The sequence below is a fragment of the Chelon labrosus genome (genome assembly GCF_963514085.1).
Source record: "Chelon labrosus genome assembly, chromosome: 18".
Taxonomy (NCBI): domain Eukaryota; kingdom Metazoa; phylum Chordata; class Actinopteri; order Mugiliformes; family Mugilidae; genus Chelon; species Chelon labrosus.
Genome location: NC_140351.1, coordinates 24,575,633 through 24,719,811, shown reverse-complemented (window position 1 = coordinate 24,719,811; position 144,179 = coordinate 24,575,633). Strand labels below are relative to the sequence as shown.

The window sequence follows — 144,179 nt, the reverse complement described above, 5'->3', positions numbered from 1 at the left end:
ATATCATCGTATTGCATGATGTCATAGTATGGCTTAGTGTAGGATGTCATCGTATTGCATGATGTCATCGTATTGCATGATGTCATAGTATGGCTTAGTGTAGAATGTCATCGTATTGCATGATGTCATAGTATGGCATGATGTCATAGTATGGCTTAGTGTTGGATGTCATCGTATTGCATGATGTCATAGTAGTGTACGATGTCATCGTATTGCATGATGTCATCGTATTGCATGATGTCATAGTATGGCTTAGTGTAGAATGTCATCGTACTGCATGATGTCATCGTATTGCATGATGTCATAGTATGGCTTAGTGTAGGATGTCATCGTATTGCATGATGTCATCGTATTGCATGATGTCATAGTATGGCTTAGTGTAGAATGTCATCGTATTGCATGATGTCATAGTATGGCATGATGTCATAGTATGGCTTAGTGTTGGATGTCATCGTATTGCATGATGTCATAGTAGTGTACGATGTCATCGTATTACATGATGTCATAGTATAGCTTAGTGTAGGATGTCATCGTATTGCATGCTGTCATAGTATGGCTTAGAGTAGGATGTCATCGTATTGCATGATGTCATAGTATGGCTTAGTGTAGGATGTCATCGTATTGCATGATGTCATAGTATGGCTTAGTGTAGGATGTCATTGTATTGCATGATGTCATCATATTGCATGATGTCATAGTATGGCTTAGTGTAGGATGTCATCGTATTGCATGATGTCATAGTAGTGTATGATTTCATCGTATTGCATGATGTCATAGTATGGCTTAGTGTAGGATGTCATCGTATTGCATGCTGTCATAGTATGGCTTAGTGTAGGATGTAATCGTATTGCATGATGTCATAGTATGGCTTAGTGTAGGATGTCATCGTATTGCATGATGTCATCGTATGGCTTAGTGTAGGATGTCATTGTATTGCATGATGTCATCGTATTGCATGATGTCATAGTATGGCTTAGTGTAGAATGTCATCGTATTGCATGATGTCATAGTATGGCATGATGTCATAGTATGGCTTAGTGTTGGATGTCATCGTATTGCATGATGTCATAGTAGTGTACGATGTCATCGTATTGCATGATGTCATAGTATGGCTTAGTGTAGAATGTCATCGTATTGCATGATGTCATAGTATGGCATGATGTCATAGTATGGCTTAGTGTTGGATGTCATCGTATTGCATGATGTCATAGTAGTGTACGATGTCATCGCATTGCATGATGTCATCGTATTGCATGATGTCATAGTATGGCTTAGTGTAGAATGTCATCGTACTGCATGATGTCATCGTATTGCATGATGTCATAGTATGGCTTAGTGTAGGATGTCATCGTATTGCATGATGTCATCGTATTGCATGATGTCATAGTATGGCTTAGTGTAGAATGTCATCGTATTGCATGATGTCATAGTATGGCATGATGTCATAGTATGGCTTAGTGTTGGATGTCATCGTATTGCATGATGTCATAGTAGTGTACGATGTCATCGTATTGCATGATGTCATAGTATAGCTTAGTGTAGGATGTCATCGTATTGCATGCTGTCATAGTAGTGTACGATGTCATCGTATTGCATGATGTCATCGTATTGCATGATGTCATAGTATGGCTTAGTGTAGAATGTCATCGTACTGCATGATGTCATCGTATTGCATGATGTCATAGTATGGCTTAGTGTAGGATGTCATCGTATTGCATGATGTCATCGTATTGCATGATGTCATAGTATGGCTTAGTGTAGAATGTCATCGTATTGCATGATGTCATAGTATGGCATGATGTCATAGTATGGCTTAGTGTTGGATGTCATCGTATTGCATGATGTCATAGTAGTGTACGATGTCATCGTATTGCATGATGTCATAGTATGGCTTAGTGTAGAATGTCATCGTATTGCATGATGTCATAGTATGGCATGATGTCATAGTATGGCTTAGTGTTGGATGTCATCGTATTGCATGATGTCATAGTAGCGTACGATGTCATCGCATTGCATGATGTCATCGTATTGCATGATGTCATAGTATGGCTTAGTGTTGGATGTCATCGTATTGCATGATGTCATAGTAGTGTACGATGTCATCGTATGGCATGATGTCATAGTATGGCTTAGTGTTGGATGTCATCGTATTGCATGATGTCATAGTAGTGTACGATGTCATCGTATTGCATGATGTCATAGTATGGCTTAGTGTAGAATGTCATCGTACTGCATGATGTCATCGTATTGCATGATGTCATAGTATGGCTTAGTGTAGGATGTCATCGTATTGCATGATGTCATCGTATTGCATGATGTCATAGTATAGCTTAGTGTAGGATGTCATCGTATTGCATGCTGTCATAGTATGGCTTAGAGTAGGATGTCATCGTATTGCATGATGTCATAGTATGGCTTAGTGTAGGATGTCATCGTATTGCATGATGTCATAGTATGGCTTAGTGTAGGATGTCATTGTATTGCATGATGTCAACATATTGCATGATGTCATAGTATGGCTTAGTGTAGGATGTCATCGTATTGCATGATGTCATAGTAGTGTATGATTTCATCGTATTGCATGATGTCATAGTATGGCTTAGTGTAGGATGTCATCGTATTGCATGCTGTCATAGTATGGCTTAGTGTAGGATGTCATCGTATTGCATGATGTCATAGTATGGCTTAGTGTAGGATGTCATTGTACTGCATGATGTCATCGTATTGCATGATGTCATAGTATGGCTTAGTGTAGGATGTCATCGTGCTGCATGATGTCATCGTATTGCATGATGTCATAGTATGGCTTAGTGTAGGATGTCATCGTATTGCATGATGTCATAGTATGGCTTAGTGTAGGATGTCATCGTATTGCATGATGTCATCGTATGACTTAGTCTAACGTCATCGTATTGCATGATGTCATCGTATTGCATGATGTCATAGTATGGGTTAGTGTAGAATGGCATCGTATTGCATGATGTCATAGTATGGCTTAGTGTAGGATGTCATTGTACTGCATGATGTCATCGTATTGCATGATGTCATAGTATGGCTTCGTGTAAGATGTCATCGTATTGCATGATGTCATAGTATGGCTTAGTGTAGGATGTCATCGTATTGCATGATGTCATATAATGGCTTAGTGTAGGATGTCATCGTATTGCATGATGTCATAGTATGGCTTAGTGTAGGATGTCATCGTATTGCATGATGTCATCGTATGGCTTAGTGTAACATAACATCGTACTGCATGATGTCATCGTATTGCATGATGTCATAGTATGGCTTAGTGTAGGATGTCATCGTATTGCATGATGTCATTGTATTGCATGATGTCATAGTATGGCTTAGTGTAGGATGTCATCGTACTGCATGATGTCATCGTATTGCATGATGTCATAGTATGGCTTAGTGTAGGATGTCATCGTATTGCATGATGTCATATAATGGCTTAGTGTAGGATGTCATCGTATTGCATGATGTCATAGTATGGCTTAGTGTAGGATGTCATCGTATTGCATGATGTCATCGTATGGCTTAGTGTAACATGACATCGTACTGCATGATGTCATCGTATTGCATGATGTCATAGTATGGCTTAGTGTAGGATGTCATCGTATTGCATGATGTCATCGTATTGCATGATGTCATAGTATGGCTTAGTGTAGAATGTCATCGTATTGCATGATGTCATAGTATGGCATGATGTCATAGTATGGCTTAGTGTTGGATGTCATCGTATTGCATGATGTCATCGTATTGCATGATGTCATAGTATGGCTTAGTGTAGAATGTCATCGTATTGCATGATGTCATAGTATGGCTTAGTGTAGGATGTCATCGTATTGCATGATGTCATCGTATTGCATGATGTCATAGTATGGCTTAGTGTAGGATGTCATCGTATTGCATGATGTCATCGTATTGGATGATGTCATAGTATGGCTTAGTGTAGGATGTCATCGTATTGCATGCTGTCATAGTATGGCTTAGTGTAGGATGTCATCGTATTGCATGATGTCATAGTATGGCTTAGTGTACGATGTCATCGTATTGCATGATGTCATCGTATTGCATGATGTCATAGTATGGCTTAGTGTAGGATGTCATCGTATTGCATGATGTCATAGTATGGCTTAGTGTAGGATGTCATTGCATTGCATGATGTCATCGTATTGCATGATGTCATAGTATGGGTTAGTGTAGAATGGCATCGTATTGTATGATGTCATAGTATGGCTTAGTGTAGGATGTCATTGTACTGCATGATGTCATCGTATTGCATGATGTCATAGTATGGCTTCGTGTAAGATGTCATCGTATTGCATGATGTCATAGTATGGCTTAGTGTAGGATGTCATCGTATTGCATGATGTCATATAATGGCTTAGTGTAGGATGTCATCGTATTGCATGATGTCATAGTATGGCTTAGTGTAGGATGTCATCGTATTGCATGATGTCATCGTATGGCTTAGTGTAACATGACATCGTACTGCATGATGTCATCGTATTGCATGATGTCATAGTATGGCTTAGTGTAGGATGTCATCGTATTGCATGATGTCATCGTATTGCATGATGTCATAGTATGGCTTAGTGTAGAATGTCATCGTATTGCATGATGTCATAGTATGGCATGATGTCATAGTATGGCTTAGTGTTGGATGTCATCGTATTGCATGATGTCATCGTATTGCATGATGTCATAGTATGGCTTAGTGTAGAATGTCATCGTATTGCATGATGTCATAGTATGGCTTAGTGTAGGATGTCATCGTATTGCATGATGTCATCGTATTGCATGATGTCATAGTATGGCTTAGTGTAGGATGTCATCGTATTGCATGATGTCATCGTATTGGATGATGTCATAGTATGGCTTAGTGTAGGATGTCATCGTATTGCATGCTGTCATAGTATGGCTTAGTGTAGGATGTCATCGTATTGCATGATGTCATAGTATGGCTTAGTGTACGATGTCATCGTATTGCATGATGTCATCGTATTGCATGATGTCATAGTATGGCTTAGTGTAGGATGTCATCGTATTGCATGATGTCATAGTATGGCTTAGTGTAGGATGTCATTGCATTGCATGATGTCATCGTATTGCATGATGTCATAGTATGGGTTAGTGTAGAATGGCATCGTATTGTATGATGTCATAGTATGGCTTAGTGTAGGATGTCATTGTACTGCATGATGTCATCGTATTGCATGATGTCATAGTATGGCTTCGTGTAAGATGTCATCGTATTGCATGATGTCATAGTATGGCTTAGTGTAGGATGTCATCGTATTGCATGATGTCATATAATGGCTTAGTGTAGGATGTCATCGTATTGCATGATGTCATAGTATGGCTTAGTGTAGGATGTCATCGTATTGCATGATGTCATCGTATGGCTTAGTGTAACATGACATCGTACTGCATGATGTCATCGTATTGCATGATGTCATAGTATGGCTTAGTGTAGGATGTCATCGTATTGCATGATGTCATAGTATGGCTTAGTGTAGAATGTCATCGTATTGCATGATGTCATAGTATGGCTTAGTGTAGGATGTCATCGTATTGCATGATGTCATCGTATTGCATGATGTCATAGTATGGCTTAGTGTTGGATGTCATCGTATTGCATGATGTCATAGCATGGCTTAGTGTAGGATGTCATCGTATTGCATGATGTCATCGTATTGCATGATGTCATAGTATGGCTTCGTGTAGGATGTCATCGTATTGCATGATGTCATCGTATTGCATGATGTCATCGTATTGCATGATGTCATAGTATGGCTTAATGTAGGATATCATCGTATTGCATGATGTCATAGTATGGCTTAGTGTAGGATGTCATCGTATTGCATGATGTCATAGTATGGCTTAGTGTAGGATGTCATCGTATTGCATGATGTCATAGTATGGCTTAGTGTAGGATGTCATTGTATTGCATGATGTCATCATATTGCATGATGTCATAGTATGGCTTAGTGTAGGATGTCATCGTATTGCATGATGTCATAGTAGTGTATGATTTCATCGTATTGCATGATGTCATAGTATGGCTTAGTGTAGGATGTCATCGTATTGCATGCTGTCATAGTATGGCTTAGTGTAGGATGTCATCGTATTGCATGATGTCATAGTATGGCTTAGTGTAGGATGTCATTGTACTGCATGATGTCATCGTATTGCATGATGTCATAGTATGGCTTAGTGTAGGATGTCATCGTGCTGCATGATGTCATCGTATTGCATGATGTCATAGTATGGCTTAGTGTAGGATGTCATCGTACTGCATGATGTCATCGTATTGCATGATGTCATATAATGGCTTAGTGTAGGATGTCATCATATTGCATGATGTCATAGTATGGCTTAGTGTAGGATGTCATCGTATTGCATGATGTCATCGTATGGCTTAGTGTAACATGACATCGTACTGCATGATGTCATCGTATTGCATGATGTCATAGTATGGCTTAGTGTAGGATGTCATCGTATTGCATGATGTCATCGTATTGCATGATGTCATAGTATGGCTTAGTGTAGAATGTCATCGTATTGCATGATGTCATAGTATGGCTTAGTGTAGGATGTCATCGTATTGCATGATGTCATCGTATTGCATGATGTCATAGTATGGCTTAGTGTTGGATGTCATCGTATTGCATGATGTCATAGTAGTGTATGATGTCATCGTATTGCATGATGTCATAGTATAGCTTAGTGTAGGATGTCATCGTATTGCATGCTGTCATAGTATGGCTTAGAGTAGGATGTCATCGTATTGCATGATGTCATAGTATGGCTTAGTGTAGGATGTCATCGTATTGCATGATGTCATAGTATGGCTTAGTGTAGGATGTCATTGTATTGCATGATGTCATCATATTGCATGATGTCATAGTATGGCTTAGTGTAGGATGTCATCGTATTGCATGATGTCATAGTAGTGTATGATTTCATCGTATTGCATGATGTCATAGTATTGCTTAGTGTAGGATGTCATCGTATTGCATGCTGTCATAGTATGGCTTAGTGTAGGATGTCATCGTATTGCATGATGTCATAGTATGGCTTAGTGTAGGATGTCATTGTACTGCATGATGTCATAGTATGGCTTAGTGTAGGATGTCATCGTGCTGCATGATGTCATCGTATTGCATGATGTCATAGTATGGCTTAGTGTAGGATGTCATCGTATTGCATGATGTCATAGTATGGCTTAGTGTAGGATGTCATCGTATTGCATGATGTCATCGTATGACTTAGTCTAACATGTCATCGTATTGCATGATGTCATCGTATTGCATGATGTCATAGTATGGGTTAGTGTAGAATGGCATCGTATTGCATGATGTCATAGTATGGCTTAGTGTAGGATGTCATTGTACTGCATGATGTCATCGTATTGCATGATGTCATAGTATGGCTTCGTGTAAGATGTCATCGTATTCCATGATGTCATAGTATGGCTTAGTGTAGGATGTCATCGTATTGCATGATGTCATATAATGGCTTAGTGTAGGATGTCATCGTATTGCATGATGTCATAGTATGGCTTAGTGTAGGATGTCATCGTATTGCATGATGTCATCGTATGGCTTAGTGTAACATGACATCGTATTGCATGATGTCATTGTATTGCATGATGTCATAGTATGGCTTAGTGTAGAATGTCATCGTATTGCATGATGTCATAGTATGGCTTAGTGTAGGATGTCATCGTATTGCATGATGTCATCGTATTGCATGATGTCATAGTATGGCTTAGTGTTGGATGTCATCGTATTGCATGATGTCATAGCATGGCTTAGTGTAGGATGTCATCGTATTGCATGATGTCATCGTATTGCATGATGTCATAGTATGGCTTCGTGTAGGATGTCATCGTATTGCATGATGTCATCGTATTGCATGATGTCATCGTATTGCATGATGTCATAGTATGGCTTAATGTAGGATATCATCGTATTGCATGATGTCATAGTATGGCTTAGTGTAGGATGTCATCGTATTGCATGATGTCATAGTATGGCTTAGTGTAGGATGTCATCGTATTGCATGATGTCATAGTATGGCTTAGTGTAGGATGACATTGTATTGCATGATGTCATCATATTGCATGATGTCATAGTATGGCTTAGTGTAGGATGTCATCGTATTGCATGATGTCATAGTAGTGTATGATTTCATCGTATTGCATGATGTCATAGTATGGCTTAGTGTAGGATGTCATCGTATTGCATGCTGTCATAGTATGGCTTAGTGTAGGATGTCATCGTATTGCATGATGTCATATAATGGCTTAGTGTAGGATGTCATCGTATTGCATGATGTCATAGTATGGCTTAGTGTAGGATGTCATCGTATTGCATGATGTCATCGTATGGTTTAGTGTAACATGACATCGTACTGCATGATGTCATCGTATTGCATGATGTCATAGTATGGCTTAGTGTAGGATGTCATCGTATTGCATGATGTCATTGTATTGCATGATGTCATAGTATGGCTTAGTGTAGAATGTCATCGTATTGCATGATGTCATAGTATGGCTTAGTGTAGGATGTCATCGTATTGCATGATGTCATCGTATTGCATGATGTCATAGTGTGGCTTAGTGTTGGATGTCATCGTATTGCATGATGTCATAGCATGGCTTAGTGTAGGATGTCATCGTTTTGCATGATGTCATCGTATTGCATGATGTCATAGTATGGCTTCGTGTAGGATGTCATCGTATTGCATGATGTCATCATATTGCATGATGTCATAGTATGGCTTAGTGTAGGATGTAATCGTATTGCATGATGTCATAGTATGGCTTAGTGTAGGATGTCATTGTACTGCATGATGTCATCGTATTGCATGATGTCATAGTATGGCTTAGTGTAGGATGTCATCGTGCTGCATGATGTCATCGTATTGCATGATGTCATAGTATGGCTTATTGCATGATGTCATCATATTGCATGATGTCATAGTATGGCTTAGTGTAGGATGTCATCGTATTGCATGATGTCATCGTATGACTTAGTCTAACATGTCATCGTATTGCATGATGTCATCGTATTGCATGATGTCATAGTATGGGTTAGTGTAGAATGGCATCGTATTGCATGATGTCATAGTATGGCTTAGTGTAGGATGTCATTGTACTGCATGATGTCATCGTATTGCATGATGTCATAGTATGGCTTCGTGTAAGATGTCATCGTATTGCATGATGTCATAGTATGGCTTAGTGTAGGATGTCATCGTATTGCATGATGTCATATAATGGCTTAGTGTAGGATGTCATCGTATTGCATGATGTCATAGTATGGCTTCGTGTAAGATGTCATCGTATTGCATGATGTCATAGTATGGCTTAGTGTAGGATGTCATCGTATTGCATGATGTCATATAATGGCTTAGTGTAGGATGTCATCGTTTTGCATGATGTCATCGTATTGCATGATGTCATAGTATGGCTTCGTGTAGGATGTCATCGTATTGCATGATGTCATCATATTGCATGATGTCATAGTATGGCTTAGTGTAGGATGTAATCGTATTGCATGATGTCATAGTATGGCTTAGTGTAGGATGTCATTGTACTGCATGATGTCATCGTATTGCATGATGTCATAGTATGGCTTAGTGTAGGATGTCATCGTGCTGCATGATGTCATCGTATTGCATGATGTCATAGTATGGCTTATTGCATGATGTCATCATATTGCATGATGTCATAGTATGGCTTAGTGTAGGATGTCATCGTATTGCATGATGTCATCGTATGACTTAGTCTAACATGTCATCGTATTGCATGATGTCATCGTATTGCATGATGTCATAGTATGGGTTAGTGTAGAATGGCATCGTATTGCATGATGTCATAGTATGGCTTAGTGTAGGATGTCATTGTACTGCATGATGTCATCGTATTGCATGATGTCATAGTATGGCTTCGTGTAAGATGTCATCGTATTGCATGATGTCATAGTATGGCTTAGTGTAGGATGTCATCGTATTGCATGATGTCATATAATGGCTTAGTGTAGGATGTCATCGTATTGCATGATGTCATAGTATGGCTTAGTGTAGGATGTCATCGTATTGCATGATGTCATCGTATGGCTTAGTGTAACATGACATCGTACTGCATGATGTCATAGTATGGCTTAGTGTAGGATGTCATCGTATTGCATGATGTCATTGTATTGCATGATGTCATAGTATGGCTTAGTGTAGGATGTCATCGTACTGCATGATGTCATCGTATTGCATGATGTCATAGTATGGCTTAGTGTAGGATGTCATCGTATTGCATGATGTCATATAATGGCTTAGTGTAGGATGTCATCGTATTGCATGATGTCATAGTATGGCTTAGTGTAGGATGTCATCGTATTGCATGATGTCATCGTATGGCTTAGTGTAACATGACATCGTACTGCATGATGTCATCGTATTGCATGATGTCATAGTATGGCTTAGTGTAGGATGTCATCGTATTGCATGATGTCATCGTATTGCATGATGTCATAGTATGGCTTAGTGTAGAATGTCATCGTATTGCATGATGTCATAGTATGGCATGATGTCATAGTATGGCTTAGTGTTGGATGTCATCGTATTGCATGATGTCATAGTAGTGTACGATGTCATCGTATTGCATGATGTCATAGTATAGCTTAGTGTAGGATGTCATCGTATTGCATGCTGTCATAGTATGGCTTAGAGTAGGATGTCATCGTATTGCATGATGTCATAGTATGGCTTAGTGTAGGATGTGATCGTATTGCATGATGTCATAGTATGGCTTAGTGTAGGATGTCATTGTATTGCATGATGTCATCATATTGCATGATGTCATAGTATGGCTTAGTGTAGGATGTCATCGTATTGCATGATGTCATAGTAGTGTATGATTTCATCGTATTGCTTGATGTCATAGTATGGCTTAGTGTAGGATGTCATCGTATTGCATGCTGTCATAGTATGGCTTAGTGTAGGATGTCATCGTATTGCATGATGTCATAGTATGGCTTAGTGTAGGATGTCATCGTATTGCATGCTGTCATAGTATGGCTTAGTGTAGGATGTAATCGTATTGCATGATGTCATAGTATGGCTTAGTGTAGGATGTCATTGTACTGCATGATGTCATCGTATTGCATGATGTCATAGTATGGCTTAGTGTAGGATGTCATCGTGCTGCATGATGTCATCGTATTGCATGATGTCATAGTATGGCTTAGTGTAGGATGTCATCGTATTGCATGATGTCATAGTATGGCTTAGTGTAGGATGTCATCGTATTGCATGATGTCATTGTATGACTTAGTCTAACATGTCATCGTATTGCATGATGTCATCGTATTGCATGATGTCATAGTATGGGTTAGTGTAGAATGGCATCGTATTGCATGATGTCATAGTATGGCTTAGTGTAGGATGTCATTGTACTGCATGATGTCATCGTATTGCATGATGTCATAGTATGGCTTCGTGTAAGATGTCATCGTATTGCATGATGTCATAGTATGGCTTAGTGTAGGATGTCATCGTATTGCATGATGTCATATAATGGCTTAGTGTAGGATGTCATCGTATTGCACGATGTCATAGTATGGCTTAGTGTAGGATGTCATCGTATTGCATGATGTCATCGTATGGCTTAGTGTAACATGACATCGTATTGCATGATGTCATCGTATTGCATGATGTCATAGTATGGCTTAGTGTAGGATGTCATCGTATAGCATGATGTCATTGTATTGCATGATGTCATAGTATGGCTTAGTGTAGGATGTCATCGTACTGCATGATGTCATCGTATTGCATGATGTCATAGTATGGCTTAGTGTAGGATGTCATCGTATTGCATGATGTCATATAATGGCTTAGTGTAGGATGTCATCGTATTGCATGATGTCATAGTATGGCTTAGTGTAGGATGTCATCGTATTGCATGATGTCATCGTATGGCTTAGTGTAACATGACATCGTACTGCATGATGTCATCGTATTGCATGATGTCATAGTATGGCTTAGTGTAGGATGTCATCGTATTGCATGATGTCATCGTATTGCATGATGTCATAGTATGGCTTAGTGTAGAATGTCATCGTATTGCATGATGTCATAGTATGGCATGATGTCATAGTATGGCTTAGTGTTGGATGTCATCGTATTGCATGATGTCATAGTAGTGTACGATGTCATCGTATTGCATGATGTCATCGTATTGCATGATGTCATAGTATGGCTTAGTGTAGAATGTCATCGTACTGCATGATGTCATCGTATTGCATGATGTCATAGTATGGCTTAGTGTAGGATGTCATCGTATTGCATGATGTCATCGTATTGCATGATGTCATAGTATGGCTTAGTGTAGAATGTCATCGTATTGCATGATGTCATAGTATGGCATGATGTCATAGTATGGCTTAGTGTTGGATGTCATCGTATTGCATGATGTCATAGTAGTGTACGATGTCATCGTATTGCATGATGTCATAGTATGGCTTAGTGTAGAATGTCATCGTATTGCATGATGTCATAGTATGGCATGATGTCATAGTATGGCTTAGTGTTGGATGTCATCGTATTGCATGATGTCATAGTAGTGTACGATGTCATCGCATTGCATGATGTCATCGTATTGCATGATGTCATAGTATGGCTTAGTGTAGAATGTCATCGTACTGCATGATGTCATCGTATTGCATGATGTCATAGTATGGCTTAGTGTAGGATGTCATCGTATTGCATGATGTCATCGTATTGCATGATGTCATAGTATGGCTTAGTGTAGAATGTCATCGTATTGCATGATGTCATAGTATGGCATGATGTCATAGTATGGCTTAGTGTTGGATGTCATCGTATTGCATGATGTCATAGTAGTGTACGATGTCATCGTATTGCATGATGTCATAGTATAGCTTAGTGTAGGATGTCATCGTATTGCATGCTGTCATAGTAGTGTACGATGTCATCGTATTGCATGATGTCATCGTATTGCATGATGTCATAGTATGGCTTAGTGTAGAATGTCATCGTACTGCATGATGTCATCGTATTGCATGATGTCATAGTATGGCTTAGTGTAGGATGTCATCGTATTGCATGATGTCATCGTATTGCATGATGTCATAGTATGGCTTAGTGTAGAATGTCATCGTATTGCATGATGTCATAGTATGGCATGATGTCATAGTATGGCTTAGTGTTGGATGTCATCGTATTGCATGATGTCATAGTAGTGTACGATGTCATCGTATTGCATGATGTCATAGTATGGCTTAGTGTAGAATGTCATCGTATTGCATGATGTCATAGTATGGCATGATGTCATAGTATGGCTTAGTGTTGGATGTCATCGTATTGCATGATGTCATAGTAGCGTACGATGTCATCGCATTGCATGATGTCATCGTATTGCATGATGTCATAGTATGGCTTAGTGTTGGATGTCATCGTATTGCATGATGTCATAGTAGTGTACGATGTCATCGTATGGCATGATGTCATAGTATGGCTTAGTGTTGGATGTCATCGTATTGCATGATGTCATAGTAGTGTACGATGTCATCGTATTGCATGATGTCATAGTATGGCTTAGTGTAGAATGTCATCGTACTGCATGATGTCATCGTATTGCATGATGTCATAGTATGGCTTAGTGTAGGATGTCATCGTATTGCATGATGTCATCGTATTGCATGATGTCATAGTATAGCTTAGTGTAGGATGTCATCGTATTGCATGCTGTCATAGTATGGCTTAGAGTAGGATGTCATCGTATTGCATGATGTCATAGTATGGCTTAGTGTAGGATGTCATCGTATTGCATGATGTCATAGTATGGCTTAGTGTAGGATGTCATTGTATTGCATGATGTCAACATATTGCATGATGTCATAGTATGGCTTAGTGTAGGATGTCATCGTATTGCATGATGTCATAGTAGTGTATGATTTCATCGTATTGCATGATGTCATAGTATGGCTTAGTGTAGGATGTCATCGTATTGCATGCTGTCATAGTATGGCTTAGTGTAGGATGTCATCGTATTGCATGATGTCATAGTATGGCTTAGTGTAGGATGTCATTGTACTGCATGATGTCATCGTATTGCATGATGTCATAGTATGGCTTAGTGTAGGATGTCATTGTGCTGCATGATGTCATCGTATTGCATGATGTCATAGTATGGCTTAGTGTAGGATGTCATCGTATTGCATGATGTCATAGTATGGCTTAGTGTAGGATGTCATCGTATTGCATGATGTCATCGTATGACTTAGTCTAACGTCATCGTATTGCATGATGTCATCGTATTGCATGATGTCATAGTATGGGTTAGTGTAGAATGGCATCGTATTGCATGATGTCATAGTATGGCTTAGTGTAGGATGTCATTGTACTGCATGATGTCATCGTATTGCATGATGTCATAGTATGGCTTCGTGTAAGATGTCATCGTATTGCATGATGTCATAGTATGGCTTAGTGTAGGATGTCATCGTATTGCATGATGTCATATAATGGCTTAGTGTAGGATGTCATCGTATTGCATGATGTCATAGTATGGCTTAGTGTAGGATGTCATCGTATTGCATGATGTCATCGTATGGCTTAGTGTAACATAACATCGTACTGCATGATGTCATCGTATTGCATGATGTCATAGTATGGCTTAGTGTAGGATGTCATCGTATTGCATGATGTCATTGTATTGCATGATGTCATAGTATGGCTTAGTGTAGGATGTCATCGTACTGCATGATGTCATCGTATTGCATGATGTCATAGTATGGCTTAGTGTAGGATGTCATCGTATTGCATGATGTCATATAATGGCTTAGTGTAGGATGTCATCGTATTGCATGATGTCATAGTATGGCTTAGTGTAGGATGTCATCGTATTGCATGATGTCATCGTATGGCTTAGTGTAACATGACATCGTACTGCATGATGTCATCGTATTGCATGATGTCATAGTATGGCTTAGTGTAGGATGTCATCGTATTGCATGATGTCATCGTATTGCATGATGTCATAGTATGGCTTAGTGTAGAATGTCATCGTATTGCATGATGTCATAGTATGGCATGATGTCATAGTATGGCTTAGTGTTGGATGTCATCGTATTGCATGATGTCATAGTAGTGTACGATGTCATCGTATTGCATGATGTCATAGTATAGCTTAGTGTAGGATGTCATCGTATTGCATGCTGTCATAGTATGGCTTAGAGTAGGATGTCATCGTATTGCATGATGTCATAGTATGGCTTAGTGTAGGATGTCATCGTATTGCATGATGTCATAGTATGGCTTAGTGTAGGATGTCATCGTATTGCATGATGTCATAGTAGTGTATGATTTCATCGTATTGCATGATGTCATAGTATGGCTTAGTGTAGGATGTCATCGTATTGCATGCTGTCATAGTATGGCTTAGTGTAGGATGTCATCGTATTGCATGATGTCATAGTATGGCTTAGTGTAGGATGTCATTGTACTGCATGATGTCATCGTATTGCATGATGTCATAGTATGGCTTAGTGTAGGATGTCATCGTGCTGCATGATGTCATCGTATTGCATGATGTCATAGTATGGCTTAGTGTAGGATGTCATCGTATTGCATGATGTCATAGTATGGCTTAGTGTAGGATGTCATCGTATTGCATGATGTCATCGTATGACTTAGTCTAACATGTCATCGTATTGCATGATGTCATCGTATTGCATGATGTCATAGTATGGGTTAGTGTAGAATGGCATCGTATTGCATGATGTCATAGTATGGCTTAGTGTAGGATGTCATTCTACTGCATGATGTCATCGTATCGCATGATGTCATACTATGGCTTCGTGTAAGATGTCATCGTATTGCATGATGTCATAGTATGGCTTAGTGTAGGATGTCATCGTATTGCATGATGTCATATAATGGCTTAGTGTAGGATGTCATCGTATTGCATGATGTCATAGTATGGCTTAGTGTAGGATGTCATCGTATTGCATGATGTCATCGTATGGCTTAGTGTAGGATGTCATTGTATTGCATGATGTCATCGTATTGCATGATGTCATAGTATGGCTTAGTGTAGGATGTCATCGTATTGCATGATGTCATTGTATTGCATGATGTCATAGTATGGCTTAGTGTAGAATGTCATCGTATTGCATGATGTTATAGTATGGCTTAGTGTAGGATGTCATCGTATTGCATGATGTCATCGTATTGCATGATGTCATAGTATGGCTTAGTGTTGGATGTCATCGTATTGCATGATGTCATAGCATGGCTTAGTGTAGGATGTCATCGTATTGCATGATGTCATAGTATTGCATGATGTCATAGTATGGCTTCGTGTAGGATGTCATCGTATTGCATGATGTCATCGTATTGCATGATGTCATAGTATGGCTTAATGTAGGATATCATCGTATTGCATGATGTCATAGTATGGCTTAGTGTAGGATGTCATCGTATTGCATGATGTCATCGTATTGCATGATGTCATAGTATGGCTTAGTGTAGAATGTCATCGTATTGCATGATGTCATAGTATGGCATGATGTCATAGTATGGCTTAGTGTTGGATGTCATCGTATTGCATGATGTCATAGTAGTGTACGATGTCATCGTATTGCATGATGTCATCGTATTGCATGATGTCATAGTATGGCTTAGTGTAGAATGTCATCGTACTGCATGATGTCATCGTATTGCATGATGTCATAGTATGGCTTAGTGTAGGATGTCATCGTATTGCATGATGTCATCGTATTGCATGATGTCATAGTATGGCTTAGTGTAGAATGTCATCGTATTGCATGATGTCATAGTATGGCATGATGTCATAGTATGGCTTAGTGTTGGATGTCATCGTATTGCATGATGTCATAGTAGTGTACGATGTCATCGTATTGCATGATGTCATAGTATAGCTTAGTGTAGGATGTCATCGTATTGCATGCTGTCATAGTATGGCTTAGAGTAGGATGTCATCGTATTGCATGATGTCATAGTATGGCTTAGTGTAGGATGTCATCGTATTGCATGATGTCATAGTATGGCTTAGTGTAGGATGTCATTGTATTGCATGATGTCATCATATTGCATGATGTCATAGTATGGCTTAGTGTAGGATGTCATCGTATTGCATGATGTCATAGTAGTGTATGATTTCATCGTATTGCATGATGTCATAGTATGGCTTAGTGTAGGATGTCATCGTATTGCATGCTGTCATAGTATGGCTTAGTGTAGGATGTAATCGTATTGCATGATGTCATAGTATGGCTTAGTGTAGGATGTCATCGTATTGCATGATGTCATCGTATGGCTTAGTGTAGGATGTCATTGTATTGCATGATGTCATCGTATTGCATGATGTCATAGTATGGCTTAGTGTAGAATGTCATCGTATTGCATGATGTCATAGTATGGCATGATGTCATAGTATGGCTTAGTGTTGGATGTCATCGTATTGCATGATGTCATAGTAGTGTACGATGTCATCGTATTGCATGATGTCATAGTATGGCTTAGTGTAGAATGTCATCGTATTGCATGATGTCATAGTATGGCATGATGTCATAGTATGGCTTAGTGTTGGATGTCATCGTATTGCATGATGTCATAGTAGTGTACGATGTCATCGCATTGCATGATGTCATCGTATTGCATGATGTCATAGTATGGCTTAGTGTAGAATGTCATCGTACTGCATGATGTCATCGTATTGCATGATGTCATAGTATGGCTTAGTGTAGGATGTCATCGTATTGCATGATGTCATCGTATTGCATGATGTCATAGTATGGCTTAGTGTAGAATGTCATCGTATTGCATGATGTCATAGTATGGCATGATGTCATAGTATGGCTTAGTGTTGGATGTCATCGTATTGCATGATGTCATAGTAGTGTACGATGTCATCGTATTGCATGATGTCATAGTATAGCTTAGTGTAGGATGTCATCGTATTGCATGCTGTCATAGTAGTGTACGATGTCATCGTATTGCATGATGTCATCGTATTGCATGATGTCATAGTATGGCTTAGTGTAGAATGTCATCGTACTGCATGATGTCATCGTATTGCATGATGTCATAGTATGGCTTAGTGTAGGATGTCATCGTATTGCATGATGTCATCGTATTGCATGATGTCATAGTATGGCTTAGTGTAGAATGTCATCGTATTGCATGATGTCATAGTATGGCATGATGTCATAGTATGGCTTAGTGTTGGATGTCATCGTATTGCATGATGTCATAGTAGTGTACGATGTCATCGTATTGCATGATGTCATAGTATGGCTTAGTGTAGAATGTCATCGTATTGCATGATGTCATAGTATGGCATGATGTCATAGTATGGCTTAGTGTTGGATGTCATCGTATTGCATGATGTCATAGTAGCGTACGATGTCATCGCATTGCATGATGTCATCGTATTGCATGATGTCATAGTATGGCTTAGTGTTGGATGTCATCGTATTGCATGATGTCATAGTAGTGTACGATGTCATCGTATGGCATGATGTCATAGTATGGCTTAGTGTTGGATGTCATCGTATTGCATGATGTCATAGTAGTGTACGATGTCATCGTATTGCATGATGTCATAGTATGGCTTAGTGTAGAATGTCATCGTACTGCATGATGTCATCGTATTGCATGATGTCATAGTATGGCTTAGTGTAGGATGTCATCGTATTGCATGATGTCATCGTATTGCATGATGTCATAGTATAGCTTAGTGTAGGATGTCATCGTATTGCATGCTGTCATAGTATGGCTTAGAGTAGGATGTCATCGTATTGCATGATGTCATAGTATGGCTTAGTGTAGGATGTCATCGTATTGCATGATGTCATAGTATGGCTTAGTGTAGGATGTCATTGTATTGCATGATGTCAACATATTGCATGATGTCATAGTATGGCTTAGTGTAGGATGTCATCGTATTGCATGATGTCATAGTAGTGTATGATTTCATCGTATTGCATGATGTCATAGTATGGCTTAGTGTAGGATGTCATCGTATTGCATGCTGTCATAGTATGGCTTAGTGTAGGATGTCATCGTATTGCATGATGTCATAGTATGGCTTAGTGTAGGATGTCATTGTACTGCATGATGTCATCGTATTGCATGATGTCATAGTATGGCTTAGTGTAGGATGTCATCGTGCTGCATGATGTCATCGTATTGCATGATGTCATAGTATGGCTTAGTGTAGGATGTCATCGTATTGCATGATGTCATAGTATGGCTTAGTGTAGGATGTCATCGTATTGCATGATGTCATCGTATGACTTAGTCTAACGTCATCGTATTGCATGATGTCATCGTATTGCATGATGTCATAGTATGGGTTAGTGTAGAATGGCATCGTATTGCATGATGTCATAGTATGGCTTAGTGTAGGATGTCATTGTACTGCATGATGTCATCGTATTGCATGATGTCATAGTATGGCTTCGTGTAAGATGTCATCGTATTGCATGATGTCATAGTATGGCTTAGTGTAGGATGTCATCGTATTGCATGATGTCATATAATGGCTTAGTGTAGGATGTCATCGTATTGCATGATGTCATAGTATGGCTTAGTGTAGGATGTCATCGTATTGCATGATGTCATCGTATGGCTTAGTGTAACATAACATCGTACTGCATGATGTCATCGTATTGCATGATGTCATAGTATGGCTTAGTGTAGGATGTCATCGTATTGCATGATGTCATTGTATTGCATGATGTCATAGTATGGCTTAGTGTAGGATGTCATCGTACTGCATGATGTCATCGTATTGCATGATGTCATAGTATGGCTTAGTGTAGGATGTCATCGTATTGCATGATGTCATATAATGGCTTAGTGTAGGATGTCATCGTATTGCATGATGTCATAGTATGGCTTAGTGTAGGATGTCATCGTATTGCATGATGTCATCGTATGGCTTAGTGTAACATGACATCGTACTGCATGATGTCATCGTATTGCATGATGTCATAGTATGGCTTAGTGTAGGATGTCATCGTATTGCATGATGTCATCGTATTGCATGATGTCATAGTATGGCTTAGTGTAGAATGTCATCGTATTGCATGATGTCATAGTATGGCATGATGTCATAGTATGGCTTAGTGTTGGATGTCATCGTATTGCATGATGTCATAGTAGTGTACGATGTCATCGTATTGCATGATGTCATAGTATAGCTTAGTGTAGGATGTCATCGTATTGCATGCTGTCATAGTATGGCTTAGAGTAGGATGTCATCGTATTGCATGATGTCATAGTATGGCTTAGTGTAGGATGTCATCGTATTGCATGATGTCATAGTATGGCTTAGTGTAGGATGTCATCGTATTGCATGATGTCATAGTAGTGTATGATTTCATCGTATTGCATGATGTCATAGTATGGCTTAGTGTAGGATGTCATCGTATTGCATGCTGTCATAGTATGGCTTAGTGTAGGATGTCATCGTATTGCATGATGTCATAGTATGGCTTAGTGTAGGATGTCATTGTACTGCATGATGTCATCGTATTGCATGATGTCATAGTATGGCTTAGTGTAGGATTTCATCGTGCTGCATGATGTCATCGTATTGCATGATGTCATAGTATGGCTTAGTGTAGGATGTCATCGTATTGCATGATGTCATAGTATGGCTTAGTGTAGGATGTCATCGTATTGCATGATGTCATCGTATGACTTAGTCTAACATGTCATCGTATTGCATGATGTCATCGTATTGCATGATGTCATAGTATGGGTTAGTGTAGAATGGCATCGTATTGCATGATGTCATAGTATGGCTTAGTGTAGGATGTCATTCTACTGCATGATGTCATCGTATCGCATGATGTCATACTATGGCTTCGTGTAAGATGTCATCGTATTGCATGATGTCATAGTATGGCTTAGTGTAGGATGTCATCGTATTGCATGATGTCATATAATGGCTTAGTGTAGGATGTCATCGTATTGCATGATGTCATAGTATGGCTTAGTGTAGGATGTCATCGTATTGCATGATGTCATCGTATGGCTTAGTGTAGGATGTCATTGTATTGCATGATGTCATCGTATTGCATGATGTCATAGTATGGCTTAGTGTAGGATGTCATCGTATTGCATGATGTCATTGTATTGCATGATGTCATAGTATGGCTTAGTGTAGAATGTCATCGTATTGCATGATGTTATAGTATGGCTTAGTGTAGGATGTCATCGTATTGCATGATGTCATCGTATTGCATGATGTCATAGTATGGCTTAGTGTTGGATGTCATCGTATTGCATGATGTCATAGCATGGCTTAGTGTAGGATGTCATCGTATTGCATGATGTCATAGTATTGCATGATGTCATAGTATGGCTTCGTGTAGGATGTCATCGTATTGCATGATGTCATCGTATTGCATGATGTCATAGTATGGCTTAATGTAGGATATCATCGTATTGCATGATGTCATAGTATGGCTTAGTGTAGGATGTCATCGTATTGCATGATGTCATCGTATTGCATGATGTCATAGTATGGCTTAGTGTAGAATGTCATCGTATTGCATGATGTCATAGTATGGCATGATGTCATAGTATGGCTTAGTGTTGGATGTCATCGTATTGCATGATGTCATAGTAGTGTACGATGTCATCGTATTGCATGATGTCATCGTATTGCATGATGTCATAGTATGGCTTAGTGTAGAATGTCATCGTACTGCATGATGTCATCGTATTGCATGATGTCATAGTATGGCTTAGTGTAGGATGTCATCGTATTGCATGATGTCATCGTATTGCATGATGTCATAGTATGGCTTAGTGTAGAATGTCATCGTATTGCATGATGTCATAGTATGGCATGATGTCATAGTATGGCTTAGTGTTGGATGTCATCGTATTGCATGATGTCATAGTAGTGTACGATGTCATCGTATTGCATGATGTCATAGTATAGCTTAGTGTAGGATGTCATCGTATTGCATGCTGTCATAGTATGGCTTAGAGTAGGATGTCATCGTATTGCATGATGTCATAGTATGGCTTAGTGTAGGATGTCATCGTATTGCATGATGTCATAGTATGGCTTAGTGTAGGATGTCATTGTATTGCATGATGTCATCATATTGCATGATGTCATAGTATGGCTTAGTGTAGGATGTCATCGTATTGCATGATGTCATAGTAGTGTATGATTTCATCGTATTGCATGATGTCATAGTATGGCTTAGTGTAGGATGTCATCGTATTGCATGCTGTCATAGTATGGCTTAGTGTAGGATGTAATCGTATTGCATGATGTCATAGTATGGCTTAGTGTAGGATGTCATCGTATTGCATGATGTCATCGTATGGCTTAGTGTAGGATGTCATTGTATTGCATGATGTCATCGTATTGCATGATGTCATAGTATGGCTTAGTGTAGAATGTCATCGTATTGCATGATGTCATAGTATGGCATGATGTCATAGTATGGCTTAGTGTTGGATGTCATCGTATTGCATGATGTCATAGTAGTGTACGATGTCATCGTATTGCATGATGTCATAGTATGGCTTAGTGTAGAATGTCATCGTATTGCATGATGTCATAGTATGGCATGATGTCATAGTATGGCTTAGTGTTGGATGTCATCGTATTGCATGATGTCATAGTAGTGTACGATGTCATCGCATTGCATGATGTCATCGTATTGCATGATGTCATAGTATGGCTTAGTGTAGAATGTCATCGTACTGCATGATGTCATCGTATTGCATGATGTCATAGTATGGCTTAGTGTAGGATGTCATCGTATTGCATGATGTCATCGTATTGCATGATGTCATAGTATGGCTTAGTGTAGAATGTCATCGTATTGCATGATGTCATAGTATGGCATGATGTCATAGTATGGCTTAGTGTTGGATGTCATCGTATTGCATGATGTCATAGTAGTGTACGATGTCATCGTATTGCATGATGTCATAGTATAGCTTAGTGTAGGATGTCATCGTATTGCATGCTGTCATAGTAGTGTACGATGTCATCGTATTGCATGATGTCATCGTATTGCATGATGTCATAGTATGGCTTAGTGTAGAATGTCATCGTACTGCATGATGTCATCGTATTGCATGATGTCATAGTATGGCTTAGTGTAGGATGTCATCGTATTGCATGATGTCATCGTATTGCATGATGTCATAGTATGGCTTAGTGTAGAATGTCATCGTATTGCATGATGTCATAGTATGGCATGATGTCATAGTATGGCTTAGTGTTGGATGTCATCGTATTGCATGATGTCATAGTAGTGTACGATGTCATCGTATTGCATGATGTCATAGTATGGCTTAGTGTAGAATGTCATCGTATTGCATGATGTCATAGTATGGCATGATGTCATAGTATGGCTTAGTGTTGGATGTCATCGTATTGCATGATGTCATAGTAGCGTACGATGTCATCGCATTGCATGATGTCATCGTATTGCATGATGTCATAGTATGGCTTAGTGTTGGATGTCATCGTATTGCATGATGTCATAGTAGTGTACGATGTCATCGTATGGCATGATGTCATAGTATGGCTTAGTGTTGGATGTCATCGTATTGCATGATGTCATAGTAGTGTACGATGTCATCGTATTGCATGATGTCATAGTATGGCTTAGTGTAGAATGTCATCGTACTGCATGATGTCATCGTATTGCATGATGTCATAGTATGGCTTAGTGTAGGATGTCATCGTATTGCATGATGTCATCGTATTGCATGATGTCATAGTATAGCTTAGTGTAGGATGTCATCGTATTGCATGCTGTCATAGTATGGCTTAGAGTAGGATGTCATCGTATTGCATGATGTCATAGTATGGCTTAGTGTAGGATGTCATCGTATTGCATGATGTCATAGTATGGCTTAGTGTAGGATGTCATTGTATTGCATGATGTCAACATATTGCATGATGTCATAGTATGGCTTAGTGTAGGATGTCATCGTATTGCATGATGTCATAGTAGTGTATGATTTCATCGTATTGCATGATGTCATAGTATGGCTTAGTGTAGGATGTCATCGTATTGCATGCTGTCATAGTATGGCTTAGTGTAGGATGTCATCGTATTGCATGATGTCATAGTATGGCTTAGTGTAGGATGTCATTGTACTGCATGATGTCATCGTATTGCATGATGTCATAGTATGGCTTAGTGTAGGATGTCATCGTGCTGCATGATGTCATCGTATTGCATGATGTCATAGTATGGCTTAGTGTAGGATGTCATCGTATTGCATGATGTCATAGTATGGCTTAGTGTAGGATGTCATCGTATTGCATGATGTCATCGTATGACTTAGTCTAACGTCATCGTATTGCATGATGTCATCGTATTGCATGATGTCATAGTATGGGTTAGTGTAGAATGGCATCGTATTGCATGATGTCATAGTATGGCTTAGTGTAGGATGTCATTGTACTGCATGATGTCATCGTATTGCATGATGTCATAGTATGGCTTCGTGTAAGATGTCATCGTATTGCATGATGTCATAGTATGGCTTAGTGTAGGATGTCATCGTATTGCATGATGTCATATAATGGCTTAGTGTAGGATGTCATCGTATTGCATGATGTCATAGTATGGCTTAGTGTAGGATGTCATCGTATTGCATGATGTCATCGTATGGCTTAGTGTAACATAACATCGTACTGCATGATGTCATCGTATTGCATGATGTCATAGTATGGCTTAGTGTAGGATGTCATCGTATTGCATGATGTCATTGTATTGCATGATGTCATAGTATGGCTTAGTGTAGGATGTCATCGTACTGCATGATGTCATCGTATTGCATGATGTCATAGTATGGCTTAGTGTAGGATGTCATCGTATTGCATGATGTCATATAATGGCTTAGTGTAGGATGTCATCGTATTGCATGATGTCATAGTATGGCTTAGTGTAGGATGTCATCGTATTGCATGATGTCATCGTATGGCTTAGTGTAACATGACATCGTACTGCATGATGTCATCGTATTGCATGATGTCATAGTATGGCTTAGTGTAGGATGTCATCGTATTGCATGATGTCATCGTATTGCATGATGTCATAGTATGGCTTAGTGTAGAATGTCATCGTATTGCATGATGTCATAGTATGGCATGATGTCATAGTATGGCTTAGTGTTGGATGTCATCGTATTGCATGATGTCATCGTATTGCATGATGTCATAGTATGGCTTAGTGTAGAATGTCATCGTATTGCATGATGTCATAGTATGGCTTAGTGTAGGATGTCATCGTATTGCATGATGTCATCGTATTGCATGATGTCATAGTATGGCTTAGTGTAGGATGTCATCGTATTGCATGATGTCATCGTATTGGATGATGTCATAGTATGGCTTAGTGTAGGATGTCATCGTATTGCATGCTGTCATAGTATGGCTTAGTGTAGGATGTCATCGTATTGCATGATGTCATAGTATGGCTTAGTGTACGATGTCATCGTATTGCATGATGTCATCGTATTGCATGATGTCATAGTATGGCTTAGTGTAGGATGTCATCGTATTGCATGATGTCATAGTATGGCTTAGTGTAGGATGTCATTGCATTGCATGATGTCATCGTATTGCATGATGTCATAGTATGGGTTAGTGTAGAATGGCATCGTATTGTATGATGTCATAGTATGGCTTAGTGTAGGATGTCATTGTACTGCATGATGTCATCGTATTGCATGATGTCATAGTATGGCTTCGTGTAAGATGTCATCGTATTGCATGATGTCATAGTATGGCTTAGTGTAGGATGTCATCGTATTGCATGATGTCATATAATGGCTTAGTGTAGGATGTCATCGTATTGCATGATGTCATAGTATGGCTTAGTGTAGGATGTCATCGTATTGCATGATGTCATCGTATGGCTTAGTGTAACATGACATCGTACTGCATGATGTCATCGTATTGCATGATGTCATAGTATGGCTTAGTGTAGGATGTCATCGTATTGCATGATGTCATCGTATTGCATGATGTCATAGTATGGCTTAGTGTAGAATGTCATCGTATTGCATGATGTCATAGTATGGCATGATGTCATAGTATGGCTTAGTGTTGGATGTCATCGTATTGCATGATGTCATCGTATTGCATGATGTCATAGTATGGCTTAGTGTAGAATGTCATCGTATTGCATGATGTCATAGTATGGCTTAGTGTAGGATGTCATCGTATTGCATGATGTCATCGTATTGCATGATGTCATAGTATGGCTTAGTGTAGGATGTCATCGTATTGCATGATGTCATCGTATTGGATGATGTCATAGTATGGCTTAGTGTAGGATGTCATCGTATTGCATGCTGTCATAGTATGGCTTAGTGTAGGATGTCATCGTATTGCATGATGTCATAGTATGGCTTAGTGTACGATGTCATCGTATTGCATGATGTCATCGTATTGCATGATGTCATAGTATGGCTTAGTGTAGGATGTCATCGTATTGCATGATGTCATAGTATGGCTTAGTGTAGGATGTCATTGCATTGCATGATGTCATCGTATTGCATGATGTCATAGTATGGGTTAGTGTAGAATGGCATCGTATTGTATGATGTCATAGTATGGCTTAGTGTAGGATGTCATTGTACTGCATGATGTCATCGTATTGCATGATGTCATAGTATGGCTTCGTGTAAGATGTCATCGTATTGCATGATGTCATAGTATGGCTTAGTGTAGGATGTCATCGTATTGCATGATGTCATATAATGGCTTAGTGTAGGATGTCATCGTATTGCATGATGTCATAGTATGGCTTAGTGTAGGATGTCATCGTATTGCATGATGTCATCGTATGGCTTAGTGTAACATGACATCGTACTGCATGATGTCATCGTATTGCATGATGTCATAGTATGGCTTAGTGTAGGATGTCATCGTATTGCATGATGTCATAGTATGGCTTAGTGTAGAATGTCATCGTATTGCATGATGTCATAGTATGGCTTAGTGTAGGATGTCATCGTATTGCATGATGTCATCGTATTGCATGATGTCATAGTATGGCTTAGTGTTGGATGTCATCGTATTGCATGATGTCATAGCATGGCTTAGTGTAGGATGTCATCGTATTGCATGATGTCATCGTATTGCATGATGTCATAGTATGGCTTCGTGTAGGATGTCATCGTATTGCATGATGTCATCGTATTGCATGATGTCATCGTATTGCATGATGTCATAGTATGGCTTAATGTAGGATATCATCGTATTGCATGATGTCATAGTATGGCTTAGTGTAGGATGTCATCGTATTGCATGATGTCATAGTATGGCTTAGTGTAGGATGTCATCGTATTGCATGATGTCATAGTATGGCTTAGTGTAGGATGTCATTGTATTGCATGATGTCATCATATTGCATGATGTCATAGTATGGCTTAGTGTAGGATGTCATCGTATTGCATGATGTCATAGTAGTGTATGATTTCATCGTATTGCATGATGTCATAGTATGGCTTAGTGTAGGATGTCATCGTATTGCATGCTGTCATAGTATGGCTTAGTGTAGGATGTCATCGTATTGCATGATGTCATAGTATGGCTTAGTGTAGGATGTCATTGTACTGCATGATGTCATCGTATTGCATGATGTCATAGTATGGCTTAGTGTAGGATGTCATCGTGCTGCATGATGTCATCGTATTGCATGATGTCATAGTATGGCTTAGTGTAGGATGTCATCGTACTGCATGATGTCATCGTATTGCATGATGTCATATAATGGCTTAGTGTAGGATGTCATCATATTGCATGATGTCATAGTATGGCTTAGTGTAGGATGTCATCGTATTGCATGATGTCATCGTATGGCTTAGTGTAACATGACATCGTACTGCATGATGTCATCGTATTGCATGATGTCATAGTATGGCTTAGTGTAGGATGTCATCGTATTGCATGATGTCATCGTATTGCATGATGTCATAGTATGGCTTAGTGTAGAATGTCATCGTATTGCATGATGTCATAGTATGGCTTAGTGTAGGATGTCATCGTATTGCATGATGTCATCGTATTGCATGATGTCATAGTATGGCTTAGTGTTGGATGTCATCGTATTGCATGATGTCATAGTAGTGTATGATGTCATCGTATTGCATGATGTCATAGTATAGCTTAGTGTAGGATGTCATCGTATTGCATGCTGTCATAGTATGGCTTAGAGTAGGATGTCATCGTATTGCATGATGTCATAGTATGGCTTAGTGTAGGATGTCATCGTATTGCATGATGTCATAGTATGGCTTAGTGTAGGATGTCATTGTATTGCATGATGTCATCATATTGCATGATGTCATAGTATGGCTTAGTGTAGGATGTCATCGTATTGCATGATGTCATAGTAGTGTATGATTTCATCGTATTGCATGATGTCATAGTATTGCTTAGTGTAGGATGTCATCGTATTGCATGCTGTCATAGTATGGCTTAGTGTAGGATGTCATCGTATTGCATGATGTCATAGTATGGCTTAGTGTAGGATGTCATTGTACTGCATGATGTCATAGTATGGCTTAGTGTAGGATGTCATCGTGCTGCATGATGTCATCGTATTGCATGATGTCATAGTATGGCTTAGTGTAGGATGTCATCGTATTGCATGATGTCATAGTATGGCTTAGTGTAGGATGTCATCGTATTGCATGATGTCATCGTATGACTTAGTCTAACATGTCATCGTATTGCATGATGTCATCGTATTGCATGATGTCATAGTATGGGTTAGTGTAGAATGGCATCGTATTGCATGATGTCATAGTATGGCTTAGTGTAGGATGTCATTGTACTGCATGATGTCATCGTATTGCATGATGTCATAGTATGGCTTCGTGTAAGATGTCATCGTATTCCATGATGTCATAGTATGGCTTAGTGTAGGATGTCATCGTATTGCATGATGTCATATAATGGCTTAGTGTAGGATGTCATCGTATTGCATGATGTCATAGTATGGCTTAGTGTAGGATGTCATCGTATTGCATGATGTCATCGTATGGCTTAGTGTAACATGACATCGTATTGCATGATGTCATTGTATTGCATGATGTCATAGTATGGCTTAGTGTAGAATGTCATCGTATTGCATGATGTCATAGTATGGCTTAGTGTAGGATGTCATCGTATTGCATGATGTCATCGTATTGCATGATGTCATAGTATGGCTTAGTGTTGGATGTCATCGTATTGCATGATGTCATAGCATGGCTTAGTGTAGGATGTCATCGTATTGCATGATGTCATCGTATTGCATGATGTCATAGTATGGCTTCGTGTAGGATGTCATCGTATTGCATGATGTCATCGTATTGCATGATGTCATCGTATTGCATGATGTCATAGTATGGCTTAATGTAGGATATCATCGTATTGCATGATGTCATAGTATGGCTTAGTGTAGGATGTCATCGTATTGCATGATGTCATAGTATGGCTTAGTGTAGGATGTCATCGTATTGCATGATGTCATAGTATGGCTTAGTGTAGGATGACATTGTATTGCATGATGTCATCATATTGCATGATGTCATAGTATGGCTTAGTGTAGGATGTCATCGTATTGCATGATGTCATAGTAGTGTATGATTTCATCGTATTGCATGATGTCATAGTATGGCTTAGTGTAGGATGTCATCGTATTGCATGCTGTCATAGTATGGCTTAGTGTAGGATGTCATCGTATTGCATGATGTCATATAATGGCTTAGTGTAGGATGTCATCGTATTGCATGATGTCATAGTATGGCTTAGTGTAGGATGTCATCGTATTGCATGATGTCATCGTATGGTTTAGTGTAACATGACATCGTACTGCATGATGTCATCGTATTGCATGATGTCATAGTATGGCTTAGTGTAGGATGTCATCGTATTGCATGATGTCATTGTATTGCATGATGTCATAGTATGGCTTAGTGTAGAATGTCATCGTATTGCATGATGTCATAGTATGGCTTAGTGTAGGATGTCATCGTATTGCATGATGTCATCGTATTGCATGATGTCATAGTGTGGCTTAGTGTTGGATGTCATCGTATTGCATGATGTCATAGCATGGCTTAGTGTAGGATGTCATCGTTTTGCATGATGTCATCGTATTGCATGATGTCATAGTATGGCTTCGTGTAGGATGTCATCGTATTGCATGATGTCATCGTATTGCATGATGTCATAGTATGGCTTAATGTAGGATATCATCGTATTGCATGATGTCATAGTATGGCTTAGTGTAGGATGTCATCGTATTGCATGATGTCATAGTATGGCTTAGTGTAGGATGTCATCGTATTGCATGATGTCATAGTATGGCTTAGTGTAGGATGTCATTGTATTGCATGATGTCATCATATTGCATGATGTCATAGTATGGCTTAGTGTAGGATGTCATCGTATTGCATGATGTCATAGTAGTGTATGATTTCATCGTATTGCATGATGTCATAGTATGGCTTAGTGTAGGATGTCATCGTATTGCATGCTGTCATAGTATGGCTTAGTGTAGGATGTAATCGTATTGCATGATGTCATAGTATGGCTTAGTGTAGGATGTCATTGTACTGCATGATGTCATCGTATTGCATGATGTCATAGTATGGCTTAGTGTAGGATGTCATCGTGCTGCATGATGTCATCGTATTGCATGATGTCATAGTATGGCTTATTGCATGATGTCATCATATTGCATGATGTCATAGTATGGCTTAGTGTAGGATGTCATCGTATTGCATGATGTCATCGTATGACTTAGTCTAACATGTCATCGTATTGCATGATGTCATCGTATTGCATGATGTCATAGTATGGGTTAGTGTAGAATGGCATCGTATTGCATGATGTCATAGTATGGCTTAGTGTAGGATGTCATTGTACTGCATGATGTCATCGTATTGCATGATGTCATAGTATGGCTTCGTGTAAGATGTCATCGTATTGCATGATGTCATAGTATGGCTTAGTGTAGGATGTCATCGTATTGCATGATGTCATATAATGGCTTAGTGTAGGATGTCATCGTATTGCATGATGTCATAGTATGGCTTAGTGTAGGATGTCATCGTATTGCATGATGTCATCGTATGGCTTAGTGTAACATGACATCGTACTGCATGATGTCATAGTATGGCTTAGTGTAGGATGTCATCGTATTGCATGATGTCATTGTATTGCATGATGTCATAGTATGGCTTAGTGTAGGATGTCATCGTACTGCATGATGTCATCGTATTGCATGATGTCATAGTATGGCTTAGTGTAGGATGTCATCGTATTGCATGATGTCATATAATGGCTTAGTGTAGGATGTCATCGTATTGCATGATGTCATAGTATGGCTTAGTGTAGGATGTCATCGTATTGCATGATGTCATCGTATGGCTTAGTGTAACATGACATCGTACTGCATGATGTCATCGTATTGCATGATGTCATAGTATGGCTTAGTGTAGGATGTCATCGTATTGCATGATGTCATCGTATTGCATGATGTCATAGTATGGCTTAGTGTAGAATGTCATCGTATTGCATGATGTCATAGTATGGCATGATGTCATAGTATGGCTTAGTGTTGGATGTCATCGTATTGCATGATGTCATAGTAGTGTACGATGTCATCGTATTGCATGATGTCATAGTATAGCTTAGTGTAGGATGTCATCGTATTGCATGCTGTCATAGTATGGCTTAGAGTAGGATGTCATCGTATTGCATGATGTCATAGTATGGCTTAGTGTAGGATGTGATCGTATTGCATGATGTCATAGTATGGCTTAGTGTAGGATGTCATTGTATTGCATGATGTCATCATATTGCATGATGTCATAGTATGGCTTAGTGTAGGATGTCATCGTATTGCATGATGTCATAGTAGTGTATGATTTCATCGTATTGCTTGATGTCATAGTATGGCTTAGTGTAGGATGTCATCGTATTGCATGCTGTCATAGTATGGCTTAGTGTAGGATGTCATCGTATTGCATGATGTCATAGTATGGCTTAGTGTAGGATGTCATCGTATTGCATGCTGTCATAGTATGGCTTAGTGTAGGATGTAATCGTATTGCATGATGTCATAGTATGGCTTAGTGTAGGATGTCATTGTACTGCATGATGTCATCGTATTGCATGATGTCATAGTATGGCTTAGTGTAGGATGTCATCGTGCTGCATGATGTCATCGTATTGCATGATGTCATAGTATGGCTTAGTGTAGGATGTCATCGTATTGCATGATGTCATAGTATGGCTTAGTGTAGGATGTCATCGTATTGCATGATGTCATTGTATGACTTAGTCTAACATGTCATCGTATTGCATGATGTCATCGTATTGCATGATGTCATAGTATGGGTTAGTGTAGAATGGCATCGTATTGCATGATGTCATAGTATGGCTTAGTGTAGGATGTCATTGTACTGCATGATGTCATCGTATTGCATGATGTCATAGTATGGCTTCGTGTAAGATGTCATCGTATTGCATGATGTCATAGTATGGCTTAGTGTAGGATGTCATCGTATTGCATGATGTCATATAATGGCTTAGTGTAGGATGTCATCGTATTGCACGATGTCATAGTATGGCTTAGTGTAGGATGTCATCGTATTGCATGATGTCATCGTATGGCTTAGTGTAACATGACATCGTATTGCATGATGTCATCGTATTGCATGATGTCATAGTATGGCTTAGTGTAGGATGTCATCGTATAGCATGATGTCATTGTATTGCATGATGTCATAGTATGGCTTAGTGTAGGATGTCATCGTACTGCATGATGTCATCGTATTGCATGATGTCATAGTATGGCTTAGTGTAGGATGTCATCGTATTGCATGATGTCATATAATGGCTTAGTGTAGGATGTCATCGTATTGCATGATGTCATAGTATGGCTTAGTGTAGGATGTCATCGTATTGCATGATGTCATCGTATGGCTTAGTGTAACATGACATCGTACTGCATGATGTCATCGTATTGCATGATGTCATAGTATGGCTTAGTGTAGGATGTCATCGTATTGCATGATGTCATCGTATTGCATGATGTCATAGTATGGCTTAGTGTAGAATGTCATCGTATTGCATGATGTCATAGTATGGCATGATGTCATAGTATGGCTTAGTGTTGGATGTCATCGTATTGCATGATGTCATAGTAGTGTACGATGTCATCGTATTGCATGATGTCATCGTATTGCATGATGTCATAGTATGGCTTAGTGTAGAATGTCATCGTACTGCATGATGTCATCGTATTGCATGATGTCATAGTATGGCTTAGTGTAGGATGTCATCGTATTGCATGATGTCATCGTATTGCATGATGTCATAGTATGGCTTAGTGTAGAATGTCATCGTATTGCATGATGTCATAGTATGGCATGATGTCATAGTATGGCTTAGTGTTGGATGTCATCGTATTGCATGATGTCATAGTAGTGTACGATGTCATCGTATTGCATGATGTCATAGTATGGCTTAGTGTAGAATGTCATCGTATTGCATGATGTCATAGTATGGCATGATGTCATAGTATGGCTTAGTGTTGGATGTCATCGTATTGCATGATGTCATAGTAGTGTACGATGTCATCGCATTGCATGATGTCATCGTATTGCATGATGTCATAGTATGGCTTAGTGTAGAATGTCATCGTACTGCATGATGTCATCGTATTGCATGATGTCATAGTATGGCTTAGTGTAGGATGTCATCGTATTGCATGATGTCATCGTATTGCATGATGTCATAGTATGGCTTAGTGTAGAATGTCATCGTATTGCATGATGTCATAGTATGGCATGATGTCATAGTATGGCTTAGTGTTGGATGTCATCGTATTGCATGATGTCATAGTAGTGTACGATGTCATCGTATTGCATGATGTCATAGTATAGCTTAGTGTAGGATGTCATCGTATTGCATGCTGTCATAGTAGTGTACGATGTCATCGTATTGCATGATGTCATCGTATTGCATGATGTCATAGTATGGCTTAGTGTAGAATGTCATCGTACTGCATGATGTCATCGTATTGCATGATGTCATAGTATGGCTTAGTGTAGGATGTCATCGTATTGCATGATGTCATCGTATTGCATGATGTCATAGTATGGCTTAGTGTAGAATGTCATCGTATTGCATGATGTCATAGTATGGCATGATGTCATAGTATGGCTTAGTGTTGGATGTCATCGTATTGCATGATGTCATAGTAGTGTACGATGTCATCGTATTGCATGATGTCATAGTATGGCTTAGTGTAGAATGTCATCGTATTGCATGATGTCATAGTATGGCATGATGTCATAGTATGGCTTAGTGTTGGATGTCATCGTATTGCATGATGTCATAGTAGCGTACGATGTCATCGCATTGCATGATGTCATCGTATTGCATGATGTCATAGTATGGCTTAGTGTTGGATGTCATCGTATTGCATGATGTCATAGTAGTGTACGATGTCATCGTATGGCATGATGTCATAGTATGGCTTAGTGTTGGATGTCATCGTATTGCATGATGTCATAGTAGTGTACGATGTCATCGTATTGCATGATGTCATAGTATGGCTTAGTGTAGAATGTCATCGTACTGCATGATGTCATCGTATTGCATGATGTCATAGTATGGCTTAGTGTAGGATGTCATCGTATTGCATGATGTCATCGTATTGCATGATGTCATAGTATAGCTTAGTGTAGGATGTCATCGTATTGCATGCTGTCATAGTATGGCTTAGAGTAGGATGTCATCGTATTGCATGATGTCATAGTATGGCTTAGTGTAGGATGTCATCGTATTGCATGATGTCATAGTATGGCTTAGTGTAGGATGTCATTGTATTGCATGATGTCAACATATTGCATGATGTCATAGTATGGCTTAGTGTAGGATGTCATCGTATTGCATGATGTCATAGTAGTGTATGATTTCATCGTATTGCATGATGTCATAGTATGGCTTAGTGTAGGATGTCATCGTATTGCATGCTGTCATAGTATGGCTTAGTGTAGGATGTCATCGTATTGCATGATGTCATAGTATGGCTTAGTGTAGGATGTCATTGTACTGCATGATGTCATCGTATTGCATGATGTCATAGTATGGCTTAGTGTAGGATGTCATTGTGCTGCATGATGTCATCGTATTGCATGATGTCATAGTATGGCTTAGTGTAGGATGTCATCGTATTGCATGATGTCATAGTATGGCTTAGTGTAGGATGTCATCGTATTGCATGATGTCATCGTATGACTTAGTCTAACGTCATCGTATTGCATGATGTCATCGTATTGCATGATGTCATAGTATGGGTTAGTGTAGAATGGCATCGTATTGCATGATGTCATAGTATGGCTTAGTGTAGGATGTCATTGTACTGCATGATGTCATCGTATTGCATGATGTCATAGTATGGCTTCGTGTAGAATGTCATCGTACTGCATGATGTCATCGTATTGCATGATGTCATAGTATGGCTTAGTGTAGGATGTCATCGTATTGCATGATGTCATCGTATTGCATGCTGTCATAGTAGTGTACGATGTCATCGTATTGCATGATGTCATCGTATTGCATGATGTCATAGTATGGCTTAGTGTAGAATGTCATCGTACTGCATGATGTCATCGTATTGCATGATGTCATAGTATGGCTTAGTGTAGGATGTCATCGTATTGCATGATGTCATCGTATTGCATGATGTCATAGTATGGCTTAGTGTAGAATGTCATCGTATTGCATGATGTCATAGTATGGCATGATGTCATAGTATGGCTTAGTGTTGGATGTCATCGTATTGCATGATGTCATAGTAGTGTACGATGTCATCGTATTGCATGATGTCATAGTATGGCTTAGTGTAGAATGTCATCGTATTGCATGATGTCATAGTATGGCATGATGTCATAGTATGGCTTAGTGTTGGATGTCATCGTATTGCATGATGTCATAGTAGCGTACGATGTCATCGCATTGCATGATGTCATCGTATTGCATGATGTCATAGTATGGCTTAGTGTTGGATGTCATCGTATTGCATGATGTCATAGTAGTGTACGATGTCATCGTATGGCATGATGTCATAGTATGGCTTAGTGTTGGATGTCATCGTATTGCATGATGTCATAGTAGTGTACGATGTCATCGTATTGCATGATGTCATAGTATGGCTTAGTGTAGAATGTCATCGTACTGCATGATGTCATCGTATTGCATGATGTCATAGTATGGCTTAGTGTAGGATGTCATCGTATTGCATGATGTCATCGTATTGCATGATGTCATAGTATAGCTTAGTGTAGGATGTCATCGTATTGCATGCTGTCATAGTATGGCTTAGAGTAGGATGTCATCGTATTGCATGATGTCATAGTATGGCTTAGTGTAGGATGTCATCGTATTGCATGATGTCATAGTATGGCTTAGTGTAGGATGTCATTGTATTGCATGATGTCAACATATTGCATGATGTCATAGTATGGCTTAGTGTAGGATGTCATCGTATTGCATGATGTCATAGTAGTGTATGATTTCATCGTATTGCATGATGTCATAGTATGGCTTAGTGTAGGATGTCATCGTATTGCATGCTGTCATAGTATGGCTTAGTGTAGGATGTCATCGTATTGCATGATGTCATAGTATGGCTTAGTGTAGGATGTCATTGTACTGCATGATGTCATCGTATTGCATGATGTCATAGTATGGCTTAGTGTAGGATGTCATTGTGCTGCATGATGTCATCGTATTGCATGATGTCATAGTATGGCTTAGTGTAGGATGTCATCGTATTGCATGATGTCATAGTATGGCTTAGTGTAGGATGTCATCGTATTGCATGATGTCATCGTATGACTTAGTCTAACGTCATCGTATTGCATGATGTCATCGTATTGCATGATGTCATAGTATGGGTTAGTGTAGAATGGCATCGTATTGCATGATGTCATAGTATGGCTTAGTGTAGGATGTCATTGTACTGCATGATGTCATCGTATTGCATGATGTCATAGTATGGCTTCGTGTAAGATGTCATCGTATTGCATGATGTCATAGTATGGCTTAGTGTAGGATGTCATCGTATTGCATGATGTCATATAATGGCTTAGTGTAGGATGTCATCGTATTGCATGATGTCATAGTATGGCTTAGTGTAGGATGTCATCGTATTGCATGATGTCATCGTATGGCTTAGTGTAACATAACATCGTACTGCATGATGTCATCGTATTGCATGATGTCATAGTATGGCTTAGTGTAGGATGTCATCGTATTGCATGATGTCATTGTATTGCATGATGTCATAGTATGGCTTAGTGTAGGATGTCATCGTACTGCATGATGTCATCGTATTGCATGATGTCATAGTATGGCTTAGTGTAGGATGTCATCGTATTGCATGATGTCATATAATGGCTTAGTGTAGGATGTCATCGTATTGCATGATGTCATAGTATGGCTTAGTGTAGGATGTCATCGTATTGCATGATGTCATCGTATGGCTTAGTGTAACATGACATCGTACTGCATGATGTCATCGTATTGCATGATGTCATAGTATGGCTTAGTGTAGGATGTCATCGTATTGCATGATGTCATCGTATTGCATGATGTCATAGTATGGCTTAGTGTAGAATGTCATCGTATTGCATGATGTCATAGTATGGCATGATGTCATAGTATGGCTTAGTGTTGGATGTCATCGTATTGCATGATGTCATAGTAGTGTACGATGTCATCGTATTGCATGATGTCATAGTATAGCTTAGTGTAGGATGTCATCGTATTGCATGCTGTCATAGTATGGCTTAGAGTAGGATGTCATCGTATTGCATGATGTCATAGTATGGCTTAGTGTAGGATGTCATCGTATTGCATGATGTCATAGTATGGCTTAGTGTAGGATGTCATCGTATTGCATGATGTCATAGTAGTGTATGATTTCATCGTATTGCATGATGTCATAGTATGGCTTAGTGTAGGATGTCATCGTATTGCATGCTGTCATAGTATGGCTTAGTGTAGGATGTCATCGTATTGCATGATGTCATAGTATGGCTTAGTGTAGGATGTCATTGTACTGCATGATGTCATCGTATTGCATGATGTCATAGTATGGCTTAGTGTAGGATGTCATCGTGCTGCATGATGTCATCGTATTGCATGATGTCATAGTATGGCTTAGTGTAGGATGTCATCGTATTGCATGATGTCATAGTATGGCTTAGTGTAGGATGTCATCGTATTGCATGATGTCATCGTATGACTTAGTCTAACATGTCATCGTATTGCATGATGTCATCGTATTGCATGATGTCATAGTATGGGTTAGTGTAGAATGGCATCGTATTGCATGATGTCATAGTATGGCTTAGTGTAGGATGTCATTCTACTGCATGATGTCATCGTATCGCATGATGTCATACTATGGCTTCGTGTAAGATGTCATCGTATTGCATGATGTCATAGTATGGCTTAGTGTAGGATGTCATCGTATTGCATGATGTCATATAATGGCTTAGTGTAGGATGTCATCGTATTGCATGATGTCATAGTATGGCTTAGTGTAGGATGTCATCGTATTGCATGATGTCATCGTATGGCTTAGTGTAGGATGTCATTGTATTGCATGATGTCATCGTATTGCATGATGTCATAGTATGGCTTAGTGTAGGATGTCATCGTATTGCATGATGTCATTGTATTGCATGATGTCATAGTATGGCTTAGTGTAGAATGTCATCGTATTGCATGATGTTATAGTATGGCTTAGTGTAGGATGTCATCGTATTGCATGATGTCATCGTATTGCATGATGTCATAGTATGGCTTAGTGTTGGATGTCATCGTATTGCATGATGTCATAGCATGGCTTAGTGTAGGATGTCATCGTATTGCATGATGTCATAGTATTGCATGATGTCATAGTATGGCTTCGTGTAGGATGTCATCGTATTGCATGATGTCATCGTATTGCATGATGTCATAGTATGGCTTAATGTAGGATATCATCGTATTGCATGATGTCATAGTATGGCTTAGTGTAGGATGTCATCGTATTGCATGATGTCATCGTATTGCATGATGTCATAGTATGGCTTAGTGTAGAATGTCATCGTATTGCATGATGTCATAGTATGGCATGATGTCATAGTATGGCTTAGTGTTGGATGTCATCGTATTGCATGATGTCATAGTAGTGTACGATGTCATCGTATTGCATGATGTCATCGTATTGCATGATGTCATAGTATGGCTTAGTGTAGAATGTCATCGTACTGCATGATGTCATCGTATTGCATGATGTCATAGTATGGCTTAGTGTAGGATGTCATCGTATTGCATGATGTCATCGTATTGCATGATGTCATAGTATGGCTTAGTGTAGAATGTCATCGTATTGCATGATGTCATAGTATGGCATGATGTCATAGTATGGCTTAGTGTTGGATGTCATCGTATTGCATGATGTCATAGTAGTGTACGATGTCATCGTATTGCATGATGTCATAGTATAGCTTAGTGTAGGATGTCATCGTATTGCATGCTGTCATAGTATGGCTTAGAGTAGGATGTCATCGTATTGCATGATGTCATAGTATGGCTTAGTGTAGGATGTCATCGTATTGCATGATGTCATAGTATGGCTTAGTGTAGGATGTCATTGTATTGCATGATGTCATCATATTGCATGATGTCATAGTATGGCTTAGTGTAGGATGTCATCGTATTGCATGATGTCATAGTAGTGTATGATTTCATCGTATTGCATGATGTCATAGTATGGCTTAGTGTAGGATGTCATCGTATTGCATGCTGTCATAGTATGGCTTAGTGTAGGATGTAATCGTATTGCATGATGTCATAGTATGGCTTAGTGTAGGATGTCATCGTATTGCATGATGTCATCGTATGGCTTAGTGTAGGATGTCATTGTATTGCATGATGTCATCGTATTGCATGATGTCATAGTATGGCTTAGTGTAGAATGTCATCGTATTGCATGATGTCATAGTATGGCATGATGTCATAGTATGGCTTAGTGTTGGATGTCATCGTATTGCATGATGTCATAGTAGTGTACGATGTCATCGTATTGCATGATGTCATAGTATGGCTTAGTGTAGAATGTCATCGTATTGCATGATGTCATAGTATGGCATGATGTCATAGTATGGCTTAGTGTTGGATGTCATCGTATTGCATGATGTCATAGTAGTGTACGATGTCATCGCATTGCATGATGTCATCGTATTGCATGATGTCATAGTATGGCTTAGTGTAGAATGTCATCGTACTGCATGATGTCATCGTATTGCATGATGTCATAGTATGGCTTAGTGTAGGATGTCATCGTATTGCATGATGTCATCGTATTGCATGATGTCATAGTATGGCTTAGTGTAGAATGTCATCGTATTGCATGATGTCATAGTATGGCATGATGTCATAGTATGGCTTAGTGTTGGATGTCATCGTATTGCATGATGTCATAGTAGTGTACGATGTCATCGTATTGCATGATGTCATAGTATAGCTTAGTGTAGGATGTCATCGTATTGCATGCTGTCATAGTAGTGTACGATGTCATCGTATTGCATGATGTCATCGTATTGCATGATGTCATAGTATGGCTTAGTGTAGAATGTCATCGTACTGCATGATGTCATCGTATTGCATGATGTCATAGTATGGCTTAGTGTAGGATGTCATCGTATTGCATGATGTCATCGTATTGCATGATGTCATAGTATGGCTTAGTGTAGAATGTCATCGTATTGCATGATGTCATAGTATGGCATGATGTCATAGTATGGCTTAGTGTTGGATGTCATCGTATTGCATGATGTCATAGTAGTGTACGATGTCATCGTATTGCATGATGTCATAGTATGGCTTAGTGTAGAATGTCATCGTATTGCATGATGTCATAGTATGGCATGATGTCATAGTATGGCTTAGTGTTGGATGTCATCGTATTGCATGATGTCATAGTAGCGTACGATGTCATCGCATTGCATGATGTCATCGTATTGCATGATGTCATAGTATGGCTTAGTGTTGGATGTCATCGTATTGCATGATGTCATAGTAGTGTACGATGTCATCGTATGGCATGATGTCATAGTATGGCTTAGTGTTGGATGTCATCGTATTGCATGATGTCATAGTAGTGTACGATGTCATCGTATTGCATGATGTCATAGTATGGCTTAGTGTAGAATGTCATCGTACTGCATGATGTCATCGTATTGCATGATGTCATAGTATGGCTTAGTGTAGGATGTCATCGTATTGCATGATGTCATCGTATTGCATGATGTCATAGTATAGCTTAGTGTAGGATGTCATCGTATTGCATGCTGTCATAGTATGGCTTAGAGTAGGATGTCATCGTATTGCATGATGTCATAGTATGGCTTAGTGTAGGATGTCATCGTATTGCATGATGTCATAGTATGGCTTAGTGTAGGATGTCATTGTATTGCATGATGTCAACATATTGCATGATGTCATAGTATGGCTTAGTGTAGGATGTCATCGTATTGCATGATGTCATAGTAGTGTATGATTTCATCGTATTGCATGATGTCATAGTATGGCTTAGTGTAGGATGTCATCGTATTGCATGCTGTCATAGTATGGCTTAGTGTAGGATGTCATCGTATTGCATGATGTCATAGTATGGCTTAGTGTAGGATGTCATTGTACTGCATGATGTCATCGTATTGCATGATGTCATAGTATGGCTTAGTGTAGGATGTCATCGTGCTGCATGATGTCATCGTATTGCATGATGTCATAGTATGGCTTAGTGTAGGATGTCATCGTATTGCATGATGTCATAGTATGGCTTAGTGTAGGATGTCATCGTATTGCATGATGTCATCGTATGACTTAGTCTAACGTCATCGTATTGCATGATGTCATCGTATTGCATGATGTCATAGTATGGGTTAGTGTAGAATGGCATCGTATTGCATGATGTCATAGTATGGCTTAGTGTAGGATGTCATTGTACTGCATGATGTCATCGTATTGCATGATGTCATAGTATGGCTTCGTGTAAGATGTCATCGTATTGCATGATGTCATAGTATGGCTTAGTGTAGGATGTCATCGTATTGCATGATGTCATATAATGGCTTAGTGTAGGATGTCATCGTATTGCATGATGTCATAGTATGGCTTAGTGTAGGATGTCATCGTATTGCATGATGTCATCGTATGGCTTAGTGTAACATAACATCGTACTGCATGATGTCATCGTATTGCATGATGTCATAGTATGGCTTAGTGTAGGATGTCATCGTATTGCATGATGTCATTGTATTGCATGATGTCATAGTATGGCTTAGTGTAGGATGTCATCGTACTGCATGATGTCATCGTATTGCATGATGTCATAGTATGGCTTAGTGTAGGATGTCATCGTATTGCATGATGTCATATAATGGCTTAGTGTAGGATGTCATCGTATTGCATGATGTCATAGTATGGCTTAGTGTAGGATGTCATCGTATTGCATGATGTCATCGTATGGCTTAGTGTAACATGACATCGTACTGCATGATGTCATCGTATTGCATGATGTCATAGTATGGCTTAGTGTAGGATGTCATCGTATTGCATGATGTCATCGTATTGCATGATGTCATAGTATGGCTTAGTGTAGAATGTCATCGTATTGCATGATGTCATAGTATGGCATGATGTCATAGTATGGCTTAGTGTTGGATGTCATCGTATTGCATGATGTCATAGTAGTGTACGATGTCATCGTATTGCATGATGTCATAGTATAGCTTAGTGTAGGATGTCATCGTATTGCATGCTGTCATAGTATGGCTTAGAGTAGGATGTCATCGTATTGCATGATGTCATAGTATGGCTTAGTGTAGGATGTCATCGTATTGCATGATGTCATAGTATGGCTTAGTGTAGGATGTCATCGTATTGCATGATGTCATAGTAGTGTATGATTTCATCGTATTGCATGATGTCATAGTATGGCTTAGTGTAGGATGTCATCGTATTGCATGCTGTCATAGTATGGCTTAGTGTAGGATGTCATCGTATTGCATGATGTCATAGTATGGCTTAGTGTAGGATGTCATTGTACTGCATGATGTCATCGTATTGCATGATGTCATAGTATGGCTTAGTGTAGGATGTCATCGTGCTGCATGATGTCATCGTATTGCATGATGTCATAGTATGGCTTAGTGTAGGATGTCATCGTATTGCATGATGTCATAGTATGGCTTAGTGTAGGATGTCATCGTATTGCATGATGTCATCGTATGACTTAGTCTAACATGTCATCGTATTGCATGATGTCATCGTATTGCATGATGTCATAGTATGGGTTAGTGTAGAATGGCATCGTATTGCATGATGTCATAGTATGGCTTAGTGTAGGATGTCATTCTACTGCATGATGTCATCGTATCGCATGATGTCATACTATGGCTTCGTGTAAGATGTCATCGTATTGCATGATGTCATAGTATGGCTTAGTGTAGGATGTCATCGTATTGCATGATGTCATATAATGGCTTAGTGTAGGATGTCATCGTATTGCATGATGTCATAGTATGGCTTAGTGTAGGATGTCATCGTATTGCATGATGTCATCGTATGGCTTAGTGTAGGATGTCATTGTATTGCATGATGTCATCGTATTGCATGATGTCATAGTATGGCTTAGTGTAGGATGTCATCGTATTGCATGATGTCATTGTATTGCATGATGTCATAGTATGGCTTAGTGTAGAATGTCATCGTATTGCATGATGTTATAGTATGGCTTAGTGTAGGATGTCATCGTATTGCATGATGTCATCGTATTGCATGATGTCATAGTATGGCTTAGTGTTGGATGTCATCGTATTGCATGATGTCATAGCATGGCTTAGTGTAGGATGTCATCGTATTGCATGATGTCATAGTATTGCATGATGTCATAGTATGGCTTCGTGTAGGATGTCATCGTATTGCATGATGTCATCGTATTGCATGATGTCATAGTATGGCTTAATGTAGGATATCATCGTATTGCATGATGTCATAGTATGGCTTAGTGTAGGATGTCATCGTATTGCATGATGTCATCGTATTGCATGATGTCATAGTATGGCTTAGTGTAGAATGTCATCGTATTGCATGATGTCATAGTATGGCATGATGTCATAGTATGGCTTAGTGTTGGATGTCATCGTATTGCATGATGTCAGTAGTGTACGATGTCATCGTATTGCATGATGTCATCGTATTGCATGATGTCATAGTATGGCTTAGTGTAGAATGTCATCGTACTGCATGATGTCATCGTATTGCATGATGTCATAGTATGGCTTAGTGTAGGATGTCATCGTATTGCATGATGTCATCGTATTGCATGATGTCATAGTATGGCTTAGTGTAGAATGTCATCGTATTGCATGATGTCATAGTATGGCATGATGTCATAGTATGGCTTAGTGTTGGATGTCATCGTATTGCATGATGTCATAGTAGTGTACGATGTCATCGTATTGCATGATGTCATAGTATAGCTTAGTGTAGGATGTCATCGTATTGCATGCTGTCATAGTATGGCTTAGAGTAGGATGTCATCGTATTGCATGATGTCATAGTATGGCTTAGTGTAGGATGTCATCGTATTGCATGATGTCATAGTATGGCTTAGTGTAGGATGTCATTGTATTGCATGATGTCATCATATTGCATGATGTCATAGTATGGCTTAGTGTAGGATGTCATCGTATTGCATGATGTCATAGTAGTGTATGATTTCATCGTATTGCATGATGTCATAGTATGGCTTAGTGTAGGATGTCATCGTATTGCATGCTGTCATAGTATGGCTTAGTGTAGGATGTAATCGTATTGCATGATGTCATAGTATGGCTTAGTGTAGGATGTCATTGTACTGCATGATGTCATCGTATTGCATGATGTCATAGTATGGCTTAGTGTAGGATGTCATCGTGCTGCATGATGTCATCGTATTGCATGATGTCATAGTATGGCTTAGTGTAGGATGTCATCGTATTGCATGATGTCATAGTATGGCTTAGTGTAGGATGTCATCGTATTGCATGATGTCATCGTATGACTTAGTCTAACATGTCATCGTATTGCATGATGTCATCGTATTGCATGATATCATAGTATGGGTTAGTGTATAATGGCATCGTATTGCATGATGTCATAGTATGGCTTAGTGTAGGATGTCATTGTACTGCATGATGTCATCGTATTGCATGATGTCATAGTATGGCTTCGTGTAAGATGTCATCGTATTGCATGATGTCATAGTATGCCTTAGTGTAGGATGTCATCGTATTGCATGATGTCATATAATGGCTTAGTGTAGGATGTCATCGTATTGCATGATGTCATAGTATGGCTTAGTGTAGGATGTCATCGTATTGCATGATGTCATCGTATGGCTTAGTGTAACATGACATCGTACTGCATGATGTCATCGTATTGCATGATGTCATAGTATGGCTTAGTGTAGGATGTCATCGTATTGCATGATGTCATTGTATTGCATGATGTCATAGTATGGCTTAGTGTAGGATGTCATCGTACTGCATGATGTCATCGTATTGCATGATGTCATAGTATTGCTTAGTGTAGGATGTCATCGTATTGCATGATGTCATATAATGGCTTAGTGTAGGATGTCATCGTATTGCATGATGTCATAGTATGGCTTAGTGTAGGATGTCATCGTATTGCATGATGTCATCGTATGGCTTAGTGTAACATGACATCGTACTGCATGATGTCATCGTATTGCATGATGTCATAGTATGGCTTAGTGTAGGATGTCATCGTATTGCATGATGTCATCGTATTGCATGATGTCATAGTATGGCTTAGTGTAGAATGTCATCGTATTGCATGATGTCATAGTATGGCATGATGTCATAGTATGGCTTAGTGTTGGATGTCATCGTATTGCATGATGTCATAGTAGTGTACGATGTCATCGTATTGCATGATGTCATAGTATAGCTTAGTGTAGGATGTCATCGTATTGCATGCTGTCATAGTATGGCTTAGAGTAGGATGTCATCGTATTGCATGATGTCATAGTATGGCTTAGTGTAGGATGTCATCGTATTGCATGATGTCATAGTATGGCTTAGTGTAGGATGTCATTGTATTGCATGATGTCATCATATTGCATGATGTCATAGTATGGCTTAGTGTAGGATGTCATCGTATTGCATGATGTCATAGTAGTGTATGATTTCATCGTATTGCATGATGTCATAGTATGGCTTAGTGTAGGATGTCATCGTATTGCATGCTGTCATAGTATGGCTTAGTGTAGGATGTCATCGTATTGCATGATGTCATAGTATGGCTTAGTGTAGGATGTCATTGTACTGCATGATGTCATCGTATTGCATGATGTCATAGTATGGCTTAGTGTAGGATGTCATCGTGCTGCATGATGTCATCGTATTGCATGATGTCATAGTATGGCTTAGTGTAGGATGTCATCGTATTGCATGATGTCATAGTATGGCTTAGTGTAGGATGTCATCGTATTGCATGATGTCATCGTATGACTTAGTCTAACATGTCATCGTATTGCATGATGTCATCGTATTGCATGATGTCATAGTATGGGTTAGTGTAGAATGGCATCGTATTGCATGATGTCATAGTATGGCTTAGTGTAGGATGTCATTGTACTGCATGATGTCATCGTATTGCATGATGTCATACTATGGCTTCGTGTAAGATGTCATCGTATTGCATGATGTCATAGTATGGCTTAGTGTAGGATGTCATCGTATTGCATGATGTCATATAATGGCTTAGTGTAGGATGTCATCGTATTGCATGATGTCATAGTATGGCTTAGTGTAGGATGTCATCGTATTGCATGATGTCATCGTATGGCTTAGTGTAACATGACATCGTACTGCATGATGTCATCGTATTGCATGATGTCATCGTATTGCATGCTGTCATAGTATGGCTTAGTGTAGGATGTCATCGCATTGCATGATGTCATCGTATTGCATGATGTCATCGTATTGCATGATGTCATAGTATGGCTTAGTGTACGATGTCATCGTATTGCATGATGTCATAGTATGGCTTAGTGTAGGATGTCATCGTAATGCATGATGTCATCGTATTGCATGATGTCATAGTATGGCTTAGTGTAGGATGTCATCGTATTGCATGATGTCATAGTATGGCTTAGTGTAGGATGTCATCGTATTGCATGCTGTCATAGTATGGCTTAGTGTAGGATGTCATCGTATTGCATGATGTCATAGTATGGCTTAGTGTAGGATGTCATTGTACTGCATGATGTCATCGTATTGCATGATGTCATAGTATGGCTTAGTGTAGGATGTCATCGTGCTGCATGATGTCATCGTATTGCATGATATCATAGTATGGCTTAGTGTAGGATGTCATCGTATTGCATGATGTCATAGTATGGCTTAGTGTAGGATGTCATCGTATTGCATGATGTCATCGTATGGCTTAGTGTAGGATGTCATCGTATTGCATGATGTCATCGTATTGCATGATGTCATAGTATCGCTTAGTGTAGGATGTCATCTTATTGCATGATGTCATAGTATGGCTTAGTGTAGGATGTCATTGTACTGCATGATGTCATCGTATTGCATGATGTCATAGTATGGCTTATTGCATGATGTCATCGTATTGCATGATGTCATAGTATGGCTTATTGCATGATGTCATCGTATTGCATGATGTCATAGTATGGCTTAGTGTAGGATGTCATCGTATTGCATGATGTCATAGTATGGCTTAGTGTAAGATGTCATCGTATTGCATGATGTCATAGTATGGCTTAGTGTCGGATGTCATCGTACTGCATGATGTCATCGTATTGCATGATGTCATAGTATGGCTTATTGTAGGATGTCATCATATTGCATGCTGTCATAGTATGGCTTAGTGTAGGATGTCATCGTATTGCATGATGTCATCGTATGGCTTAGTGTAACATGTCATCGTATTGCATGATGTCATCGTATTGCATGATGTCGTAGTATGGCTTAGTGTAGAATTTCAATTCAATTCATTTCAATTTTATTCATATAGCGTCAATAACAATACAAATCTTCTCAAGACGCTTTACAAAAACCCGGCCTGAAACCCCCAGAGCAAGCCTGAAGGCAACGGTGGCAAGGAAAAACTCCCTTTTAACAGGAAGAAACCTCGAGCAGAACCCAGCTCATATGGAGGGACCCATCTGCCTAAGGCCAGCCGGGTACAGACAGAAGAAAGAGAGAAGAGAACAGCAAAGAGAGAAGAGAAGAGAACAGCAAGATAAACATACATCTGTCATAGATACACATATGTGACTAAAGCGTACATGTGGAAGCTTATGATACAAACTGATGATGTTACATGACAGTTTGAAAATGTGAGAGGAATCATAGGCAGGTTGGAGAATTGTTCATTCAGGTAGGAGTGGATAACTGCAGGAATCCATGAAGACTGGGCAGGCTGATGAGACCACGACAACAGATGTAGTATAGAGCTCCACAGGAAACACACAACTCCAGGCCAGAGATACTCACAAGAAGAGGGGGGAAGAGGGGGGAAGGGGGGTGGGACACACACAGCAGTAAACATTCTACATAGTAATAGCACAGAATTGTATGACTAGTAGTAGATAGGAAATTAGAGGGCAAGAGCTCTGTGCCAGAGAAAAGAAAGTGGAGGATGCGAGAGAGGAGAGAGAAGAAAGAAGGAGGACATGTGTTTGGTGCATCGTCCCCCAGCAGCCTAGGCCTATAGCAGCATAACTAAGGGATGGTTTAGTCCAGCCCTAACTATAAGCCTGATCAAAAAGGAATGTCTTAAGCCTGACCTTAAAAATAGAGAGAGTGTCTGCCTCCTGAACCCAAACTGGGAGCTGGTTCCACAGGAGAGGAGCCTGATAGCTGAAAGCTCTACCTCCCATTCTACTTTTTGAAATTCTAGGAACCACAAGTAGGCCTGCACTTTCAGACCGAAGTGATCTGTTGGGATGATATGGTACAATGAGGTCTTTAAGATACGATGGAGCTAGGCCTTTAAGGGCCTTGTATGTAAGGAGGAGGATTTTAAATTCGATTCTAGACTTTAAAGGGAGCCAGTGAAGAGAAGCTAAAACTGGAGTAATATGATCTCTCTTGCTAATTCCTGTCAATGCTCTTGCTGCAGCATTTTGAATCAACTGGAGGCTTTTTAAAGAGCTATTTGGACAGCCAGACAGTAATGAATTACAGTAATCCAGTCTGAACGACACAAATGCATGAACTAGTTTTTCGGCATCACTCTGAGACAGGATGTTCCTAATTTTGACGATATTACGGAGGTGAAAGACGGCAGTCCTGGTCACTTGCTTTATGTGACATTTAAAGGACATATCCTCATCAAATATAACACCAAGGTTTTTTACAGTAGTACTGGAGGCCAAGGTAATGCCATCCAAAGACACCACGTGATTAGATAATGAATCTCTGAGATGCTTAGGACCGAATACAATAACTTCTGTTTTGTCTGAGTTTAAGAGTAGGAAATTACAGGTCATCCAAGCCTTTATGTCTTTAAGGCATGCTTGGAGTTTAACCAACTGATTAGTTTCATCTGATTTCATGGATAAATATAGCTGGGTGTCGTCTGCATAGCAATGAAAGTTTATGCCATGTTTTCTAATAATCTTGCCTAATGGCAACATGTATAACGTGAAGAGTATTGGTCCTAGCACAGAGCCCTGAGGAACTCCATAACTTACTTTTGTATAAGTAGAGGAATCATTATTGACATGAACAAACTGGAATCTGTCAGATAGATAGGATTCAAACCAGTCTAATGCAGTTCCTTTAATCTTGACCTCACTTTCAAGTCTCTGTAGTAAAATATTATGATCAATAGTGTCAAATGCAGCACTAAGATCTAGCAGAACAGAATGTCATCGTATTGCATGATGTCATAGTATGGCTTAGTGTAGGATGTCATCGTATTGCATGATGTCATAGTATGGCTTAGTGTAGGATGTCATTGTATTGCATGATGTCATAGTATGGCTTAGTGTAGGATGTCAAATCAAATCAAATCAAATTTATTTATATGGCACTTTTCATGCCTTTTAAAAGCAACACAAAGTGCCTCACAGAGGCTAAAAACAGCAAAAACAGAACAAAAAATCCAACCCTCCCACCCCCATCAAAACACAGAGACACAAGACACAAACATACGCCCCCCCCCCCCCCCCCCCAACACACCCACAAGAGACATGGCCGGGCACCAAGACCTGGCGCAAGGAGAAAGCCACCTTTGGGGGCCGACCACACCAAGAGGGCCTCCAGCCCACGACTGTAGGGAGCACCGCCATAGAGACAGCCCCGACCCCGGGCAGACAGGAGGCCCCACACCACTTTTTTTGGGAAGACCAGAGAGCAAGGCATTACAATAATCTAAACGACAGGAGATAAAAGCATGCATCAGTACCTCCGTGCTGGCCAGAGAGAGAAATGGGCGGACTCTGGCTATATTCTTAAGATGGTAAAAAACAATCTTTGTTATGTTTTTGATATGTGGAATAAAACTAAGCTCAGAGTCAAAAATCACGCCCAGGTTTTTTACAATTTGAGATGGTTTAAAATCTTGTAATTTTGTTAAAAGTTTCTCTCTCTGGCCTTCAGGACCAATGACTAAAACCTCTGTTTTGTCCTGGTTGAGCTGCAGGAAATTCGCTGCCATCCATGACTTGATATCTAAAATGCAATTAAAAAGGGCATCAATAGGCCCTGTGTCATCAGGAGACACGGCCACATACAGTTGTGTATCGTCAGCATAACTATGGAAGCTGATGCCATGCCTCCTGATGACATCCCCAAGGGGAATCATGTATAGATTAAAAAGAACTGGACCTAAAATTGACCCCTGGGGAACCCCACACTTGATCTCATGGGTTCCTGAGGAACATGTATCCATACTCACAAAAAAGTGGCGATCTGTGAGGTAAGAGACGAACCAGTTGAAAACAGTACCAGAGAGGCCGACCAGGTTCTTCAATCTGTTTAATAAAATGTGATGGTCTACTGTATCAAGGCGGCGGTTAGATCCAGTAGTACCAAGACTGTAAGTTTATGTTTATCCAAGTTGAACCTGATATCATTTAAAATCTTTAAAAGGGCTGTCTCGGTACTGTGGTTCGTCCTAAAACCAGACTGATGCCTCTCTAGAATACTGTTTGTCTTTAAAAAATAATTTAATTGGTTAAAAACCAGTTTTTCTAAAATTTTACTTAAAAATGGTAAGTTGGATACAGGCCGGTAATTATTAAGAATGTTATGGTCTAGATTGCTCTTCTTCAGAAGGGGCTTCACCACCGCCGTTTTGAAGGTGGTGGGGAAGACACCCGTCTGAAGAGAGCAGTTCACAATGTTTAAAAGCTGTTCCTCAAGGAGCCCATAACATGTTTTAAAAAATGGTGTGGGAATTGGATCTAAAAGGCAGGTTGTGGGGTTTACCTGGGAGAAAACTCGACCAAGTGTCCTTGCATCAACCAGGGCAAAACTCTCCAGTTTTTCCTCAGGTAAAATCAAAGATCCAGGTGTGGCGACAGTTAAAATCTGTTGAGGTAAAAGCCTGGATCTGATATCATCAATTTTATCTCTGAAGTGGTCTGCAAAGTCCTCACAGAGGGTATCTGATGTTGGTTTGTGGGACTTGTTAAAATTACTGTTTGTTAAAAAGTCTATGGTGGAGAAAAGGAATTTAGGGTTATTTATGTGGTCGAAAATTAGTTTTTTGAAATGAGAAATTCTTGCTTGCTTGATTGCGTTATTGTAGATTTTGAGTTGTTGGCGTAAGATTTCGTAGTGAACCGTTAGTTTAGATTTTCTCCATCTCCTTTCAGCACTCCTGCAGCCTCTTTTCAATTTCTTTATCTCCTCAGTTCTCCATGGGGGTGTAGGTTTTGTCTTAATTGTTTTTGTTAAAAGAGGAGCCACTGAGTCCAGCGCTGATTTCAGATTTTTGTTAAAACTATTCACAATAAAATCACAGGATGCTGGTAAAATCTCTGCAGGAGTGCTCTGTAAAATCTCTATAAAATTTGCAGCCACTTCAGAAGTAAGGTAGCGTTTCCTCACCGTTCTCACCGGGGCCTCCTGCTGGTTCAATTTTCAATTCAATTTTATTTATATAGCGTCAATAACAATACAAATCGTCTCAAGACGCTTTACAAAAACCCGGCCTGAAACCCCCAGAGCAAGCCAGAAGGCAACGGTGGCAAGGAAAAACTCCCTTTTAACAGGAAGAAACCTCGAGCAGAACCCAGCTCATATGGAGGGACCCATCTGCCTAAGGCCAGCCGGGTACAGACAGAAGAAAGAGAGAAGAGAACAGCAAAGAGAGAAGAGAAGAGAACAGCAAGATAAACATACATCTGTCATAGATACACATATCTAACTAAAGTGTACATGTGGAATCTTATGATACAAACTGATGATGTTACATGACAGTTTGAAAATGTAAGAGGAATCATAGGCAGGTTGGAGAATTGTTCATTCAGGTAGGAGTGGATAACTGCAGGATTCCATGAAGACTGGGCAGGCTGATGAGACCACGACAACAGATGTAGTATAGAGCTCCACGGGAAACACACCACTCCAGGCCAGAGATACTCACAAGAAGAGGGGGGAAGAGGGGGGAAGGGGGGTGGGGGGGTGGGACACACACAGCAGTAAACATTCTACATAGTAATAGCACAGAATTGTATGACTAGTAGTATATAGGAAATTAGAGGGCAAGAGCTCTGTGCCAGAGAAAAGAAAGTGGAGGATGCGAGAGAGGAGAGAGAAGAAAGAAGGAGGACATGTGTTTGGTGCATCGTCCCCCAGCAGCCTAGGCCTATAGCAGCATAACTAAGGGATGGTTTAGTCCAGCCCTAACTATAAGCCTGATCAAAAAGGAAAGTCTTAAGCCTGACCTTAAAAATAGAGAGAGTGTCTGCCTCCCGAACCCAAACTGGGAGCTGGTTCCACAGGAGAGGAGCCTGATAGCTGAAAGCTCTACCTCCCATTCTACTTTTTGAAATTCTAGGAACCACAAGTAGGCCTGCACTTTCAGACCGAAGTGATCTGCTGGGATGATATGGTACAATAAGGTCTTTAAGATACGATGGAGCTAGGCCTTTAAGGGCCTTGTATGTAAGGAGGAGGTTTTTAAATTCTATTCTAGACTTTAAAGGGAGCCAGTGAAGAGAAGCTAAAACTGGAGTAATATGATCTCTCTTGCTAATTCCTGTCAATGCTCTTGCTGCGGCATTTTGAATCAACTGGAGGCTTTTTAAAGAGCTATTTGGACAGCCAGACAGTAATGAATTACAATAATCCAGTCTGGACGACACAAATGCATGAACTAGTTTTTCAGCATCACTCTGAGACAGGATGTTCCTAATTTTGACGATATTACGCATGTGAAAGAAGGCAGTCCTGGTCACTTGCTTTATGTGACATTTAAAGGACATATCCTCATCAAATATAACACCAAGGTTTTTTACAGTAGTACTGGAGGCCAAGGTAATGCCATCCAAAGACACCATGTGATTAGATAATGAATCTCTGAGATGCTTAGGACCAAATACAATAACTTCTGTTTTGTCTGAGTTTAAGAGTAGGAAATTACAGGTCATCCAAGCCTTTATGTCTTTAAGGCATGCTTGGAGTTTAACCAGCTGATTAGTTTCATCTGGTTTCATAGATAAATATAGCTGGGTGTCGTCTGCATAGCAATGAAAGTTTATGCCATGTTTTCTAATAATCTTGCCTAATGGCAACATGTATAACGTGAAGAGTATTGGTCCTAGCACAGAACCCTGAGGAACTCCATAACTTACTTTTGTATAAGTAGAGGAATCATTATTGACATGAACAAACTGGAATCTGTCAGATAGATAGGATTCAAACCAGTCTAATGCAGTTCCTTTAATCTTGACCTCACTTTCAAGTCTCTGTAGTTCAGAGTAGTTAAAGCTGGTGATGTTAAAAAACACACAGTAATGGTCGGACACACCCACGGACAGGCCATAGGTTATGACCAGGTCCAGGGTGTGCCCCCTGCTGTGGGTTGGCTGTGTGACATGCTGTTTGAAATCCATACAGTTTAAGAGGTTTAAAAATTCTCTGGACACAGGGTCCGAGGTGTTGTCTATGTGTAGATTAAAATCACCAGTTATTAAAATCCTATCATAGGTGGTGTGAATAATTGATAAAAATTCTGAAAATTCGCTGATAAAAGAGGTGGAGTACTGGGGTGGCCTGTAGACTATTATGCATAGAATAGGAGGGGTGCTAAATATAAAGGCATAATGTTCAAATGAAGAGTAGCTATTAAAAGGAACTTCATGCGAGGCCAACGTGGTTCTTGATATAGATGCAGTTCCTCCACCTTTTTTGCCCCCCCCTAATAGAAAACAGAAAGTTAAAATCTGGTGGGGAAGCCTCAGTGAGAACAACAGGTGCATCGGTGCCAAGCCATGCCTCTGTAAGGAGAATGCAGTCCAGGTTATTATCTACAATTAAATCATTTATGATAAAAGATTTGTTTAAAAGAGAGCGCACATTCAGCACAGCCATTTTGATGTCTGTGCTGAATGTGCGCTTATCATCACATTTTACATGGAGGTTAAAAACTCCTTTAGTTCTAAAACCTTTCCTGTGTTTCGGTTGTCTATGTGTAATGATGGTTTTGATGGTGTTGATGGTGTGTATGTCCTGAGGTTCTGGTGGCAGGGAGAGGCCTGCTGATGGAGAGGCGTATATGGTGTGGGTGTAACGTGTAGTGGGGGAGGGTGAGGGTGAGTGAGGGGCAGAGACTCTGTGTGCACATGATCTAACGGTGAGTCAGGAGGTGGCTGAGGTGCAAGACCGGACAGTCAGGTTGATGTTTACTGATAAAAGCCGAGAACCCTCCTGATTTGGGTGGAGGCCATCTTGTTTAAAAAGGTGAGGCCAGTTTAAAAAAGCTGCGAAGTTGTCAACAAACGGTATGCGTTTGTTGAGGCAGTACCCCTTCAGCCACAGGTGCAGCTGACGAAGGCGGCTGGTGGTGACGTCACCATACCTGGGTGGGGGAAGCGGTCCGGAGATAATTAGCTGCTTCCCCGTGTCCAGCAGGCGGTCCGCCAGGGAGACGAAGTCCTGCTTGAGGACCTCCGACTGGCGGTTTTTGAGGTTGTTGACAGAGGTGGGACCAAGTCACTGTTTGGCAAGTCCCAAGTAAGTCCCAAGTCTTAGCAGTCAAGTCCAAGTCGAGTCCCAAGTAAAGACAGAGAAGGGCAAGTCGAGTCCAAGTCCAAGTAACACCAAAGCCAAGTCGAGTCCAAGTCCAAGTCCCAAGCTTCTTCGAGTCCTGAACAAGTCATCATGTACTCTTCACTTAATAATGCCATTATTAGACTAACTATCATAATTTCAACATATCAACCTAATCTACAGTATTTTATTTTTATTATAAACACAAATTAAAATATGCATATATTTTATTTATCTGTATATACACATGCGCCCAAAGACCTTCAAAGTATTGTGTGTGAATGGTGGGTTGGAAATGTATTAGCACGGAAGGCCCCACTTTCATCCTAAAGTTGGTAAAGCGCCTTGACTAGTGAGGCATGAACTGTGTGGATGCATGTAACTGGCATCTACTGGATGCTTCAGTGGATGCCAGTTATAGTAGGTCAATATTTTCCTTAAATCACAATGAAACTTAATATTTCAATAAAACAATGTTTAATCTGCATAACAAAAACAGCAGACTTGAGCGAGAGAGAGAGAGAGAGAGAGAGAGAGAGAGAGAGAGAGAGAGAGAGAGAGAGAGAGAAACAGTAAAAATAAGCTGCAACCAAAGGCACTGGTTATCAATGAAAATAAATAAAACCATAAAGCCCTAAAACAATTAAGGTCTAAATTGTTTGTACATTGTACATTTAGATAATTTACTATGTTGACTGTGTAGCCTACGTGTATTTTTTACCCGTGACTGAAAAACGATCATTGATCCGTGATCCGTTCGGATCAATGTCTTCGGTTCGGAACACACGTGATCCGCGGATTGATTTATAAAAAAAATAAAAAAATAAAAAAAAATAAAAATTGTGCGCACGTTCAGTCCACACACAGCGTAGTCATGGCGAGCGGAGGAACGCTCGCCACGGGATACAATAATGAACTTGTTGTAGAGGCTGGCGCAAGTGATGAGGAGATTACAGGGAGAGATGAAGAGGAGGAGGAAACTGAGGAGGACGAGGATTAAATTGAATTGGAGGATTTTTTTTTTTTTTTTTTTTTTTGCTTCAAACCAAACGAGACAGGAATGGTTAAACTTTGGAGTGGTAAGGTGTCTGTTGCTTTCTGTTACGATAACCTACCGGTAATTATCACCGTGTATGGTTAACTGTTTACAATGCACTACCGGTATGTTTGCTACGTTTTTGTTACCATATTTCTACACTGGAATTTAGCCTGAATTACCGGTATTTGTTGTTAATGTTCTGTAAGCATTCCATGTTATGGTAACTGTACGTTTTCAATAAATGAACCTGGTATTTTATAGGTTCAAATAGACACAAAATCTTGTTTTTATTCATTCTACTGGTAGTTCGTTTTGCTCAAATAGAAATAGAGGCCTGCCTCTAATTCTGGCCTCCTTCCAATAAAGGCCGGGGCCGCGATGCGCTTGAGTCAAATAAAGGCCCGGGCCTCTATTAGAGGATTAACGGTATTTTGTTTGTCATGCAGACCGGACGCTCGGCTGCATGTCTCTGTATCGGCCAGCAGGCTCTGCCCGTTCGTCTCGCATGTTTTTGTTTTTTTTTTTCCTCGCGGAAGTGAATGAGTCTCTGGGGTGTCTTGGTCCACGGTCAGGAAATGTAGTTTTTGACTCGAGACATGTCAAGTCATTACAAGTCAAAGAGGCCAAGTCCGATTCAAGTCTCGAGTGAATAGCATTCAAGTCCAAGTCGAGTCGCAAGTTATGGCGAATTTTATCAAGTCGAGTCTGAAGTCATTAAAATCATGACTCGAGTCTGACTCGAGTCCAAGTCATGTGACTCGAGTCCACATGTCTGGTTGTTGATACCGGCCTCCAGGACCAGCGTGGAGGCCGAGTTGTGATGTGCACTCAGCTGGAGGGCAGAGGATGCGACCTGGTTGACGCGGGCTCCAGGGTGGCAGAAGGTCCGGCCACCGTGCACCGCCACGTGCCTGACCATGGAGGTCCCGATGACCAGCACAGAGGGGGTGCGCCGCTCCGCTGGCTGCCTGGAGGTGCGACGGAGGCGGGACGGAGCCTGGCGATCAGGTTGGTGGCGCCGGGCCGCGGTTGCTCCCGGCCGAGATTGGGGGGAGGTGCCTGGCTGGACGAGTGGCCCCTGGATCCTGGCCGCGGTTGTTCCTGGCCGAGATGGAGGGGAGGGGTCCAGCTGGACGAGTGAGCCCCGGATCCTGGACTGGTGAGAGCCACGACCAACTGGATGGTCAGGTTCCGGGGGTAGGCTAGACGAAACCCCCACGGGGGGGAAATCCTGCAGGCTCAGGATGTCAAACCTGTTGTCCAGTGGCAGATCCGGAGGCGGAGGAGGAGTGGATGGACGACCCCCAGCGCCTCTGTGCACCACTGACCAGGGTTCCCTCACCTTGAGTGGAGTAGAGCTCACCATTCCAACCTCCCGGGTGAAGCCCTGCGCCTCCACGGGACGTAGGCAGGAGGTGGAGGGTGCCGATGTCTTGGGCTTAGCTCCCTGGCGGTGCCAGCGGGACTCGGCTAGTGCTGGTGCCGGAGTTCTGGTGGTGATAGAGCCGGTCCACGGCAGGGTGGTGTTGTCCGTGGCCGTCATGCTCCGGTCACCAGCCCCGGATGTTTTCAGGTGGCTAATCAGCTTCGCCTGGGTCGTGGCAACCATGGAGAAATCCATAAGGATTTTGTCCCTCTCCTTTAGGTCAGCCCTCAGACCAGAGACGGGATGTCAAACCTGTTGTCCAGTGGCAGATCCGGAGGAAGAGGAGGAGTGGATGGACGACCCCCAGCGCCTCTGTGCACCACTGACCAGGGTTCCCTCACCTTGAGTGGAGTAGAGCTCACCATTCCAACCTCCCGGGTGAAGCCCTGCGCCTCCACGGGACGTAGGCAGGAGGTGGAGGGTGCCGATGTCTTGGGCTTAGCTCCCTGGCGGTGCCAGCGGGACTCGGCTAGTGCTGGTGCCGGAGTTCCGGTGGTGATAGAGCCGGTCCACGGCAGGGTGGTGTTGTCCGTGGCCGTCATGCTCCGGTCACCAGCCCCGGATGTTTTCAGGTGGCTAATCAGCTTCGCTTGGGTCGTGGTAACCATGGAGAAATCCATAAGGATTTTGTCCCTCTCCTTTAGGTCAGCCCTCAGACCAGAGACGCTGTCCCTTAGTTTTGAGAGGGTGGGGAGGCAGGACTCGCACACCGCCAGCATACCTGCAGCCGGCGAGGATACAAGGCGTCCGGTGAGCAGGGCAGGTAAGGTTAGCTTCAAGTGCTAAAAACACTCCCAGCTAGCCAAACAGCCGGGGAGCAGGCCGGTCAAATCCGGAGGAAAATTAAAATGATCGGTCTGTCCAATAGTTAAAAATAAATAAATAAATAAAAGTTTTGAACAGACTCTGTCTTATTTCTGAATTCAGTCTGAACTGATCGGTCCGTAAAAACAGGATAATTCCCACGTCAAATGTTTTTACAGCGTGCCACAGCGTGCCGTCTCATCGCCGTGGAGGAAAAATGTCAAATCTGCTGCCGCTACTGTCATCGTATTGCATGATGTCATAGTATGGCTTAGTGTAGAATGTCATCGTATTGCATGACTAAGAAATAGACTGGGGTCAAGTTTGGTCAGCTAGTTAGTTATTTTAGGTCCAAGTTCATTTAGTCATTACTTAATCATAAAGAAGCGCTTGCAGGTGTCTGAGCAGTCTCTGTGTCTCTAACTACTTTAGTTGGGTTTGGTTGAGCACATGACTGATTTGCTGACTGCATTAACTTTATTTAAAAGATTCATGTGTGGTCTCCACATTTTGTCCTTTGAGCCGGGTTGTGATATAGTACAATATGATGTGCCATAGTATTAAGATGTGTCACTATATAGTATGAAGTTGTAGGATGGTATGTCGTGTAAAGAATGGTGTTACAGTGTAGGATGTCATCGTATTGCATGATGTCATAGTATGGCTGAGTGTAGGATGTCATCGTATTGCATGATGTCATAGTATGGCTTAGTGTAGGATGTCATCGCATTGCATGATGTCATAGTATGCCTGAGTGTAGGATGTCATCGTATTGCATGATGTCATAGTATGGCTTAGTGTAGGATGTCATCGTATTGCATGATGTCATCGTATGGCTTAGTGTAGGATGTCATCGTATTGCATGATGTCATCGTATTGCATGATGTCATAGTATGGCTTAGTGTAGGATGTCATCGTATTGCATGATGTCATAGTATGGCTTAGTGTAGGATGTCATCGTATTGCATGATGTCATCGTATTGCATGATGTCATAGTATGGCTTAGTATAGGATGTCATCGTATTGCATGATGTCATAGTATGGCTTAGTGTAGGATGTCATCGTATTGCATGACTAAGAAATAGACTGGGGTCAAGTTTGGTCAGCTAGTTCGTTATTTTAGGATGGGGTGATACCAGCCTTTCAGGTTTTCATTGTCCACTTGTTTAGCCTAACAATTTTGTAGAGTTTACCCCAATTCTGTTATCCAGGTTGCTATGGTATCAAACGAGGCACCATAGCTATAGACTGGTTATGGCTGACATTGTGGAAGAATTTATTCAATCTCCCCCTGCAGAGTTGCTGGAGCAATGTACCAAGGAACAAGTGATAAGGATAGTTCATCACTACTCTGTGGTAGCTGATCCGAAACAAACAAAGGATACCCTGAAGAGTATTTTAAAAGCTGACTTGTGCTGCTTGTTGGAGGAAGATAAGCATGATGGCTGTGCTTCAATAGCTGGTTAACACTTGAATAACAGAAAGAATTGCTGCTTTTTAAGTTTAAACATGAAAAACACTGGAGATGTTGGATTTGGAGATGCAAAAACTAGCTTTGAGGAAGGGAAGATGTCTGTACCAGCAATCTTTGGTGGATGTGGATACTACTGATAAATTGTGTGACCTTGTTATTCTAGAACAGTTCAAACTGTCTGCGCCTGATTAAACTGCAACATACATTAATGAGCATAATGTTTTAGAGAGGCTGATACAGTAAACGGGAGTTGTTGCGTTTTCTAGGGATGGCTCCGTGGTTCTGTCAGTTTGACTTCTGTAGCAGCTCCAGAGCTGTGGTAGCGGTGGTCCTCATCTGCCAACAGGCATTTGACCAAATTAAGAACCTAAGTCGACCTCGCTCACGTGCTTCCGGCAGACTGGACTTGCGTTTCTAGTTGGTAGATGATGCTAATGATGTTGGGGCTGGAGCAGTGTTACAAAAGTATGAAAAGGGCTGGGGTTAGACCAGTTAGCTACTTCTCTAAGAAGTTTAAGGTATACCAAGTCATTACTTAATCATAAAGAAGCGCTTGCAGGTGTCTGAGCAGTCTCTGTGTCTCTAACTACTTTAGTTGGGTTTGGTTGAGCACATGACTGATTTGCTGACTGCATTAACTTTATTTAAAAGATTCATGTGTGGTCTCCACATTTTGTCCTTTGAGCCGGGTTGTGATATAGTACGATATGATGTGCCATAGTATTAAGATGTGACACTATATAGTATGAAGTTGTAGGATGGTATGTCGTGTAAAGAATGGTGTTACAGTGTAGTATGATGTCATAGTAGGATGTCATCGTATTGCATGATGTCATAGTATGGCTTAGTGTAGGATGTCATCGTATTGCATGATGTTATTAGGCGCGTTCGACTTCATGCAGATCTGAGCAGATCTGACTTGGCGTGATGCATGCTGGGTAGAACAAGTTCATTTTAACCAATCATATTCGAGATCTATGAGCATGACAACCCAGCATGCATCACGTCAAGTCAGATCTGCACAGATCTGCATGAAGTCGAACGCGGCTATTGTATTGCATGATGCCATAGTATGGCTTAGTGTAGGATGTCATCGTATTGCATGATGTCATAGTATGGCTTAGTGTAGGATGTCATCATATTGCATGATGTCATAGTACGGCTTAGTGTAGGATGTCATCGTATTGCATGATGTCATAGTATGGCTTAGTGTAGGATGTCATCGTATTGCATGATGTCATCGTATTGCATGATGTCATAGTATGGCTTAGTGTAGGATGTCATCCTATTGCATGATGTCATAGTATGGCTTAGTGTAGGATGTCATCGTATTGCATGATGTCATTTTATGGCTTAGTTTAGGATGTCATCGTATTGCATGACTAAGAAATAGACTGGGGTCAAGTTTGGTCAGCTAGTTCGTTATTTTAGGATGGGGTGATACCAGCCTTTCAGGTTTTCATTGTCCACTTGTTTAGCCTAACAATTTTGTAGAGTTTACCCCAATTCTGTTATGCAGGTTGCTATGGTATCAAACGAGTCACCATAGCTATAGACTGGTTATGGCTGACATTGTGGAAGAATTTATCCAATCTCCCCCTGCAGAGTTGCTGGAGCAATGTACCAAGGAACAAGTGATAAGGATAGTTCACCACTACTCTGTGGTAGCTGATCCGAAACAAACAAAGGATACCCTGAAGAGTATTTTAAAAGCTGACTTGTGCTGCTTGTTGGAGGAAGATAAGCATGAATGGCGGTGCTTCAATAGCTGGTTAACACTTGAATAACAGAAAGAATTGCTGCTTTTTAAGTTTGAACATGAAAAACACTGGAGATGTTGGATTTGTAGATGCAAAAACTAGCTTTGAGGAAGGTAAGATGTCAGAATTGGGGTAAACTCTACAAAATTGTTAGGCTAAACAAGTGGACAATGAAAACCTGAAAGGCTGGTATCGCCCCATCCTAAAATAACTAACTAGCTGACCAAACTTGACCCCAGTGTTTAGACACATATTTGTGCGGCTCTGGACGGCAACTGCGTACAAACAGTGACCCCGAGGAAACCATGTCTGTCACCTCAAGTCAAATGCTCAAACCACCTTCTCCATCAACAGCCCCCTACAACTCCCTAAAAGAATCTGTTGCTACTCCTCACCTAAGAGCACAAGTTCAAAGACACCTGTCGATGTAGGTTAGCAATCACTCCTAATAAAAGAGCTGCTTTTGAGGCCTGGATGCTGTCACACGTCACATCATGCTATACTATGACACCAGGGCTGGGTATCGCTATTGTTCTTATTTATTTAGAGATATTTCAGTTTTTAAATTGTTTTTGTTCCAGTCTTAGTTAAAAGAGTAAATTGTGAGGTGGGACCTCCATAGATCGGACTTGTGTTCCAGCTGTGGACACCCTGACTGTTCTGCAGCTACGCAGCCCCATACACAAAAAAACTGTGATGCACTGTGGATTCTGACACCTTTCTATCAGAACCAATCAATTATTCAGCAATCTGATCTACAATAGCTTGTCTGTTGCATCGGACCAAACAGGCCTGCCACACCCCACATGCATCAGTGAGCCTTGGCCGCCCATGAGCCTGTTGCTTGTTCACCACTGTTCCTTCCTCGGACCACTTTTGATAGATACTGACCACTGCAGACAGGGGACACCCCACATGAGCTGCAGTTCTGGAGATTCTCTGACACTCATCTAGCCATCACAGTTTGGCCCTTGTCAAACTCACTAAAATCCTTACTCATTTTTCCTACACATCAGACTATACTACTATGTAAAAAACAAAAAACAAAAAACGTAGTCTTGGTTACTGCGAGGGTGGAACAGAACCACAGCAAGAAGGTTACGGGTTCGAATCCAGGCAGACTGGTCCTTTCTGTGTGGAGTTTGCATGTTCTCCCCGTGTCTGTGTGGGTTCTCTCCAGGTACTCCAGCTTCCTTCCACTGTCCAAAGACATGCTGGTTAGGTTGATTGGTGATTCTAAATTTTCCGTTAGCCCTGTGATAGACTGGAGACCTATCCTGTAATTTATTTTACAAAATTTCCTCAAAAATCTTCACTATGAAATCACTTCACTGAAATCAGTTTTTCATTTTTACTGTAAACTGCAATGCTGAAGAAAAGCGTTCAAAAAAGACAAGGATCAGGGCGCGTTTGATTCACACACCTTTCCTTAATATAATCTTTATTGCTTTTTTTTTTTTATTGGGTTGAATACAGAACAGGTTTACATCTCTTGACTTCATGAAACACTGTCATGTTTTACTAACAGCATGGGGAGGAGAGGATAAGACGAGGGAAACCAACTTAGGAAATCAAACGTTTTGCAGACGATTGTGTGTTAATGCTTTCTTGATTGAGGTCCAGCATGTATGTGTGTTTAAATTTCCTCTCCGACGTTCCCTTTCACCTCTGACAGGGACATAAAGTTAGGCAGGAGAGTTTAACCCGAAACAGAAACTGATTTAAACCAAAATGTCAACGAAGGGAGAACAGAACCAAAAATGTCAACAAAATTCTGGCTTTAAAAACACCAAAATCCAACCACACTTTCTGTTTGATGACAAGTTCACAGTCAAGTGCTAAATGTAGTGATTGACAGTTCGGAATCATATTTCTTTAAAAAAAAAAAAAAAAAAAAAAAGACAAAGTAATCAGGACAACTTGCAACTCAGGAAATAAGAACATGAAGACTTTGAATAATGGATTGGTGAAAGACCCTGAGAGCGAGATTATATATACTTTTATATTTATATATACTGTAGCACAGGAAGTGATGGAGAAAGGAGAAATCATCCATAATTGAACAAATTAGATTAACATGCAAAAAAACTAACCTAAAACTCACCCCTTAACTGAACACAATGGATTTTCACAGTTTTATACGCATTTATATATCATAGAGAAAAAAAAAAAAAAAAAAAAAAAACATTTCTCAGCCAAACTAAAAATAAACAACAGAACCAACAGACCCAGAAAGTCTGGTTTCAGTTCATATACAGGAGATCTACATAAAGCTTTTTGGATTCAGAGGGATTCTTATTGCTAGTCCGATTTGCACCCCGGCCCGCCGCGCCCCACGGCAAGCCGGTTAATCCACAACACAAACCAGTTCCTCAAAACAGTTCTGCAGCATAAATGTGATATATTTAATACATGGCTTCTTCTCAAGTCATTGTAGAAACTCGCACACAAACACGCTCACCTGGGCTCCAAATAAATACATTTAAAAACAGTCCATGTGCATTCGAATGGAAGTCCAGTATTCATATGGCCGTGCACGCGCACACACACACACACACACACACACACACACACACACACACACAGAGTCAGACATACATGAACGCATATTCCCGAGAGAGAGAGAGAGAGAGAGAGAGAGAGAGAGAGAGAGAGAGAGAGAGAGAGAGAGAGCGTTAACTAAACAGAAAACTGTCGAGAGAGAAAGAGAGCTTCTTTGTGAATAAATCAGAATTAATAACTCTAAATTTACTGTTAAATTCTTTTGGGTTTCTTTTGAGCTGCTGAAGTTTAACGGTTTAGTATTAGCCTGTGTTCACTAGCCTAGATTTGTGTGTTTGTTTAATTTTTCTGTTGTGGTCAAAAGGACGGGACCATAAAGCTGCAAAATGGATGCTGTGGAATAAATTCATTTGAAAAGATGCTAGAAAATCAAAAGAAATAAACATGATCTTTGACAAGACAAGAATTTCTCAATTAAGGTTAATAATTTAGGCTGAACTTTGAGGAAGTGGCGATTTAGCGTATTTAGCTCTGTAGCATCAATCTTTTTTTTTTTTTATAAAAACACAGCTATAATGATGACATAATGTTCAGATAGTCATATTAACGGCTGCATCATCATTTAACCAAGCTACCTAGCTAGTTATCTCTGAGAACAGTTGTCACAAAGCTTTTGAATGACTAGCATGTTAGCTTTCAGCTTTATGCTACAATGTGACAAAAGTACCAAACTACCCTTCTAGCACCAACAATTGTGAGGCACTAAGTAGCTCAAAAAACAAACAAAAAAAAAATCATAGCTTTAATCTTACACAATTATTCATCCTGCTATAAAATGATTATTTTCAGGACCTCTGGGTCTTTTCTGGTTGTATTTTGCAAAAATCATTAGCCACCTGAAACTACACAGCAGCACATACTGAAGACACCCTCAGCTTTGTTTCTGGAGAGTTCAGGGGTGGCATCTGAATTAATATAGTTGAGCCTGAGCTGACTTCTTCAAAGGAAAACTGGATTGAAACCCGCTTCTTTATAATTATACTAAAGATATCATTATATGAACATTCTCCAGACTTTTGATTTGATATGACAATTGCTGTTCACAATCTGAACATAGTACGAACGTTAAGACGAACTCAAGTAACCTGACCCTCTTTCTCTTGATTGTGTCTCAACAGACCATGGTAGTAGTACAAAGAGTAGAAGTAGTAGTAGTAGTTTGGAAGTTGTTAGTGCCAGTTCACAGCAGAGATCAGTAAGAGCAGTCGAGGTTGTTCAATATTTAACGCTTTTTAAACCGACTAAGTGACCGACTGTCGCTGCTTTCAGTTCTGTTATGAGCTGCTGAGGTTCGATTTGCTTATGAGGTTGCATGATATATTTATGCTTATTTATATATATATATATATATATATATATATATATATATATAATAAAAAATAAATCAGAGATGTACAATAAGAAAAATTAGCTATATTCATCTTCACACAAAAAAGAAAAACACATCCACACTACCCGTCCCTCTGGTCATGACATCAGGATCAATAACCCTTCAACACCCTCTCCCTGTTCTGGATGTGTCCGGTTGGGTTGGTGCTGGGGGTGACGTCAGCCCTTTTACATGTGTTTGTTTGTGTGTGCAGCAGGGTAATACAGTTCAGGAACACACAATAGTGTAGCGTTCACACCCGCTCCAACCTTCCCATTCATCTGTCCATTCATCCCTCTCACCTCGTCACCTAGCTCCTTCTGGAGATCCTTCTCATACAGCTGAGGGTTAGCTCATTAATTATTCTAATTTAATTGACTTATAAGTGATTGTCTCAATTGCCAAATTCATAATCACGAGTCTTCAGGTGATTCAAATCAAAAATGGAGCTAAACAGGGACCAGGGCCAACTCAAGCTACACTAATAATACTGTAAGGAACCTTGCTAGAACTGCTGCCAACTACGCTAGGTATGACTTATCACATTTGATTTGGACAGTTAACCTTAGTTTTACCCTATGGTGGAAATTATAGCGCAAGGTTTAGGCTAATGGTTAGCATTAGCTATGGTTACCTGAACATGCTAGAGAAATCAACCAAGTTGATAGTTTGGCTGATCTGGTCAATTATTTTTTGCTAATTTGCATAAACATAGGCTAATAACTACAGTTAGCTAGTGTTATCCCTTAATAAGCCGTGGTCACAGCTAAGCTAACAAGTACATAGTTTTTCCTGTGTAGCGCACTGCGCAAACCAGGCAATTAGCCCTTGCTATTTATATTTTATCTTGCTATATTTATATTATATAGTCTTGCTGTTACTGAGTTAACCTTCTTTAGCTCTGTTGAAGTAGTTGTGCTTGTCAGTAAAAACTTAGACAAGTTAGCCTTAGCTTGCTGTGCTTGAAACTACACTAATGAGTTAGCCCTGGCTAGCTCTGATTTGGCCCACAGTGGAAACCAGGTTAGCAAAGCGTTAGCCCTGCGAGCCATGTTTAGGAAGACGCAGGATTTAAAGGGTTGCCTACAGAGTTGCTCGTCTGTTAATGGTTGCAGTTAAAAAGCAGAGGTTGAGGTAAACTGAACCCAGGTCAAGTATTAGCGCTGATACACGTTAGCACGCCAAAGGCCCTGTAATAAACCCTAAAGGAACACTAGATGAGAAGAAACAGACGGTGGTCACACACATACAATGAAAACTTTTGATTTGTTCAGTTATTAATAAAAATAAAAAAGAATTCCCCTCCCTACACCTAAATGTCACTGATAATCGCACACATGCAGAAAAACAGAAAATAACCTAGCATCACGTGCCACATGTTCAGCTCTCTGTACACAGATGGAATCAAATGAGAATGATTATGAATGAGAAATTATTAACACACAAACCAACTCACTGTTTTCTGAGGGATGAAGGGATAAATAGTGTGATGGGTTTAAAAAAAAAAAAAAAACAACAACATGGAGGAAACAAACACTATTTTCTGCCCTTTCAGGAGTTCTTCACACAGAAATGTGACCAGTTCGTGAATGTTTCTGGGTTTTTTTGCCAAGCCAGGGCGACATAGAGGACAATGAGAGCTGGCCTGTCTGAGTTTTCCAGTTACAAAACGCTTCCTCAGCCACACAGTGGGAAACAACCACCAGCTGACACTGGTGGCAGCCATTATTTGCTGGTGAAACCAGGCCCGAGTAGCCTCTTATAAGTTCACCTATATCCAAAAATATCAAAAACGGCCACTCAGACTGGAGAAGTGGTTGCTGAATTTAAAAAAAAACAAAAAAAAAAAAACAGCTGTCGCTGGTGGTTCAAACGAAAGAAAAGCCCCCACCATGAAGAGTTTGCTTTTGAATCTAAAGCTGGTTCAGTCTCTTGTGTGGTCGCCACCACACTGTGGTTTAAATACAGAACAAACACAGACGTAGATGGTCCATCTCTGTCCTCGTCCGTCTCACGGCATCTTCTAAGTTGATCATCAATTCTCAAACAAAATCTAGAACAATAATAAATCGTAACTTTATTCTTTTTATTGCTGAAATAGATTCCCCGCACAAAAAAATAGTAAATTCATTGTCATCATAAAAAGCTATAAAAATTAGATCCATCCTCCGTAATCATTCCGATAAAGATATAGCAAAAGACATCTTTTAGAAGTTTTAGAAGTTGGACTAGTAGTAAGGCACTTCAAGAAAACGAGATTTTCGTCTTTCTGTCAAAAAAAGTTTCTGGGCTGGTTTTTGCATCATCATCAATGGTGTAGCGTCTTTCTGTCGTATGGCACTGTGGTGATGTCGGCCTGGAGTTTTCCCTCAGTCCACCCCCACCAGAGGAGGCTCTCCGTTGGGCAGAAGGTGCTCCAGAGGGGGTTTAGTGTGGATCTCCAGCAGCCCCTGAATGAAGCCTTCTGCAGGGGTGTCTGTCGCAGCCTTCTCTGGTCGAGAGCTGGAGGGATCTTTGGAGGAATCTGACTCAAGCGCTGATTTCAGGTCGCTAGCCTGGGAGTCGGTGCTAGTAGTTGTCTTTGTGTCAGTAGCTTGGTGGCCAGAGGCTGCATCCACGGAGGGTTGCTGTGATGGAGAAAGTTTGGATTCCTTCTCGTCTTGAGAAGCGACAGCTACTGGAAGATCTGAATCCGACTCTCCTTTTTTTGCAGCACCGTCTCCGTCAATCGAGGATGAGTCGTCACCCTCCTCCTTTGCATCATCCTCCTCCAGCTCCTTAGGTCCAACGGCAGTGCTCCCACACTCGCTCTCGTTCTCCGAGGGCGGACAGGTGGAGGTCGGGGTTGGGGTGCAGGAGTCTCCATCCTCGCTGGCGTCATCATTGGCGGCGGAGGACCCGTCCGCTCCGCGGGGCTTCAGGTGGATCCTTTGGTGGCGGACGAGGCTGTGCTTCAGGGTGAAGGTCCTCTCGCAGGTTTGACACTGATAGGGTCGCTCACCTGGATGGACAGACGGAGGACGTGTTGGAAAAAAAATCTAAAACAAGAACAGAAACTTGTTTGAGCCTACAACAACATGAAAAGATGTGTGGGTTACCTGTGTGCGACCTCATGTGTCTGGTCAGGTCCTGCAGAGACCAGAATCTCTTCCCACAGACGTTGCAGATCTTCTTCCTCTTGTCCACTCGTCCTCCTAAAGCCTCTCCTCCCTCCAGACTCTTTGGTTCTGACGCCTCCTCGTCACTCCTCTCCTCCTTCTCCTTCTCCTCCTCCTCAGACTCACCGCTTTCTCCCCCATCACTCTCTCCTCCCTTCGCCACTCCTTCCTCCACCTCCACGTCCATCTCGGCCTCGTTCTCGTCTTGCTCCTCCTCAGCAGGTCTGTTTTCCGTCACCTCCTCCTTCACAGGCGACACTTCGTCCACTGCCACTGGAGTTGGCGTCTCCTCTGAGAGGTGTGCCCTCTCGTGGCGAGCGAGTGTAGTGGCATAGCGGAAGCTCTTCTTACACACTCGACAAACGTGTTTGTATTCCGGCTGCTGCTTCACTGTGGGACTGCCAGATGAGGAAGACGAGGAGCTGGCCATTTTCTCTTTCTCCTTTTCCTCTGGGCTCTCCATTACTAAGTGGGGAGAAGAGGTAGAAGGTGCAGATGAAGAAGATGAGGAACAGGAAGAGGAGGCAGGTTGGGAGGATTCTTCTTCATGAGCCGAGCCTGAAGAGGATGTGGAGAGCTTGAAGTCAATGAGCTTTTTGCCGAAGTTAAGGTCCAGACTCTTGTTGCTGTGGCAGTCATCATCGTCCGTGCTCTCCACCTAAAGGAGTTTGAGAAGAGAAAGTCAACATCTGACTAAACTTTGTGCACCTAAAGAGCTGCATTAGTTTAAACTGCAAAATAACGGGTGAATAAGTAGTGATTTATTTTGTTAGCAAAACTCAGTTGGATAATTTCTTGACAGATGCTGTGGCAGCAGAGAGGTGATGGTGGATTCACCTTGTTGCCCTGCTGAGGCTGTTTTGCCTGGGCTGCTCCATCCTCTGGTTCTTCCTGCTGGTCCGGCTCCTCTGTGGTTTCCATCTCCTGCTGATCTGCAGCTCCAGCAGCTGGACTGCAACCTGCGGCACAAAGCAGCCTCACTCATTATCGTCATCAAACTGGACATCCATCAGAAAGCTTTTTAATGTTCAAATTAAATTACAAATACATTAATTTTAAGCAGCTAATTCTGCTAAACATCCACATTAGTGAGGTCCAGTATTATCATCCTGTTTATATTTTACAACATGGACACACTGAAAAGCTGGACTGGAGAAAGATGAGAATAACTTTTTTACCAACACATAGCAAACTTATCTGAGCTTAATTAAAGTGTTAACAACTAAATATCAGAACACAACCAGCCTTTATTTATTCAATGGTGCAGAAAACAAAAATATTTAATTTATCATTACGTACATGATAGAAAAGTAAACCAATGTAAGTTTAGCTGTTGATAATTAAGCTTTTTTGTCACGCTGTTACTGAGTCTTCCATTAGCTCACCTTCGTTTGCTTTGTGGGCAGTGCTTGGCTGTGTGTTTTCACTGGGGGAGGGGCTATCTGCAGTGGGGGCGGGGCCCGATTCTGTGGAGGTTGTGAAGCTGCCAGAGTCTTGTGCATCTGATGCAACCTGCTCCGTCTCCGATTGGCTCTCTGCAAAACGTAGTTGATACACAATCAATATGAAGACCAAAACGATCAGCTCAGTGGTACCAAATCTGAGGTTCAAGACCCAAAGGAGGGTCACAAGGTTAAGAGCTAGGGACAGGTTAAAATTACGCCATTATGATATTTGCTTTTCCTAAAGAAATCATTTGATTTAAAACATTTAATGCAACAAATATAACTAATTAATTTACAGCACATAGATGATTTTAGAGATTTTTTTTACTACTTTTAAAGTTTTGTTCTGATGTGTTTTCTGCAAGTTTTACATTTCTCTTTTATTTTCTATTATCCATTAAACAATTGTTTGTTGTATACAATTTGTTTAGTGGAAGGTGATTAAGATTTTAATATAGTTTGTTCCTCATAAAACTCTTGAATAAATCAATAGTTGAACAATCAATCAAACAAATAATTTCAGCTCTTTTGGCTGTTATTCTCCTGTGTGTGCGTATTTTTTCCAAACTGTTCCTGACTTCCTGTTATATATTTCCATTAGTTGTTCCCTATTATTATTTGTTTGCTGTTTTTTCTTCTCCTCACTGTTATGAGCTGCTGACGCTGCGAATAAAACACAGGAAACCTATCAGGAGAAACAAAAAACTGACCAGCGCTCTCATGCGAGGCTTCATCACCGTCTTTCCTCCCGAGGGCACCGTTGCGTCGCAGCGTCCTGTGGGTCACGCCATGTTTCCGCAGCAGGTGGCGCTCGCAGTTGGATTTAGTGGAGAAGAAGGCATCGCACTTTGGACACGGGAAAGGCTTCTGACCTGAAGAAAGAGATACGAGTTTCTTACAAAATGCAAAGGTAAAATATATTTAGTTTAGCACTATGAATGAACAAAAGAGGACATGCAGTTTGTTGAAGTTGTGTGTTACCGGTGTGAGTCAGCATGTGTCTCTGCAGCGAGCTTGCCCATGGAAACACACGGGGGCAGAAGGGGCAGGTCATCTTTTGGACAGAGTTGGAGTAGGCGTTTTTCTTCCCTTTGGGCTGAGGCACCAGCGCCGAAGAGGGGGCTGCCACCGGCTTCACCTCCTCCCTCGCTCCTCCCTCCTTCTCCTCCCCTCCTCCTGCTGCTCTATCACCATCTGTTCACATTAACTTAGATTAAGTTTTTCCTTTATTTGCTCTTAAATAATACCACTTGCTCCCGTTTCGTACCTCTCTTTCCTCCCATGTCAGCAGCTCCAGTCTGCAGGTAGGTGCTGAACTTGTTGGTGTCAGTTGTGGCCAGCATCTTCTCCACACTGGCGAACTCTCCGCTGGACTCCAGGTCGATTCCACCACTCACAAGCTTCTCCTTCACTGCCAAGGCAGCCGGCCTTTTTCTGGACCTCCTTCTGTGAGAGCAGGAGGACACCAGGTTAGATCAAGCACAGAACATTTGCAAAGTCTGTGTTTTAGTTTGATTGAATGGAAGCTTAAACATACCTGGAAGATCCCTCAGGCACTTCCTCGCTCTGTGCCTCCGGAACGGCAGAGGCTCCGGTGGTGTCAGCGGCTGAATCGGCCTGAGTGGAAGTAACGCCTGCCTGGGGTTTGCTCTCCAGCGAGGGAGCCTCTCTCTTCAGGAGGTCTGGAGCTCCAGACACGGAGTGGATAATCTGAGCGATGGAGGCCAGAGGAGGCAGCTCCTTGAGGGCAGTGGAGGGCGAAGAGGAGGTGGAGGAGGCGGGTTTAGGCAGCAGCGGTTTGAGGCGCTGGGCTCGTGCAGAGTTGGAGAGGGAGGAAGGGGGAGGAGTGGAACCAGAGGGGAGCTGATAGCAGCCAAGCTGGGGGTGAGGGTGTAGAGGTGACAGGGCGCTCGCCGTCTTCTCGTCCTTGGAGAGAGCCAGAGCGTGCTGCTGCTCCATGACATTGCTAACACTCTGCTCCATTTTGATCTCCCTCTTTTCTCCAATGCTTGCCGTCTCCCTCCGCTGCCTCTTGCTGGGGATGGACAGGTCAATTGGCTGGTCCAGTACGGAGCAGTCGAAGCTGGGGGAGACATTCTCCAGTTTGACTCCAGGAGACCCTGCCTGGCTGCCAGCTCCACGACCCTTGGCAGAGAAGTCCAGCGGCTGGTCCAGTCCTGCAGGATAAACCACGCTGGCCAGTTCCTCCACCTTCACCGCTTGGAGCGTCTGATTTGGAGGCTGACTCATCCCATTCACTGCCATCTGATTCACTGTTGCAGTGCGGGCAGTAGCAATGGCAGCAGCAGGCGGTAGTGTGGCAATGTGCTCCTCGATCTCTCTCTCCTGCACCTCTGGGTGCTGCTTCAGCAGGTGGTGGATGCAGTTACGTTTGGCCAGGAAGGCGGCACCGCAGCGGCGGCACTCAAACGGTTTCTTCTGGCAGCCATTGTGTGTGCGCAGGTGGATCTGCAGCGCCCGGTAGGTCTTTAGGTCCTCGCCACAGAACCGGCATGTCGTCTCGGCTCCGGTGCAGCCCGTCTCCAGGTCCTGGGTGGTGGTTGTCGCAGCAGTGATTGCTGCTGCAATGTTCGCAGTGGTGGTGGAGGTGACATACTTGATATTTTTCTCGATGTCCTTCCTCGAGGTCTTGCCGTGCTTTTTCCTGAGGTGGCGCTCACAGTTGGCCTTAACAGTGAAAGGGTAATGGCAGACACGGCAGACGTACGGCCGCTCGCCGCTGTGCGTCCGCAGGTGACGGATCAGAGTAGCTTTGTCCGGAGCTACGTAGTCACAGATGTTGCACTGATGGGGAAGGATTCCGAGGTGGAAGCGCATGTGAGCCTGCAGGACGCCCGAGAAGGAAAACACCTGGTCACAGAAGCGGCACGGGTACGAGCCTTTTGCTGAGCCTCCGTGGTTCCCACCTTTGGTTCCTGGCTTTCTTCCTGTAAGCCCTGCCTCCTCATGTACAGCTGTGGTAGCAGCTGGTGGTGAATCAGACAATGGTGTGTGAGCGTCACTCATATACTCTGCATCCATCTGCCCATTTCCAGCTGACGAAGAGGATGAAGAGGACGAAGAGGGAGTTTTGAAGAGGTTGGGGTTGGGAGGTGGAAGGCTGGGGCTGATGCAGCCCAGAGAGGCCTGCTGGGAGCTCTGGAGGGGTGGAGGAGTTGTTGCTGTGAGACTGGAGCGAGGGCTGATTGGAGGTTTGGGCTTCAATGGAGGCATCGCCTTCTGGACTTGACCTAGAGAAGGAACAAACAGTCAATCTTTGCTAACACTAGACACTTTTTTATTCTTCTAGATATAACAGCTTTAAGTAATTGATCGACAAACAAACATGATAACAAGAGTCACCTTGACCTCCAGTGAATCCAGGAGCTTTGGCCAGAGGAGGAAGTCCCATCTGATTTGGTGCTGCAGTCGCAACTTTGAGAATCTGCTGGATGTCTGCCAGCTCCATGATCCCGACTCCACCCGCCTCTCCGGGTTTGACACCTGACGAACCAGCACTGGCTGCTGCTGCACCGCCGTCAGGCTGCAGGAGGAAGCCGGTCTGGAAGGGCTGCACGGAGAACAAGCTGAGAGAGTCTCTCTGGGAGAGGCCCTGCAGAGCTGAGCCGGAGGCCTCCAGCAGAGGGATGCTGAGGGCTGCCAGCCGGCCCACACCCAGCCCCAAATTCAGCCCCAGACCACCAGACAGATAGCCTGAGGCTGGCTCCTGGGGAAGACTGGAAGATGGAGGCTCAACATAGATCACCTTGATGCTGTCCAGGTGGGCCTGGTGGATCTCATCTTCTGTGGGACCAGACTTCACCTGAGAAACAGAAAGACGACCAATCAGGACAGCTACAGGACTGTGTTCCATCTCTGAGGTCTTTAAATCTGCTGCAACATCAATTTAAGAAAGAATAGCAGCCACATCAGCACCCAACATGGTGGCCCACTTAGTTTCTCAGTGAATAATTTACCACTTTAGTATCTCTGATCCTATACAGATGACAAACCGTTGCACAACCAGATCATTCTCTTTTAAAAGCAACTTAGAACTTTCTGTAAAATAAAAGTATAAATGTTTTTACTTGCACAAATACTTGTTACTCAGTTTATTCTATAATAAACTTAGCTATTTTTGCTTGTTCTAATTTCAACATACAGCACTTCTGATTTGAATTATTGTCTTGATTGTTATTCCCTCTCTCCTTGCTTTAATATTCTGAACCAAACTGGGGGAATTTTGTGATTTTAAAACCTGAACAGATCACATACAGTGCTTCACCTCCTACCTTTGAGATGTGCTGAAGGCCCAGCACTTCCATGAAGTTGTCCTGCTCCGAGGGCAGGACTTCATTTTCAAAGCTGCTTTCTGCAGCTTCATCTCCATCCTCCTCTGCCTTCTCCTCAGCTTCCTCCGAGTCAGTGGCGACGGGTTTGTCAGGATGGGAGGTGGTTTTATGGAGGTCCAGGGCAGAGCGAAGGGGGAACGCCTTGTCGCAACAATCGCAGACGAACCGGTGGAACTTGCTGATGCAGCGACGAAGGTTGGTCTCGCACCAAACCTGAACCGAACGAAGGAGTTGTTAAAACCCTTAAAGCAAAAGTTTATATCTGATTGGCTGGAAGGTGACGGCTGGATACCTGCGCAATTTGAGCAAACTTCTTGCAAGAGAAGTCAATGAAGGCCAAGTCATTGAAGCCAGTGGGGATGGAGGGGTTGTTCTGAATGAAGGGGCGGCCGTTGGGGTCCTGAGGGAGGATCTTATGGACCCCCGCGTTGTGACGCAGCAAACCGCGGTGGGTTCGGAAAGAAAGGCAGCAGAGATCACACCTGTGAACATAAAACATATATTTTATTACCAGGATTTAACTTGCTAAGAAAACTAAAATATTTTTCAAGGGGTTGAGGAATGAATGTGGGTTCGGAAGTAAACGTGTCATTTAAAAAAGTCATTTAAAGTTCAAGATTCCTCCATTTTCCTTCTTTACAGTATTAGATCTATAACTTTCTTTAAATTCTGCAATAAAATAAATGTAAATATATTGATCATATGCTTTGACTGTGATTAAGTAGTGAATGTAAAAGACATCAGGATTGTTCTCCTTTTAAAATCAACAATATCAGGAACTGTAGGAGATTTTCTAGTGAAACCAAAGATAAAATACGTTTTATTTTCTTATTTCTGAAACAAACTTCCAATTTGTGCAGCATGTTCACGTTTCTAGACCATGCAATTGTTTGGGTGTTGCTTAATGCTGAGATGCAAGTTGATTTCTTTTACAACTAGGTGCATCAATTGGCAAGTCCTAAAACAATCAGAGCCAGAGGTATTTATTTCTGTGCATCAGTTGAAACGCGCCCCATAATGAAATCCAAATGTTAGGAGACTCATATTCTAGTGTACCTAATGAAATGCCAAGTGAGTGTAATTCAAGCTTTAATGTGGAACAGGAGTTAAATAACTGCTGTTCTCTATGTGAACACTAGGTGGTGACATTCTCCATGTTTCCTCGCGAGGACCAGTCCGAGGTTTACATCCTCACATAGAGGACGATGTGCTTGGATAATTTTTTAAAGGCGTCGAACTTGTTTCATCACCACCTCAACTAAGGACTATAGACTATAGGTTAGACTATAATTAACCAATTAACATGTATGCGGAGTTTCTCAGTCATCCATGTCATGGTTTATCCAAAGTCTTTAGTTCTAGAGCTGGTAGTTTTAAGTAAAACTGTTTCAAAACTGAAATATCTTTAAAAGAATTGATTAAAAAATATTAGATAGCAATACCCAGGTAACCACGGAGCGCTTTGATCAGCCAGCAAGGCTTTCCACATGTATAGAATTACAGATGTGGGCTGCCCCAGCTCTCGTTGAGCGCTGAGAGGACAGCTGCTTGGTGTCTGCCGCAGTCACACACTCTTATCACAGCAAGCGAGTGTGTGTGGTTGCGTTTTTATTAAGTTGCAATGTGTCCTTGTGGAGCCATTTTTCTGATGGCCGACAACTTTTTGAGGGTAAAAACCTGTTAAAGACTTTGTTTTAGGTTAAAGGTTACAACTAGGTCAGGGTTAGGTACTTGAGTTTCTGTACGTATAATCTCTTTGGGCACGCTGTCATAGTTTGGTTTGTTTTTTCTGAACCATATGTGGTCAACTCCTTATCTCCATCAACCGCCACCTCCTTTCTCTACATTTTAGAGATTACTTGATCAACAGAAGATTGAATGTCATTTTACTAATCCTTTGTCCTTTTTGGCTTTTCAATCCTTTTTAAAGTCATATATGAAATAAACAAAAACTTTTAAGCATTGTAAGAAAATACTTTTCACTATTTTCCAATAAAAACAATCAATTATTCTTCCAGTCCTCCAGGATAATCCCACAGAGGCTGATTAGGTGATCTGATGCCAACGTTAGCGAATTAACGATCAAGCATCTAACCAGAGACCATGTTTGGTCTTCAGACATATAAAGCTTGCAGATTTAATGCCGCAGCTTTGTTGCTTGACAAAAAGCTGTCAAACTAAATTGATCGTGACCAAAATAACTCTGCTGGATTACATTTTTCTTTTTTTCTTTTTACTGTTTTTCGTTCCAGGGGTCAGAGATTCTCATGAAAAGAATTTTTCTGAAAATTGTAATTATTTCAAATTCAGCTTTTTCCAATATTTAATCACAGAAAATTGCATACTCAATATTTATGCCTAACAAACTCCATTCTCCCAGAGGTCCTTGAGGTAAATCAGTTAAACACTGTAGAAGTGGATGAAACCTGTGCTGCCTTCAAATGGTGATGAGTAAACTCTAAATGAATAGCACCCCCTTGTGGTATTCACAAAATTTACATTTCCGACATTAAGCTTCCTGGTCCTTTGCATGTTAACTCTAGACGACAACAGTTGCCTAGCAATGGTGTCCTCACAGCTTGCTGCTTGGTCACCACTTGAACACCAAACATTTTGTGTACACGCCTTCACATGTCGTACAATCAGAGCTCACAAGTCCCATCTGAAGGCTGCATAAGTTTCCCTGATGGTCATGTTCGTAGTTATTTCTGCAGGCACATCTTAAAACACAAAACAGATATATTTGTTTTTATAAATAAATAGTTTTTCTACAAACACCAGAGAAGAAACAGAATATCCTCCTGTTTGAGAAACCGGAACCAGACAATTTCCTGGGAGTAAACAGATCCAGGTTCAGTTTATGCCTCTTTAACGAAGCTCATTAAACTGTAGAGATTCAGATTTCTTTTAATGTGGCCAAAAAAAAAAAAAAAACATCTATCTTCCCATTGGTCAGTTAAATTACCCCTCCATCCCTCCATCCCTGCAGCGCACTCGATCCTCTTACAGGCTGATTAGTGAGGATTTACAGCTAAATATTCTACTTCCTCCATAACGAGCTCAGCGCCGCCTGCTGACCTCCTTACTTCCCTATTCTCTTTTGTATCTTTTTCTCTCCTTCGTTCTGTCTGCCTTCCATCCTTCCCTTTGCTTCTCTCTTTACTCTGGTCCTTTCTTTCTTTCTTTCTTTCTCCTTCGTGATTGAAAACTACACAAGAAACACATGTTAAACTTTGAACTTGCTCTGTCGGTGTGTGTGTGTGTGTGTGTGTGTGTGTGTGTGTGTGTGTGTGTGTGTGTGTGTGTGTGAGAGAAGAGTCTTGTTGCCATGGTGAGAGACAGTTTTTTTTTTTTTTTTTGGTTTGGGGTAGGGGCGTCATCATGGCAACCGGCCCATTCAAGCGTCTCCTCCTCCTCCCTGACTCATTAAGGTCTCTCTCGCTCCCTCCCTCTCTTCTTCTCTTCCTCTCTCCCTCCCTCCACGTTATCCTGTTATCCCTCCTCCCTCATCCAACCCCCCCATATGTGTTAATGAGTTTTGAAAGATTTTTTATACCCTTAATTTGAAAGGTAGCCGTTTTTTAAGTCTTTTTTTTTTTTTTTTACTCACTGAAGCTTTTGACTGCAAAAAAAAGAGAAAATGTGGAAATGAGTCATGAGATGAGGATGAGGAGGAAACAAAGAAGGAGGAAGGAGATTTAACAAAAAAGAAAACAAGGAGAAGAAACAAGGAAAGGAAACAAGAATGGGAAATAAGGGGAAGAGATGAGAAGAGGAGGAGAAAAGATGAGAAGAGGAAACAAGGAGAGGAAATAAGAGGAACGAGAAGTGAAGAGGAAAGTTAAGGGGAGGAGGAGAGATAAGAGGAGGATACGAGGAGAATAAACTAGGAGAGGAAGCGAGGAGATGAAATGGTGAGAAGAAACAAGGAGGAAGTGTATAAACATTAGGAGGCGTTACCTCAGCGTGGTGTCAGGGTGGGTGTCCATGTGAGCGTCTAGATCCAGTCTCGAGCTGCAGGTCTTGAAGCAGATTGGACAGGGCAGCAGCTCCTCCTCCGATCCCCTCTGCACCGCCGCCGACTCCTCAGACGCTGCATCCTCCACCAACTGAACACACCACCAACCCCATTAACCACCTCTCCACCTTGAACCACCAAACACATTGCTGCTCTGAGGAGGTGCTGTCTGTACCTTCTTGCTGGGCGGCTCCTCTCCATTCTCATCCTCCAGGCCCTGCCTTCTCTTGACGGACGGACGCCGGCGCTTGGTGGGGGACGGAGGGCTGACGGGGAGCAGGCCACTGGCTGGGTCCTTCTCATGAATCTTCATGTGTCTGGACAGATGGAATGACAAGAGGTGAGTTTACAGATGACAGACTCGTGTTCAGGTGGAGATACACCTGGGAGACAGGTGGGAGGAGTCAGCAGCAGTCAGGAACTAAACCCAGGAGGAAATAAACCAAAAAAACTCTTCACCAATTAAACTGACTGGAATTCTGAGATGCTTCCTGATCCCAGTCAGTCAGGTGGGAATGTGCAGGATGAGAGGGCGGGGCTAAAACAAAAGGGGTGTGGATAAACAAAGGGGGCAGGCCTAAACCAGGCAACCAGTGTTGAGAACATGCCCGTGTTTACAACGATACGCATGTAGAAACAGCAAAAGATTCAGGTTATAGAGTTTAATAGAGAAGAGGGAAGGAAACAATGAGAGAAGAGGGAAGGAAACAAGGAGGTGAGATGGAAGAAGTGAAAGGAAACAAGGACGAGATGAAAAGGGACAAGGAAACTAGGAGACGAGACAAGAAGGGAAAGAAAAAATGACCAGGGAAGAAAAGGAAACAGAGACAGGAGAGGAAAACAAAGTAAGAAAGAAAAGGAGGCAAGGAGAGTAGACAAAGAGAGGGTAGTGGAAACAGGAAGACGAGAGATGAGCGGGAGAAAGGAACGAAAACTAGGGTAGGAAAAGAAGAAGTTATAGGGTAGGGGGGATGATGTGAGGTGAGGAGTAAGAGGAGGAGTCCCCAGAGCTGGACATTAAAGGCTATTAATATACTGGACCGGCAGCAGGCTGGACGCCCATAAGAGGTCCCAACACTCTAACCAGTCAGCAGATCTGAGAGCAGCTGACAGGAAGCTGCTCATTAACCAATGAGAAGGCAGAGGAGCCGGCCAACCAGAGAGCAAAGTCTGCTCGGTTCAAACTGCACTGTGACCCCGGAGGCAGCCAATCAGAGAGCAGGAAACACGCCGACTCAGCAGACACACTATCCTGACCAATGTGCGTGTGTGTGTGTGTTACAGTCGCAAACAGCTGCTGAAGTCCACACAACAACGTATGCACACACACACATACACTGGAAACACACACACTAAAAACACAAAACAAGGAGGAAAGTAAACAAGGAGACGAGACGACGAGGAAAGGAAACATGAAGGAAAGGTAACAAGGAGCAGAGGAAAAAGAAGCAGGAAAGGAATTTGCGTTTATTTCTTTTGTAGTTTTAGTGTCTTTGTTTTCATTTTCTCTCTTTGTAGTGAATCTGTGTCCCTGTAGTCGTTTTGTATCAATCTTACATATGCCTGTACGTGTGTCATCGTTTGTATTGTAGTACTGTCTGTCTTCTGTGTCGGTGAGCCGATGGCAATTTTCCACCTTGGTGGACAAAAAGTTCTATTCTATTCTATTCTATTCTCATTTTCATTGTTTGAGGTTAATTTGGTATTTGCTTTTCTTAGTTTCTTTTCTCTTTCGCAAAACTTAATTTACAGAAAACTGGAAAAATACAGACAAGCAGATGAGATGAGGGAAGATGAGGAAAAAGAAAAAAGTGGGAACAAGGAGGAGAGGAAGCTAAGGGGAAACAAAACCCTGATTTAGAAGAAGTCTCCTCCTCATCATCATCCTACTCTCTCTGTGATTATTGTGTGTCTATTTTGTCGTAATCTCCTTTCTGGTCATTTTGTCTCTCTGTCGTCACTTCGTTTCATTTTAAAGTCATTTTCTGAAATCCTAAAAGACCGTTTTAGTGATGCAACACATACTTCTGTTCATCTCTCAGTGGTACAAATCTGCTAAAGCAGCTGCAGAAACTATTTCATGAGAAAAAGCAACGTGATGAAGGACGAAGTGGAAACAGACTTCAGCTTCTTCTGGGTGCTGACATACTCAGACAAACTCTAAATACTACATGCATTATCCTTTTTAAATAGTCAAACAGGTAATTAAAGACCCAAACAGTTTGGCACAGATACGGAAACAGCAGCAGAAACATATAAAAGGGAAAACCTACAGCTAAGTCTCAAAACAACCTGTAACAAACAACCTGTAACCAGATAGTAAAGCTTAAATTTTGAAAATAAGAAGCTAGGCTGTTATGTGTGTGTTTTGCATCTTTTTAAAAGATAAAGAATATCAACACCAGGAAAACTGAGCACAAATAGAGGAAAGGAAAATGGCAGTGACATCTAACAGATTTGTGTGTCTGTCAGCCTACAGCCATTCCTTCCTGCCCACAGCCCTCATACCATCACCATAACCGAGAGACAGAAGACTCACAGAGACCAAACATTTGTCTGTTTGCCTCCAGTGAACTCATCAAAGGAAGCACACGTCCAAAAACTGCAGCTCAGATTATTAATCACTAAACAGCGGCACTAATAAAATTCAAACCTTTGTTTGGGTTAATGAACAACTTGTTTCAAATGTCAACAAGGTCAGACATGAATTGAGGTTAATGTTTATAACAGCACACACACGCGCACACACACACACGACGGTCCGTTGGGTATGATGGTGGAGGCTGGACGTCGCTGATAAATGACTGGGCGTTGTTTTGTGTGTGTGTGCGTGTGTGTGTGTCATCTTCCTACTTCCTGTCCACCACACAAACACAAACACACAGGGCCAGTTTGGATTTGTCCTCCCATCATGGTTGACTGGGTACTGGGTTAAATGCTAACTTCCTTAGCCCGAAGTCAGACCATGAGTGTGTGCAGTTAACCATCTGGACTGGACGGCAGGTAGCAGGACAGTGCGCATGCCTGTGTGTGTTTTTAAGCACCTGTGCATGTTGCCGTTGGTAGTGAAGGTCTGGCCACAGACGCTGCACTTGTAGGGCCTCTCCCCGCTGTGGACCAGCATGTGTCTGTCGAGCGACGAGGCCGAGCTCAAGCACTTCCCGCAGATGCTGCAGGAGTGATCTGTGGCTCCGGTGTCGGCGTTGTGCTGCACAGAAAAGGAAACCCGTCAGGTCAGAAACAATACTTCACATACACTTATTATTATTGTTGTTATTACTACATCACATGGTGGTAAGGAGTCACCTGTCTGATGTGCATGGTCAGCTGGTGTTGTGTTAGACAGTTTTTGTCACACAGTGGACAGATATAAGCTGAACTGTCGTCTTTGGTGTCCTTGAATAAAGAAAAAACACAGAGATAAATGTCAATATAGTGCAAACAATAAGACACAATTAATGCACAGCACTTTGTGTAATACAACAGATTGCAACCAGCCACTGTGAAGCGCTCTTCATGTTCATTTTCTAATCACATCAATGCTAGTTTCTTCCTGTGTCTGTGCCCTTGAGCCAGGCGTTATCATGTAAAGCGTGGACCTAACACGTATGTCCCTATGTGTTTAGCTCAACATGTTTGACCTGATATCAGCAGATAGATCACCTCTGGCTGCAAAACAACCTGCAGACATGCACTTTGTGGGGACCTGTGTTAATATCATGCATTACAAGGATCCAGAACCCTAATACCAACCAAAGAAGATCTGTCCCAAAGTGAGAACCAGTCACCATGTCCTCATAAGACAGGACTGTCCTCACTATGGAGCTTTAAAGCATCAGGCCTGCTTCTTCTGATCGCCGTGTGAGGAAATGTTGGGAAAACAATCTCTCCAAATTACTGCACACACACCCTCCTCTCAAACAGAGGCAGCACTTCCCTTTTCCTGTTTAAGTCACAGGAAGTGATGACGCGACATGGAATGCCCTAGTGCATGATGGGAGAGGACAAATGTACCACAGAGAGATGAGGACACAAGGAGAGGAGATTAAATGACAGCAGGGGAGGAAACAAGGACAGGAGAAGAGGATGGGGAGACAAGGTGAGACGTCCAGAGACATTAAGACAAGGAGGAAAGGAAATGAGGAGATGAGACAGGGAGGAAACAAGGATGGGGAGAAGACAAGGGGATACCATCAGATCAAAGGAGAAAAGGAAAGGATACAAGGAGGGGAGACGAGTTTGAGAGGAGACAATGAGAGGAGAGGAGAGCTGTTGAGAGACATTAGGACAAGAGTCTTAATGTCTCTTGTCTTCAAGAGGACACAAGAAGCGGAGACAACGCGAGAAATCGAGAGACATTAAGATGAGACAAGGAAAGTGGAAGATGTGGGGAAGAGACAAGGAGGAAACATGAGGAGAAGAAGGAGAAGAGAGGAGGATAAGAGGAGGTAATGAGAGGAGACGAAGAGAGATGTTGAGAGACAACAACAGAAAACGAGGAGATATATGGAGCAGAGGAGAAGAAAGGAAAAAGAAGAAGGCAAGAATGTTGAGAGAGAAAAAAAAAAGAGGTGAGACAAGGAGAAGAGAGGTCAAAAACAGGAGAGGAGATATGCAGTGAGGATAAGGAGAGATGATGAGACATGGAGGAGATATAGAGAGAGGAGATGAGAGCGGAACAAGTAGGAGTTGAGAGAAGGGAGGATGAGAAGAGGAGAGAGTAAACAAGGTGATACGTGGAGAGATGATGAGAAAAGGGGAGGAGACAAAGGCTGCACTTCCTGCTTTCGATGCAACAAAGATGTTGGCTGAGTAAACACAGTGTGGTCAAAGTGTGCGCGTTGTGTACCTGGATGCGTCGTGCGTTGCGACTGGGTGGGGCTCGCATGGCGGCTGTTAGCGACTTGCTGGGTGAAGGGCTTCAATCAGAGAAGAAGAAAGAATCTAAGTTACTCCTAACGTGTGTCTCAAGTGCTGCTGCTTCTTTATTTTAGTATATATGTAATTAGATCTGTGTATAGACTATTAATTAAACGAAGTATTAAAACAACAATATGATCCTTTAAGAAAATATTGCGTGTTTTCACCTTGGGGAGGGGTCGGCGGAGGAGTTGGCTGAGGTAACTCCACTTCCTCCTTCTCCATCTCCTCCATTAATGGTCCCTGCTGACATCACAGCTGACATCATGGCGTTGATGGAGGAGAGGTCTTCTCCTCCTCCTCCTCCTCCTCCTTCTCCTCCCATGATTCCTCCTCCACCACGGTCTCCATTCTGTAGCTTCTCTCCTCCGTTCGCTGCCTCCTTCCCTCCCTCCATCACTCCGTTTACCGCTCCTGAAAGAGGGAGTGTTTGTAATTACTTTTTCCTTATGCCAAAATTCTTCAATTTACGAATAAAGTTTGGTGTGTACCTTTGAGGTTATTGTGGCTTTTCTCCTCCTTTAGCTCCGCCTCCTCCTCATTTATCTCAGTGTTGGCTCCTCCCTCTTCTTGTAGCTCCTCTGTGGAGTTTTCCATGACTGCTGAAATACGGACACACAAACTATCAGATATGCACACAAACAGGGAGATGGCTAATATCTCCACCCCTTTCATTCTGAATGAACCGAACTCCTTTTTGTGATTTCCCAGTCAGCAATAAAGCGAATATATATACACAAGAGCTTAAACATTTCATCATTTTGCATGACTAACAGCAACTTTGACATACAAACATTTCACGTCACAAGACTAAATAAATCTCAGTTTACAACCCTGTACAGTGAATGTGGTGAAAATATTAAAAGGGCACATTAAAGTTGCACCAAACACTGTAAAGATTGATTCTTAAGAGGTCTTAACTTTCTCGTGTCAAGTGAGGACACATTAAACGAGCAGATTTTTAGTGGAGGCTGGTGTGTAAAGGTTGAAGGCTGACTGAGATTAGAATAGCACAGGCAGTGTTGGCTTTCCCAGGCTGCATCCAACTAGAGTATCCGGTTTCACACATTAAAATGCATGATTTTTCTAAAGAGCTGCAGAAGTGCATTTATATTTTATATAGGTTTAGATAGAAAAAAGAACTAAGGCACAAACTTGGAATAAAAAGTGAGCAGGATGTAGTTTGGTGACAGAATTAAACTTAAAATCGAGATGAATTCAGTGTTTTCTTATAGTTAATGTTTCCACAGCCTCTTTGTGTTTCTGATTTATTTGCTCAGCAGAAACGTAGATAAAGATGAGAAGTGAGACAGCAGAGGACGACCTTCAATCTATAAGCGAACGAGAGCTGCTTTGGCTCAGCGCCGAGTGGACCAGAGGGGACGAAACGTTGGGTTTACAGTCCTCACACCTGTTTCTATCAGGGCCGCGAGACGCGTGAGGGAGAGATGGAGGGTGAAGAGAAGGAAAGAGGACGGAGGAGAGAAGGAGCTTTTCTCAGAAAGGAGAAGAGAGGAGAAGACGAGAGGTAATTACGGCTTCCTGTTCGGCAGCCCCCACAGGAAGACGCTCTCCAGAGCCAGCCACTTCCTCCTCCAGCTCGGCTCAGAAAAGAGGCTCTGTGTGTGTGTGTGTGTGTGTGTGTGTGTGTGTGTGTGTGTGTGTGTGTGTGTGTTTAACATTCCTTGTTCAAAGGAAACCCAAGAGGGAATGAAGGAAAACCAGCCTTCCTTTGCCTTAAACTGATGAAAACATGAATGGAGTTTGGTGCAGAAAAAAAGTGAAAGTAACTAAAGTGTATGTAAGTGTGGGAATCACATTACTACTAGAAGGGCTGAGAACAAGATGAAAGGCAAAATTAAAGAAAAGAGAAAGGATGAGTGGAGCAAGTGACAACTGGCAGAGAGCATATTATGTTTTGTTTCCAATGACCTCTGAGTGTATCACTCCTCTTACATGACAAAATGTTACATGGCTGTGGCAGGTGCACACACACACACGCTCTGTCACACGCACTCGGACACTCCGATTGGCCAATGGAGTGCTCGGGCAGCACTTTTTACAGTCTACAGAAACGAACAGCAACAGATGGCTGCAAGAGGAGGAGGATGGAAGAAGTGGTGGAAGGATGGAGAAGAAGGAAAGAAGGGAGATGGATGGATGAAGAAAAGAAGAAAGAAAAATGGGACAATTCCTGCACTGAACTCTCAAAAACAGAAATATGGCGCTGTTTCGTGCATGTATGAACACATGCTGTTTCTAAGAATTATTGCTGTGTTTGTTTTTCCTTTTGTCACACTGATATTGGAACCTGTATCAAGCAGACAGTGAAGTCCATGTCTGTGTGTCACAGCTGATGTTACTACATCTGTTGCCAGCCATCATTCACACACACGCACACACACACACACACACACACACACGCACGCACGCACACACACACACACACACACACTCCGCGCTGACATCCCAACATTCTTGCACATCCATGCAAAAGCAGAAAAAAGGTCACTGAATGGGAGCCACAGAGTAAATGGACATATCTGGGTTCATGTGTGTGTCTTTGCGAGGGCATTTTAGGACAGAGTTTGAAGGTTAAAGGTGTTTTCACATCACAGCTGGTCGGTGCAACATTTACCACTCTGTTTTGTGTTGTACTAACAGGTATAGGCTCCTGTGTCAATTTGACGCCATAGCTACGGCGACAGCGCAGAACATACACAAACCCTGTGCAGACCCTAGCGTCGTAGCTGATGTGCACCTCCATTTAATTAATTTAACTACGCGCTGCGGCGGTGCAGAACGCAAGAGCTGTGATTGGTCCGTTTGGTAGTAGTGTACTTCCGCTTTAGTATTTCAGGCTGCTTCTCCATCTCCACAATTTTCAAATTGATTGTTTTGGATCAATAATGATGGAACACATTGAAGAAAGGTTAACTGAGGAGGTTCGGAGATTCAAACATTTGTATGTCTCGTCTTCTGCTAAATTTCGGCAAAAGTTTCATCTATTGTTGAAAGTGAAGCAGGAAGTAGACGCAAAGATTTACCTGACTGGCAAAAGACACAGCGCCGACTAGTGTTTGGGTGGTGTTTTTACAGAGCGAACCAGACTGAGGAGTGCAATGCTAATGTTGCTAGCAATAGCTCACAGAGCAATTTTATAGCAAACCTGGTAGCTGCAAGTGAATTTTTTTTTGTATTTGTGTGTGCATTTCAAGTCACCTGTTTTAATGTGCATTTCAAATTATTGCTTAAAAACTTGAAGAAAAAAATTACTCTCACGCAATAACTTTTTGGGGGTCCATATAGAATTTCGTTCAGTACAAGGCTCCATTTGTCATTACATGTGTTATCCTGTGTTTTTTCATGCTTCAAACAAGTCCTAAAATATTGTAAAAAGGGCTGAGATGGAACAGGCCTACCAAATCGAAATGAGATAACAGAATAAAATTTGTTCTTTTTCTTTTTAAAACAGCTGCTTCTTATTTAAATCCACATTTTTATATGACCTTTGTATGTTTTGTATATTTTCTATTGTTCTTATTCCTGTGTGAGCCTACGTGGGAATCACGGAATCTATTCACACCTGTTTGTGTCATTATAGTTTGTGAGACATTTTGGCAAACTGCATTGACCTCAGCAGCGTATCCTGACTTAACCTCAGCTGAATACACAATCTCTGTCCCAATAAACAAAAGCCATCACAGTGTAGCTGGCAAACTAATCAGTTGATTTCTCACCACACTTTGCAAAAATAAAATTGAGACTTAGTTCCGTTTTTCATTTAATTTGGCCTTTAGATCACACCGAGTTCAGTGATTTCCCAACACATACCACCTACTGTGTGGCACCTGTGTGAAGATGTAACCTAGTGACAGACAGCCATTACAGTTGAGGAGGATGAATGGTGGGGGCTGGATGGATGATGAAGAGATGTACGGATGTGTGGGACAGCAAGAAAGTTGTAGAGGGGGAGGTGAAGGAAAGTTTCCCGTCACCTAAACCTCATAAATCCTCTCCATCCCTGCCTCTTTTCATCTGCCGAGACAGCTGAGACATAAAATCTGAAGAGCAGGAGCTGCTGCAGATTTCTGTGATTCCACTACAAACGAAAGTCAACATGAGCTTCTGAATCGTAGATGAATTCTTTACTCATAACCTTAAATTTATCTCAATATAATTTCATTTGGCTTTTATCGGCCAAAATCTTCTGAAATAAGCACGTTTTAACTTGTGTTAGTAGCTGGGGATGCTAACAATCTTTAGAAGCTCTAGCACTGTTGTGTATTAAAACGAGCAAGTGAGCGTAAAAGTTACATCTGTAGTTAGCATTGGAAAAATAACTTATCTCTATGATTTTTTACTAACTAGCTGAAATTTCACTAAAACAATTAAAAGAACAAACCAATATTTTAACTCAGAATAGTGACCTCTGTGGTGCAAGCAGGTCTAAAAGCTAATAAACTAACAAATTAGAAGATGTTTCTGTTAAGCTAAATGGCATTAGTTGCTAGCTAGTTGGTATCCTTCTACAGTGTAAGCCTAGCATTAACAGTTAGCATAGCTATCATCAGAAGCTACCTACAACATACATTCACTACTTCCTGCATTTTATTTATTTTTGCTTTTTTTTTGTTTTTGTCATTGAGTCTCTCATATACAAACATTTAATTCCTTCCAGACTTAATAACTTAACACTCCAAGATGAAGATGGTTCATTTTTGTTGAGCTAATTGACATTAGCTGCTAGCTTGCCAAGCGTTTTCCATTATGCTACTCAGTGCATTTATTTTTGCTTGTTCTACCAAACACGCCACAAACTGTGTGCTGCTACACTAACAACTGAAAGCTAAGGACCGTTAGCAACCTGAGCAAGCATCATTTATAGCCCCATGAAGACAGCGAGCCAGAGGCAAACTGACAAAACCAACACCTGTGGTAGAAAGCAAACAGCCCCTCAGCACTCACCCTCAGCCCTCTCCTCTTTCTGCTGATATTGCCTCTTCTGTTTTTTTTTTTTTTTGTTTAAAACTTCTTCATTTATATTTATATCATTCTCTTTTTGTGAGATGGGCTATTTCTATCTGCAGGTGTCAGCTAACAGTCTGTGCTTGGCAGTAGAGGGTTGGAGGGATGTATGGGGAGATAGAGAGAGAGAATGGGGGGAGGACAGGATCCAGTCACCATATGTTGGCTAATTATTACCTCCTCCTAATTGGCTATGTCTTCATCTACACGTTTATCGCTTTTTACCTCATTCAAAATGATGCAATGCTCAGAAAAAACAATAAATACAAACAGGAACTATAGATACTAGGATTTGAGGCCAATCATGCAAGCTAATTATAAAATGGTGATAATTTTATATTTAAATTACCACATTTGCCATCAGTCAACAAAACAATACGCTATTTTAGCTATTTTTCAATCATAAACAACACAACACAAATGCATATTTTTAATATTTAACTGTTCTCCATGAGTAGTGCCCTCTTGTGGTATTTACAGCCTCTTTGTTGTGTGTTGCTCAAGGACACTTTGTTCAAGGGATCGAACCATTAACCCTCCGGTTTGTGAAAAACCTGCTCAGTCTGCTGAGCTACAGCCACCCTTTATTATTTGTGCTGTGTATAAACAAGTGTTATGCCAACAGAAAACACAGACAATGGAGATGACTGGTCTGAAACTATTTAAGACCAATATTAGCTCAGCAATGTCAGCATAATGTTTATGCCACTGTTGGGTTAGCAATCTGCACCTAAATGACATGATTTACACCGACCAAGCTAACAATGTACCATCACCAAGAAGTACTGATGCTAGCATCTGAAGCTAATTAGACTACATTGGCTATCTTTGCTCCACTGGAGGATTACTGTTGCTAGCAGCTGAAGCTAATTAGCTTTACACAGCTGAATCAACTTAGCAGCAGCCCTTTCATTCAATTATTACTTATGCCAAAATGGCAGCCTAAAGTTCATCAGTTTTAGAACAGATTTTTTAAGTAAATATAAACACTGTAAAGCCCCAAATGTCTATATGACAAGTGTACATCACCAATAGGGTGTGGACAAGTAATTTCAGAGCAGAGCAGAATTCAACAAGTGGAGCATGGAGCAAACAACAGCAGCAGTGGATAGTTAATAATGCTAGCACTAAATCTAATGGAGTTAGCAATGTAAAGCAGGGATGGTTGACACTGTGTTGTAGTTGGCCACACGCTTTTAAAGAATACCTTAGTTTGATTCAAGCCCAGTTTGTGGTAACAACTTCTGACAAGCGACTGGGAAAAATGACGCTGGCGTTTTGGTGACACGCATGAGAAACTGAAAGAATCTCTCTCTCTTTCTGTTTCTGTCTTTCAACCACAACAGGAAGCTCACACTCACGAGAGTCACAAGAGAGCGCTTTGCTGCTTCCCCATGTGCGAGTGCTCGGAGAGAGAGAGATTGATGGGCCTCCCCTCCGAAACCACCATCTAACACTCAGCTGCCATTACCCATCCTCCACTGCTCCTCCACTCCTGACGTCCCTCCTTCCTTGCAGCAGTACTTTGCCCAAACTTGTTAACACACTCTTATGAAACTGAGCAGTGAATATCCAAGTGTTTCTTGACGCTGCATGGCGCAAATATGTTGATTGGCAACTGCCTAATATGAATTCATTAAGCTAAGAGTTAGGGCGCTCCTGATATTTTGAAATGCATAATTTTCATTAGGGTACCTAAAGAAAGAGGCCTCACAAAACAGAAGGATGTCCACATACTTTTGGTCATACAGCACATCATACTTTGATCTCTTCATCTCTTAAGTTAGACATTTTTAAAAATGACATTTACGCTCTGTGATGGGTATTCGCATACTTTTGGAAACATTTCCTCTCCATCATTTGACTTATGGTTCAGATTTGTTTCAAACCTCTGCTCATCATCCTCCTCCCTTCTTTCTCTCTTGCATCATCTTGTCTTTCAGGCTCTTTGTGTGTGTTTTCAGCCCTGCAGCTCAGTTACACATTGACCACTCTGTGTCTGTGAGTGTGTGTGTGTTTGTGGTACAGCCGAGTGGAGTTTAGACTCGCCGTGATAAAGTGTTGAGATAGCATCGACGGTGTGTCAGCTCCACTGTACGGCATACCAGAGCCAGGAGGCAGAGCGGGGGAGGGGAGCATCTCAGCCAACCACTGAGCAGGCCGACTGTGGAAAAAGTCTGCCAGCTTTCAGCCAATCAGCACGCAGATTCCTCGACTCTCCAAAACACACACACACATTCATCCACTCAGCGTGTACCGCCTCATCTTTTCCTTCCTCACCACACACCTTAAACACACGTTAGCCAACAATCAAGATCTTTTTCATATATGAAAGACTTTTGTATTCATATAGTATTTTTGATTTATTATTATACCTTTTCCTCAAATACTGATTTGCGTATTGCATCATTCTGCAACCTGCCTATGATGCCACTTATATTAAATCATTAGAGCAGCTAACTCAGGTGTAATAGGACTAATGTTGTGCTCCTATGCTCTGGTTTACATTCATTACCATTTTGTCATGTAACATCATCAGCTATATCTTGTATTTGTATCATCATCAGATTCCACATGTACGCTTTAGTCAGATGTGTGTATCTATGACAGATGTATGTTTATCTGGTTCCTCCTGCTGCTCTCTTCTCTCTTTTCTGTCTCTATCCGGCCAGCCTTAGGCAGATAGATCCCTCCATATGAGTTGGTTAGAAAACCATTTTATCAGCTTTATTCTAGTCCATTTCACTGTATTTATAACGTATATATATTTATAATTTTTTTTATTTGGTTTTGTTCTGCTATTAAAGCCAAAAATTAGACCTTTAATTGTATTTAATTAAAAAAAATATGTATTTTTACATTATTGTTGTTCATTATTAGTCAATTGATTTAAGATTATTCCTTTTTAAATTACTATTAAAAATACTTATTTTACATATTCTTTCCCTCTTTAATTTTAAAAATATATTTGTACAGAGTTGGCATAGATTGTGTCTAAATCTTTATATTCAAAAAAATATATTGGAAAAATTTAGAAAAATACAGTTTTGTTTATGTAGGTAAAAACGTGGTAAATCATTATTGTAGTATTTAAAAATGATATGTTCTGTAGTTATTAGGTTATTTTAAAATATGTTTATGAATAACAAAAAATTTTACATTTTCTCTGTACTTCTTTGTAGAAAAATTTATTTTTCATCAGATGTTTCTTCGTTACGCAGTACTTATCTTATTTTCAATGTATACAGTTTTAATATTGAACTTTAATGATAGAGTGATGTATGAAAAACATACGTCGTTTCCATTTACTGCAAAATCAAGTACCCATCCGAATGTCAACTCAACTCCAAAAAAAAAAAAAAAACACGAGCAAAGTTTGCAAAATATTCCAAATGTGTTCCAAAAGTTACACAACTGTGAAACGATACCCGAAAGCTAAAACTGTATTCATGCAAATTGGACACGAGCTAACACAGAAAATCCTCCAGTATATTTTAAACTAATTTAATACATGGAAATGGAATCCTCCGCGGAAATGTGCAAATTTAAATCCCTTTAAGTAATATATGGTGGAGCTGAATCACTTCTCAATATCACTGCAGCAGTAAATGCAAAAGGCATAAAAACACGTCAAACAGAAAACCAAATGCCATGCAAGCTGAAGCAGAAGTGGCTGAAACAAAGATGGTGGACTGGTATGTGGAAGCTTCAGAGAGGATTTTCAGAAAATAGACATAGCCTCTGTTAACAGCCACGTCGATGAAACAGACAAGATGGCTGTAAGGAAACTGCAGACATTCTCATCAACCAAGCCCCATTCATTTTCTGATGAAAATAAAAGATGGGAAGCTGACAGCCGGTCACATGACAAAGAGGCGGAGCGAGAAAGCGGCAGGTGATGCAGCGTTTCACAGGTGTGCTTCGGACTTTTGTACGAGCGGATGGAAGACGGCGGAAATGTTCAAGAAATAATGAACAGGAGGGAAGAGGAAGTAAAGATGGGGTCAAAAGACGGTGATGGAAGGGATGAATGGAGGGATGAACATATTTACCCGTCCTTTTCGTAAAGCAACGTTCGCTTGCTCGTTCGCTCGAGTCTTGGGGCGGGAGGGGGCGGGGTTTGTTGTGTGTGTGTCTGCAACCACTGCTCACACTGCAGGGGGGAGAACACAGAGAGACCATCAGTGACACACACACGTTTACACAACATACAAACACATCACAAAACACGGTTAACACAACAAAGCACACTCGCTGTCAACTTTTACATGGATACGAGCATCCAAACATCACATGCAGGATGTCCATGTAAACACATTAAATGAGACACAGAGCACGCACAATATGCAGCGAAGGAACATCGTTTATTCACAAAATAAAGTAAAAAGCTGCGTTTCATGGTGCAGCTACAGTTTAACTTGACTGAGTTTCTTTCAACACACACACACACCTTCAGGCCCAAGATTACACAAAAACCCAGTCTGAAAGTACAGAGGTCAACGTGCAGCGCCTGTTTTCTGCTGCTACTTATGTGCTGATACAATCACCGCCGATAGATAACGCAAACTGAACTGCAGCGACGCCATGCCGGGACACAGAGGCACGGTGCATCATGGGTAACACAGAGAGACCTGGTATCTGCTGTGCGTAGGGCAACGTCGGATAGCATCTCTCCTCGCTGCATGACATTTGACATAAATGTGCTTTTAGGAGTAATTACAGCTGATTCAGGAGAATATTTTTAAAGGATAGCGCTCTAAAGCTTAATTTAAAAGGAACAAAATAAATAAGCATCGCAAGAAGAACAACAAAAAGTCTGGAAGCTTAGCTGAGATTCACAAACACAATAATCTGATGCTGTTCCACAGGATGAACTGAGGTGAAGGACAAAACTGACAGGGAAATACATGATACAAGAGAAGATGGACGGATAAAGGGATGCAACAGCCTGCAAGGCTCATGGATGTATTTATGGATGGAGGGATGAGGAGGAAAAACAGAGGGGGAAGGAGACAGAGGGAAAAAGATTAAGAGCTTAGACTGGTGGTAAGACTAATTAGGAGGCAAATGAGGATGGAGGTGACAAGGATGAGAGGGAAAGAAAACAAGAGGAGGAAAGAAAATGTCTGCAAGCTGCGATATCAGTACGATTAAATGAAAAGTCTGCAAACATAGGGAGAGATTATTACACTAAGAGACAGGAGGGGTGGGGAATTATATTATGGACTACAAACTCAGTTTTAACATTTTTTTAAACTAAGTGGCCCTGCGATAGACTAGGCGACCTGTCCAGGGTGTACCCCGCCTCTCTTCCGATGACAGCTGGGATAGGCTCCAGCCCCCTTGCGACCCTTCATAGCACAAGCGGTTACAGGAGATGAATGAATGAATGAATAAAACTAAATGTGCAGAATTCACCATTTGCACGTCCTGTTTTCAACATACAACTGGACACACTGGAGATCATTAATGAATTACTACGAATCTGGAAAAAAAAAAAAAACTATGCAGGTACTACACTGATTAACAATGTAAGCCTGTAGCCATCTTTTTTAGGAATATATTTGTTTATATTTGGTATGTTAAGTACGCCGTATTTAGTCTCTGCACTTCCTGTTTGTTGTGTGGTATTTGATGGATTGGAAACTATAACTGAAACACTTCAATACTGATGGAAAATCTAAAACCATGATCATCTTCAGGCAAGTTCTGCAGTTGTTAATATGACATACTCAGAAAGTGTAGGTCACACTAAATCTAAATATATGTTTAATGACAAAACCTACAGCTTAAAACCATGCATAACATAAAAAGATATGGCCTAGATTTACAGCCAGTTACAAAATTGTGCAAGTAAACGACAGAAAGGATTAGAACTAAATAAAGTGTTTACATTTATATAAAGTCAACCTGCCCCGCGATTTAGAAACGGGTTTGGTATCTGCAGAGCTGTTGTGAGTGTTAATGGGCTGAGTATTGTTGGAGATAAAGGAGGTGTAAGCTGATACAGGGAGGCGCCACAACACCCACCTAAACCAGGATTTATCACCATGTTCCCCCTCCACCACATAAAGCCCCCGCTAAGCCAGCAGCTAATGAGCTAGCCCCGCTAACTCACTTTAAGTGTGTTCTGCTATAGATGCAGCTGTATTGTTTGTAGCTTGACACAGCTTAAAACTGAAAACCAGACCTGCCCGCATTATTAATTCCAGACGGGTTAAAGTTTTATGTTAATAAATATGAGACACATAATCACTATAAAAGGATACAGAGTCCCTGCTGTGCCAAAAGGGCTTCTGTTAGCATGTTAAAACTAGCCTCTTGCCCTCCGATAATGCTGCCACCTCCATTACACGCAAAGCATTAGGTAATGGTGGATTTTTATAAGTAAATACATCCGTAATATTACTAATACATAAATATATAAATGAATTATAAAAATGAAATTGGTGCAAATAACATTAATAGTAACAAAAGTCTTCTACAAGCTAATGCTACAAGTTAGCTTTAGCTTTTACATTTGGTAGTTCTTCTTTGAGGCTAGTTTTACAATTTTGCTGACAATGCAAAATTAAGCATCATTAAGCTAACATGTTTCTGCTTCTTAACTTCACATCAGATAGCGTGTAAGTCTATAATCTTTACCCCTTTTATGTAAATGCTGTAATAAATGTTTTTCTGGACTTTGATGTTTAAAACGATATTGCCATTCTAAAATATATATATATATATATACTTTAGTTTTTTAATTCTCTTGGATTTTTAGGTGGCAAGTTAGCATCAAAAGAGACAATTATTAACACATGATTTTTATCATTATCTTGGTATTAATTTTGACCTTAAAATGGAAAGTTGTCTTGTAGTTTAAATTAGCATGTCTAACTAGATTTTAACATCTAAAATATTGTTTACTCTCAAAACTGCCAACACAGCAGATTAAAGTACTACATTTTTATTTTTAAAACAAAAACTGCATGAAATTATTCAGCTACTGTAAGCCCTGCTCCAAAGCATCATTTACAATGAATCCAAACTAATCAAACATGCACACATGCCCTGCCCGCTTTCTTTTAATCACAATCCACTACTAACTGACAGGACATGAAACATTAACCAGTCTGGGAGTCGGTGTGTGTTACAGAATAACTAGAGCTAGAGTGACAACGCAAAACCCAAGACTTTGCGGATGAATCGATGTTTCAAACTGTGAAAGCAGGTCGGTGACGACGGACCGGCCTGTAACACACTCTGACGGTAAAAATAACTCGCAGAGCACCATGAGGAATGCGCGCGCCGAAGAATGCTGCTTTGCTTCGGGTTGACAGGCATGGACAAGTGCAGAGGAAAGCTAGGGAGGAGAGGAAGAAGAGGAGAAACACCTGAGTAGAGGAAAGAACAGTTTAGAAAATATTTAAATGAGGTGCTGCACCAGATGTTGGTTCACATTTTGGAATATTAAGGTTCCTGAAGTCATGGTTGAAGTATCCCGTTTGCTTTGGGTCATTTGCTCTGAAAACCACTCATGAATGAGCCTTGTTGGTCTGATGTTTCAGCAAAATATTAAGATATCCTTTTCTAAAAATTGCTTTTAAATTAATGGCATGCACTTCTGTAGCCCTGTCACAAAACTTTAGAAAATAAACAGTCCACAAGCCCTGTTCTTCTGTTTATCATGAGAGGGATTTTTGCTTTAATAAATAACTTATTATTATGGAAGTACACAGTTCATTAGGTACACTAGGTACACTAGTGAAAATATTGTATTCCAATACAACAGTCTTGCAGTAAATCTTATCTTCATGAAGGTTCTGGTTCTCATTTAAAATGCAAAACACAAGAGAGAAACAAAAGGAAGAGAGTAATAGTCAGTTTATGCTTCTGCGTTAAGTTGACGCAGAGGCTATGGCAACAACGCAGACACCTAGCATAGCCTAGCACCGTAGCTGACGTGCACCTCCCCAGAAATGTAACTACGCGTTGTTGCGATGCAGAGTACAAGAGCTGTGATTGATCAGCTTGGTAGTAGCAAGTTTTCGCCTTAGTATTTCCAGCTGCTTCTACATCTCTGCAATTTTTGAATTGATTATTTTGGATCAATAAAGAATCGGTAAGGTTATCTGAGGAAGTTTGGAGATACAAACGAAATTCCAGAATTTCGGCCGAATTTTGCTCAACGTTTGAAGCAGGAAGCGGAAAGTGAAGCGGAACGTAGAAACAAAAATGAACCCGACTGGCAAAAAAGACACAGCGCCGACTAGAGAGCCAGACTGACAAGCGCACAAGTACAAATGGCTCGCACCAGCGTTGGCTACGCGCATAGGTAATGGGGTCTTAACTCTGCTTAAGATGCACTGTTTGGCCAAAATACTCACTTGCCAGTTCATTTGGTACACTAATCAATGTCTGGCATCTTCTCTTCATGAAGGTTTTGGTATTCAGCATTAGTTTCAAATAACGAAGAGAGAAGCTGATTCATTGTGGAGGCTATGGTTTGTAGTACTATTGAATTGTATCGTGCTGTACCTACACATGTTCCCATTATTGTGGCCAACTAGAGGCCAAGATAATGATCATCCAGTTGAATGACCTTTTTTCTGTCAACGTTTCGAACTGAAGAATAGAACACAAAGGGGGATTTAGTGTAGAAGTGTTTTTACAATTGTACCTAATGAACTGGCAAGTGAGTATTAATCAATTAAATATCAGTGGATTCATTTAAATTTCAGTTAATGAGACAGGATAAAAGATGACAAGGCTGACATCAGCTCAGTATTTTTAGTCTCTTTTGGACTTTTTCGACAGCACACATGCCTCCCAGGGCTCTTTTACAGGAAACGTATGTTTCACAATGCAGCATGGATGGAGTGGGTTGAGCAAGGTTCAGAGAGTCAGGGAAAGACAGAGAGAGATGATCCAGTGGGTGGGGAGGGAACATTCACTGACTACAAGAAAAGGGAAGTGAGAAAAGAAGAAGGAAAACACAAGAAAGAAGTGAACGTCTTTAGGCCGAGAGAGAGAATCCAGTTAGACCAGACGAGCCACTCTGCTGCCACCCCTGCTCCGTGAACTAAGCTCTATCCTGATTGGCCAGTCGCCCGCCACCCTACATGTAACCTGAAAGCGGATTGGCTACTGCCCTGGCAAGCTGCCCGACTACTGCCTCAGGGACATCAACACCTCCTCGCCTCTCTCTCTCTCTCATTCAGTCTGTTTCATACCTTGCTTGCTCGGTTTCTCCAAGCGTGAGCATCCTTATCAACACACAAATGAGTCAGTACATGCAGTTACTGGAGAACCTTCAGATCAAGTCATGTCATGTGTTGAGTGACACCTAAAAAGTTCGTATTAACAGCAGGGCAGCTTCTAAGATGCCTCGACAGGCTTGAGAAGACCTCGTTTAAAACGTATGACCGAGGGAACACTGCATGATGCCGTGGCTGCGTGCTGCTTCTGCCCGTCATGACACAGCAGTATTACTTCCTGTATTTGAGCCAGGGCCAATTCCTCATATCGACATGGGAACGATGACAAAATGAAACGCCTGCACAAACTTGGATCAGCTGACTCCTGATGAGGAGCACGTGTGGGAGACTTTAGGGGCTTATTACAGTCTGATCACATTAGGGTTAATATGTGGTTCAGATCTGGATCCGCATGTCCTTATACATTATTATGTAAAATACGTTTTACAGCTTGTTTGGTTTGTCATTTCATTTTATGTTTCATTTTTCCCATGTTTGGCATGTTGCCTCTCAGTTTTGTCATTTTTGCATTTTATTTCCAAATTGTATCATTGTACCAACTGGTTCATTTTTCTCATTTTAATCCTCATTTGTCATTTTGCATCTCATTTCCGTCATTTTATGTTTTAAAGATTTTTCTTATTTTTGTTATTTGTGTTCCCTTGTTTGGCATTTACTTTAAACTTTTAAATTCTTAATTAAGGCATTTTAGTTCACGTTTTGCATTCTGAGTAATTTTATGTTCCTCTTTTCTCTTTGTATTTCTTATTTTATTCAGTGACAAACTGACGAACATTTTGCATCTAATTCATAATTTCCCCCCCCCCGCCTTACATCATATCTTTTGGCAGAAAATCCATTTTATAAATTTGTTAATCTGCCCATCGGTTTACTGCCACTTGCTTGTGCCCTGTCAACGCACGACTTATGCAACTATGACTAATTGTAAAACAGGTCCTTCTATGTGGTAATAAAAGGCCTTAACTGATTTCAAACAAATTACTTCTGTAGCATTGATGTTATTTACCACAGGTCAGCCTGAACTGCAGCTTCCACATTAGCTTCAGCCCAACAGACATTAATCATTCTCCACTACATTTCATTCCTCCCTCTCTTTCTCCATCCTCCTCCTCCCAGCTTTCTTCTGTAATTACAGACCCAGCAGTGGGGGTGAGGGGGTGACTGAGGGGTGAGGGAGGCGGGGGATTCTTCGTCAACGTGCTGAGCAGCTGTCTCACGCACACACACAAGCAGACAGGTGTCTGAGACAGCCAACGACCTCTGCTCTCTCCTCTGTGAGACCTCTATTCATTCACACCACGCTAACAGATGCTAACCTGGCCGAGCTACGCCTGTGCGTGTGTGTAATGTGTGTCTGTGTGAGTCACCAGATGCTAACCTGGAACACCGGCTCTCAACAGTTTCTGCCAAACACTTGTGCGGCTGCCATTTTGACCACGCTGGTCGTCACCAACACGCTCAACAACTCCACCATCCAGCCCTTATCACAACACACTAAGGGTCTGGTTGATTAGGTACGCCCCCTGAAACTGAAACCATCTGGGCTGCAACTGTTAAAAACTTCCCTAAAAAACTTTTATTCAAATATAATCATGACATTGAGCTGTGAAAGTCAGCTCTATTATCCTGTAGATGGCCATCATTCACACTCACATCACACCTATGGCCTGTTCTGGATCACCAATAAACAGTCATGTCTATATGAGAGGAAACACAGAAGATACAGGGAGAACATGGAAACTCCACATAAAGACCACGGCCGACCAGCAGGTTAGAACCCAGAACCTTAACGCTGGGGTGCTAAACACCAAAGTTTCATTTAGTTTCGTAGGTCTATGTGTGCAGAAATTGGGTTTTCAAAAATAAGATATCCAATTCAAACCACCATGTTGCTTAATCTCTGTTCAATGAATTTCCTCACTTCTGATGCTTGGGCTTTTTCAGTAAACACTACGACCACTTGTTGCAGCCATAATCTGAATTCCTGCAGCTTGTAGCTTAAACCTATTTATTTGCATGTGTTGTTGGTGTTCTTTCCCATCAGTCTTGATGCTAAGCTAGGCTAAACGTCCTGACATGGTCACAATTTTCAAATCCTTCCTCAGGTAAACTTAAAAAGAGACTTTCAGCAGACAAGTTTTTAGTCTCATTGTGTTTCCCACACTTCCTTTCTTCATCACTTCAAACTAATATTTTCCACCGGCGAATGGAAAATTCTACTTTCCTGTTCTTCTCATCCTTCTCCAGCTCTCCATCCATCCCTCCATCCCTAGAGGGGGGCTAAACCCTCCTCCTCCTCCTCCTTGTCCTCCTCCAGCAGTTGTCTCTCTGCTCAACAAGCAATACATTCATCGTCTGCACAGCTCAAACACACAGCAGCTGGCGCACACACCGCCTGCTAACACAACTGGGAGTGTGTCCGTTTGTGTGTGTAATTAATAAGGCAAAAACACACACAGCCCACATATTTGCAGGCTGACAGAAAGTGATGTGTGTCGTGGAGAAGGAGTCGGAGGGAAAGTCCTCACAGCTGGCCACATCCATAACACACAGAGTCCTCTGCCTCAACAGGCTGCTGTTATCCTTCCATCTTTACTCCGAGGACTCTACAACAGCCGAAGGCCCCTTTAACGTTAAAGGGCTGGGTCTCTAGAAACTCCACAATGTCAGGCCACATCTGAAGTTACATGTGCTTCGTCTGTCTTTCGAGTTGTTAACGTGTTTCAGACGGAGGCCAACAGAGTCTAGCTGGGGAAGGAAACGTGCAAGGGGGCTTAGCTCATCCCACAGAGGGTTGTGAAGTGGTAGCGTTTAAAAAAGCAGGAATATGTGGACTTATTGTTAGTTCTGACCAGTTGCCATGGATGCCAAATAAAATGGTGTGATCAAATGTATGTGTTCACATCAAAACATCAATCACGGTAGAACTTTATTGACAAAGCGGTTCTGCTGCTGTGGAGCATCACATCTACTGGAAATAGAACAGAAGAAGAAGGAGGATGAGGAGGAAGAGCAGCAAAAGAATATGAAAGAGAAGAAGGATTGGGGAAGGACAAGGAGGAGGAGAAGAAGGACAAGAAGAAGATGATGGAGAAGAAAGCTGACACGAAGACTAGGGAGGAGGTAGAGTAGAATAAGCAAGCAGAAAGACAAGGAGGAGAACAAGAGTGGAAGAGCAGGAGGAAGAAGGGAAGGAAGAAGTGGAAGAAGGAGGAGATGAGGAGTAGAGGAAGAAGACGCAGAAGAAGAAAATGAAGGAAGTGAGGAAGGTTGAAATGAAGAGGGAGGACTAAGAGGAGAATAAGAATGAAGGAGGAAGTATAAATAAAAGACAAAGAATGAGGCAAACGGAGAGTAGGAGAAGAAGAAAAGGGAGGAGAAAAAAAAGTTATTTTTCCATTCTATTTTGATCAGGGCAATATTTTCTGCTTTTCTTTGTTTTCTGACTTAAATGAATTATCTGGGGTTTGAGAAAGAAAGCAAGACTTTTTGATTTCTTTTTTGCTGTTGATTGATGTGAAGACGATTGGCAGCTTCAGCAACGTAATCTGTTAATGACCTGCCAAAGAAAAACAACTTTGTCCTCCTCATTCTCCTCCTTCTGGAGTTACAGCAACAATAGAAGACTGGGCGTGACTCCTCCTCCTCCTCCATCTTTCTATATGCAAAGTAAACCCTCACAGCTCTTTCAACACCTGGAATACAGGATGAGTGTGTGTTCAATAAGACCAGAGCTCAAACCGGCTTTGTCGTGTTTCAGCATGCCGTGAGGCCTCATGGCGACACACGAACACCAAACATCTGACACTTAATCAGTGGTGCACGTTTAAAACTTACACCTTGTTTTTGCCGGTATAAATAGAAACCTTAGAAATTGAATCAGTCCTGATAACTTAAGTTAAGTATTGTCTTTCTGGTTTAAATTAAAGCTCCATTTTTGATAGTTTTGCTGAGTTGCAGTTAAGGTTCATAAAAAAAAAAAAAAAAAAAAAAAAATGGGGAAAAAGTTTACGATGAGGTAAATTAAATATCAATTTATTGCTTTTAGCTGCAGCAGAATTATTATTTTTTTAATTGATTTAATTCAACAGGTTTTTTTTTTTTTTTTACTGTAAATGTAATATGTTCGGTTTTCTTTGAATGTCTCCTTATTTGTATAGATTCCCCTGCATGCATTGCATTAGGAGGTTAAAAAAACTGGTTCTGTATGAATAAAATTAAATGTGCAGTTAAGACAAAGTGAACAGGATGGAGAGATGGATGGAAGGATAGCGGGTGGGAGGGAGAGAGAAACTCCCCTCTTTGCACCATAATGGCCGCCTTTGTGTCCGAAGAATACGGCCTTCATGTGAAACACACACAAACACTGTCTTTTGTAATAAGATGATGCAGTTCAGCTGACGTTTGACCAGTGATGCTCTTTTTTGTTTTTCCTCCATCCCTCCTTCATTTTCTAACTTCATTCATCTGCATTCCCATACCTTCGCCTCCCCCTTTCTTTCATCCTTTGCACTCAACCCTCTTTCATCTTTCATTCTTTCTTTCATCCTTTCTTAATTCCTCCCTCACTTTCCCTCACTCCTCTTTTTTCACTGCTGCTTTCTTATAGGCAGATTAGACTTCTGCGCTAAGTTGACGCAGAAGCTACAGCGACAGCGCAGACCCCGACGCAGAGCCTTTGCAGAGCCTAGCGCTGGAACTGTAAGATGGAACACATTGAGGAAAGGTTAACTGAGCAGGTTTGGAGATACAAACATTTGTGTGACTCGTGAAGCAGGAAGTAGAAACAAAAATGAACCCAGCTAGCAAAAAAGACACAGCGCTGACTAGTGTTTGGGTGGTGTAGTTACAGAGCGAGTCAGACTGACGAGCGCACAAGTTTAAATGGCTCATGCTCAACGGCGGCACATGCTACGTGCACAGGTTACGGCGTCTACGTCCCGCAGTACTCTAAATGCGGTTTTACTCTCCTTCCTGTCCATAAGCTCTAAACCCTTTCCTCCTCTACTCATTAGGGCTGCAACGACTCAACGATTAGGTCGACTACTTAAACAAGCTTGAATAAAATCCATCGGCACATCGCAACGGTCACTAAAAAAAAAAGCCCTTATCCAAACATCAAAAGTGATGAAATGAGAAGACGTTTCTCGTTGTTAATACTTTTTATCCAATAGAGGGCACTACCATGGCCAATAGCTCAAACCTCTCAAAATCCCAAAACAAGAAGACAAACTCCCAACTGTCGCTGAGCCGCTGAATATTACACCATTACATTGAATTTAGGCTGATGGTTGGTTGGTGGTCAGAGCCTAGGAGTCGTCGTTGTGTCCTCATTAGTTATTTTTGAGAAACAAATCCAGCGAGACCAAAGAGCAAACGCTAACTGCAATGCCAATCGCTAGCATTGTTTCGGCACATGTAGACCTCTAAACCTAAAAGACATAAATTTCCTACTCATGGTCATACATTACACTCTGTGTAAAGATAGAATATAGTAAAAATACTATATTCAAATATTTGGTAAAAATGGGTTCATTTATGGATTTCGTGTTTAAATATGACATTATTATGATTGTATAACATTGCATAACATTTACTAGGAAATGTTAGACTTTAGTACTACAATCAACTACTCAGAAATAAAGTTGAAACATTAACAAAAAATAATACATAGATCAGTCAACTTATCGAAAAAATAGTCGACCGATTAACTGACTGAAAACATAACGTTTGCTGCAGCCATACTACTCATGTATTTGTGTGCTACTACTGTAAAACCTGTTAATAGCTGTGTGTGCCTATCTCCATGGAGTTTTTCTTCGCATCTGTCGACTTCATGTTTGCTCTGGGGGTTGCTGTGTTGTTATTGACACTAAAACTGAATTGAATCTGACGCCAACTAATCAATCACATTGGAGCTTCACCTTAGTTTCACAGCATTTTTTATGCAGCAAGAGAAAAGGCCTGCTTAAGATAAAGTAGTTAACATGTTGCTGAAGAGAAGGGATTTAATGCTTTGACAAACTTTTAAAGCACCACTGATCTCCTGTAACCTCCATCCTGAGCTGTCCCTGCTTATCGCTGTCACGGAGATGCTGAAACAACACTGCAGTATCCTTCACTTCCTGCCTGGAGAGGAAGCAGGAAGTGGGGAGGGGAGAGCATTCTTCAGTTGCTACCTTACCGACTCCCTCTCTCCCCCATAATAATCCCCCAGCAGGATGACAAAGATTCATAAATAGAGGGAGACAAAGTATGATGGAGAGGAGAAGGGAAAAGTGAGTGATGATGAAAAAGAGGGGTGAGATGAGGAGGTAAATGTAACATAGAAGAGATGGAAGAATGAGATGAGAAACAGCTGAATGACAGAGAACGCCGCAAAAAAAAAAAAGAAAAAAAAGAAAAAACTACATTGTGTGTGTGTTTTTATTATGTCTTAGGGGCTCAACTCTTCCAGAATACTTATGTTGTGTGGCTGTTCTTCTGCCCTCCACTACATTTTAGGGGTTTAAAATCTTCTCAGAGTTCGTTACAGGCTAAAGGTGACAGTTAGGTAAGGGTTAGGCACTTTGTTGGGATGGTTAGGGTTTGGATGAACTGCTAGGATAATGTATTACGTCAACAGAACGTCCTCATAAAGATAGAAACACTAGTTTGTGTGTATGTAGGGTGTGGTGCTGAGGACCAGGTTTCAGTTGAGTGAAAAGACTCAGAGCCTCTTTGTATGTCTGCCTCCGGGCAACACACACACACACACACACACACTTGTGTGTTTATGCATAGGTGTGTGTGTCCCACCACAACACTTTCCCATGGGAGGTTTTTTTTTGTTATTTTCAGCTAAAACCTGAATGGAGTGTGGTGGGCACACCTACTGGTGCAACCCCCCCAGAGTCCCAATGCACACCTGAGACCACACCCACACCCACCTATAGATCCTCCCAGACAAACACACACACACATCCCCCATTCAACAATACACACAAACAGAACAAAAGTTTTTGAATGAACCCCAGAAATCAGTTAATCAATAAGGTGATCAAGAAGTCTAATATTCTGATTATGTTAGAAAAATGTCGTCTTGTCAAGAAGTGTTTCTAGAAGTCTTAAGAAAAAAACACCAGATAAACAAGGAAATGAAATAAAAACAATAAAATGAATGTCGGCCGTGGTCATATCATGTGTTTGTGGACATTGTGTCTTTAGATGGGAGACAGACAGAGATTCTCTGAACCTTCACACACTGAACTTCACCGACGGAGGAGAGAAAAAGGACGGGAGAAGAGGTGGAGAGGAGGATGAGAGTCAACGTGATGAGAACACAGAGGAGGAGGAGGAGGACAAGAATAAAAGGGTTCTGGGGAGGAGGGTGGAGGGAGGAGTTTAAGAAAAAAACTTCACTCAGAGGGAGTGAAAAAAAGATGACAAATTGAAAGGCGGAGAGAAGAAGCAGCAGGATAGGCGTGCACACAGGAAGTTTCTTAGTTAACTGTGCATTTATCAATAAAGCCCAAATTTTTCTACTTCCTGATTGGACCATGTGTTACATGCCGTTTGAGGGCGGAGCCAGTGTGCGTGTGTGTGGACAAGACTCATTCGTTAAACCTGTAATTACGTGTATGATGTGTATGTGACCCTGTTATCAAAAACTCTTCACATGTAACACGTGTGTGTGTGTCATCAGTAATGCTTCATACAACAATCATATCTGGGAGTAACAGGACAGAACCCTGAGTCAACGCCACTTCAAAATAAAAAGCATCACAAAGACAAAAATTTAAAAAATGGAAAATAAATAGAAGAAAGAAAGAAAGAAAGGCAAGGATGAGAACAAGACGACAGTTATAATGAGAAGGACAAAGAAGACACTGAAGACTGGAATGAAGAGGAGAAAGAAGGATATTCATCTCTCTACAAATGAAAGACAACGACACAAAGGTGAAGACAAGGACGAAGTCTATGAAACATAACGGACAAGGAGAAATCATCAAAGTCTAGGAGACAAGGAGAGGAAGAAACAGGAGAAAAGGACAGGAGACAAGAGACGACCAAAACACCAGGAGGCAAAGAGAGGAAACAAGAGAAGATAAAATGAGGAGATGAAACAAGGATAGAAGAAATGAGGAGACAAGGAGAAAGAGAGGAAAAAACATCACTCCTCCAAACCTCCTTTTTCTTTCTTGAGTCAAAGAAGGAATAGAAAAGAAAGTCTGGGGGCATGTTGGTGCTGTGGTTGCCAAGGCAACGAGGCGTGTCCCATGTTTGCAGAACAAACAATGGTACCTGCTCTGAGGAGGGAGGTGTATGTGAGAGATTACAGCCAACAGTCAGATTAATGGGATTATGGAGGCCGGCTCTGTTGGCTCCATTCACATGTTGAACTACAACAGCACACAAAAAGCAGAGCGGTTTAACAACGACACGATCACACCGCTTCAGATTAAACCGAGGTCTCCACAGTCAAAAACATCTGCTTTCTTCATCCAAAAGGTCCTCGACGGATTTAAAATATGGAGACTGGTCTGAGATCAGTGGAGACAAAACACAGGAGGAGGAGGAAGAAGAGGAAGCAGGGAGAGGCAACAAGGAGGAGGAAACAAAGCAGAAGAAAAACTGCAGAAGAAATAAAGAGGAGAGGAAACAAGGAGAGGAAACAGTGAGCAAAAAAAGGAGAGGAAACAAGGAGAGGAAACTAGGAGAGGAAACAAGGAGAGGAAACAAGGAAGAAGAAAGAAGGAAACAAGGAGAGGAAACAAGGAGATGAAACAAGGAGAGGGGAAAAAAAGAAACAAGAAGAGGGAAGTAGTATGAAAAACAAGGAGGAGGAAAAAGGAACAAGGGAAAAAAACAAAGCAGAAAGAAGGTGAGGAAACAAGGACATAAAGGGAAACAGTGACACAGATAGACAGACAGGAAACAAGAAGATGAAGCAAGAAAAATAACAGAAGGACAGGAAATAAAGACCTACAAGGAAACAAGGAGGCTCTTCTATCGCTCTGTAAATAAGGAGAAGTGAACAGATGAGACTAGGAGATCGATGGATGCCCCTCGCTCTTTACCCCGACATCCTGAGCAACGCAAAGAACCCTCAAACTGAACAATTCGGTCCACACAAGAATGGCTGCACACCTTCCTGCAGTGACCAGAGTAGTGATTGCGGTTAAAACTCAATCCACCTCTATTGATTTAACCACCACCGTTATTTGCATGCAGGCGCTCTCTCTCCCTCCTTCACCTCCCCCATGCTCCCTCTCTCCAATCCTCAGCAGCCGAGCAGCAGCCAGCTGACAAAACTGTTTAGTCAGCAAGAAAGGTGAGCGGGGGAGGAGGAGGGCGAGCGAAAGGGTGAGCAAGCTAGAGTCAGACAGAGGGGGAGAGAGAGAGAGGGAGAGAGAGAGAGAGAAGCTGCAGCCTCCATCAGTTAACCCCTTCCTCTCTAATCCTGAAACATTAAGACGGTAACTGGTTTAAATCAAACACAGATTATCATCACTTCATTTACTTTACAGTTTTACTCCAAAACATGTTTGTATTAAAAGTGTTGAAAGGGTTTCATGTTTCAGAGACTCACAAGACACTCTTTATATTTGACAACTTTATGCAGCATCTGTGTACAATATACCTCATCTCACTCATTATATTTTATATGTTTTATTTTGGTAACTTTTATTTATGGTACAAAATACATGAATGTGTTTTAAAAAGCTCATCTCCATCAGCAATTTAAAAATAAAGTCTTATTTTAAAAATAAATCTGAACACTTCTAATTGCATTTTAATTTTTAGATTAAGACCAAACAATATGTTATCTAAAAAAAAAAAAATTTAAAACAAACACGTTTTTTCAACTCTTGGAGCAAGACGGAAACTATACATCATCTCATACAAGACTTTTTAACAAATTCGTAACGTTTCTGCACAGTTTGATTTGTGGCATAAAATACAAGAATGTGTTTAAAAACGCTCATCTCACTGGAGGAGCTGAAGTATAGTCGCAGCAGACGCAAGGATAGATTTATCCAAACCTGGACTCCCTTCATAGAGTTTGTTGAGAACTTATCTTTCATTTGATGTTATCTTTCATATGATTGAGGGTGTCCCCATCATGTATTTTTTGTTTCTTAATATACAAGATTATACTTCATGAGAGTCTGCATGAGCTTTGTATTCAGTTGATAGTATATGTGGATTATATTTATGAGTGTGCATACATAGCAATATAAGAATTTGTCAGTTTGTCAGTCTCTCTCTCTTTCATGGTATATGTGCTTCTATATGTGAGTGTGCATCTACATATACTTTATGTATGTTTTTTTGTTTTTGTTTTTTTACTCTTTGGCCTTGGGGTGGGTGGGTAGGGTTGATTTGTTGTTGTATGTTCACTGTTCTGTAACCTTGAAAATGAATATAAAGTTCTCAAAAAAAAAAAACGCTCATCTCCATCTGCCTGATTTTTTTGACTGATCACATATTTACCTCTGACTTCTACTGAACTGGAAATGAGTTCAACTCTGCATCAAAATGCAGTTAACATGTTTACTCGTGCTTTAATTTGATAAGGCTGCAGGATGTTGCAGCTCTGCGGGGCATGCCTCAAAAACATTCATTCCTGACACAGTGAAATTCCTCAATGATCACACTGAAGGTGTGTTTGAGTTGATGGACGGGGCGGATGGATGGCTTGACTGATGGAGGAGGGGTGGAGGAGTGAAGCAGAAATACTGCACAGTTGTATGTAGGACAGACCTGTTGTATGGGATGCCAGCAGCTCTGAGTGTGTGTTTGTGTGGGTGTGGTGAGACTGTCTTGCTGATAAGCAGCTTGTGGAGTTAACTACCACTGCATGGGAGTGTGTGTTTGTGTGTGTGTGTGAGAGAGAGAGGGAGAGAGAAAGAGAGAGAGAGATGGCTGCTGACCCACACACATGCACGCACACACACACACACACACACACACCTTCACCCTGTTCACTGCAAATAAAGCTGTATTTACTGCCAGTCCAAAGTCCGAGGGCCATGACTGTGGAAGAATGTCACAACGGACGGAGTGGGGAGGAGGTATTAAAAGGAGGAGGTGGAGGTGGAGGTGGAGGAGGAGGAGGAGGAGGAGGAGGATGCTCACAGGAGCTTATCTTGGACTTTATGATTTTCCATATTAAACACTAAACTGCCACCGACAGTTGGAGAAGACTGACACCACTCTGCAGTCCGTTAGCCTAGCCTAGCTTAGCTTAGCATAGCTTAGCACAGAGTCCTGCACTAAATCCTCCTTCATGACTGTTCTAATGTTCAACTAAACATTTCTTATCTTATTTCTTCTCTATTGGTCATGCCATTCTGTGCTGCTACTGTATAGCATGTTAACTGCTGCGTCACCCTCCACAAATGCTGAATACCCTAACCTTCCCGAATGTAAGATTTAGAGCAGGACAGATAGACCCATCAGGTGAAACATTATGATCACCATACGTCTGTTTCCTCTAGTGTACCTAATGATCTGGCAAGTAATTGTAAATGTATTTATAAATCACAAAAGAAAGATTCCTAGTAAATTCAGAACGTCTTTGGGAATTAGCCTGTATTAGCCTCACATTTTCCAGTGTCAAAGTAATCCAGTCATAGTTGTGTATGGGCACGAGGCAAAGAGGAGAACCTAACAGCGAATTCAGCACCTTTTATTGGGAAAATGTGGCGAACCTAATATCATTACACCACATTATACTGTCATAAATTGGACAAATTACAAGCTGGTGTTTGCATGAACAAATAAGGCGTTAAGGGTTATTTCCTCAACCAGATGGCTATTAATTTGGTTTTTGGAAGTTTTACATCAAGTTAACATCTCCAGATTGTTAAAGATATCCAGATTAATGTCATAAAAATTAACTATTCAAATTTAAATGGAGAATGAAGAGGAGAAAGAGTTAAGAAGAAAGGTATGGAGGAGGATGATGAGGGGTTAACAGGAAGTGAAGCAGTCTCTCATCAAGAGAGGAGAAGAGAGGAGATGGAGGAAGTGGAGAAACAATAGCTCCTCTCTCCGTCTCAGTGTCGTTGGTCCATGTGAAGCCTTTATTATCAGACACACTGAGTTATGTAACTGTCAGAGATGTTGTTCATCCTCTGCTGCTGAGCTTCCAGGAAAATTTCAACAACTCACAAAAAAAAAAAAAGAAAACCGTGGAAGCCGTGAAGGAAAAAGTCATTCAGCATAAAGAGAGAGGAGATAAAGGGGAAAAAAAACGTTTCATGGGTCAAATGTTGCAGCTTTTATGACACTTTGTAGCGTGTTAAGGTTTAGTTGAATAAAAGTTTCATTGACTAAAGTTAAAATTGTGCACAGGTGACTAATAAAACGAGCAAGCTTATCAGCTCCAAACAAGCCGAGTTACGTAAATGTATCTCTGTAACAAACTCTTCAGGTCAAGGCCATACAAGAACACAACGACAGCAAATGAAACACAGTGAAGTTTCTACTGAGTGGGACTATTAAAGGACCGCCATCGACAATATAATGCTCTCAAAAGTCATCAATGTTTTACATCAGCGCTTTATTCTTAGAAGAGGAACGACACATTTCTTGCCCACAATACAGACCTTTAAAAAGTGCTAGTTTCTAAACATCTCATTTTACAAACTAATTCAACCATACAGTTTCATTTAGACAATTACTAAAAGTGATCGGATTTGTCAATTAACGGATCAAGATGAGACAAACTCAGAACTATAAAGATAACAAGCAGGGTTTTTCATGTAATCCAGCTGACAGCAGCGAAGCCGACCACAGCAATATTGACTCGGGCTAACTATAGAGCGTTCACTGCTATATAAAGATATATGTGTGTGTGTAAGTCAGCTACCTCTTGCCTAAATTTAAACCCAGCAACGAGACCGCAAACCAGCCCTGGAGTGTGTGCGTGTGCAATACCGATTCAACAGAAACACACTTTCACGGGAGAAGACCCATCAAATGACACACCGAACTCTGTGTGTGTGTCCTACTTTAGAGCTATTCATCCCTTGTCTCAAATGACACTCATCTTCTTCTCACCTCTCAGAGTTCAGTTTTCAGGCTTCCCAGACTATTGATCAGATACCATTGCTTTCAAGTAACTATAGGAAATGTATTCGATCTACAGCGGATTAAAGTGCTAAAATTCATTCATCTGCTTCTTACATGTTGAATGTATTGTCAAATCACATGTAGAAAAAATATATGTTTTTTTAAATGGAGTACTCATTGCAATCAGAAAATTTGCTTCCTATGGAGTTTCATTCAACAATTTTTGTGACACAAAAACATGAAATACAATTAAGTCAATGTTTAGCAAAAAAACAAAACTTTTCTCAATGGAGTCTGCTTTTAGCAGAAGTAAGTCTTTCTCGATAGTCTTGTATTCTCCGCCAACTGCATTTAAGAGTCGATGTTCTCAAAGATGAAACTGCAGTAAATGTAATGTTGGACCACCTTTTGTGCTAAAAGTGAAAAATGACATCGATATTATCCAATAAAACCAATCTTTCAAAGCTTTACATTATGCATTAAATATGGGATTTTTTACTCACTGTATTTGTACACAATCAGACTTCATCGGTTTTCTTTGATGTAAACTAAATATTTAGTCGAACAAGGCAACTAGCCATCTGACAACTTTATTTTAAACTAATTTGGTATTTGTTTGACAAATTTTTCATCAGTTTAGAATCTTTTGTCGCATTTTGTTTCTTTATTACCAAAAAGGATAGGTACGTGAAGACTGACGCCTGCTCAGAGACAATGACTCCCATCCTACGACGCTTCCAGGACCTCCCATGACTCACTAAGCTGCACACCTTAACCCACAGCCAGAACAGTGACTCACCAACCATTGCAACGAGGAGGAAGATTTACAACACCATTTCCTTTAAATCATCCAGTTTAAAAAAAAATAGAAGTCCTTTATGATTAAATTGTTGAGCCTTTACGTTCATCAAGCAGTTTAACTCACCCACTAACATCAGTTCAAATTAAGATATAAACAAGCCAAGAAGAGTCTTAATTTCTTCTTTGGTTTGTTGTACTTTTGATCAGGCCTAATAAGACAATAGTTTTAGATACACTCTTGATTTGTGTTGGATTTTTAAGATGGGTCACACCACTCAGCACCCTAAAGCTTAAGACATTGCCTTTGGTCTTACTTTCACAGTTTATCCACTCTTTTCTATCTATATGTCCTTAGAAACCTAATTTTGCATCGTCATCACCATTGTCCTCTGATTTGTAATTTATGAATCTGATGACTTATTTTATAACTGAACATGAAACTTCGGGTAATTTCGGTCTTTATCAGTCCTCTCAGATGCAGCAAACAAAGACAATCGAGTCAAACAGACCAAGTAACAGGAAACAGAGATCAAATGTGGTGCTTCAGGTCTCTCAGGTTCACGTGGGGGAAGGTGATGAGCCATTTGGTCCAGCAAGAGGTGTAAGACTCCTGCCCATCCCCCAGCCCTTCATCCTCCTTCACACCTCTCTGTCTGCATCCAAGCCATCACTAACCTCCCCCACCCAACCCAGAAGGAGCGACCTCCGCCCTGATAGGGACCATCGGATTGCCTACAGTGTGTTCAGAGTCTTTACACTACGTCCTCAGTGATGTGGGCTGTTTGAAGTATCAGTGGCAATAGTGAACCGTCTTTAGACTGTTGGTCCGATTCCAAGAAGTTTTGGGGGGGTTGGGGGAATTTTACAGCTCAAATATCAACATTAATCAATATTCAGATCAATCAATAATGAACAGAAATAACAGAAAATTAGATAACTTTCAATCCAAACTCCCTGCGTCATCTGCTCCTCTCTACACCTTTCTGAACTGTATGTTAACTCCTCCTGCTCCTGTTGGTCGGGGGATGGAACTTAATCTTATCTAAAAAAAGGCGAGTCTATAAATAGGGGCCAGAAACAGAAAGAGAGGAGGTGTAGTAGCATCCACCTTCACCTCCTCTTCATCCTCCACCAACTGCATCAACTAGAGTCAAACAGGTCGAGAAGCTGGACTCGGTTTGAGTACTTCAAGATTAAAGCCTGTCATGTGACTGAAACTGAAGGAATCAATGGCAAGTGTGTGTGTGTGTGTGTGTGTGTGTGTGTGTGTGTGTGTGTGAGAGTGTGTGTGTTTTAATGCGAGGCTAATGTGGAGACAACAGCTGTCTCTGAGGGAGGACGACAGCTTTTAATTAGCTGCTTCATTTGTGTCCCCGTGGACACAAAACGTCCCACTGAAACTCCCCATTAGCTCACTGTTTATACACACACACACACACCTCCACATGATTGGTGGGTAATTAAAGGCATTAGTGGCACACGTATTGTTAATATTTCGTCACGAAGGAGGTTTCAATTCATTTTAAACTTGTTTCTTCAACATGATTTTTGTTTTTTTATGGATTATATTGTTTTGTCAGTTGTGTGTGCTAGGTGTCCTTGTTCTTAATATCAAACTAAAATTATTCACATACAAATCTAACAATTCACACAGGTAAACTATACATTAAGATTATTTTTTTTCCCTGAGTGACAAAGACATGCTGCATAAAACTTATTGTGAAAAATTTAACACTTATTTCATGACTTAATGTCAATCACATTTTTTATTAACACTTATTTATCTCCGTTTAAATCAATAATTCACTATTATTTTATGTATACCTTAAATTTTGTCATCCATATTTTAATAAAAATATTAACACAAAAGTCATGTTACCTTTTTTTTAAATGATCAAAGTCAATTTGAAAAAAACAACATGTAAATGAATAAATATATAAATAATTCCTAAATGTTAATTAGCTGTACAGAATATTAATAATGTTTTATTTTCCCTAGAATTGTGTTAAAGAGGAGATAAAGTGAAGTCACAGTCAGTTGGTTTCCCTCCTCCTCCTCCTCCACCTGTACAGAGGGAAAAACAAGCATCCCTTGCTTCATGCTGCATCATGTCTTTACATGACTGTGACTGCAGGCTGGGAGTGTGTCTGTGTGTGTGTGAGGCTTCACTTCCCACAAAAAGCACTCACAATGGAGGACACCCGTCACACAAGACACCCTTTGTGTCTCTGTGTGGGAGAGCGGGACACAACATCAACTACATCATCAGCCATCAGCATTTTAAAATGTCCACCACAGAAGAAGAACAGGAAGGGCTTGACAAAAAAAGAACGAGAAGAAATATATAGTTTGTCTGATGCCACCGAGAGATACGCGACAAAGAAAACATTTAGGAACAGAAAGTGAAGCTGCTTTTTGTTTCTTGTAGTATTTCTACTTCCTGCTACATAATCAAAGTATTCCAGCAGAGAAATAAATAGACCTGTGACAACATCAGGGAGAAGTCAGGAATTAGTCAACAGCAGAACCACAATAAATATCATTAACATGTCGTGAGCACATTTCGCCACATGACAGCTGCTGTTCTGATAACTGATTAGTCACTTCTTAAGTCTTCTTTTACATTTTAAGTTTGACTGAACAAAAGAAGAGGTCTGACCAAACTCGGAATTTTTGATCAATACTACGTAATGGTTGATCAATAGAGGAAGTAATGGCTGCACAGTAACCACCTTATTTAAGAGCATTTAAACGCAGTCAGAGAAAACTTTTCGCATCCAAGTTCACATGAGGAATTCTCCTACACTTTGATGTTTTGATTAACACCCCTCCTCCCTCTCTTACTCCCAGCCTCACCCAGCACACATCACCATTTGAAAACACCGCCACTGCTGCTCCATGTAACGAGTTAAATCTTCCCCCTCAGCAAGAAGAGCCCATCCATGAGAGAGAGAGAGAGAGAGAGAGAGAGAGAGAGAGAGAGAGATGAGTGCCTGTCGCCGAGGGCCCAGCTCGGCCTCAGTGTTGAATTTCGTAATGGAATGCTAACTGCTCGTCCGAATCTCTCCTCCTCCTCCTCCTCCTGACAGGAGAGGAGGCAAGGAGTACCAAACACAGCGGGAACATATGGATTATCATCATAGAAAAGCTTCCAAAATACACAAATATCTCATTATGCATGATCAAAATCACATTTTTTTTTAATTTAGCACTGAAGATGCACTGCAAAGCAAACGCATATTGTCATTTCAGAACTACATGTCCATGGAAGACATTATAAAATAGATAAAAGTCACTAAAGAAAGCCCTGTAATAATGTTACAGGGATACTGGGAACAACAGATGCATTGGTGTGACCCCTTTAGGAGGTACATCTACCATAACACACAATAACTTGCCAGTACTTCTGAGGTATTCAAACACAGTGAATGTATTTTTCAAGCTAAACCCCACAGGGATTAAACAAATATATAGCTTGCATTAACTTGAGTAACAGGTAAGTACTACTTTATACTGCATCAAATCTCAACTCTTAAACAGAACAAATTCAGTTCTGAAAGGTTTAATTTGGCCATAAATAATGTTCCAAAAATGTTCCAAATGCTCTGAAAGCTACAGAACAATAGAGTAAGGAGTACCACAAAGCATTAGCTTCCTCTAAAGACGCCCTATGGAAGTTTATCTAAACTGTGGCAACAAATAAGCATGGAAATATGTTTTTAGAAAACTAACAAAATAAATGAACTGACTTACAGTTTGCCTTATTAGCTATCTATGCTACAGGCCATAGCATATCCGGTGAGGTAATAGCATCAAAAAAGTACTGGAGTAAAATATTAGCCAAATAGTAAAAATAGTTAATATTTTTCTTTCTAAAATGTTCCCAAAAGCCATTAAAAAAATATAATTTCTCACAATTATAAAATAAGCAATATACTTTTTTAAATGTGCTAAGCTCACAATAACTTAATGACTGCTGTTTTGAACTTGAGTAAAATATTAGTAAAGTAGTATAGTATTCCATCTAAACACGATAAAAGTTTTCAGGTGACTAATTTAAAAATAAGAAATATATTTAAAAAAACTTGCTAAACTCAAGACAACATAACGGCTGCTAACGTTAGCCACATAGGCTACTTGTCATACCAAGGGAAGTGAGCAAAAATTATTTCTTCTTAAACTGTGGATACAAATAACCATTATGAGATTGTGTTAAAGGCAAAAACTTCAAATAAAAGTCTAAACATACGAGTAGCACCAATGCAAAGGTTGCTAATATTAGCTTCCTAAGCTACAGGTTGTAGCATTCTAAGTGAGGCTGTAGCAGTAAACTCAGTATTAATTACTACAGATAGAGCAGAAATCTAAAATAATAATAATATAAATTTTAATATAAATTTAAATAAATTGTACTTATCATGCTTTTCCCAAATGCAGGCAACGTTTTCATGTGAGTATTAAGAACAAACAAAACCACATAAGTTAAGCAAGCCAAACTATTTGTAATTAAATTAGAATGTGTATTTTACTAATTTGTGAATATAAACAACAATTATGCGATTGTGTCAGAATGGCAAAAAATAAGTGGAATAACTCCATAGCACCATCTTAAATACAGCTAACAATAGCTAACTAAGCTACAGGTGAATGCAGACCAGGTGAGCTTATAGCATCAAAACCTCTTAAGTGATAAAATATGTTGTTGTTTTTTTAATTTGATTTTTCACTTTTCAACTGTAAAGGGGGAAAGTAGTTGCTCTATGTTTTAAAGTTCGCTTTAAAAGTGGAACTGAAGTTCCTTTAGCAGGGAGGAGGAGAGAGGTAGAGAGACATAGGGCTGATACGGGGAGAGAGAGAAAATCCCTAGCAACCATTATCTAACCAGTTCAACCCTGAGCAGGAAAAAAACTCATCAGTCCATCTCTTCTCCCTCTGCAGCGACTCAAACTCTCAAACCAAACCCCATCCATCAATCATTGACCCGGATCACCGATAAGAAAGTCTCTTTGACACAGTAAAGTCGCATTATTGTAGTTATTTAACAGCCCGGCCAGCATCCTCCACCGTGTACCAACACGGAAAAAAAAACGACGTCGAGGCTAACGGCTAACTGAACGGCTAAAAAGTTCTCAAAGTCGACGATTAGAGAGTGGAGAGTGATTAAAGAGTAAGAATAAGTCATGAGTTAACGTTTAAAATGGAAGTTAAATCGGTGGATGGTGTCGAAAGAGAGAGAAAAGAGAGACCAAGGAGGGGGAAGGAGGAGGAGGATGCAACAGGCGTCACGTCGATGCTGCTGCTGCTGCTGGCTGCGCGTAACCGGAGACCGTGAAAAAGTCTCCTAAACGCGCCGAAAAGTCGCTAAACAGCCACAAAAGTTTACGTACATCGAGTGGCTAGGCAACATGAACTCATCGCAGCCGAGTTGGTGCGCTTTGTAAATGAACAGGGGTCGCTTTCTTGCTAAATATGTCTGGACAAGGTCACAGCAGCAGCAGCAGCTAGCAAGTATGCGGCTGGAAGTTAAGCGATCCTCCTTCAAAATAAAATGCTCTCACAGTAACATGATTATTGTTCTTGAAAATAAGAATTGTCATATTATTGGGATGGCTTCAGATTTAAATTGGTATACGTAAACATATGCGTATGCTTACTTAAAAAATGCAGAACTAATCTGTTTAAAGTAGAAAGGTATCCTTTTAAGTGGGTGATGTTGCCCCAGTGCACTGACAGTATTATTTATGCACAGGGCCAACAAATAACCAAACAATTTGTAACACGGAGAGAACACAACAGATCATCACAATACTCAATATCTCAATCATCAAAATGCAACAACACCCAACTTTGTACACCAAGCAGGGAATATATATCAGAGATATAAAGTTAGATCAACTAAAATATGATAATCTTCACTCTAGCCAGCACAGTCAAAAGAAAATCTCCTTTAGCAAGTACAACGGTGAATAATCTACATTGAATGTTAATAATCCACTCTGCAAACTTCCCTTTCTCAGTCAGCATCAACAGGTGGTTTTAATTTGAAAGTGTCAAAAGGAAACAGCGTTACTAGTTGCCGTTAGCTTTGCTAGCTTGGTGTTGGTAGCTTTACACATGGCCACTAGCAGCGAGGCTCCGACCAAAGTGCACCCGAGATATGGATGCTCGACTCCGGCGGCGAGCAGACTTTGAACCCCCTCCTGCCACCCTCCCCGCGGGGCAAACCCGCCTAATAACAGCCCGAAATGAGCACACGGCTGACAAAGTTGCAACCAAAGTCGAAAAACAAGTTATTTGAGATAATTAGCTGAAGTAGGCTGAATGAGGAAGAGACTCGGGGTTGAATTCCACCGCTTGGATGCGCATCAAACTAGGAAGCAACACGGAGAGGAGAGAAAAACTAGTGTCTCCCCCCCACCCCCCCTTTCACCGTCTCCTCATCTCAGCTCAAACTTTACATTAACAACCTCAACAAGTCCAAACTTTCTCCGCAGGAGTGCACAACATGTCAAACATCGATGAAAGCGAGCGCACGGAGCCAATAAAGAGCCAAACACAGCGATGGAGAGGCGAAAAGAAGCAGACTTACGCTTGACTTTGTTGGGGTTGGGCTGCTTGCGCCGAGACATCGTGGCGAGGATGATGGTGGTGGTGGGGGCTGATGATGATGATGATGGTGGCGGCGATGATGATGAACGGCGGTGATGTTGAATGATAAAGGGGATGAAGAAAAAAAAGAAGGGAGAGAGAGGCTGCAAACTTGCTCCGGAGAGGAGAGGAATCAAAATGGCGTTTCCGAAGGGATGTGCAAACTTGGACAAACTTTACTCCGGCTTCTCCTCCTCCCTCCCCTCCTCTCCCCTCCCTCCTCCTCCTCCACCTCCTCCTCCTCTTCTGGTTCTCTTCCTCCCTTCCCTTCGCTCTCCTCTCCCAGGGGAAAGAAGGGGAAAACTGCAAAAAGTCTACAAGAGGAGTCGTCGAGAGGAAAATATTGGTTTGATATTTTCTTTTAATTCCTGCTCGGACTTCTAGCTCCGTACCCCCTCCCCTCTCTCGCTGTCTCTCTCTCTCGGCGTGTCTCGGTGTCTCTCTCCCTCTAAACCTGATAAGTAAAGCTCATCACGTGTTGTCTCTCCAGTCTCCAAGGGGACGTGGCCACCAAGCATCTCTGTCTTTACGCATAGACGGACGTTCCTCCCGGTACCGAGCCGTTAACACAGTAACTGCCGCGATGGAGGAGGATATAATCCCCTCTTGTTCATCACCTTAAACCACCTACCGCATCTAAAATAAATGAAAAGTTTCACCGTGTGCGAGCTTTAACTTTCAAATTTTCATCAATTTACGCACAGATTTCCGCATTAACGACCAAAATATACACTTTTAAATAACTATAGCCCTCACTGTATTTATATTTTAACTCAAAAAGTTTATTTATCCCCGACTTTATCTCCACTCCGTGTAAAAGTAGCTATATGTTATGTCTGTTGGCTAAATACTGACAAATACACGCGCTACAAATCACTCTTTTATCGTTTCTGTTGAGTTTAAGGTGCTAACAGATAAGAAACCATCCAGCCACACGCTGCATAAAGCAGCTGCAGGTATCGCGAGGCTTGATGAGAAGAAGAGAGAGGGTGACGATGAGCTATCGCGGGATGTGGGGAGTAGAGAGGATGCCAACCGTCAGTCTGAGGGGGGGTGAAAGAAACTGCCGCTGTTTTCACGAGGTGTTGGTGAAGCAATCATTTATTTTCCACAAAGACACGAGGTTTTAATCATCTGAAGAATGATGAGACATAAACTCTACAAACCAAACTATCTAATGAATAAAACAAAATAAAAGTACAAGTAGTATAACTTAAGTAAACAGGAAATAAACGCAACTTAAACCTTTAAAGTGAAATAAAAACTAAATAAGTTTAAATCTAAATTTCCTTACGTGTTTTTCTACATTATAAACATGAGAACCGGTAGCTTTCATTTCTTTTAAGCTGTTGCAAAAACTAAAATAAGTCCATTATGATCTTTTGTGGTAAAATAAAACACTAAATAGTTTCCTCTTAAATGTAAAACTACAGTAAAAAGTAAAGTTCCATTATAATAATATGTTTTATTTGATTAAACTGATTAAACTTAAATAATTCCATCTTAAACCTTGAAATAGTAACAAAAATCAAAGTACTCCCATGTTAAATCTTATGGAAACTAAAATAATTAATGTTTTAACTATATATAATTAGTATATTAAGTATTTTTCCTCACATGTACATATTATCCTTGTTTAAACACTGTGTGTCTCTTTGAACAACTGGACACTTGTTGATCACAGTGATGAAGATGTGTGTGAGATATAAATAAGTGCAGAGGCAGCAGCAGCTCCATGTCCCTCGCTGCTCGGACACCCGGTGAAGCTGAAGACTAAAATTAAACTGCCTCGGACTCTCATTGTTAAATTTAGTGTGAGCAGCTCGGCTCCTCGCTCCCTGCATGTCAGGTTCCTCTCCCACATTCCTGCCAGCCCTCCATCTCCAGATACAGACCCCTCCTCCTCCTCCTCCCATCATCCCCTGCTGAAGAGAGGAGCACTCAGGCATCTCTCCTCCCATCACACCCCTCCTTCTCCTCCTGCTTGCCTGCAGGCGGCTGCAGCAGAGCAGGAAGAGTCTCTGCGGCTGTCTCGGCTGGTTCGGCCTGTTGCTGATGAAGGATCTGGGTGTTTCCAACAGCTTGGTTTCTGGGTAGATCGCTTCTTCAGTCAGACATTTTGAAAACAGCACAACTTCAGATGGAAGTTAAACTCATGTTTAGACACTCTTCTACCGCCTGGGACAACAGCTGTTTTACCGTGACACAATGCACACAACTCTCAATAATCACTGCTTGATTGTGTGTTGGGGGAAGGGGAGTCCAAAATGATCCGACAAGCTGACGTGCAGTTTGCGGTATAAATCCTGTGTAACAGATGTCTGAAAGGAGCTAAACTGCAGGCATGTTTCCTCTGGAATAGGGGAACTCTTTGTTTTCCAACAATTCAGGTCCTTTGCATTTTGTCCGTACAGAAGAAGACAACTTTGCAACTTTGTCTAAATTAAAATAGTTTTATTCACTGCAAAAACAGCAGGTGGAGCTAATTCTCCAGCATGTGCCATCCAACCACCAGAGAAGAAAAAAACAACCAGGATATCATAAGGAACTTCAACTGAAATGGTGACAAAGAAAGTAGAGTTGTTTTCATCCTTCCTGTTTTCATGTTTTCATCTGTTTCATCCGTTCCCACTGTATACTGTATTATTTGCATAATTAAAACCTGCTACAAATTTACTCCTGAGAAGGAGGCAACAGTGAAAACAACAGCATTCATTTGCAAATTTTCTCAACGTCTAGTTAGAAATTGAACCATCTCTCATTCGACTGTGAACATTCAAAACGCTTATGTCTAATTTTATATCGTAATGATAAATATTCTGCTGCCACCTTCAGGACAAAAGGGCAATCTAAAACTAGCTAAGTTTTTGTTTTAGTCGACCGATAACGTCCCTCAGACTTTATTTTTATCTCGCGCAGGTTAACCCTTCTGATGAGATGAGAACATCAGAGTTTCTTTGACAGATGAAATAAAGCTGACATGACTGCAGGAACAGCTGGAGATGACACATAAAAACATTCATCTCATGCAGACTAAACCTCTAACTAAAACTTGAATAATTTACATTATGGGGACAAAAAGCCTCACAATGTGACTGTGTCAACAGATCTATGTCCCCACAATGTGAGTAACACACACACACACACACACACACTCATAGAGCCAGGAAAGCAGATAATGACATTACATCACTAATCCAATCACTGCTTTTCACCTCAACTGGACACTTTTCAATTCAAATTAATCTGTAGAGATAGGACGAGCCCAATCCCAACACACTCACACACACACACACACACACACACACACACACACACACACACACACTTCTGCTTCTATCTTTGTGAGGACCTTCCATTGACATAATGCATTCCCTAACCCATAACCTAAATGTAACCTTTTCCCTAAACCGACTCTGAAAGGGTATTTAACTCACAACTTTTTGACTACTGAATAGTTATCTTTAATTTCTCGTGTGTTAAACAATTGTTAGCCGCTAGCATGCTCAAGTAAGATGTCAAACACAGCAACCATTTTAACAAGGGCCATTTTCTTTCAGCAATGTTCAGTCGGGGTCAGCATAGCCTTATAATTCATCAGAGGGCATACTGCAGATGTAAAATACATGTAAAGATGGATGACGTGTCACCACTTCTGCCAACGGCGCAGAAGAAGTAAGAGACTCCAGACTGGTTGCTAGCTGTAGCGTTAGCATTAACTTAGGCCCTCCGCTAACTGACTAAAGTGCTGTGGTCACCCTGAGTATTTGAACTTTGATAGGGACTCTTTTTCTTGCACAAACCTGTTCGCTGTCCAAATGGCAGATTCTTGCTAATCTGCAACAAATTAAATAAAAAGAGCCTCCAGAAAAGTTTTTATCTATAACTTCTTGTAAGCTCCCTGTAAGCTTTTGGAGTCTGGAGCTTTTGGAAACTGCAGAGGAGCGTTTGGTTTCTTCAGACGTGTCTCAGCTGACAAAGTGATGGACTTAGACTCCAAAAGTCTGTTCATCACAATAGTTTATTGTTTGTTTCTCTGGTTTGAAGGAAAAACAATGTACATGTAAAAGTTTAAAGTTTTACTCTCCTCTTGCATCCTGAAATCCAAAGACGCAGAGGAGGGAGTGTGATGTTATTTATTGGACTGTAACCATGGAGCCGTTGCCAAGGAACGAACCATCGCCAACAAAAGGGTGGATTCATCCATTCATCCAGCGCAGAGCAAGAGGAGGAGGAGGAGGAGGAGGAGAAGAGGCATCCCTAAGCTCAGCAGAGCAGCCGGAGAGAAGCGATCTGAGTTGGAGGGTTTCCCAACGAGCAACTATGAGTTGACACAGTTGTTGTTGATGAAACTTTACACACTCCTCCTCTTCCTCCTCCTCCTCCTCCTCTTTCTTCATTGGAGCGTTGTCCGGACAGGCAGGCAGTCACATGAAGCCAACACCTGTCGGCAGTGTGGGGGATGACAAGCACATGCTGATCCGTCTCACACTGTTCCACAACTAGCTTCAAAAACACATGTTCTCCATGTTCACCTCGGCCCTGTTTGTGTTTCCTCACAGCAGAAAAGGTGCTCAGAAAATCGCACAAGATGCAGACATGTGCTCCGAAGGCTGAGGAGGGAGAGAGGGAGGGAGGATGGTGGTGGAGAAATGGGGGGGAAAACTAGGAGGGAGGAGGGGGAGGAAAAACCGGTTTCCAATAGTGACGGATGATTTGTAGGTAACAGTTGTTTGCCTTGCAGCCTGAGGCCTGCCCCTCTCAGAGACACACACACTTCGCAGCATGCAGCAGTTTGCTTTCTTAAAGGCATCATATCTGTTTTGGAAGCAAAGCTGTCAATTCCACACATGCAGAAGCACAAAAACTTGCTAAATGCTTTTTATAAAACTCTAAGTGTGCACCAGAATCAATTGAACACTATATAGTGCATGTACGCAGCATTTAAAAGTTTGGAAAATATGTAAAATACAAATGTAAATATTCACCTGTTTATTTGCGTTTTTCGAATCTCTCTCTCTTTTTCTCTTTCTCTCTACAGCGCCCCCTGTTGTGTGAATGCTAGCTTTGTTATTGCCCCTTAACCAGTAGAGAGAGATAGAGAGAGAGAGAATATTCTCATTTATTTATCATTTTTAAATTCCAGTCTTAAGAGCGAGCAGTTTTGACACAACATAGCCTCATCAAACATGCTGGGAAGCCTTAGCATCCAGTCTCAAATGAAATAGAGATAACATAAGTGGTGCTAAGGCTAAGCTAGCAACCAGAATCTAGGTCTAATAACACTCCATCTGGATTTCATTATTATTCATATAATTTTTTTCTCCTACTCTCATGGTTCTACGGGACCGCTACACCGAGCGGTTGTCAGTGGTAAATGTTAGTCATCATGATGTCACATCCTGTTTCTATAATGTAAAATGACTAAAATTAAACTTCTCAGAAAAATGGACATGCATCAGTATCACATTAACTGCCTAACATGACAGAAACCATCCTTGAAAAAAAAAGTATTTGACATGTACTTTAGTGATTGAGTTTGGCCCAAGTCCCATCTACTAAGCTTATGACCTATACTGCAGCCAGTCGCCAGGGGAAGCTCTATTTGCTCTTGCTTAATTTTTGAGGATTTGTCCTGTTGTCCATCTTTATAGATGAGCTATGGTCTGGACCAAAAAGTTGCACTTGAACATACCACAAAGACTACAGCCAACGACCATAAGTTCAGCACCTGAGAGGAAATAATTCTTCATACCAGCAGGTGGCAGTAGTCTGTATTCATCATTCAAAAAGGGGAACAGGAAGAGCTACTATTAGCTGCGAGGCTAGGAACCTAAGAAACGCTACAATCCGTATACAGAGCTGGATACTCCAGAATCATGCTGATGAGTTGGTCTGCGCTTTATTCATTCTAGATCATCATGTTGTTGTGGAAATACTTGTGGAAAGTTCAGATGAGATTAAGTGGGAAACAAGAAGAGCCTTCTGCCTGACCTTTAAACTTTGTTGCTTTGTTTACTTTTATCACTTCCTGTTTCTTTTCTGTGGTTCTCCAAGCTGATCAAGCTGACCAAGAGGGCAAGACTCATCAGTAAACTCGGACTACACATGCTCTCTGACGACCCGACACTGCAAAATGGCTGATTGTCATCTTGGTGTGTCACAGCCCTCAGGCATGATGTCAACTCCCTGAAACATCCCTCTGAAGACACATATGAGATCATCAATTAAATACAGCAGGTATGTTCTGATTGGCTGCAGGCTCCAGCCAATCAGAAGAGATGGGCTCACGAATAATGTAGCTCTTCTGTAAATAGAGTGGAATTAAAAAGAGTAAAGATTAAATGAATCAGTCTTTTTGTCGATAATAACTGAGTGCATCATGTGAACATTTAAACATTTCCATGGCAACCTGCAATATATATTCTTTATAAAATAAGAAAAAAATCAGTTCAATTTCTGTTCCAAGAAAATTGTGTATTTGAGATGGTTGGCTAAAATAAGACATCCATTGTTTTTTGTTTTTTGCTCTTTATTGCACATCTGATTCAGAGAAAATCCTTGTGTGAAACGGATTGGACAGAAGATGCACCTTAAATCCAGGTAAACCTTCCTAATCACAGTCCTTGATCTTGTTATAAAGCACCTTTGCTGCAGCGCCACCATCAGGACATGACTGGAGCTGAAGAGTGTCATGAGCTTTAGAGGGCCCTGAGCTTTATGTCGAGAACCACCTTCACCAAGTAACAACCCAAGATTTCCCTTGTCAGTATTGCTCTGCTTGTCGGTGTGATGAATGAAACTGAAGAGGAGCGTCTGGTTTCTTCAGACGAAGTGATGAGTCCTCCTCCGACCTGAAGACAAGTCAGGCTTGTTCTCGGGTCGGGGAATGTGCTTTGGCTGCGTGCGTCCTCACAAGTAAGGAAAACACAGAAACAACACGTGTGTTTTTGTGTCAGACTGAGCTGGACCGACCAGTTTTGTGATGCTGATACATTAGATACAGTCGCCATGACGACGGCTTACCTTTTGCTGCTGGTCGGGGGTGGGGGTTGGTAAACGTTGACACCTGAAAAAACTTACACACCCAAATATCACATTCAGGGTTAAGGGAAAAGGGCCCAAGACCCCCAGGAGCCCCATTATTTGTGTATTATTTGTTTATTTGTAGATTTGCTGGAAATACGAAATTAGTGGCTTTTCTCCTTTTAAGCTAATTTGTTTTAAAATGACTTTAACTGTTTGTTTGTTTTGTTCCAAAAAACTTAAAGCACAGAAGGCCATAGACATGTAGTATTAATCCATCCCAAAAAAAAAAAATTAATTATTTTCATCAGCAATTATTTTCCATATTAATTGACAGATTTCTTTAGTGTTAAAAGTACCAAATATGGAAAAATGTCCATGATTGTTACCTGACATCCTTCAACAGGACACATACACTTTGAGTGGACACTCATGGAAAAGTGGGAAAGCAGCATGTCTCTACATGTCAACTTTTTAGGAAGAAATATTCTGATATTTTTCCAATATACGAAGTGTTGTCACTGAAACTATTATTAAAGGACAGTTCAAGGAGATAAAAATATAATTTCACTTCCATCTTTTCAACAGTCTTTAGGTTCTGTAACATTTTTTTTTATTATTAAGCCCTGATCAGGAGAGATTTCTGTATGAATTGTTAGACACTAAAGATGGTTTCTCCAAGATACTAACAGAAAACTTTCTGAAGCTAACAGATGATTGCAGCCTGGTCGTAGGAAAAGCCTGCAGCTCCCTCGAGTGGTGGAAGCGATGAACTGCAGTCTGCTGGTGTCGCTGTGCTGTACTGTATTAGACTAAAGTGTTCCTAATATTGTGTCCACACTGTTAATATGGAACACGTAATGCTGCATGTTCCAAGTCTAAAGAAAATATGCTGCCAATAATCCTTTCATGATTTCAGAGTCTTCTAACAAAAAAGTCTCAGTCTTTTGATCTTTACTTTTCTCTTTTTCTAAAAACCACAGTCAAGTGTCTCATTGTTCATTTCAGTGGCAGAGCCAACGGTTAGTGTTCCCAGAGTGAATGAGGAAACAGCACCATCTGGTGGCTTTTGAAGGAACTCCAGCTGACCACATCAGCATCTCTGTCAGAGTCCATTCAGGGAATTTATTGGGAAACTTCCAAGAAATAGACGGATCCAATGAGTAGCTTGTTCTCCCAGTAAATACAGAGATCCAGTGGGTAGTTCAGGAGTTTTCCAAATAAATAATGTGATGTGCGAAAATCTTAATTTGACCACTAGGGGGTGCATTCCATTAGTAAGAGATGCAGACTATTGTTGCAGACCACACACAGCACCTAAACCCAGAACTAAACAGCAGATGACAACAACGTGCGCTTATTTTTCTGAAGAAATTTCAGGTTGTTCATATTGTCTTAAAGCATAGTTTTCAAACTAAGCAACATTTTCAAAATGTATTTGTGCTGTTGTACACTAAAATGAAGGGAAACATTTTGAGTTGTTATTTTTACGTTATGATGCTATTATACTTGACACCCCTGATGTAGAGTATACAATGATTGGCCACAACATTAAAATCACCAACCTGTGAAGTGAATAACATTGTTATTATGATAAAAAATTTCATCTGGGAAACCTGGGTCCTTTATACATTTATGTGGATGTCCCTTTGATATGGACCACCACCTGACAATGGCGAAGGGGTGTTCCTTGCATCCTGGTGCCATGTGTTCCACAACAACCATGAGTCATCAGATCAGACCACCTTCTTATGTTGTCAAATTTTCATTTTCTTGACATATGCATCAATGAGCACTGTTGCTGGTTCACCTCTTCTTCTTCTTCCTTAGACAACTTCTGATACGTACAGACCACTGCAGACCAGGAACACCCCACAAGAGCTACAGTATCTAGCCATCACAATATAGCCTTAGTCAAAGTCTCTCAAATCCTTCCACTTCCATTTCTAACATCTAGACCAGTGTTGTGTAATGTGGCAAATGGTTCATGGGCTTTCTCATAAGAACAAAGGCACTCAAGATGTCTGTTAAGGTTCTCAGTCATCCAGGTTATGGTATATCCCAAAAAGTTTTAAAAAGGCAACTGGATAGTCCAGTTGCCTTTTTAAAACTTTTTTGGAGCCCTCAAGATATTCACTGCTGTCTGGTTGCTGCTCTACAGTGTAAAATGCATGCTCGAGCACTTTCAGGGGCGTCATGTATTTTAAGAGGTCCACAAAGTTGACCAAATCCACCTTGCTGTATGATTTGTTTCTAAGACACAGCGTCTGGAAAAATGAGAAATCAAAGTCAGTGGAATACAGTTAATACTCATAATAAGTTGCCTGATCCAAAAAGAGCACCAACCTCCATCAAGGCATCTAGAGAGCTGAGATGGGAACATCTGGTGTCAGTGTAAACATGACCTGTTTCTCATCTGGAGTCTACTGGAGTCTAAAAAGAGACAGTCTTTAAGGTACAGTACATAATGTAGGTAGGTAGATAAATACCTGCATTTTCCAGGTCTTCCTGTCTAATGTGCCTTAGGCGCAAAAGAATTGGGAGGTGTTTTGGCTGGAATTCAGCTGAAATCTGGTGGCTGACCCAAGGTTTCTACAATGAACCTCATGTGGTTCGCATGAAACATCATATTACAATATATTTAGAAGATGTAAGATTTGAATCTGGAGCAGAAATCTCACTTCTGTAGAGTAACTCATCTCATTGTATGTGGGAAACCCATAAAAAAGTGGGTAGCTTAGAGCCAGTTATGCTGCGACCACACGTCTATCGTCATAGTCAGAACTGAGCATGACCTCTGGTTCTCTGACCAAACAGGGAAAAGACTATACTACACGTTAGCATTTAAGCTACTTCCATTATGCACACAGGAAAGACACAACTCTGTCACATGCTTTCATCTCTTCAGTTACTGTACTTAGCTGTACCACAGGGTCTGCACGCATGAGCCTGGAACCATGTCGGAGACGCGGCACACCAAGCCAAAATCAATGACCTTGACCCTCAGTGGCTGCTGCCTCCGATCCACAACCATTATGTTGTCAGGCTTTAAATCTGCATGCATTATTCAAAGGGCCTCCAGGTGCAGCAGTGCTGTGTTCAGCTGAAATTACACCATTCTTGTTCGGTCACAACTGAGTGTGCACACAGATAATTATTCGCTTGTGCAAAAAACTGTATACTTGATAATACTGGGAATAGTAAAAAGTAAACTACCTGATGCAGAACAGGGCGGATGTCTTGCATGGAGAGAGCCTGGTAATGTCTCTCTTTCACGTAATCATGCATATAATCTCTTTGGTGGCAGAGTGAGATGGCCCATTTTACAAGATTACACTCATCTGGATCAAGAGACTGCAGTTCTTTCAAGAAAGGCAAGTGGCATGGTAACAAATTATAAAGATATCTTTACATGAATATTCCAGCTTCTCTTTTGATGAATAGACAATTTGTTCTGTACCTCCTCCAGTGCTTGTGCAGGTACAAATGGGGTGGTCTTTGGTGATTTTTATGGCCAAAGACATGTTGGTACAACACACTCGGCTACCTTCACCAAGAAAGGCCTAGGCCTCATAGCAGGAGGCCCGTAGGGTTCTCTTCCAGTATTTGGGCAGGAGAAAACCCTGATAACAAGACACATCACTACCTGATAACAAGTCCTAATTCAATTCTATATCCAGATCATTTCTTTGCTATTTTGACAGAAAAACTGATTATTTCTGATATCTATAGTCTAGATCAGAGGTCTTCAACAGGGGGTCCACGACCCCTAGGGGGTCCGTGGAGGTACTGCAGGGGGGTCGCGAAAGTTTTGGTTGATTAGACATTTTTTTATGTCACCCTACCGCCCTCTGGAGGACCTCAAACTCTACAACAGAGTCCCTTGTGGACCTGAATACCTGAACACCTCTCCCTCAGGTGGCCAGCGACCACCTTGAAAAAGAACTTTAACAAATGGGAACAAACACACTCATCTCATCTGTTTCTGAAATATCAGCTGATTAAACATGGAGGCTGTCATTAAAGACATCTGATGAAACCAATGACAAGAGGACAGAGTTACAAATGTGTATTATTAATCAAACAAGTGAGTCTAGCAGAAATATGGGTGGGTCACTGATAACGTGACTCTATTCTCAGACAGTACTACGCAGACTCTGGCCCCAAATTCTAGCATCAGTTTGACCAATGGAAGGAAGTGGAAACAAGTCGTCCATGTTTGTCTACAGTCTATGCTTCAAAGTTGATCGTCTGCCATTGGTTGTGTTCAGGAACAGTCTCTGCTGCCATCAAGTGACCAAAACCAGTTACTGCAGGTTTAAATAATCCAACACAAGAGGAGCACTGGGTTTGTTTTGGTCCATCTGCGACACAAGTCCGGTGGAAACAACAGCTAGCATCAAACTGTATATGGGTCCTTCAATAGAAACAGATGGAATAAAGGACATTTGTGCCTTCAGCTGGAAAAAAAACAGGAGTACCAACACTACGGCTCCTTTAGCCATGTTTTAGAATGGCATCCTGAACTACACATGTATTTCACATGTATTTCTTTCTTTTTCTGAACAAATTCAGTCCATTTAACAGCAGGAGTCTTCAGACTGAACACAGTGTCAGTTCTCAGTCAGAGATCTCAGCAGATACACACTACCTTCAAGATTTAGAACATTTAGAAGTCGTTGTACTTAAACTTTGTCTCCTACAGAATATTTCAAATTTTTCTTCTTTATTTTATGTTTTTTCTTCAAGTATAGATTTACATTTTTTGGTGATTCGTAATTCTTAAAAGAATAATCAGTTTTTCCTTTTCATGCATCATATCTTCATCATGTTTTTGGGTCTTCTCTCAACCAAAGAACACAATCAGTTATGAAGGCTGAAAAAGTTAGTTCCAGTCGTCATAGTCTCGTGTTTCATTGATTCCAGTTTCTCTGATGGCCTTTCCTTGTGTGCGTACGTTCTTTTCTTTCCTGTGCAGTATTATAAATAAAGTCTGGATTATTCTGTGCTCGCCAAATGAAACCAAATGTTCACTTAAATCTCTAAGCTCATTTCTTGTGAAACAAAAGAATACCAGCCTGATTCTTCCATAAGCTCCTGAAATATCTGGACCAGAGTCTGTTTGCTTGCAGCACAGAACCCAAAAACGTACAGTGAGTGGAGCCCGAGCTGATTCATGAATCACGTCAGAGGGAAACTCTGGCCTTTTTGTTCATTATAATAGAAACTCAGCACATAAAACATTTACATTTACTAGCGTTTTATTTTCTACACTTTTTATGTAACAGTTTTACTAGTGTTCAGATTAGGTGATGTGATGTCATGTGAGTACTTCGTAAAATCACACTGGCAATCCTTTGTCCTTTGTGACCTCTCACAAAAGTCTCTTTTCAGATGTCTCGCATATTGAACAACAGTTCAGATTCTGCACTATTTCACTAAAAAAGCAACAAATACAGCATGTTGTTTTTTTCTTTCCTCTGTGATTAATCCTCTAATGATCCTAAAGTTTGATCTTTTGATTATTTGAAGAGGCCCCACCCCTAGTTTGGGAACCTCTGCACTCACTGCACTCTGTACACCTCACATTTCATTTCACCCATTCAGCTGATGATTCTTCTGTGCAGCCGGTGCAGGACTTTTACTTGTTCTGGAGTATTTTAAATCGATGCTGTGATAGATATGAGGACTCTCCTGAATTCTCCTTTGATGTCCTAGTTGTTTGTAGCCAGGGTTTAGGTTAGACTTTTGGTTTGTGAGCTTTTCTTTCATTCCATGATCCAACAGTGTGTGTATCATTCATATTACCGTGTTTGTTATGAAAGTTGGGTTCATAAAAAAGACTTGCTTATTTCTTGAAAGAACAAACATCTGTCTGGGAGTACATATTATTATCAATAAAAAGATCCAATTGAGTCATTTTGATGATATTATTGAGTAAAACTATTCACTTTAGTATTGCCTTTAAAATGGACTCATCATGTTGATTGTATTATTACTGAAATGTTTTTAACTTTAGATTCTACTTGTCTTTTACTCTCCTACTTACTTTATGTTGTTTTTTTCTTACTCTGAACATGTTTTCTTTTAATGTAAAACACAAATAAAAGCCTCAGATTGTTCAGAATAATTGTGCTGATAAATGTTATTGTATCACATATACCTTCTCACCTCATTATTTTTCTATCTTTCGCGGTATTGATGGATTGAAAATGCACGTGTTATTTGGGAATTAAGCAGGTTTCCTTCTTCTATTGGCTCTGCTCTGATCAGGGACCAACCACAGGCCGTCGTTGCTAATAAAGCTTCAGTTGTCGTTGTTTTTTTTTTGTTTTTTGTTTTCCCTCTCAGCTGCTCCTCGGTGGTACAGCCTCGGTGAACGGACGCCAAACATACGTGTCCCTGCAGGCTGCAGCCTGAGTCCGATCAGGATTATTGTTCATCGTCCCCCTACTTCATTGACCGACTGATCACTATGGCGCCGCTGTCATTCCAGTCTGGAGTGGAATACGCCAAAACGCTGCTGCCGGAAACTCTGGTGAGGTGGGTGAACGAAACTTTAAATCTTATCTCTAAAGTTATCCGGCAGTTCTGTGAAGTCAAGATTTTATAATTTAACCTGACTGGTACAATAACAAAATCCAACAGATTTCACCTTTATTCTTCAAACCGAGGAATCCCGTTCCTAATGTGGACCTATTGGTAGTGATGTGTCGTTCTTGAACGAGCCGACTCCAAGAGCCGATTCGTTGTAGCGAACGAGAAGAGCTCTCCTGAGTATCCATGCAGGCAGGGAGGGGACTTTATTTTGATGGGCACCCCATGCACCAGTCACATGCGAGGACGGACTAGAATAATACCATTGTGTTAAAAATGGAAGCCGAATTCTCTGAAGTGTCATTAAGATTGTGGCCTTTGTTTATTTGAGTTGTTTGCTGTGGTTCAGTTGTTCATTTAAAGCTTTGAATAAAATGTTAAACAATACCAACTGTATTTTTTTTAGTATTGAAACAAAATGCATAAAAATAAGGCTTTCATGAAAACGGTAAAATTGCTTTCAAAGTCTCCAAGTAAAACTAAATGAAGAGTCATTTTGGAGCCAATGGGAGCCATGAGGCTATTATACGGGAGCCGAGCCAAAAGAGCAGACTCTTTAAAAAGATCCGAACTTCCAATCACTATCACAGAGCAACTTTTTCTTTTCTATGTGTGTGTCCAGGGCAGCATGCAGAAATATTTACAGAATCAAATTCTTTGATTCTCTGCATTTCTCTGAATGAATCTAAAAAGAATTTGTCATTTCAGACAGCAGGGACTGCACATTCGAGCTTCGGGTCATTATAAATTATAAATTCCTGACGAGTTGCATTTTAATGTTGTTTCTGTTTTCTCAAAACATCCTGTCATTATTCTCTACCTGTGGCACAAAACTCCAACACACTGGTTCCTAGTGAAGACATAAAAACTCCTCACTAACATAAACAAAGGCTGAAACAGCTGATCATTGTAGGTTCAAACCAATAACCATTTGTTGTGGACTATTTTCAGTCGTGGATTACAGATAACGATTATTCATTATTGATGTATCTGCCAGTTTTCCATTGGTAAAGAGCATGAAGTGAGAAAACAGCCTTTAGGATTTACATAATATAATTTCTTGTTTTGTCTGACAACCAAACAACAACCCTCAAAACATCTAGTTCACTGTCATGTGTGACAAAGAAAAGCATCAAATCCTCTTGAGAAGCAGAAACAACAAATTGTAGTTTTGACTTGTTTTGACTTTAGGGTTAGGGTTACTAAATGTAGTACTAAATGTACTAAACAATCAGAACAGTGGCTAAGAAGTTCGGACACTACACACACTGCATTTAGACCCCAGGCGAGACAACACAAAGTAAACAGAATCCATGACGGTTTCAGACACAAAATATTTATAGGCCTTTTGACGTACATTGACGTAAACAGTGATCTTCTCACGCTGACACTTAGACACAGTGACCCCTTTCCCATCCATTACTTAGATAGATGGATAGATAGTTCACATCAGTTTTCAGGAAATCGTTGTTTAAAGTTCATTTAAAGACACCAGACTCTCTGGGTAACTTTGAATCCTTGGATCTACAATGAAATTTACCTTTATTGATAGACAAATTGCTGCAGTAGCAGGGTGGTATACTCAGTGTTAGCTTCACAATCTAGAGTCTGATCAGATGTGTCCTTATGACCTGGCAGGTCCGTATCAACAGTCCAGACCACCATCTCTCGCCACATCCTGCCCTCAGCTCAGTCTCGCTGTTTCAAGGTCTGCACCCACAGCCGGAGGCGGCGGCGAGGTTTGGTCGCGTCTTCTCTTGATGAACTGCTGGATCAGGTGAAGAGGGAAGGGAACTGTTCCAGTGTGGTATTAATATGATAATAAAAACTCAATGAGACACCTCTGCAGGTGGTGTTTGAAGATGGTGTAAGAGAGGCTCAGAGTTTGTCTCCTCTTTTGTCTTCTTGGTCATGCTTTTGGGTCTCAGGCAGCAAGAGTGTTCATGTTGTCCTGCCACTTCCTGACCCTGGTCCTGGAGGAGGATGGGACTGAGGTTGACTCGGAGGAGTTCTTCCAGTCTCTGCCCAACAACACGGTGCTGATGGTGCTAGACAAAGGCGAGATGTGGACACCAAACAAGGTGAGAGTTAGTTCTGATGGGAGCTAAAGACACTTCTGATTTCTTTTTGCAGCTGAGTTTTCATGAAGATAATCCTTTACTCATCCTATGGAGGGATATTCACACGTTGTATCAGCTCAATAAATGGGCAGGGAAGATGTCAAAAAGAGAAAGAAAAGGCCTACAAAACCCATCGTGCAAATTTGTACAACAATAAGTCCAGCAGTTTAAATGTAAAAACTGATTTTGCTCAGATCAAAATAAAAAGATTTTCATTTCAGTGAAATGACTCTAAAGCTGCTCTTGATCCAAATGGACATTTCTGAATAAAGATGATCAGCTGAAGAGAACAGTTTCTCTCATGTTTATGCTGACCCATGTGTGACAGTTGCTTAGGTGTCGAAAAGTTTAGATTGTTGTATTTTATCACAAACTGCTTTCTGCAGTTCTCCCACCAGATGGCAGCACGTTGACATGTTGAAGTGTCCAGTCAGGGCAGGATGGTCATGGTTTTGTTTCCTGTATGTTTCAGAGCTTCCCTAGCTTTCGTCAGCCGAAGAGGAACGGGATCGCTAAACTGACCTTTGACCTCTACAAGCTGCATCCTAAAGACTTCCTATGCTGCCTCGCCATCAAGGCCACTCTGTATGAGATGTACTCGCTCTCCTACGACTTCAGATGCACCAGGATCAAACACATACTCAAGTAGGTTGAGCTCTGCTGCAGCCGATCTCCTGCATCAGTCTGATGAGTACATAACATCAGCACCAGGTGCTCTCAGTAGTTGTTCTGGAGCTTTTGGCTGCAGAACAGGATCTTCTTTAGCATAAGGAACTGGCTGTGTGTCATATCGGTTCAAACATTGTGAGTGTGATAATCAAATCAAATCATCATCTTATTTTCTGTCTTTTACACACAGAATTGTTCACAGAAAGGCCTAAAACACATGCAATCAGATATATATATTTTTTAACTTCCTTTATGTTCAGCGTGATACTTTTAATACATTTCTGTTCACAATGTTTATGTGTCCCTGTCTTCAGATCGATGCTGCGCTGCATCGTCTCTCTGACCAGACTGGCTGGACAGCTGCTGCTTTGCACATCCTCATCATTACTGCAATTCACCGGAGACGACGACTGCTAGAGTCGTTTGTGTCTGTTCGACCGGGACGTCTGTATGCTGAGGACTGACTGTAGCAGATGAATTGACAGTAGATAGTTTACCTCTTGTTCAAACTGTATGATTTTCCTCTTTGTCTGGATACCGAGCATGTTTTGACCATCTCATTTCAGTCCAAATCTATATTTTATGAGTGCATTTAAACAATCACAACATTATTTTCTTCTGTATGTTTTAGCTTTGATTCAAGCTGTGATGATTTATATATAATGGCAAGTGAAAAAGTTGTAAGCTGTAAATTTGATTAGGGTATAAATCAAATATTTTTTAAAATAAAGATTTTCTAAGGCTTTATGTTCTGCGTGTTTCTATTAATGTGCCATTTGCCAGATATCGACACTAAAGAATGTTTTTAAGAAATGGCAGCTTCAAATGTTTTGAACCACAAAAAGATGCAACGAAGTCAGTGCTGCACACAGTGAGCAGAGCAGACTTCAAGCAGCATCAATGGCAAATTCCTGTTTCATAGTTCACAGTGCAATGTAACCTGACACTGCTTGCAATAATCACCATCATCTCCTGAGCGTGCTGCAGTGCAGATTCACACTGTAAAGCTTTTCTGAATTCTTCCACTTGATCAGTGTTGATGTATGTACATAAACATGCAGAAGTAACAAAGTTATCCCGTGACCTATGACCCGAGCCCAGTTCTTACCTTAAGTTTGTTTGCATTTTGTCAATGGGTGCCATCAAACAGCTGAATTAGCTATTGGTCCCAGTTACATTCTATCTGTGGATGTACAGACAATAGCTTATGAAGAAGGATGATGTGACAGCTCTCCAAATGTGAACCCGAAGCATAGACAGTAAAAAGATGGACTGTGGAACAGCTCCTCAAAAGTGAAGCCAAAGCAAGTAGAGCTCCTTCTGGTGACTGGCTGCAGTGTAGGCCATAAGCTCCACCTCCTCCATGTTAGTGGATGGGACTTGGGCCATACACAAACACTAAAGGATGATTTCTGTCATTTTAGGTAGTTAATATAATGCTGATGCATGTTCAAGTGTCAATTTTTGGGATAATTTCTTTTTAGTTAGTTATTTGAGGCTATAGAAACAGGAAGTGACATAATGCTGACCACCAGTTGTCATGCCAACCACTCCCTAAAGCAGTGAGTGGTTATAAAACCGTGAGAGTTGTAAAAAAAAAATAAAATAAGTATAGTGTATAATCCAACAATTCCTTGTAACTGGTGGAGGTTGAACAGAGCGCAGTATCATTCATTCATTCATTCATCTTCTGTAACTGCTTGTCCTGTGAAGGGCCACGGGGGGGCTGGAGCCTCTCCCAGCTGTCATCGGGCGAGAGGCGGGGTACACTTTTCTGGTGGTGATGGACAGAAGAGTAACAGTGACGTAATCATACAGGTCATCTGAGCACCGTGGAGTTGAATTAATTCTCATTCTGATGAGAACTGAGGCTAGCTATTGCTAACATCTACTGGAAATCATCTAAAATAACACAAGTAACACACTGAACATTTTTAATCACAAATCTTTTATTCAGGATACAATCAAAAGTAATATTATTGCTATAACTATGAGATTTGAAGAGTTTGGGTCAGTGTGCTTTTTGGTATTTCAAGTTTGGTTTGGATAAATAATAAATAATTTAATAATAATTTTCAATTTCAAAAGCAAAATAGAAAAATGCTAAATGAGTACATTTATCTTTTGTCCTTTAATATATGAAAAAGGAAAACAGAAAGACAACTGAACAATTCAACAAGAATTAAGAGAAATATAAACAATTCATATTTGCTGGTGAAAAAAAAAAGACGACGATGAAGAAGAAGTTGCTCACAGCATTCAGTGATTTTGTAGCTCTCTATGAAAAACCTTTCTGTTGGTAAAAGCAGTAGACTGTAGAAAAATGGATGATATCAACACTTTCTCCCACCGGCCACACTGATGCTAGAATATGGTGGCACCATATTTTGAGCCTTTTGATCTGAGAGTGGAACCGCATTATCGTTAATACTGCGCTGTGGTCTACCTCCGTCAGTTACATAGAAATGCTGGATCATACACTGCATTAATTCATTATTTTCCTACGGGACCGCTTCACGGACCAGTTGTCAAAATCAGAACTTCTAAGGAGAAATGGACTCTTGAACATACATCAGCCTTATATTCACTACCTAGACAGAAACCAGCTCTAAAACAGTTTATTTGAAATGTGCTTTAGTGTTTGAATTTGGAACGTCCCTTTTACTAACATGGAGGAGGTGGAGTTATGATACTACGGCCAGACACCAGGGGGAGCTCTACTTGCTTTGGCTTAATTTTTGAGGAGCTAGTGTCAACATTTTATACTGTCTACGGTCAAAACAGAGCACAGACATGACTTTAGAACAATACTCATATGTAATGTTAAACTTTATGACACAAGGTATGTCATTTGAATTTAACTCTGAGCGTTTGTTTTCTGCATACGGAGAAGCACAGTGTTTATTTAGTACTGACCATAAAGATCCATGACTGTGAGAGAGCGCTGTACAAAGTATTCCAGATACAGGTTACTTCTGCTTTCATCAAAGAAAACTACTACCGTTTTTTTTGGTTTTGTTTTTTTGTTAAATCACGTTCGTAGAAAGAAAAAAACTAAACTCTCCCATTCTCCCAACTCTCCCAATCTGAAACTATTAATTCCACAACCCCTCAAATGTATCATGCGGCCCTTTTGAGGGACCTGACCCTTAGGTTGAAAACCACTGTAGTAAAGGAGTTAAACCAGTAAATGTAGTTTATTTTCTGATCTGATTTTTTCACTGGCGTTTTTTGCTGACTGACCCATCCAACCCCCCCCCCCCCCCCCCCCCCTTTCCGGGCGTGGACACAGAGGAGAAGAAACCGGCTGGCAGCGTGCTCCTGTTGAACAGACGCACACTGGCATCCAGCAGCACAGGAGCAAAGTAGAGCACCAGCAGCAGAGTAAAGAACCATGAGAGAAATAGTTCACATTCAGGCGGGACAGTGCGGGAACCAGATCGGGACCAAGGTACAGACTTTTATCTCCTCACTCATCTCTTGGCTGCAAATAACAACTTTTTCTCCCAGCACTGCTGCTCTTCTCACTTTTGTGAGCCCACACTGATTGTTCTGTCCTGGTTTCCCAGAGTCGTTCATATTATAGGCTGTAAAGAGTATTTTCTTGCAGTGTAGCATTTGTGTAACTTCAACAGGATAACTTCAAGTCGTGTTTTACGTGTTTAAAGTTAATGTGTGAACTATTCCCTCAACCAGAAATCTCAAATCAGAGTTTTGATAAGACTTCTGCTTAACATCTCTACATAAAGTCAACAATTTCTGTTATTTTAATTGATTTTAACAAACTAATCAATGCATATGAAGGATAAAATATTGAAACACGACAGACAAAACCGATAACACTAATTATCTGAGGGGTCGTGGAATGATTCTGTGGCATAAAGGATAAAACATTTTGAGTAAAAAAATCTCTAATCTTTTAGAGAATTTTTTGTAATTACAGTTATTTAAATGAAACAGGACAAATCACTTGACAGGTAACTGTTGAAATTGTTGCAAACAACTCATTTTGTTGTATTTCATCTCAAATTCTGTCACTGAGAGGTAATTCCTAGTTCCAACTGTTAATAAATGCAGTACTCAAGTAAATGCACTCAGCTTCGTTCCTGCCCCGAGTGAAGGGAATGCAGTGAGGGGGAGTGAAGTAAACTCTGTGAGCAGCTGAGAGACTATGCAAGGAATCTGCACACACACGCACACACAAACGCACTCACACACATAGAACTATTTTAGTGTGGGTTTTCTGGGCTGGAAGTCAAAGGAGTGAACACGAGTTCAGCCAGACAAGAAAGTGAAACATGAACCACTCACTGTAACCTCAAAGGCTGCTGGGTGATGAGCCGCTGTGACTGTGTGAAAAGTATGTCAAACATACCAAAGGACACATTTTTAGACTTTCAAGAATCAAAGAAAAATAATGTGTCTGGTTCAGATGTGGTTAAATAAAGAGTTTTTGTGAAGGATCAGTTCAGATAAATGTGTCACTGAACCTCAAAGATTTGCAGGAGAGAAAGACGACAACATTGAAAATGAACTCAACACACAACCACATCAGTCGGAAATAAACAGGTCAAGCTTAAAGTCTCTCAGAGGAATGGACATATCATTTCAGTACTGAGGCGCACCAGAAACCAGTTTGTCCCAGTTCAGAGTTGGTATGAGGAACTTTTTAAGATCTCTCCTGTAATCTAATGTTGTGCTGATCTGCTCTGAGCTCAGCACCAAATATCTCTACATCTTAGATGGTCAGGCTTAATAAACTAAGACACCGGTCTGTCAGTGACAACCATCCAAACTTATTATACTCTTCACAGTGTAGTCTGTGCAGCGTCCTGTTCAGTGTCCACAACAGCCCAAGGAAACCACTAAGACACACAACGTTTATTTGCGTATGCAAATCTTCTACTTTTAAATCTTTCTAAACTTGCAGCTGAAACAAAAAGCAAAGCTCGACAAGTTTCATGTATGCAGAAGGTAAATAGTAGTCATGGATCAGAACTCTATTATTCCTAGACTTCAGGAGGAAGCAGGGAGGGCTTCACAGCAAAATGTTCAGCTGACATTTAAGCCTCAGAGGTTGAGTCAGTGAACGCATCGTACAGGTGGAAACTAAAGCAGTTCTTCTTCTTTTCTTTGTCTGTTTCTGTGACTTGTTCAGTTCTGGGAAGTGATCAGCGACGAGCACGGTATTGACCCTGCAGGAAACTATGTGGGTGACTCCACTCTTCAGCTGGACAGAGTCAACGTCTACTACAATGAAGCATCGTGTAAGTAACAGTAAACGTAATACACAGAGGTGTGTGAGTCATCCACTTCCTCTGAGGGACTGGTCACGGTCTGAGTTTGGCTTCTGTTTGTTTAAAATGACAAAGCCCAAGCTCTTCTCTGTTTGCGCAGCACATAAATACGTCCCCCGGTCGGTGTTGGTGGACCTGGAACCAGGGACCATGGACAGTGTTCGCTCAGGAGCCTTCGGACAACTCTTCAGGCCAGACAACTTCATCTTTGGTAACAGTCTCCTGCTTTCATTCGACAGGCCATATCAGTGCAGGAAAGATCCCACATTTGTACATAATGTCCAAGGTTTAATCATGTATAATATAGTTGCAGCTGCCCAGTCAAAGACCAACAGCAACAAAGTTACCTCAGGTGTTCACCGCATGAAGCTCAGTCCAACTTTCGCTCCTTTTAGATCTGCTTTTGGTCTCCACCAGCTGTCTTTCTAGCTGCTGGTTAGCTGCTTTAAACACAAAGACAGAAAAACTATCAAAAACTCAAAACTAGAGGCTTAATGTGGCTGAAAAATTCAGATAGAGCAGAGTTAACTGTGAAATAAGGGCTGTTACAGCTTAAAGATTTATGCTGACGTTACAGAGGACAGACAGAGCAGCAGTGAAACCTTCCGCATTAAATTGGTACAGTAAACAGACAGAAATAGCTGTGGCATTTGTTTTATAAACCAGTGTCCAAAGACAAGAAGAAGCAGGGAGGACGTAGATCTTCGCCTGCCTCTCTTTAAAATAAAATGTCTGTCCTGGCATGCACCAGCTGAGAAGTGGGTCACAGCAGTAGAGTGTCTGTTGGCATGAATGCTCCCATCTGTCGCAGTGATCGGTTTACATTTCAAGGATAGATTTTCCCTCTGATGATTGTTGGTCTGCAGGTCAGACAGGTGCAGGAAACAACTGGGCCAAAGGTCACTACACGGAGGGGGCGGAGCTTGTGGACTCTGTCCTGGATGTAGTCAGGAAGGAATGTGAGCACTGCGACTGTCTCCAGGTGAACTATTGATCATGTAGTAATGGATATTTTTGTCTTTTCATGTGGTTTGTTTTACCTCACCGAGCAATAACATATTACTATATTACCATACATTGATTAGCCACAACATTATCACCACTGACAGAAGAAGTAAACAACATTGACCATCTTGTGACAGTCCAATGTTCTGCTGGGAAACCTTTGGACCTGATATCCATGTGGATGTTACTTAGACATGTAGCACCCACCTAGACCAGACCAGGTACCCCCACCCCATAGCAATGACACTCCTTGATGGCAGCAGCCATCCCCAGCAGGATGCAGCCTGACACAGACACACACAAAAAAACACTTTAGGAACAACTCAAAAAACACGAAGAACAGCACAAGGTGTTGACCTGGCCTCCAAATTCACTAGATCCCAAAGTATCTGTGGGATATTTTTTGTCACATTTTATTGGAAAAGCATCTGCAAATGAGGAGAAGTACTTTTACTAAAACATTTGGGAGGCAGTCGTGCCAAAATGTTTAAGTAAATAAGTGGTTGCCAGTTTAGTCACCTGAAAAGTATTTTGAAATGTATAGAAAGTAAAGTGAAATCACACCATTTTAGCTGTGTCATCCCAAAAGATAAATCTTGTTTACTGTCATATAAAAGAAAGAACCAACTCCCAGCTGTAATTGTAACTCCAGGGTTTCCAGCTGACTCACTCCCTGGGAGGGGGCACCGGCTCTGGCATGGGAACCCTGCTGATCAGCAAGATCCGGGAGGAGTACCCCGACCGAATCATGAACACCTTCAGCGTCATGCCCTCACCTAAGGTATAAAGAGGAAAAAACTTTTTTTATTAAATTTTTTGTGTTTCTTCCTGCGTTCTTTTCCCCACTATCATTAGCCATTTGCAGCATGGAGTTCAGCACAGCGACATTCATTTGAATAACTCTGCATTTGGCCCTATGGGCCAACCCTCCTCACATCTATCCCCTGTCTGTTTTCCTTCATACCTGAGCATGCCTTCATATCTGACCTTTGCTTGATCCCTCAGGTGTCAGACACTGTGGTGGAGCCCTACAACGCTACCTTGTCTGTCCATCAGTTGGTTGAAAACACAGACGAGACCTACTGCATTGACAACGAGGCCCTTTACGACATCTGCTTCCGCACTCTTAAACTCACGACGCCCACCTACGGTGATCTTAACCACCTAGTGTCGGCCACCATGAGTGGTGTGACGACCTCTCTCCGTTTCCCGGGACAGCTCAACGCAGATCTTCGCAAACTGGCCGTCAACATGGTCCCTTTCCCCAGGCTTCACTTCTTCATGCCAGGGTTCGCTCCTCTGACGGCGAGGGGCAGCCAGCAGTACCGAGCTCTTACCGTTCCTGAGCTCACCCAACAGATGTTTGATGCCAGGAACATGATGGCGGCCTGTGACCCTCGTCATGGGCGCTACCTGACCGTGGCCACTGTCTTCCGCGGGCCCATGTCTATGAAGGAGGTGGATGAGCAGATGCTGAACGTGCAGAACAAGAACAGCAGCTACTTCGTGGAGTGGATCCCCAACAACGTCAAGGTGGCCGTCTGTGACATAGCTCCCCGGGGGCTCAAGATGGCCGCCACCTTTATTGGCAACAGCACGGCCATCCAGGAGCTGTTCAAGCGGATCTCGGAGCAGTTCTCCGCCATGTTCCGGCGGAAGGCTTTCCTGCACTGGTTCACTGGCGAGGGCATGGACGAGATGGAGTTCACAGAGGCGGAGAGCAACATGAACGACCTGGTGTCCGAGTACCAGCAGTACCAGGAGGCCACTGCCAACGACGATGAGAACTTTGAGGACGAGGAGGACGAAATCATCGAGTAAGGAGACACCTGGTAAAGCTTATCATGATACGGATACGCCAGAATAAAATCATGTCAAGTTTAGTTGATCTGAAACACCTGCACAATTAGTCCGTTGACAATAAAATAGTTGTTTTAAAATTTGATAATTGTATTTACATTAAATTATCAAGTTAAAATTAAACACACGCTTAAAAAGAGTAATTTTGTGATTTAGGAAGATGAAATAATTTTGTTCCAAAGCACTTCTGACAGGTTCCACAAAAGTCTCAAAGTCCATGACAACCTTTTTATCCAGGGTTATTTATTTCGTTTGAGGAGATGGATGCTATGAAAAAAGGGAATCTAATGTTAAAATGAAAAACCTAAATTTCCCACTGACTACTTTTTACAATGACTGCAATGCTTCTCTGATAGTGATCCAACAGTGTTTGCGTGTAAGACTAACCCAAACCCATATTGATCATATCAGTTGTAGGAATGCAAAAATACAAATTAGCCAACGACTGCTTAGCTCAAGTAGCTGATTACTGAATTTAAAGACGTGTACAGTCAAACAGGCTCAATGAATGCTAAATGATGATATTTTATTACATGACACTACCCTTTTAGCACTTTTGACTGTGTTTGAGTGTGTTTGTTGTTTTCAAACTGTGATTTTTGTACATGTGAACACAACTTAACTGGCTGAAGAGAGGTTGAAATAAAAGCTTCCGCCAAGGTCTCACAGTGTTGTATGTGCCATGTTTGTGCGTTTTTGTATATTATGTACAGCTGGATTTATCCTGCTGCTGTATTTTTATGTTATACTTGCAGTCAGAGATATTCTGTGCAAAAACTAATGTTTCCCAGAGGAAGTATTTTCCTTCAGTTTCAGGAGCAGGTTGATATTTGTGATTTTTAGTAAAATGTCTGAACAACTATTGGATTATATTGTCATGGAATCTAGCTCAGACATTCATGCCCCCATCAGGATGAACTTGAATTTGCTAATCTCTTGCTCCACCATCAGATCAAAACTTTTAATTTGTCCACTCCTTTGGTTTTGGAGCAAAAGTCTACAAAAACTAAACCTTTAGAT

At 41.1% G+C, this 144,179-nt stretch overlaps 3 protein-coding genes across 7 annotated transcripts; 2 read left to right on the top strand and 1 right to left on the bottom strand.

Annotated features, from left to right (window-relative positions):
* Positions 1 to 64,103: 64,103 nt before the first annotated feature.
* Positions 64,104 to 118,691, bottom strand: rreb1a (ras responsive element binding protein 1a). Of its 4 annotated transcripts, XM_084566149.1 has the most exons (20): positions 118,527 to 118,544; positions 92,863 to 92,963; positions 84,274 to 84,384; positions 83,950 to 84,196; positions 83,712 to 83,781; positions 82,169 to 82,258; positions 81,907 to 82,070; positions 79,038 to 79,179; positions 78,805 to 78,953; positions 75,137 to 75,326; positions 74,785 to 75,057; positions 73,856 to 74,315; positions 72,030 to 73,743; positions 71,760 to 71,938; positions 71,474 to 71,686; positions 71,203 to 71,364; positions 70,433 to 70,582; positions 69,885 to 70,006; positions 68,988 to 69,705; positions 64,104 to 68,890 (listed from the first exon to the last, which is right to left on the bottom strand). In XM_084566149.1, the coding sequence occupies exons 3-20, from the start codon at positions 84,377 to 84,379 to the stop codon at positions 68,259 to 68,261; spliced, it is 5,781 nt and encodes a 1,926-aa protein (XP_084422275.1). In that variant the 5' UTR covers positions 84,380 to 84,384; positions 92,863 to 92,963; positions 118,527 to 118,544; the 3' UTR covers positions 64,104 to 68,258. The 4 variants fall into 4 exon arrangements, with proteins under 4 accessions (XP_084422275.1, XP_084422274.1, XP_084422276.1 ...); XM_084566148.1 differs by lacking the exon at positions 92,863 to 92,963 and having other exon boundaries at positions 118,527 to 118,691; XM_084566150.1 differs by lacking the exon at positions 118,527 to 118,544 and having other exon boundaries at positions 84,274 to 84,381; positions 92,863 to 92,917.
* Positions 118,692 to 131,694: 13,003 nt separating this feature from the next.
* On the top strand, positions 131,695 to 136,095 carry cidea (cell death inducing DFFA like effector a). The gene is made up of 5 exons (XM_084565802.1): positions 131,695 to 132,154; positions 133,847 to 133,985; positions 134,137 to 134,289; positions 134,801 to 134,973; positions 135,312 to 136,095. The coding sequence occupies exons 1-5, from the start codon at positions 132,087 to 132,089 to the stop codon at positions 135,412 to 135,414; spliced, it is 636 nt and encodes a 211-aa protein (XP_084421928.1). The 5' UTR covers positions 131,695 to 132,086; the 3' UTR covers positions 135,415 to 136,095.
* A 4,004-nt stretch (positions 136,096 to 140,099) lies between these two features.
* Positions 140,100 to 143,830, top strand: tubb6 (tubulin, beta 6 class V). Of its 2 annotated transcripts, XM_084566088.1 has the most exons (5): positions 140,100 to 140,264; positions 140,395 to 140,505; positions 141,161 to 141,276; positions 141,952 to 142,080; positions 142,305 to 143,830. In XM_084566088.1, exons 2-5 carry the CDS (start codon positions 140,445 to 140,447, stop codon positions 143,118 to 143,120), a joined length of 1,122 nt encoding a protein of 373 aa, XP_084422214.1. In that variant the 5' UTR covers positions 140,100 to 140,264; positions 140,395 to 140,444; the 3' UTR covers positions 143,121 to 143,830. The 2 variants fall into 2 exon arrangements, with proteins under 2 accessions (XP_084422214.1, XP_084422213.1); XM_084566087.1 differs by having other exon boundaries at positions 140,100 to 140,505.
* Positions 143,831 to 144,179: the final 349 nt, after the last annotated feature.

Excerpts from the sequence above, each read along its gene's own strand:
- cidea (XM_084565802.1), top strand. The coding sequence starts at position 132,087 with ATGGCGCCGCTGTCATTCCAGTCTGGAGTGGAATACGCCAAAACGCTG. Across the intron at positions 133,986-134,136 it reads TTGATGAACTGCTGGATCAG|GCAGCAAGAGTGTTCATGTT; the intron begins GTGAAGAGGGAA and ends TTTGGGTCTCAG. Across the intron at positions 134,290-134,800 it reads AGATGTGGACACCAAACAAG|AGCTTCCCTAGCTTTCGTCA; the intron begins GTGAGAGTTAGT and ends TGTATGTTTCAG.
- tubb6 (XM_084566087.1), top strand. The coding sequence starts at position 140,205 with ATGTGGGTGACTCCACTCTTCAGCTGGACAGAGTCAACGTCTACTACA. Across the intron at positions 140,506-141,160 it reads GCCAGACAACTTCATCTTTG|GTCAGACAGGTGCAGGAAAC; the intron begins GTAACAGTCTCC and ends GTTGGTCTGCAG. Across the intron at positions 141,277-141,951 it reads AGCACTGCGACTGTCTCCAG|GGTTTCCAGCTGACTCACTC; the intron begins GTGAACTATTGA and ends TTGTAACTCCAG.
- rreb1a (XM_084566147.1), bottom strand. The coding sequence starts at position 84,457 with ATGAAAGGGGTGGAGATATTAGCCATCTCCCTGTTTGTGTGCATATCT. Across the intron at positions 83,782-83,949 it reads TCCGCCGACCCCTCCCCAAG|CCCTTCACCCAGCAAGTCGC; the intron begins GTGAAAACACGC and ends CTCTGATTGAAG. Across the intron at positions 70,583-71,202 it reads AGCCTCGCATGAGAGCGCTG|AGAGCCAATCGGAGACGGAG; the intron begins GTCAGTTTTTTG and ends TACGTTTTGCAG.